The following is a 143,117-nucleotide window of genomic DNA, read 5'->3' as shown; positions in this document are numbered from 1 at the left end:
AATAGGTGCGAACTGGTAGAATCCCACCCCTGGTTATAAATATATCTAGGTTTATGTTTAAAACGTTAAACGTTCCTTTTCATGCCCAATGATTCCCCCATGAACCAGGGCAACCAGGAAACAACAGAAATGCTGCAGGTTCTAGAGATCAGATTGTTCATAGGAATTTCTATACTGGACTGTGGCCCCGATACTAATTGAAATGGTTCATCTAGATACCACTTTTAGTACTGCTAAGGTAAGTAACCGGTAATCCTTTAGGTATTATTAACTGACAATACTGGCAAAGGGAAAGGATGCTGGGACTTGTACTTTGGCAACATTAGAAGACTACAGTATCTCCATTCTTACACTACTGTCAATAATCTGTCAATAATTACCTACTAAGATACTGATTATGCAAAATAACTTGCATTGGAACCTATCCGTGTCTACTTAAAGATCACCTACAGATCAAACTCTTTAACTCTGCCTCTCTGAAGTCAATACAGAATTGCTCTTCAGTCTTGAGGAATAGCAAACGGGTTAGGAAAGACACAAGTGGCCAACACATTAACCTTATTTCTGGAGAGAACACCAAAGAGAAAAGATGATTTTCATTTGCCTGAGTTCCAAACTTCCTTCCAGGCTGTTATAAGGACTATTCTATTTTTGGTGCAGTGCAGAGGTGGTATTCAGCAGGTTCTGACCAGTTCTGGAGAATTGGTAGCGGAAATTTTGAGTAGTTTGGAGAATTGGCAAATACCACCTCTGACTGGCCCCACCCCCTTCTATTCTCTGCCTCCTGAGTCCCAACTGATCGGCTGGGCCTTCTTTTGTTGCCCTGCACAGGAGAACAGAGTTGGAAAGCAGGTTAGGAATGGGGATTTTACAGTATCCTTCCCCTGCCACACCCGCCAAGTTACGCCATGACCACAGAACCGGTAGTAAAAAATTTTGAATCCCACCACTGGTGCAATGATCTCTTTTTAACAGTCTGATCACTGGTTAAATATTCTTACAGTCAAATTACAGAATATACAGGATTATGTTCACAAATTCCTAGAATGCCTCTTAAACAGACACTTGTGGCTAATAAAACTTTTATCAAATTAGGTAGAAAAGTAAATGCTACCATGGTTAGTTATCCCATATTTTTTTCAACCATCTGATCAGGTTTCTGGTTCATCATAAACATTTAATTCTATGACCAGGTGCCTATGACATGGACCAAACAACAGAATGAGAATCCTATGACCTCACAGCAACTGTTAACCACAGTTTAATTATGGTCAAAAGAGTATCATCCTGAATCTGTTTCATTGTGAATTTTGTCTTGGTTTGAGCACAGTGTTTGTCTTAATTTTGAAACAGGAATAGATGATGTATAATATAAAATAGGCAGGGCCACCATGACTTAGTTTTTATTGTTTTTAAGGAGCATCTTCTCTGGCTTATCAATACACAGCTCAGGAGCCAAAGATAACTTGGAAAGAAATCATAAATATATTAATAACTAGTATTTTCAAAAGAACCTTTAAATTACAGTATGGAATGTGTGGAGTAGCATTTTAATCTGTTTTGTTAGTATTGTTGGATTGTATATATTACTTCATTTTTTTCTAATTAGAATTTATTTTAATCTACATTTTTATATGCAATTTCTCCTAATACATGAAGCTTTCTGTGTTACGTTTCTACATTTGCACCAATCAATGAGAAATGATAACTATTTATATGATTTATATTCACTACGGTTTATCTGCCCCACAGATGAATCGATTTTTCCCATTTTGATCCATGGCAGGTTTTCTTCACATTCCAAAGCACAGTAGTTCATTGCAATGCCAGCATCCATATGGCTACCTAATGATTTTTATTCTATTTGAATCTATTTATTTATTCTATTTGAATTGCTAATAGTATCATCATAGATTGCAAGTAAGCTCCTCTATTTGTTCCCTTCTGATTTGAGGACAAGTATCCCACCTCAAATCTGAGAAAAATAAACATACTGTAAGCAAATATGAGTAAAACTTCTTCCTCGTTCTCTTCGGCCTCTCAAAAGTTTTTTTTCAGTAGCTCTTCATGGTTTACTGTGATTTGTTGACAAAGCATAATTGATTAGGTTCTCACAGGCTAAACACATTATTTATACATCATGTATGACCTACTGTATTGTGTCTGTCAGCCAGAGTGCTTTGTATTGCTGAGATCCCCAGTATTGTGCAATTAGGCATGTTCACTAGATATCTAGCAGTTTTCCCATTTGCTTGTTATTTTTTAATTTTGCCATTTGTTATTCAATAATACTGAAAAACGCAACATCGCCAGTGGTGGGTGTCAACATTTTTTACTACCAGTTCTGTGGGCGTAATTTGGTGGGTGTGGCATGGCAGGGGAAAGTTACTGCAAAATCCCATTCCCTCCCCACTCCACTACCCTGCTTTCCAGCTCTGTTCTCCTGTGCAGGGCAACAAAAGAAGACCCAGCCGATCAGCTGGGACTTGGGAGGCAGAGAATAGATGGGGGTGGGGCCAGTCAGAGGCGGCATTTGCCGGTTCTCTGAACTACTCAAAATTTCTGCGACTGGTTCTTCAGAACTGGTCAGAACCTGTTGAATACCACCTCTGGATTGAATATATGATCACTGAAAGGGAAATGAAATAATAGATGAAAAGGATGAAAATCTTATTTTCATCTATGACCAGTTGATACATTTCGAATATACATAATTTAGAGACCAAATTAAACCACCAATTAGTTATACAGTAGATGGGTCCCTTCGTTTAGTCATCCAACCAGAAAAAATAGAACTGGTACCAATCAAATATACCTGCCTTCTGGAATAGAATTGACTTCTTAACATGGAGGGAATCTGAAGGACTGTGAACAGACCATCTTCTAATGACTGTGTCACATATTTTTGAACAAGCCCAAAAGAAGCAAGAGGCAGGATTTCAGAGAAGCAAAATACTTTTGAGTATATTTGACCGTTTTTGTTTGTTTATTTATTTTCCCTCCTTTCTAGTAGCTCTTGTGTTTTGCCTCTGTGGAAATCAGAGACAAATTATCCATGAAGCATCCAAGCAACCTCCAATACTAACATCAAATATGTATTCCTCATAGCACACACAGCATCTTAGATCTCTGTTTAACTGGTCGTAACTCTTAATTCTCTCTCCCACATTTGCCCCTGGTACAACTAAAAGGTGAACCTCTCTTGTAGCTCTCTCTAGAAGGCTAAGAAGGAGGCACAGGAGAAACTGTCAAGGCAAGGAGAAACTAGAAAATAATCTGCCCCTGCCTATTATTAGGAATCTCCACTGGATTATTTATTTGTTGGTTTGTTTGTCAAACTTGTACAAAATAACAAGTATAAGTATGAATATAAACAAGAACAAAGGGAGTAAATACAGATAAATGGGGACAGTAAGACAGGAACGGTAGGCACGCTGCTGTGTTTATGCACGCCCCCTTAAAGGACCTCTTAAGAATGGGGTGAGGTCCACGGTAGACAGTTTGAGGTGGAAGCTGTGAGGGGTTGAGGCTGTAACAATGGAGTCTGATAGGGCGTTCCAGATGTTGTCCACTCTGTTGCTGAAGTCGTCTTTTCTGCAATCGAGTTTGGAGCGGTTTACCTTGAGTTTGTATCAGTATTAATTACGACAATTAATCTTCCATGTAAATGAAGTATTCAAGTTATTATTAGTTGTATACCTAAATTGATGTGTTCTTTGTCTCATAAATTCTTATTAAGGTGAAAATGTCATAATTCCCAATTCACTCTTTGCTAGTCATGTGTCCTATTTAATTCCCAAGTAACATGGATTTATTATCAAATACTGCAGCTACAGATGTCAAAATGGTACCGCCTGATAGAAACTGGGCTGGTACCACATTCTATCCCACTTGGATTTAAAAGGATTCTTTTAATATAAAAACCACATAAAGAATGAAAGCTGGTGCCGGCTTCTAGCATAGTATTTCTCAAATTTAGCAACTTTAAGATATGTGGACTTCAACTCCCAGAATTACTGACCAAGCAACCTATGTGCACCACAAATCTCAGAAACTTTGTCCACTCCTGGATGAAACTCCTTGAAAAGTAACTTTTCTATATAAATGCCTTCCTGGCAGAGGTGGGATTCAGCAGGTTCTGACCAGTTCTGTAGAACCGGTGGCGGAAATTTTGAGTAGTTTGGAGAGGGCCAGTCAGAGGTGGTATTTGCTGGTTCTCCAAACTACTCAAAAATTCCGCTCCCTGTTCTCCAGAACTGGGCAGAACCTGCTGAATACCACCTCTGAATATTGCCCTGAGTATCTTTATTTCTAAGAATGCTTTTTTTGGCTCCTTATAATATTTAGCATTTGAAACTAAAAATGTCAGCTTGCCTTACCTCTCAAACCCATTGGAAAACGCTTTTTTGTGATTTCTTCTCAAGGAGTAGCTGTAAGAGGTCAAGTGTAGGTCATCCTTACCTTCTCCTTGACCTGGAGAGGGTTGCTAAGCAGCCATTTCCTTCATTGGCTCCTAATTTGGCCATGCTTGCTGGTTTTGGAAAAAGCACAGTGGAGTTCAATCTGTCATGCTGCTCCGGAAGCCAGTCATCAGTTTTCTAATAAATGTTGTGTTGTTTTGGATCTGTATTTTTTCAAGGAAACATGTTTACCATGATAGTCACTTTTCCCAAGTGAACCTACCACAAAGAAATATTCCAGATGATGGCTATTGCCACTAGCCCCAAATTATTGGGAATCCCAGAGACCGAGGATGCTGCTTTCAATTGTACTTTTACCGCAGAATACTTAGCTAATGGTTCCCCTCGCACATACATGCTAGTCATTTCTGACTCTAGGAGGTGGTGCTCATCTCCATTACAAAGCCGAAGAGCCAGCGCTGCCTGAAGACATCTCCGTGGTCATGTGGCTGGCATGACAAAACACCAAAGGCACGTGGAATGCTGTTACCTTCCCACCAAAGTGGTTCCTATTTTTCTACTTGTATTTTTACATGCTTTTGAACTGCTAGGTTGGCAGAAGCTGGGACAAGTAACGGGAGCTCACTCCATTATGCGGTGCTAGGGATTTGAACCGCCAACCTTTCTGATTGACAAGCTCAGTGTCTTAGCCACTGAACCACCGCGTCCCCTTATCTAGATTTCTTTTTTTACAAAAAGCATCTCTAAGTCCTCACTTTTATGAGCTTCTAATAAAGGTAGTCCTCAACTTATGACAATTGAGCCCCAAATTGTTGCTGCTAAGTGAGACAGCAGTTAATTTTGCCCGATTTTACCATCTTTCTTGCCACTGTTGTTAAATGAATCACTGCAGATATTAAGTTAGTAACAAGGCTGTTACTGGCTTTCCCGTTGACCTTGCTTGTCAAAAGATCACAAAAGGTGGTCACATGACCCTTGGACACTGCAACCTTTGCAAACAGGAACCAATTGGCCAGCATCCACAGTTTGATCACACAATTATGGGGATGCTGCAATGGTCATGAGTCATTCTTTCAGACATAACCAGATGTAGTATTCAGCAGGTTCTGACCAGTTCTGGATAACCGGTAGCGGAAATTTTGAGTAGTTCGGAGAACCGGCAAATACCACCTCTGGTTGGCCCTGCCCCCATCTATTCTCTGCCTCCCAAGTTCCAGCTGATCGGCTGGGTCTTCTTTTGTTGCCCTGCATAGGAGAACGAAGCTGGAAAGCAGATTAGTGGGGTGGGGAGGGAATGGGGATTTTGCAGTAACGTTCCCCCAGGAGTGGGGAGGGAATGGAGATTTTACAGTATCCTTCCCGTCACGCTCACCAAGCCAAACCATACCCACCAAGCCATGCCCAGAGAACTGATAGTAAAAATTTTTGAATCCCACCACTCGACATAACTGAATAGTCACTAAGTGAACTGTTGTAAGTTGAGGACCTGCTGAATTTTGGCCCTGGAGGGGGGCTGCTTGCCTTTCTTAATGGTCTGATTGTGTTGCCTATACTTCTTTCTCTTCTTTAGAATTTTTGTTGAATGATCACTCTAAGGTCCGAGTGTCAAACTCAATCGCATCACGTAACGTGTTGTGGCATATAGCAATGTTTTTTGCCTTTGTGGAGCTGCCGTGGATGTGGCTTGTGCATGACGCATCCAGCCCGTGGGCCGCCAGTTCGACACCCCTGTTCTAAGGGGTCACTGGTTTATTCTGTGGTGGCTCAATTGATGACTGCATAAGCATTGCCCCCTATAATTCACAAAGAATTATACAAATTTGCATGAAATTTGCACATAGTATTTTATATACGTATATGTCTTACATGCATGCATAATGTAATTTTCATATTGGAAATACCATGCCAGTGTGATTTGTTCACCTACTCCATTTATTGTCCTGCTCTCGTTGAGGGGCAATTTGAGGTCTCTGCTTTTGCTTCTTGCAGTTCTTTTTAAAACAATCCCAAGCTGGTCCGCCCTTCTGATAAACGACATTATTTTTTTCAAGATAAGACACATGTCTACATGCAGGTTTGTCTCCTGCATGAGGTTTTGGTTGGAGTGCTCTGAATTTCTACCAGCTCTTCTCATCTCTGCCCAGTGCTAGGAACAAGGGCTTGGTATATTATGAGGAGGCATAGCACAGAGTATCCAGGCACGTGCTAGAAGTCAGTAACAGTGCATACAACATTTGTAAAGAAATTTATTTCATAGTAGAGAATGCACATCAGTTTTCTTCTATGCTTCTTCTAGTTGTTGATTTTAAAGTCTCTGCTTGTGTTTTTACAAGCATGGCTGTTTTGTCTGACAAAGCTATTTCAAGAAACGCAAAGGCTGTCTTCATTTTCGGCTTCTTCCAATACCCAACAATGAGATATATAAAAGGACTGATAGAACTGCTGAAAGACTCCAATAGCGTGTGAAGGCTAGTCAGAATATATCCATCAATGCTGTTGACCCAGTACATCAAGATCGTAGCTAAGTTAAATGGTACATTCAACATCAGAAAGAGAAGAACCATGGCTACAACGGTGACATCTAGTCTTAGTGGAGGAGCTTCCTCTTGTCTCATATGAATTCTAATCCATATGCCTAAAGAAAAAAATATCGCACTTGGAATAAAAATTAATTGAGTGATGATTAGTGCTATGGTTGAAGTTGTACAGCTCTCAATGTCCTTGGTGTTTACTTCCATCATTGGAGAGCAAAAATAGTGGATCACAATTGATAACAGAGCAGTGAACCCCCACAAAGAAAAGGACACAATGGCTGAGAAATTCACAGGCCGAAACTGTCTATACCAAACAGGGAAAAAGTGAATGCACCATCGCTCAGCAGCAATAGCTGTAAAGATATAAAGGCCAACTTCATGACTGCTTAAATGCAAAACATGCAATACCCGGTGAGACATTAAACTGAAGGTCTGTGGTTTAAAAAACATAACATACTCAGCAATGATGCTGAAGTTTATAACGTTATTAGCAACTCCCACACACACAAAATATAGGTTTAATTTAATCTTGAGCCTGCAGCAGAGGAGCCATAAAATAACTGAATTTCCTATGAATCCCAAAATGCAGATCGGAAGAGAAATGATTAGTACTTTTTCTTCTACATTGTATTCCTTGGTGCGAAAGCGGGAAAACGAAGAACTTTCCTCTGCCTCCATGTTGCTAATAAAATGTTGCATTTTTTTTTTCAGCCTGTCAAATCAAACACAATTATTAAGATAAGTAGGAAACTTTGAACAAAACCACCTGTAAGATAAAAATGCTTTGACTGGGAAGAACCAACCTAGACTATCTGCTTAATACCAAGTTAGTCCTTTGAGAAGACAGGGATGGTTGGATGCCTTATGTGCTTTACCATTTACTTCCATTCCAAGGCACAAATATTCCACATACCATGATACTCCTCAGGAGAATCCCTAAATATTGACCTCTACATTTTGTAATAACTTGAGTTAATTCTGACTTCACTTCAGTTTTCAGCAAAAGAAAGACAGGTTAGATTATCAGCCCTGGTTGTAAGATTAATATGCCACGTGCTAACAGCGTAATTTCAGCCAGCGTGGCACACTTAGTCAATGTAGCATAGATGCCTTCAAAGCCCAATTTTACTCCCAAGTTTGTCCAAAGTAGAAACTATCTTGCAGATCAGTATGATGTTACCTATATCCCACTAATGAAATGCTGTATCCTGATATAGTACACACACAGAATATGACCTTAACTGACTATATTTTTAAAGACAGTATTGAGAGATAATTGTACTGTCTCATAAGTTGCACAGGTAATTCTCAGTTAAACAATGGTAATGTGGACTGGCATTGCCAGCACTAAGTGACACACGTCTAAAGCACAACAACACATGCTCATTCGACTTAAGTGTCAGCAATTCCAGCCATCTCAGTTGGCATCATTAAGTAAAGACTTTGTGACTGCGACTTCCAATCTCTTGTTGGCTTCCCAGTTGACTTTGCTTGTGGGAAGCCAGCTGGGAAGATTGCAAATAGCTATCACATATCTGTGGGATGCTGTGATGGCCAGAATTCTGAGAACGTCATAACTATCGTTCGTTCAGTAATTTTGAATGCTTACTTGAACAAGTGATCGTTAAACAAGGACCATCTGTGGGGTCCTTGCTGCTCTCTGAGCTTGGTTGTTTTCTTGCCAACATTGTTAGGAATGTAAGTCACCTAACAGCTATTTGGGTTGAAAATATATAAACCAGGGTAAACATTTTAAAACTGTATCTTTAAGAAAATGCAAAACTGTAGTTGGGTGTGGTTTCTCAAAGGCCATAAGATGGAGCCAGAAACCTGGGTTGTTTTGGTCTTAGTCTCAGAAGAGAGTTGTGTCTCAGTAAGTCTCTGTTTTCCTTCTGTTGGAGAGTTTTGCCGTTTTTCCTAATTGACTGATATTCCTGGATTTGGTGTAAGTCTGTTACTGAACTGTTTTTGACACTGGGCTTTGTTATTGGATTATCCCTGGATTGAAAACTGACTGATCTTACCTGTGAATGACTTTGGACTGCTTATTTTGAACTTTGCTTAAACCTTTCTGGAAGTAAAAACCTACATTTACTGTACAGTGTATCTGTGTGCTGTGTGTGTATTATTCAAGCACTTCTTTCAAATACGTCTCCCAGTATGCACTCATTCTCCTAACGGGGAATTACCTCAACAAACATGGCACAGACGATGCTACCCAGTTTGGTAATAAAACATCTGCAAGAAAACAACCAAGCTCAGAGAGCACCAAGGACCCCTCATTTCAACCCTGATCTACAAATATTCTCTTCCAAATGTGTTTTCATCACATTATTTTTGAAGTCAACTCTGCGATCAATGGTATGGGAAAAGAAATGCCTCTTTTCCTTTGCTTTATTTTGGACGATGGGCAAGAAGTCTAATGTACAATGGACAGGTCTCATTTCACCAAATTCCAAATTATTGCCTGGGGATTGCAGCCTGGTTCATAATAAACTCTCTTCTAACTAAGGATGCATTATCTTAATTTTCAACGCACTTGGGCAGGAAGAGCAAACGCATATTGTTAAATGGCATTTAATTAGTTACAAGCGGCTCTCTGCCAGTTTCTGTGATTGCCAGCCAAGGAAAAGAGAGAGTTAAGTATCTTTATATAAAAATTAAAAGCACTTTTTCTGCCTCCTAAAACTTGCTTCCAAGAATGGATAAGCAATACATTTACTATATTATGTAACTATATTACAGCCGATATACCATCAATTACTTCTGGATAAAAAAAAATGTTTTAAGTGTTAATTGTATCAATAGGTAAGAACATTTCCCAGAATTAAAGTGGTAGATTAAGTAACAATTGGAGAAGTAGATTGACTTATAAGACTGGCGGAGTATCGGATGAAAGGTAGCAAGGGGAAATAGGATTGATCACAATTTATAGGTCACAGATGAATGGGTTGGAGATAGGAAGGCTTGAAATTAGAGGGTGGCATGCTTTCTTCCACTGAGTTGGCAAGCATGAGGGACATCATCCTGTTGCCATTATGAATGGCACTTGACTGATCTTCAAACACCACTATTTTCCAAAGCCATAAGAAACCGGCCAAACCTCTGGTTCAAATCATCTGTTGTTTTCTCATTTGAACATCAATCTCAGTTAACACTTAAAAGAGAAAGTTGTGGCTAATCCATAGTGCTTGGGTCTAAACCTTTGACACGGTGATTACACCTCTTTCCAGAACAGTGCCATTAAAGTCCCTGGGCTTTATTTTTGTTTTCTGTAACTCAGGTGTAATATACTCATTTTTGGTACCTCAATGAAGAATCTATCCACTTACTGGATGTTCTCAGGAGATACAAATCATATACCACAGTGTATTTTTAGCCAATTCCTATAAACATCTTAATCAGGCACTTAATGATGTGGGAAGAAATGGTTTTTAAAAGATTAACATAAGTATCTGTTAAACAAACGAATCAATACTAACACCAGATTCCAGTTCTCCTTTTAGTCTTCATTGATCAAACTTCTGTTTCTCACATTACTGTAATATAATTCTGCCAAGATAGAGCTAGCCCCACAATTATGATGTGTTCCTTGCATAACAAATAGAATGCTAGAATCTCGTGACCTCAGAGCAGTTGTTCATAGCATGGTAAGATTCACAATAGAATCACTTGAGACCTATTTTAATCTAGCTTTAGTTTCAGAGTCTTGTAGATGAATTGTTGTGGAGAAAAGAGAGGAAATATATGTCCTTTTACAAAAGTCTTTAGAATACATTTTGATTTTATCAACTGAAATATCTTTAGGTCAGCCTGATCAGAATAGCGGTCAAAGACAAAACTTCCATTTTTGGCTGTGTTCTAGAGAATGACACAAAGCACTAATTCTTGTTTGGTTGTTTACAAATAAAACAGTGAACATATCCACTTTCCTCCTGAATATATCCAGCACACTTTCTTCCTATTTCCCCCATAACAACAACCCTGGAGTGGGTTGAACAGAGAGAGTGACTGGCCGAAGGACACCCAGCTAACTTTCATGGCCAAGGCAGGATTGGAATTAATGGTCTTCCACTTTCTAGCCTGTTGCCTTAATCACTAGACCAAATTGGGTCTTTCTTCTATAAGAACTTTACCTTGTTTCGGAGGGTGCTATTTTCTCCCACAGCTTTTAAGTATCAAATCAAATTCTCTATTATGGTTGATGACCAGAGCTTTAAATATTTGCAGATTTGCAGAGATTTGCAACACTTTGCATTCTATATACAGTAGATGTAAACTCTATTTTTCTTTTCCTTTCTTATTTTTTGTATTTCTATGCCATGAGTTCTGGAAGTGGTGAACTCTCTAAGTGACTAGCAATCAAACGCGCACACACACACACACATTTCTATCATCTATCTATCAATCATCTATCTATCTATCTATCTATCTATCTATCTATCTATCTATCTATCTATCATCTATCATCTATCTATCTATCTTGCTAGCCACTTAGAGAGTTAACTATTAACTCAACCACACTGTAAAGGACACAGGAAAACATATAAAGTCATGTTTTTGTTGATGCATCCCAACATTTCATACCATGCCTTCCTCATGGGCTAGATGGAAAAAACCAAGTCTTAATTGGTTACTTGAAATTCAGGAGGTGAAGATAGATCAGATCTCTATCAAAAGAGTCCCAGAGCATAGGGATAGCTGACTATCCAGGTATCAGTCATGGCTGATCATCTTAGCATCTTTCTTGTTGGTAAGAATGATGACATTTCAAATTGACAACTATGATTGCAGTTAAAATAATAATAGCCTTATTATTCCCAACATTTTCCCCCTCAGATTACAGAGCAGAATACAAATTCTCTGCCTCTACTTTAATAGCCATCTCAAACTGAATTCAAAACCAAAAAGCTAAGGTCTCTTCTGTCCCAGTATACTTCCTGGACAATTGAAATTACAACCATAGTTCTTATTTGCCCCTTATCCGGTTGAAAAGCATTGATGGCTGGAGAGAGATTGGCAGACGCTGGGTAAGAATCAAGCAGAGAATTATAGTCTAGAGCAGAGGGGTGAAAATCACGTGACATATCGGGACATTTTTCCCCTTCGCTAAACTGGGCATTGGCGTGGCCAGCATGTGATGCAGCCGGCCCATGAGCCATGAGTTTGATAGCCCTGGTCTAGAGCAGAGTTCCCCAACATTTCTGGTTTGTGAACCATCAGGGGTGTATGTGTGATAGCAATAGCACTTACACTTATATACTACTTCACAGTGCTTTTACAGCCCTCTCTATAAGCAGTTTACAGAGTCAGCATATTGCCTCCAACAATCTGGGTCCTCATTTTATGCACCTTGGAAGGATGGAAGGATGAGCCTGCTGAGATTCGAACTGCCAAATTCCAGGCAGCTGGCAGGCAGCAGTAGCAGCCTGCAGTACTGCATTCTAACCACTGCGCCACCATGGCATGTGATGGCTCTGTGTGAGCAGTGGGCAAAAGCACATGTGTGCATGCAACCTCATTTCCGCAAATGGGGGAGATACACACCCCTGCTAGTGTAAAGGGAGCATACGCAAATGCTCACCCGCTACTTTCACATGTGGGAATGCCTGCCACTCACTCGCCTGCCACTTCCATGGCCTGGTTGCTAATTTCTCAAGACCTGATAAAGGGCCATGGCCTGGGGCTTGGGGATCCCTGGTCTAGAGTCCTTGCACGGACACTAAAGGGTGAAGGCCAACTCTACCTTGAATGCCATTGAACCTTATTTAGTCTTACCCAGATGTAAACAATCAGTTGGAGGAGATTCCCACATAAAGGCCTAAGTAATAAGTCAGCTAATTAAATTCTTCATGCACAGACCTGGGTGTTTGCATCTGACATTGATAGTTGTAATGGTATAATGTGTATATCCTTAAAGATGAGGTAAAAAGATGCTGCATAGGAAATGATCCAACAAGAGAGGGTGAGTTCTCAATGGCTTAATGCTCAGAGGAAGAAGCAGGAAAGACCCTCCCTAGTTGATCAGGTGGTTAAAAGCGGCGGGGATAATTTTGTACCTGGCAAGATTCTGCTAATATAAAATTATGTTTACAATAAAAGCAGATTTAGCAGATCTAATCATTTCCTGTCTTTTTTGCTTGGGAAGGGGGACAATAGCTCAATTTACAACATTTTAGAATCAAAAATTTAGGTCATGTACCGTGTTTCTCATATAATAAGGCCGGGTCTTTTTTTTTTTTTTTTTGAGCCCCGAAAAAATGGCTAGGCCGTCTTTTCGGGGGTGACTTAATCCCCCCCCCCTTGCATCTTCGGGCAGGCGGGCGGCGACGGCTTGGATGTTGACCTCGGTGTTGGTGGGGCACTTTGTATCAGGGTCAACGCAGGCAGCACCATATCCGGGTGTGCAACAAAAGTACTTCCTAACAGCAAGCCCCCCCCACCATTCCCCCCCATTTCGCATGTTTTAATATAGGCCTTAATTTGGGGGGAGGGGCTTAATTTCATTTCATGCCTATAAAATATGCTGGGACTTCCTATTGGGGGAGGCCGTATTGTTGGAGAAACAGGGTATTACATAGAAAGGAGATTCTACGGCAGCGGCCCCCAAACATTTTGGGCAGCAGGGACTGGTTCCATGGAGAAGGATTTTTCTGCAGACCAGAAGGGTCATGGTTTTGCATGCTGCCTGCATACCACAGATGGGGCTTCACTTGTTTGCATGGCCCAGTTGCCAGCATGCCACAGACCTGTGCTGTCCATGGACCGGGAGTTGGGGACCCCTGTTCTATGGGATCACTTTGACAAACCTCTATTTAGTTTATAACAATCCTGTATAAAGATCATTGTTTTATTTTTTTAAAACTTCAGTTTCCCTAATCCATGCACAGCTGTACCATAATTTCCCCCCACTATTCATTCTAACATTTAATTGAGCCTTAAATGTTATCTAAGATAACTGCAGGTCCATCCATCTAAGGTAAAATGCAAGGGTTTTTGATGAGGTGGTCGCCGTGTTGTGAAATTGTCTAAGGAATTGTGTATTCATAAGACATAATCCAGTACAGTAGTATACAGAATTTACTCTTGAGGAGCAATAACTTTTTATCAGATTGTGTATTAATTAATACTTTATTAATAGTGTAATAGGCAGAACAAAGTATTTAAGAGTGTTTCAGATTCAAGTGTGCTTTAGTGTACTCAATAAATAATTCTTAACTGAATTAATGAAGAAATTAAAGTTATCGAATAAGGATTCTGTTCTATTCTGCCCTGTCCTATCGAATCTTATTCCCTGGCATTACCATGCACAGCAGCATTCTTAGTGTTTCTGTGTTTTCGGAAAGACCCAATAGAGGTAGCATCTTTTATGTATTCTCTTTGTCATTCTTTTTCTTGTACTATAAATATAGAAAACACAGGTCTATTTGTATAACTATTTCCTATTCATAGGAGAAATTAATTCAGCTACAAAGGCCACACATGACGAAATGGTTCAGGTACATAGTGCTGGTTTTATTTTTAGTAAAACAATATGAATAGTCCATTTTGTAGGGTTTGTACATATGTAGTTTTCATTTTTCTGTGATCATACTTTTTGATCTTGCTTTTTGTAGGCTTTTGCCCCCTGGCAGAGTGGCCCTTACAAATATAAAATCTTAAAGTCCCATTTTTTTTAAAACATGAGTTTGATTCCCCTAAAGCCCTTAGGTAGTAAGATAAGTTAGAAGTAGTAACTGATAAATATATCTGTAACAGGCATTTTTAGTGAAAGAAAAGGTTTCATCAGATCTATGTCTTTATATTTTTTTCATTTTTAATGCCCAAATTCTTTTGTGACCAGCTGTAACTAACTGGTGTCTAGATTGTCTGTGCTTTCTTTTTCGTTCAAAGCTCTCTCAAGCAACTTATGCATTGGTTCTGCGGCCTCCTGTCTTTGCCAATTTCCAACAAAGAAATAGACCAAAGGGCTGACACTACTTTTGATAGCGTCAAACAGCAGAGACAGTTGAAATAAAGTTGGGTTACGAAGTGCCTTAACCCACTTGCTTATAAAATAACGAGTATGAAATGTAAAAATACAAACAAGAGAAAGGATAACCATGATAATGAGGGTGATATCAAGTCTTGATTTGGTCCTTTGCTTTGGTCTTTTCCGCATTCTGATAAAAAGGGACAAAGCAGAGAAGGACATGATGGGGAACAAAAACATAAGCTGAACAATAGATTCAAACATTGATGCACTGTGACAGAAAGAATTGCTTTCAGAGTGGGATGAAAGCAATTTTGGGTAGCAGGAAACATATAATGTCAGGGCCACTAGAGAAGACCAGAACCATATTATGCAGCATATATTCAATGTGAATTCCTTTGGACGGTGCTGTTGATAGTAGAGAGGGAAAGAGACCATGAAATACCTTTCAAAGCATGTAACTGTTAATAAAAAAATGCTGGCATTGCTTGACAATGAATAAATATTCTCCATTGCCCGTGAAAAATAATAACTGACATAAAGTGATGTCAGAAATACACTAAACACTATAAGGAAGTAAGCAGCCACAATAAAATCGGCTATTATCAAATTGAGAATATAAACTACGAATGTTGTCTTCTTCACCTTGGTGCAGAGCAGCCAAAAGACAGTTGCGTTCCCAATCAATCCCCAGAAACAGATTGGAATGGATAAGGCTGCCACTATTTCCGTGGAAAGCCCTTTGTTCCTTATCTGTAGCCAATTATTTAGCTCTGTGTCATTTGTTTTCATTGTAATAGCGTGAGAAGATAAGGTAATTGCTTCCGTCATCTTGCCATGGTCATTGTTCAATAATTCTTCTCAATCTGTCAAAATTAAACACAATTCTCATTAATAAGCCTCTTACATATTTTACAGAAGTAAGAAACACTCAAAAGTATTTCTTGTCTGGCAATAATACTAGTATTATCATTGTGTTTCTTTCACATAGATTTATTGCAAGACAAGAAATGCTAACTGGAATGTATGCTGACATAAAGTCTGTTTTCTGGGAGTCAGAATATATGTTTATATTGATATTTTAATAGGTCCTAGGGTGTTATTCTGTATTCTAGAAATGTCCTTTGGCTTTTCCATTGTAACACCGTTAATAGCACAATGCTTTCACTGGAAATGCTACACTGGTGTTGTCCTTTGTCACACCTATTTGCCAAAAACCTACTCCCAACAATGTGCAGAATGCTACAAACATACATTTTTGTGCATTTGGTCACCAGCCCATTCTGAACAGATTTAGTGATAACTGGATCTATATGGTCCATTTTCCATCTAATAATTTCTCCTTAAAGACAGGAGAACATCTTTAAAGTATTGCCTCAATACTTAAAGTATTGCTTATTTCTGTTATTCCCAACTAACATTTCAAGATGTGAGACGCAATTAATATTTGGTTAAAGGGAACTTTGCACAAAAGTGCAAAGCCCTTTGGGACACCACATTATCCAGGGCAAATATTTATGTGGAAAAACCAGCGGTACTCAGGAAACAAACATCTATATGAGAATGTTTACATTTAGGCACAGCAACCCCTACTCAAAAAAAAAAAAAAAAAAAAAAGAGCCAGAATTCGATAGGACCTTGCAATACATCTTGTTTTAAGCTGGAAGGAATTGCAAGGCCCTGTTGGGAACAAAGATCCAAGTCAGGGAAGAAGAAACAGTGGCCTCCAGATTCAAACTATGAAGCCAGAAAAAGGCAGAATTATTCTGGAAATTTCCCTGGCGCAAGAGTTTCTGAAGGAGAGACTATTCTAGAGGGAATGTACTGAGGGAACGTACTTCCTTTGCCATCTCTTCTGTAAAGTTACCCGTCTTGTTTCTGTGCCTAGGAGATTCCCAACTTCCAGCACTGCAAACCAGAGTTGCTTTTGGAAAGATGTCAGAAGGCACAGGACGTATATGCATTAGTTATAGTTACTGATTTGGTGTTCTCAGGAGAAAAATAAAACATTAAAAAATAAAATAACACATTACTGCAACATGCTCTACATGAGGCGACCCTTGAAGAGTATATTCAGAAGCTACAGCTGTAAAGAATGCAGTGGCATAGACAATTCTGGAGGTCGTTAAAGTGGTACGTGTAACATCCACTATTATGTGGAGCTGCATTGGTTGCCGGTTTACTTCCAGGTCCAATTCAAGGTGTTGATTATCATCAGTGGTGGGATTCAAATTCTTTTACTACTGGTTTGGTGGGCGTGGCTTGGTGGGCGTGGCGTGACTTGGTGGGCATGGCAGGAGAAGGATACTGCAAAATCTCCATTCCCACCCCACTCCTGGGGGAAGGTTACTGCAAAATCCCAATCCCTCCACACCCCACTAACCTGCTTTCCAGCTCCGTTCTCCTGTGTAGTGCAACAAAAGAAGACCCAGCCAATGAGAGGCAGAGAATAGTTGGGGGTGGGGCCAGTCAGAGGTGATAGTTGCTAGTTCTCCGAACTACTCAAAATTTCGGAAATTTTATGTCAATGTAAATTGCCTAGGGCAGTGGTCCTCCACCTTTCCAGCAACACAGACTGGTAGTGACTGGGAGGTGGAGGGGAAAGGATGGTTTTGTATGCTCAACCTATTCCCATGCATGCACATATGAAGTGTTACATGCTCGCCTGCTGCTTGCAGGAACCAGTTCCCAATGGGTTCTACATACCGGTACCGGTGTGCAGCAAGGGGTTGGGTACCTCTGGCCTAGACTCACTTTGGTTAGGTGAGGTGGCATAAAAATTCAATAAATAAATAAATAAATGAAATATTTATTTCTCCAGAAGGATGAACTCGGCAACTTCATGAATTCTCTCCTTTAAAAAAAAAAAAAAATTCTTTTCAACTTTGTTTCTACCTTGCTTATTTTCTTCCCAGAAGCTTGATAAGACCTCACAAGATCTGCGCAGCTTTGGTGAAATGTTCCAGCGCAGCCAAGGAATATGAGAACCTTATGACCTCACAGTGGTTCCTACTTCCACTGTGATGACATTTTCAAAGTTACCACTAATCTATTGACTGGGGGCTTGGAGGTCAATACATTTCAGTGGTTGGCAGATGAGCTGGGCCTAAAAGGCAAGGTTTTAACTTTCTGAGCAGGTTTTTTTTTTTTTTTACATTATTCCATTAATTTGTGGATTATTATTATTTTTTTACTGAAGATGAGGGTGCAAAATAGAAGTGTCTCAATATAATGTCTCAGTATTTTTGTGTGTTGCTCTGACTGATTATAGACCACAATAATCCTAAAGTTGAACTTTGTCCTGGTTTCAGAAATTGTTCAGAAATTAATAGTAAGATGGGATAGGAATTCATTGCTGCGACTTTCTTGTCTGATTCTATATAGTCCCCTTATTTTAGTCTAAAATATGTACATTAATATCATACCTTTCCTCCTGGAGTTCAAGCTTTAGATCAGGGGTGGGCAACTATGGCCTTTTTATGGCCTGTGAACTTCAACTCCCAGAATTCCTGAGCCAGCCATGTTGTCCACAGATCATAAAGGGTTTATAGTTGCCCACCTCTGCTCTAAATTGCCCTCCAATTAATCTCCAAAACAACATTGTAGGGTAAATTGGCTGAAAGATACCAGGTGAAAGATACCAAACTCACTAGTGAGTTTTCATGATAGGGTGGACTTGAACTAAATCTCTCCAATCCTAGTCCATTTTGTGGTCCAGCTTCAGGAACTAGGATGAATGCCAGAGCGCTTGACACAATGTTCTTGCAAGTGTGCTGAATCCAGCTGCATGCCAAACTTTGAAGATCCTGGATCAAGCACACACTGGCTTAGTTGGTTTTCTTTATTCCCTTTCTGATTTTATCCTATCACGAAGACTGCAAGTAATTCAATGATCCTTGAGTAATTCTACAAAAAGAAGGCAATAAATTATCCAGAACAGGGGTCTCCAACCTTGGCAACTTTAAGACTTGTGGACTTCAACTCCCAGAATTCCTCAGCCAGCTTTGGCTGAGGAATTCTGGGAGTTGAAGTCCACAAGTCTTAAAGTTGCTGTCATGCCCCTGTTGGAATCTGATTCTGAGGGGGAGGTCGAGCAACTGACAGGGAGTGGGAGTATGGCTCTGATGGCTGTGGAAGAAACTGGGAATGGCACAGTCCGGCTGGGCATTCAGAGGAAGACCCAGGACCACCCCCTCTTCATCCTAGAGCATGCAGGGAGGAAAGGAGAAGGGAGCAACGTGAGTTACATGGGTTACGGGGGAGAAAAAGGCCCTGATTTCCTTCATTAGCTGCAGCTGAGAAAACAGGATTTTAAAAGGGCATTTGCGCACAGCACCTTGCTGGAAGCAATGCATCAATTATCTTGGTTTGTCAAGTCTTATCTGGGTTCCAGCGTCCTCCCAACTGTGTGTGTTTCATTATCTTTTGGAAGTCTGCAATTCCTTATCCTGCCCTGTCTCGTTAATTGCTGCAGAGTGGTTTGTGTTGGATTTTATTTATAATTTATATATACTTTGGGTTTGGGCTGAATTTCTTCCTTTTAAAAACTGTTCTTGGGAGAGTTTTTTTTTTCTCCAGCCGATGATAACTGGACATTGGGGGCCAAGTTGGAGGAAGAGAAGAGAAGAGAAGAGAAGAGAAGAGAAGAGAAGAGAAGAGAAGAGAAGAGAAGAGAAGAGAAGAGAAGAGAATTCTTTATAGGCCAAGTATGGTTGGACACACAAGGAATTTGTCTTGGTGCAAATGCTCACAGTATACATAAAAGAAAAGATACATTTGTCAAGAATCATAAGGTACAACACTTAATGATAGTCATAGAGTACAATAAGCAATCAAATCCTACTAGGAAACAGTCAATATAAATCATAAGGATACAAGCGACAAAGTTACAGTCACACAGTCACAAGTGGGAGGGGATGGGTGATAAGGAGTGATGAGAAGATTAACAGTAATAGTAGTGCACACTTTGTAAATAGTTGAACAGTGTTGAGGGAATTATTTGTTTAGCAGAGTGATAGCTTTTGGAGAAAAACTGTTCTGGTGTCTAGTTGTTCTGGTGTGCAGTGCTCTATAGCGTTGTTTTGAGGAAAGTAGTTGAAATACCGTGTTTCTCACATAATAAGACCGGGCCTTTTTTTTTTTTTTGACCCTGAAAAACGGCTAGGACGTCTTTTCGGGGGTGACTTAATTCTCCCCCCTTGCATCCTCGGGTGGGTGGGCGGGCAGCGACAGCTTGGATATTCGGGAGACCTTCGGGTTCGGGCCACCGTTGCTGCCCCTTCTCCCTTGCTGCCGCGGCGTTTGGCGCAGCCACGTGCGGCCAGTCAGGGCTCCTCCCTGCAACCGGAGCCCTGAGGAGACACTTGGCTTCAGGTGCTCCCGTCTTCCCTTTGCTTTCGAAGGTAAAGCGAATTATTTTACAAAGCCTCCCCTGCCCGAGAGGGCAGCCCAACCCCACGTGGGGAGGCTAATCTCCCGGGGCCTCTTCCGTTCCTCCCGACCTCCTACGCTGCGCGCCTCTGGCGCACCGGTCCTTCAGCCCAGCGAGCTCTTCCACCTCAAAGAAAGGCCAGGCGGGCGGCTGCGGGCAGCAGCAGCGGGTCTGAGCCGCTCGCAGTGGAAACAGCCACCACCCATAGCCCGACGCGGGAGAACGAGCGAGGTTAGCGCCCGCCAGCCCGGGCGAGATTTGGGAACGAGGGGCAGGAGGAGGCACGCACATACCCGCGGCTCACTTTCCCAGCTTTGCCCAGCCCTTACGGCTCTGGCGGCGCCTCCCGCCGGACCCTCCGCTCATCCTGCCAGGGCCGCGCCCGATATGAAGTGCCCCAGCAACGCAGGCAGCACCATATCCGGGCATGCAACAAAAGTACTTACTAACGGCAAGCCCCCGCTCCCCCAATTTCGCATGTTTAATATGGGGCTTAATTTGGGGGAGGGGCTTAATTTGATTTTATGCCAATAAAACATGGTGGGGCTTCCTATTGGTGGAGGCCGTATTGTTGGAGAAACACGGTAGTTTATGTCTGGGATGTGAGGGGTCTGTAAATATTTTTACAGCCCTCTTTTTAACTCGTGAAGTATACAGGTATTAAAGGAACTTTACCTACTTTTGTGACTTTGTTGCTTTTGTGCCACACCTCGGGTCATCACAGTTGCCAAGGTTGGAGATCCCTGATCCAGAGGATACTTACAGGGGTGGGATTCTACCATTTCGCACCTATTCTCTAGAACTGGTTGTTAACATTCTAAGCAGTTTAGAGAACCGGTTGTTAGAAGAAATGACTGGCCTAATCCTGTAAGGAAGGCAGGACGGAAACATTCTGGTGTTGCTTATAGAAACTGCCTCTCCATTAACCCTTATTACATTCTTGGCAGGACTAGACTTCCTGTCTCAGGAACCTCTCTGGAGGTTTTTTTTCCCTCCTTTGCTGGTACTTTGCTTGTGTGGAGTGACCATTCAAAGTTACAGTGGCACTGAAAAAAGTGACTTATGACCATTTTTCACACTTACGACTGTTGCAGCATCCCCACAGTCATGAGAGGCCAGGCGAGTAGATGCGTGCCTTGATGTGAGTGATATCGAGTTGGCCACACCCAGCCAATAACATGACCACCAAGCCATGTCCACCCAGTCACAAGATCACCAAGCCACGCCCACCACCTAAGCCACGCCCACATAACTGGTTGTTAAAAAATTTGAATCCCACCCCTGGATACTTACCTCTGTTTTTCAGTTCCTGTTTCATGAATATTGACTTGAGATTAGCTCTAAGAAGCTTTACATTCCATTTATAAGCAATTCTCGACTTACAACACTTTTATTTAGTGACAATTCAAAGTTACAACATCACTGAAAAAGGTGACTTATGATGATGACCATTTTTCACACTTATGACCACGTGGCCAAAATTTGCTGCTTGGCAACGGGTTTCATATTTATGACAGTTGCCATGTCCCCAGATCATGTGAACAACTTTTGTGACGGTCTGACAAGCAAAGTCGATGGGGAAGCCAGAATCTCACTTAACAACCGGGTTATTAACGACTGCAGCAATTCACTTAACAACTGTGGCAAGAAAAGCCGTAAAATGGGACAAAACTCACTTAACAGATGTCTCGCTTAGCAACATAAAATTTGGGCTCAATTATGGTCGTAGGTGGAGGACCGTCTATCTGTAATCGTAAAAAGGCTTGACCCACATAGTGGGAGACCCAAAAGAGAAAAGGACTTGGTAAATATGGAAAAAAACAAAAATACAATAGGTAGGGTAGGAAACTTTATCCTGTATCTACAGTATAGGAAACCAGGGCCAAAGCCAGAATGCTACATTCCAGGAGGGGCTTAATTGACAATAGATTGGCAGATGAAAAAAAGGCCAACAACAGACAGGCAGATAGACTAGCTTTTTCATTCCTAGTCTCTTATGGACAATTTGAGATTCCATTTTAGAATAGAATAACAGAGTTGGAACGGCCCTTGGTGGTCTTCTATCTAGTCCAACCCCCTGCCTGGGCAGGAAACCCTACACCACTTCAGACAAATGGTTGTCCAACATCTTTTTTAAAATTTCCAGAGTTGGAGCATTCACAACTTCTGGAGGCAAGTTGTTCCACTGATTAATTGTTCTAACTGTCAGGAAGTTTCGCCTTAGCTCTAAGTTGCTTCTCTCCTTGATTAGTTTCCACCCATTGCTTCTTGTCCTGCTTTGGAGAATAGCTTGACACCATCTTCTTTGTGGCATCTCCTGAGATATTGGAACACTGCTATCATGTCACCTCTAGTCCTTCTTTTCATTAAACTAGACATACCCAGTTCCTGCAACTGTTCTTCATATGTTTTATCCTCCAGTCCCCATATCATCTTTGTTGCTCTTCTCTGCACTCTTTCTAGAGCATCAACATCTCTTTTACATCGTAGCGACCAAAACAATGCAGTATTCCAAGTGTGGCCTTATTATAAAGTGGTATTAACACTTCAAGTGATATTGATTCTATCCCTCTGTTTATGCAGCCTAGAACTTAATGCTAGTTGCTATAGTGTATGTGTGTGTGTACACACACACACACACACACACACACACAAGAAATACCTAACTTGACAATGTATAGTTTATAAGCTGCTCATTTTTACCACTCGAAAAATACACTGTTCTTTTCTGTAGCAAGAAGGTGCTTACAGTATTCCCAAGAAATCCACTGGATCTGAAAGAACTAAATCTGGGCAAGTTACTCCTAATCTGCCAGGTGTAAAGAATCAGGACCACACATTAAATTCCGGCTAAGTTGATTTGCTGCTCATGCCTATACACAAGATTTTATTTATTTATTTATTTGATTTGTCAATCGCTTACAAGATAACAGGTATAAGTATAAACATAGTTATGAATACATGAAATGGATACATAAAAAGTAAAAGAAAAATAGGATTCTGGTCAAATAATGGTCAGCACTAAATTGGCACTAGATCAGAATTAACAGAATTTGGGGGTGGGCGGGCTGGATTTGGATCCCTGTTGAAAAGTAACGACTCCAGGCTAATTCCTCTCTTGACTCTAATTCCCAGGCTCTGCCTCTTCTTCTCTTTGAACAATGCTTAGAACAATCAGCCCTTCAAAGTAGACCAGTCAAGAAAGAGAGACCCAGAGATTCCAGGAATGCTATGCTGTGGGACATCTTAATTTTAAAAGACCATCCAAAACCTTCAATTCCCTTTTTTAAGGTCAATAAGGTCAAGATATGTTTTTTTAAAAATCTTTTTATCATGCTGTCTACATTCCTGGGGTTGAATCATTGTTTTACTAGTCTTACTCCTCTTTTCGATGTCATAGCTAAAGTCCTCTGTAAGCAGGGGTGTGTCAGGCTTTCGGTGAATTCTTCAGAGCCCGACACTTCGATGGTAGCAGTTTGGCATGCCACCGCCTCAATACTCACAAGCTGTCCCGATGCTCACATGTTGCTCCGAGGTGTTGCCACCGCTGCCCCAATGCTCGCAAGCTGCCCTGAGTCTGGCATGTCTGTTTCGGCTTCAAACGGGCGAAGAATGGCGATGCCATTTACAGCCCACGCTGCAGCTGCACAAAGCCGCTTGGATGGGAACTCAGCTGTTTGGCGGTCCTGGTTTGACAGCCATCAGCTGTTCCATGTAAAGAAGGCTGTAAAGATCGGAGTGATAGAAGAACAGGAGATAGAGTGGGGTTAGTATTACAGTGGGGTTAGCATGGTGTGGTCTGGGTGTTGGATGATGTAAATAGTGAGTTTGTTTAGGCATAAGTAGTTACGGGGTGGAGGCATGGATGGAGATGGGCAGATGTAGGTTAGAGGGGTGGGGTTATTAAACAGCTATATTAAGCGCTGAAAGGCAGTAGCTTTCAGTGCTAGCTTTGCTTGGAATTGTTCCAGTGTTGCCTTTGGTACTATTGTGAGAGAAACTGAAGAATTAAACCCTGTTTACAAACATTAAATGTGAGTACCGCGGTTGGTCAGTGTAACTTCTCAATTGCCCAGCAGGGCTGACAGGGTGTCAAACTCAAGGCCCACAGACCAGATCCGGCCTGCAGAGTGTTTAGATCTGGCCCGCAGGGCCACCCTGGAAACAGTGAAGGACCGGCCAGCAGTGCCTCTGCTAGTGAAAATGGAGCTCAGGAGGGCTGTGTGCGGCTCTCCTGAACTTCATTTTTGCTGGCAAAGGGTTGCAGGAGGCCGTTGCAGCCAAAAACGGAGCTTGGGAGCCTGTTTTGCTGGCAGAGTGCTCAGGCCAGCACATGAATGACATCAAGCTGGCCCACCTGGCCATGCCCACCCCGGTCCCCTGGAGGTCAAACACAACCCTGATGCAGCCCTCAATGAAATCAAGCTTGACACCCCTGCTCTATAGTATGGATTCAAAATCATGTTAAGTTGCTAAATCAAATCCAATTCAAATTAAAGAACGTATGCACGAATTGATACAAATCAGTCCAAATCTGTCACAGTCCAAATTGTCCACAATGTTGTAGATATGAATCAACTCTTGCCTCAGCCCACTTTAAGGAGGGTCATTGGTTGAAGTTTTTCTTGGTGATGTTTGGTGAGAGGAGAAATAAACCAGAGGAATCCAACAATTGCTTTCCTTAACATCTGCATTCAACTTGTAAAGACAGTTCCATTTGCTGGCCTCATTGCTGAGGCAGGATAGGGACAGGTCATCAAGGCAGCTCAAAGATCAGGATTTTTTTTTAATGCAGCCTTGAGCCCTAACTAATGTATCCAAAGGGCAATGTCTTGATTGCATATAATGGCTAAAGATTTGAGATATGTTGTTCGTAGAAGAGGGTAAGCAAGGCCTAGAAACTTGCAGGTCTATTAGAAGTAATGAGCAAAGCCAAACTTTATACAAGAAATGCACTCCATTTATTCTGGAACTCAAGGCAATAACCAGTTACAATGGCATACTTTTTGATAGCATCCCTTTGGTACAATCTTCTTGAATAAGCTCTTGCCTACTCTTGTGTTGTCCCATCATCCAACAGAGCTCTCTCAAGTAATGTTTCGAAAGAATTTCTACAATCAAGCTTTGTTTTTGAATAGCCAACAATCAGGTAGACATAGGGGTTCCCACTGCTGTCTATGGCATCAAGAAAATGAAGACTGAGAAAGAGAATTGGGATATGGATTTTTGGAACCCAACGGGCTATGATTTCAATAATCCTCACTGAAGCAGCAAAGAGAAGAAACAGAAGAACGGTGGCCACTATAGTGATGTCAAGTCTTCTCAGAGGAGCTTCCTGGGATGCAGGCAGCATCCTTGTGAAAATAAGATATGTAGAAAAGACCATGATTGGAAGAAAAATGAGGAGGTTGATTATCACTCTGGCCATTTTCGTAGGCTCACAATGCTGATTCGCTTCCTGGAGTGACGTATCAATCTCTAGATTGCAAGTATAATGTAATGTGATGGCTAGCAGGCCAGATAAGCCCCAAAAAATGACACTCACGATTTCTGAGAAATGCGCGGGCCGACGAAGTCGATACCAGGCTGGGAAAAAAATCATGACATACCTTTCCGCAGCAATAGCTGTTAGCACATAGGTCTTGGCATTGAACCCAAATGCATGTGCCAGATCCATTAAATGTAATGTATATAGACTGATAGGAACAGCTTTCAAAAAGAAAACAAAAACAATAACATAGTAGATGAGTACAACAAAATCAGCCAGTACCAAGTTTAGGAAATACACAGTAAAGTTAGTTTTCCTGACAGAGCAGCAGAGAAGGCAGAAGATAATTGCATTCCCAAATAATCCTAAAATGCAGATTGGGATGGAAACTATCGTAATTGATTTTTGCAAAGTGTATCCAGTTTCCAGTTCTGCCCCAGCATAGTTATGTTCTCCAATAGTATGAAAAGACAGAGAGTATGTTTCTGCCATCTTGCAGCTATCAGTTTGTGATCTGCCAAAATCAAACACAAAAAGTATTAGTAAGATGATAGGAAAACTTAAGTGAAATCAGCTTTTCAGATAGGAATGCTTGTTTGGTTGTACCCACAAGATTGGGTAGAAAAATCTAACTTGAGCATCATCTTCCTCTGGCTGAATGTTTTGTACTGGATCATACGTCAGGGATCTTCATTTAGAAGGCACACAGATGATGCTTACAAAAAGTGGTCTGAGCTTTACAATTTAGCAGTAAGATATACCATAGATCAGGGCTGTCAAACGCGCACCTCACGGGCCAGATGCATCACGTGCTGGCCATGCCCAGGCCCAGTTTAGCGAAGCGGGGAAAAGTCACAATACATCACATGACGCTGCCGTGACGACTCGAGTTTGACACCCCTGCTATAGATGACCCATGATTTTGCCAGGAAGTTGTCCCTGCAGTTTTCTTGGCAAGATTTCAGAAGTGATTTGTCCTTGGCTTCAGTGGTAGGATTCAAACATTTTTACTACCGGTTCTGTGGGCGTGGCTTGGTGGGTGTGGCATGGCTTGGTGGGCATGCAGGGGAAGGATACTGCAAAATCTCCATTCCCTCCCCGCTCCTGGGGGAAGGTTACTGCAAAATCCCCACTCCTTGCCCACCCCACTAACCTGCTTTCCAGCTCCGTTCTCCTGTGCAGGGCAACAAAAGAAGACCCAGCTGATCAGCTGGGACTCGGAAGGCAGAGAATAGATGGGGACGGGTCCAGTCAGAGGTGTCATTTGCCGGTTCTCCAAACTACTCAAAATTTCCACCACCGGTTCTCCAGAACCTGTCAGAACCTGCTGAATACCACCTCTGCTTGGCTTCCTCCGTGGGCTGAGAGGTGACTGGCACCCGATCATCCAACTTACTTTGTGCCTAAGGTGGGACTAGAACTCGTAGTCTTCTGATTTCCAGTCTGTCTCTTAAACACTACAACAAACTACTCCATTAAAATATATCAAACAAACAAACAAACAAACAAACAAAACCTATAAAAACACAGAGCACCACAGATTCAATGAAAAAGATTTTTGCATGACTAGGGAGGGAGAATAGAGTGGGAACTAGTCTGATGTCCCTTAGGACAGGGGTCCCCAACCACCGGTCCGCGGAAGATGTTGCCAAATCTGAAAAGCTACTAAAAAAAGTTCCCTATTGGAAGGACACCTCCTAAGGGCCTTAATGCCCAGGAAGCAGTGGTGGGATTCAAATTTTTTTTACTACCGGTTCTTTGGGCGTGGCTTGGTGGGCGTAGCAGGGAAAGGATACTGTAAAATCTCCAGTCAGAGGTGGCATTTGCCGGTTCTCCAAACTACTCAAAATTTCCACCACCGGTTCTCCAGAACCGGTCAGAACCTGCTGAATACACACCTCTGCCAGAAAGGCATTTATATAGAAAAGTTACTTTTCAAGGAGTTTCATCCAGGAGTGGACAAAGTTTCTGAGATTTGCGGCGCACATAGGTTGCTTGGTCAGTAATTCTGGGAGTTGAAGTCCACATATCTTAAAGTTGCTAAATTTGAGAAATACTATGCTAGAAGCCGGCACCAGCTTTCATTCTTTATGGGTTTTTTATATTAAAAGAATCCTTTTAAATTCAAGTGGGATAGAATGTGGTACCAGCCCAGTTTCTATCAGGCGGTACCATTTTGACATCTGTAGCTGCAGTATTTGATAATAAACTATAATCCATGTTACTTGGGAATTAAATAGGACACATGACTAGCAAAGAGTGAATTGGGAATTATGACATTTTCACCTTAATAAGAATTTATGAGACAAAGAACACATCAATTTAGGTATACAACTAATAATAACTTGAATACTTCATTTACATGGAAGATTAATTTCATTAATTGTCATACTTTACTTTACTTACATGGAAGATTAATTGTCATAATTAATACTGATACAAACTCAAGGTAAACCGCTCCAAACTCGACTGCAGAAAATACGACTTCAGCAACAGAGTGGACAACATCTGGAACGCCCTATCAGACTCCATTGTTACAGCCTCAACCCCTCACAGCTTCAACCTCAAACTGTCTACCGTGGACCTCACCCCATTCTTAAGAGGTCCTTTAAGGGGGCGTGCATAAACACAGCAGCGTGCCTACCGTTCCTGTCTTACTGTCCCCATTTATCTGTATTTACTCCCTTTGTTCTTGTTTATATTTATACTTATACTTGTTATTTTGTACAAGTTTGACAAACAAACCAACAAATAAATAATCCAGTGGAGATTCCTAATAATAGGCAGGGGCAGATTATTTTCTAGTTTCTCCTTGCCTTGACAGTTTCTCCTGTGCCTCCTTCTTAGCCTTCTAGAAAGAGCTACAAGAGAGGTTCACCTTTTAGTTGTACCAGGGGCAAATGTGGGAATTAAGAGTTACAACCAGTTAAACAGAGATCTAAGATGCTGTGTGTACTATGAGGAATACATATTTGATGTTAGTATTGGAGGTTGCTTGGATGCTTCATGGATAATTTGTCTCTGATTTCCACAGAGGCAAAACACAAGAGCTACTAGAAAGGAGGGAAAATAAATAAACAAACAAAAATGGTCAAATATACTCAAAAGTATTTTGCTTCTCTGAAATCCCGCCTCTTGCTTCTTTTGGGCTTGTTCAAAAATATGTGACACAGTCATTAGAAGATGGTCTGTTCACAGTCCTTCAGATTCCCTCCATGTTAAGAAGTCAATTCTATCCCAGAAGGCAGGTATATTTGATTGGTACCAGTTCTATTTTTTCTGGTTGGATGACTAAACGGAGGGACCCATCTACTGTATAACTAATTGGTGGTTTAATTTGGTCTCTAAATTATGTATATTCGAAATGTATCAACTGGTCATAGATGAAAATAAGATTTTCATCCTTTTCATCTATTATTTCGTTTCAGTGATCATATATTCAATCCAGAGGTGGTATTCAACAGGTTCTGACCAGTTCTGAAGAACCAGTCGCAGAAATTTTGAGTAGTTCAGAGAACCGGCAAATGCCGCCTCTGATTGGCCCCACCCCCATCTATTCTCTGCCTCCCGAGTCCCAGCTGATCGGCTGGGTCTTCTTTTGTTGCCCTGCACAGGAGAACGGAGCTGGAAAGCAGGGTAGTGGAGTGGGGAGGGAATGGGATTTTGCAGTAACCTTCCCGTGGAGTGAGGTGGGAATAGAGACTTTTACAGTATCTTTTCCCTGCCACGCCCACCAAGCCACGCCCACCAAACCATGCCACACCATGCCTACCAAGCCATGCCCACAGAACGAGTAGTAAAAAAGTTTTAATCCCACCACTAGCTGATAATGTCTTTAGACAGAAAGTTATTGTAATAAAACCATAGTGATGTGACCAATGATAATAGCAACAATATTATCACTTTGATAAGAATAGAAGCTAAGTAGAAAACTAAATACTACCGTTTTCTACACTCCAGTTCCCTTTCAGTCTTGTCTGATTATGCTTCTGCCTTCATATGAAGCTTTATTGCTTGCTGCAAAGGCATGGCCAACTGCAACATGATAATGGGTGTCCTATGTAATAAACAGAAGATGATATTTTCATGACCTCATAGAAACTGTTAGCTGCTGTGTTGCAAAGTTCACAGAGTCACTGCCCTTCATATCATTTGAGATCTAACTTCATGATTTTTTCCTGAAGTCTCACGTGATCAGTCTGATAGATGAACCATTCTTAGAATCAAAAAGATCATTTGTTTTTGTTTTTTTGTTGATAGTCCTCAAAACTCAGCCATGAGTTTCTGCTGGGATGGCTTGGATGGCATGAAAACAGGATTGTGAAATGGCAGTGATTCTGCTGCTTCCAGGTCGGAAGATTCTATAACAGGGGGCTCAAGGCCCAGGGGGTGCTGAGATCTGGCCTGTGGGGCTGCCCTGGAAAAAGTGACGAACGAGCCCACAGTGCCTCTGCCAGCAAAAATGAAGCTCGGGAGGGCTGCCCATGGCCCTCCTGAGCTCCCTTTTCACTGGCACAGGGTTCCAGGAGGCCCTCCCAGCCGAAAATGGAGCTCAGGAGACCGTTTTTGCTGGCATAGCGCTCAAGACACCACAGGTGCCCCCCGACACAAGTAATGCCCATCCTGGCCACATCCCCCCCACCCCCCCCTGAGGTCAAACACAACCCTGATGCGGTCCTCAATGAAATCAAGTTTGACACTCCTGTTCTATAACAGTCTATTCTCTTCGAATTCTTTACTTTAAATCGGTTGCTTCTATTATGAACTGGGATTTGATTTCATTGGTGGAAGTGAATAATGTGTGACTTAAGGTAGGAATAAATTAACCCTACAAACCCATAGATGGCCAATATGTCTATTCTGGATGGGGTCGTATTATGTACAGAGGATTATATTTACAGCTGAGAAATATCCAGAATCCAGCATTATTGCTGGATATCAGAAGGAAGTCATGGCTAGAAGTGTTACTCCATTAAATTTTAACCATCCCCACTTTGTAGAAGAATCTGATAAGATGCCTAGATGGGAGTGGTCCAAAATAATAAAAGTGGAAGTTTTGACTTTCTTATACCTTCCCCTTGCTGGCATGCCTACTTTCACCATCGTTTAAAATTCTCATTGCTTCATAACCCAGTAGCCTATTTTTTCTTCTTCTGTTCAGTCACGTCCAATTCTTGGAGATTGCCTGGATCAGTTCTTACAACTTTTTTGGCAAGTTTTTTTCTGAAGTGCTTGCAATTGCTCCCTTTCTAGGGCTGACAGAAAGTCACTGGCCCAAAGTCATTCAACTGGCTAAGGCAGGATTAGAATTCATTGTGTTCTGGTTTCTAAGTTGATGCCTTAGCCATTACATCAGCCTAATGGTTCTCAGCCTAATTTTATTTAATGAAGTATAAAGTATAATTTCAAGTTTATTATGGATTCAAATTCAGGCTACCCAAATGGTCTCACTTTAGATCATTAAGAGTTTGTCCTTTTCTCTGTCTTTGATAAAAATTATGCTGTTTAAATTGCTAAATCCATTTATGTTAACGTTAAGCAAAAAAAACCAACAGGCTGTTTGGGAGATGACCTTGAAGAAGGAATACAAGAACTGTTGAGGTCAATTTAGCCGGAGGAGGGATGAGGAGTGAGAAAAAAACCACAAGATAACTCTGCTTTGATTTTGTATGTATAAGAGGGAATAGAAGAAAACTCTAATAGGCTTTCAAGATTCAGTAATTGTAACTTATAGTAATAGTAGACCTTATACTGTCTGTTCCTTGACCTGCCCCACCTTGACGAAATCACATTTGATATAATATCATGTGTTTGATATCATCATGCTGTATGCAATGTCATTTGCACTCCTCCCCAGCTCATTCCTACTTCTAGAAATTCAAATAGCTAGCTCATGTGGTAGGTCATGTGCATGGAGAGCAGCAAAAATGGCCCCATGTAGGAATTATACCCCAAACATCAGGTCTGTCAAACTCACGTTGTCATGGTGGTGTCATGTGACGTATCAGGACTTTTTTTCCCCCTTCGCTATACTGGGCATGGGTGTGGCCAGCATGTGACACATCCGGCCCATAGGTCACAAGTTTGACAGCTCTACCAAACATGTTTAAATCATCAGCCACTAACCAAGTTGAATGACCCTACTAGTGATTCTAGCCGCACATATTCACATTAACTTACCTGTAATTGGGTGGGATGCTACTGGTTCTGCCCGGTTCTATAGAGCCAGTAGCTCTGAAGAGCAGCAGACATCGAACCAGTTCTGTGTTTGCTGCTGTTTGGCCCACCCACCTGCCCGGGCTCTTACCTGTCCTTTGTTTCCTGCTTTTTCAACCTCAGTACTTTGCGTGGCACAGCTGAGGTTGAAAAAGCAGGGGAAAAAGAGGCTTTTCAAATGCTGCACACCTGCGCGCGTTTTTCAGCTGTCCTGGCAGCACAGCCTAAGGTTGTTTTACACGCGCACGCAGCACCGAACCGGTAGTAACACCAGTTGAATCCCACCCCTGTGTGTGATCTCTGTAACCTGTGTTTTGGACCCATGCCACTCCTGGCTGGTTAAAGCCTCCAAGGAAGCGACATATGATTGAGTGCATGAAGGGACTAATACCTATTTTAGGGAATGGGTGAGTTTGTCAGGCTGGAAGGTGGTAGTGAAAAGCCCCCTTTTCTAACCAACTGTGTTGAATTACTTTTGTTTTTGACTCTTGATGGAGTAGCACCAGGGGTGGGATTCTACCAGTTCGCACCTATTCGCTAGAACCGGTTGTTAACATTCTAAGCAGTTCGGAGAACCTGTTGTTAGAAGAAATTACTGGTCTAATCCTGTAAGGAAGGCAGGACAGAAACATTCTGGTGTTGCTTACAGAAACTGCTTCTCCATTAACCCTTATTACATTCTTGGCAGGACTAGACTTCCTGTCTCAGGAACTTCTCTGGAGGTTTTTTTTTTCCTTCCTTTGCTGGTACTTTGCTTGTGTGGAGTGACCATTCAAGGTTACAATGGCACTGAAAAAAGTGACTTATGACCATTTTTCACACTTACGACTGTTGCAGCATTCCCACAGTCATGAGGGCCAGGGGAGGAGATGTGTGACTCGATGTGAGTGATATTGTGTTGGCCACGCCCAGTCAATAACATGACCACCAAGCCATGTCCACCCAGTTACATGACCACCAAGCCACACCCACCACCTAAGCCATGCCCACAGAACCGGTTGTTAAAAATTTGAATCCCACCCCTGAGTAGCACTTACCCAGGCAGAACTAATATACAGTTTGGGGATCTTCCTGGATTTGTAGCTCAAGAAGCAGTTGGTAGCTGGCAGCTCTGGCTAGGGACCTTTTGCACAGATACATGTTGTGCATCAATCACACTTATTTGTGGCCTGGGATGCCCTGCCTAGGATCACTCATGCCTTGCTCACTTTCAAGTGATGTTCTAATATCTTAAGGGGCTGCCACAAAGTACTTTTCAAAGTACCTGAAGGCAAGACAACACGCAATGGATGGAAACTAATCAAGGAGAAAACCAACGTAGAACTAAGGAGAAATTCCCTGACTGTTAGAACAAGTAATCACTTGAACAACCTGCTTCCAGAAGTTGTGGGTACTCCATCACTGGATGTTTTTAAGAAGAGATTGGACAACCATTTATCTGATATGGTATAGAGCAGGGGTGTCAAACTGGTGGTTCACAGGCTGGATGTGTCACATGCAGGCCATGCCCACCTCAGCTCCACGAATGGGGAAAATGTCACAAAACATCATGTGATGGCAATGAGACGCTGCGAGTTTGATACCCATGGTATAGAGTTTCCTGCTTGAGCAAGGGGTTGGACTAGAAGACCTCCAAGGTCTCTTCCAACTGTTATTCTGTTAAGCTGGCTTATTGCAATGTGTTCTGCGTGAGACTATCTTTGAAGACCTCCTGGAAATTACAGTTGGTCCAGAATATAGCATTTTGCGTGGTAATAGACATCCTTCAGTTTGCCAATAGTACACCATTGCTGTGTGAGCTGAATTGGCTGCCAGGTTATTCCTTGGATGGAATTCAAGATGCTAATTATCACCTTTAAAGCCGGGACATTTGAAGAACTTCCTCTCTTTGAGGGTATCTGCCCAGTGAAAACAATATGCAATGAATGTAGAATGTAGAATACTTTATTGGCCAAGTGTGATTGGACACACAAGGAATTTGTCTTGGTGTAAATACTCTTAGTATACATAAAGAAAAGATACATTCATTAAGAATCAAGAATCATAACGTACAACACTTAATGATAGTCATAGAGTACAATCAACAATCAAATCATACTAGGAAGCAGTCAATATAAATCGTAAGGATACAAGCAACAAAGTTACAGTCCTACAATCACAAGTGGGAGGGGATGGGTGATAAGGAGTGATGAAAAGATTAACAGTAATAGTACTGCACACTTTGTAAATAGTTGGACAGTGTTGAGGGAATTATTTGTTTAGCAGAGTGATGGCTTTCGGGGAAAAACTGTCCTTGTGTCTAGTTGTTCTGGTGTGCAGTGCTCTATAGCATTGTTTTGAGGGAAGGAGCTGAAACAGTTTATGTCCGGGATGTGAGGGGTCTGTAAATATTTTCACAGCCCTCTTTTTGACTCGTGCAGTATACAGGTCCTCGACTGAAGGCAGGTGAGTAGTAATTGTTTTTTCTGCAGTCCTAATTATCCTCTGAAGTCTGTGTCTGTCCTGTTGGGTTGCAGAACCAAACCAGAAGGAATAAAGAAACCATTAGAGAGCATTTCACCGAGGCGGCCGTCGTTGGCGCCATCGTGGTTGTAAGAAATATATGAGAAGAAAACGTCCATACATGTTGTTTATCCACACACACAAAAATTAAATTAAGCAACACCAAATTTATAATAATTCAAACACTAAAATAAAACACCAGGGAAGAAATAATCTCCAAGAAGAAGGTGCCTCCTGCCACCCATTGTGCAGCTAACAAAGTCTTACAGAGCTGAATAACAGAAACAAATTGTCTGTTGGACACTCACATCTCTTACTGTTTTGCCAAGTGCCAGGGCAGTGATCAAGCAATTTGAATCTTTTGGATTCAAAGACAATAAGCACGCCAGTAAATAAAGGGATTTGAAACTTTATTATTCGCTCAAGCAAACAGATTTAAAAGCGTAATGTAAAAAACATACATACAATGTACCATGATACCCAAATCTCTTACAAGCTGCCAGGAGCTCCTTAATAATAACAGCAGAGATACCCTAAGGGCAGTCAATTTCCACAGTACTCAGTGCTAGGATCTATGAAGATGCTCCCAACAAACAACAACCCCAACCTTTTAATCAAAATTTGGCACCATGACTTCATGGCTCTGCTGTGGTCAGGAGACTACAAAACCTGGCCTTGACTAGATGGCACATAACTTCAGGATGGAAATAGAAAGTCTGAGATTTTCACAATAACGGTTTGCAACTATATGAAAGTTTTCTCCCCCCTTTATTCAGGAAAGAAGAGTAAAAAAACAAACAGGTTGATCTCAGAATGAGCTCTAAACTTCTAAACTTTTCTTAATGTGAAGGAGAAATGTGTCACTAATCTCCTCGAAATAACAATGATCTTCCACACTGCTATTATGCTTTCTTCACCAGCAACAAAAATGATCAAAAACAGGAAAATCGAGGTAAACCAGCTAATAATCAAGATCAGCCCAGATTGACATCCCCATTATTTTCAGGAGATTATAAACAAAAGTAGAGCTGCAGCAGATATCTTGCTGTCCTTTCAGAGCTGTAGAAAAATGTCCTTTTCTTCTTCCCTGAATCAAATAATGCAGTTCTAGTTTCCTCTTCTACATCTGGCTGGATTTGTGGAAATGATATTTTTAAAATCCACAAGGAAGAAACTCAAGAAACAGTGCTGAGAAGCCAAATGCTGGAGGAAGAAGTGGTGGTGGCAAGGGCTGGAGAGTGACTAGTGGGAAAGGTGCTTCCTTTCAGATTATATGGACCTTGATGCTCTGATAGGATAATGCAGGATTAAAGAGGTATAGTGGCATGGCTGAACCCATAGGATGTAAAGGAGGCATTTTATTTTTCTGGAGTTCAGGTATAACGATCCAAAAAAAAGGTGCATAGTCAATGAAGAAAAGTTATACCTGTTTTGCAGGAAGCAATTAAATAGGAAGTCAAGATGAGCATTACATATATATCCCAGGATATTATATTTGAGTATGAGTCACATTGAGTGTGTATCACACCCATTCCATCTGTAATTATTCCCCACACATTTTAAATCCAATCCATTGTTCCCTAACTTTGTCCTCATCTTCTGCAGATGTGCCTAAGCACGTTCAGCTATTATTTTCTTCTTTCCTAGGAAATAAAATGTTGTCCTCTTAAGGAAATCAGCATCCACACATACCTCTAATGCCATTACTTTTAGCAATATTGGAAGTGAAGAGAGGGTTGTGTGGGTTTTTCGTTCTTCATAGCTAAAGTAAGAGACACTGGTTAAAGCTTATTGCTAACTGTTATTTTTCTGTTTCAGCATGTCAGCTCCATTTTCTTTGCAATAAAATGAAGAACGGGCACACATATAAAATAGTTCTACAAGAAACAAACAAGCCAAAACAAATGGCACAATGCAAAAGAAGTTTGCACATGGACACAATTAGCACGTTGGCCCATGCTTCATTGCATGTTGAAGAAAACTGGATATCTGAAGAGCCAAGAGACTTCTTAATTTGCCAAAAAATATATAATCAAGGTTATTGAGAAAGGCTCTATATATCAGCTGCAAACAATAATGTTGATTATCTAAAAAGCCAACCAAAGTAAAATTATATATCCATGTCAAGGTAAGAAAATGAAAAACAAAATCAGGCCTCAGGTACAGAGGTGGTGTGATTAGAGATATGGAAATCTGCCCTGGCAAATCATCATCCTGGAATGTGTTAGAGACTTCATAAGCAGCCTTTTGAATGAATCGATCAGTTTTCACCAAATGGATCTGTAGAAAGCTGCTTTTAGTGGGAATGAGTCACTGTTTCACTGCTTGCATGACCCAGGGATTCATCATTGCAGGATCTATAGATCACTACCTGCAAGGGTTCCTTGGAATGACACCTTTTCTGTCTTCCAACAAAAAAATAAACAAAAGGATTGAGGCTGCTGTTGATTACATTAAGCAAGGAAAAGCTACGAATGATGGTCTCATTTATGGGCAGTGTTGGCTGCATGTATTCTATCAGAGAAAGGATCTTGTGAGGCATAGCAAAGATAAGAAAGAGAATGACTGTGATAAGGATAGTGCGATAAAAGCGAGCTGGAGATTTTATCTTCGATATTTTGATAAACAGACTGAAGCTACAAAAGACCATAACTGGCAAAAATATCATGAGAACAGTGACAATGACTGCATTTTCAGGATAAATATCTCCCAAAGAGATGTATTTCTGCCAACATATATAGTCCATTCCCACCATGATACAGGAGAGGCCCCACAGGACAGTGCACAGTATGGTGGAAAGATGCTTTGGCCGTTTAAAACGATAGCAGAGAGGGAAAAAGGTCCCCACATACCTCTCCACACTAATTGCTGTCAATAGGAAAAAACTGGTATTGAATCCAAAAAAAGTCAAGATATCAAATGCTACATAGAAATGCACACCAAAAAAAGCATCTTCCCATACAATTAAACTGATAAAAAAGGTTATGTGACAGAAGAGGACACTGAAATCAGCAATGGCTAAATTCAGTACGTATACTGTGTATTTAGTGTTTTTGATTCTACAGCAGAGAAACCAGAAAACAGCTCCATTGCTGAAAAGTCCAAAAACAGAGAAAGGTAGAGTAATATATAACAATATTGTCAGAGCCTTCTCTTCTGGGAGTGAATCTTGGGTCTCATTTATCTTGGCTGCATGAGCAGTAGGCACAATCTCTGTGATCAAGGCATGTATGGAGTGGCCAGTATTCTTCTCTTCCCTGTAAAAATAGAAAGAACCCCATCATTATTAAGACTGTTGAACTTTGTATTGCAGGGGTGATAAACTCAAGACCTGCAGGACAGATCCGGCCCATGGAGTGCTTAGATCTGGTCTATGGGGTGCCCCTTGAAACAGGAAAGGACCGGCCCACGGTGCCTTGGCCAGAGAAAACGGAACCCGGGCGGGGAGTGCCTAGGCCACCACAAGTGCCCCAGACACAAGTGACATTGAGGTGACCATGCCCACCCTGGCCACATTCCCCCAAGGCCAAACATAACCCTGATGCGGCCCTCAATGAAACGGAGCTTGACCCCCCCCCCCCTGTGGTATTGCAATGAAAAGGATTCGGAAAGAGCCATCTAACAAGACAGATTTCTCTCTTTGATTCCCTACAACAGGGGTCCCCAACCACCGGTCCGTGGACCGTACCGATCCACGGAACAACTCCTACCGGTCCGCGGCTTGCAGGCGCCGCCATCTTTTTCATGAAAAAGTGCTTCCGGTGACCTTTTCCGGTAGAAAGCTCACCGGAAGCACGTTTTCATAAAAAAGATGGCGGCGCAGCGCTTCTGGTGAGCTTTTCTGGGTAGAAAGCCATTTCTACCCGGAAAAGCTCACCGGAAGCTCTGGCGCCACCATCTTTTTGATGAAACGTGCTTCCGTGAAGTCACGGAAGCACTTTTTCATCAAAAAGATGGCGGCGCCCAGCTGATGCCGGTACCGGGCCGCGGCGTCAAAAAGGTTGGGGATCACTGCCCTACAACATTCCTGTTAACACTTTATATGAGTAGATATCAGAGATGGTATTCAGCAGGTTCTGACCAGTTTTGGAGAACCGGTAGCGGAAATTTTGAGTAGTTCAGCAAATAAGACCTCTGACTGGCCCCATCCCGATCTATTCTCTGCCTCACGAGTCCCATCTGATCGGCTGGCTCTTCTTTTGTTGCCCTGCACAGGAGAACAGAGCTGGAAAGCAGGTTAGTGGGGTGAGGAGGGAATGGGATTTTGCAGTAACCTTCCCCTGCCACACCCACCAAGCCATGCCACGCCCACCAAGCCACGCTCACAGAAACAGTAGTAAAAAAAATTGGAATCCCACCCCTGGTAGATATAGTGAAATAGTTTCACACTTTAGCAAATAAATTGTTTGTGAAGTTTTTAGGCAAGCAGTCTTTTTTCCTTAGTATTTGCAGTGTGTCTACCTGCTCTACTCTATCTACCTGCTCTTTTCTTCTTTTTGCTTTCCAATTTTAACAAGTTCTGTGAAAGCTCTGCGGTAAGAAAACAAGATTTTTATCTCCACCAAACTGGCTCCTCTGTATGTGGATGCAGCTATTGCAGCTGGCAGCTGAATAAAGGGAAGGTCACTCTGACAAAACAAGCTACAGCACAATACTTTTGGCTCTTCTTGGCACCTAAATGTGTGTGTTTCTCTTTCCTCCCTATTCCCTTTTCCATTTTTTGTTCTTTCTTAAACTGTCCTTTGTTTTCTGAACAACTCTCATCTCAACAACTCTCTGTAGTACTAAATTCATTTTTTTTTCTGAAATACACATGGGACAGAAAAATTCCCATGCATTTTCTTCTCTGAGTTCTTGTTCTGTTTTACAGCTAATCTTTTAAGCAAGAAGAGAGTTTCAAACAATTATCATGAGCTGAGTGAGACGTTCTTAAACTGGTTACTTATGTTTGCAATACACAAATGCTTCAGCTTGCTCTAAGCTGGAATAAATAGACCAAGACCAGGAAGCAGATGGCCTTGGGTGTGCCACTCAAAAAAAAGAGTTCTTGGCAGAAAGGTAGCTGGTAACCTGGGACTTCCTGAACTCCCTGAAACAAAAATCCAGTAGCCCAGCTGGTTCAGAGGCACCCTAACACTGTTGAAGGTGAGTCTTCTCAGACATCTTTGCAGAATCTGCCTGGTCATGGAAGGCTAGTTCAGCCCAAGGCAAATCTAGTGTTGTTTGATGTTAAAACTAACCCTAACACAAATCCCACATCTGGTTGGATATTTCCAGTAGACACTATTCCTCCCCCCTAACTCAGTTGCGACAAGTAATATGGCTACTTAGTTATTAAGTAGTCAACAACATGATTGTATGTCCTGTTTTGGACTGTACCTCATATTTCTAGAAATCTGTAGTCTTCCAGATTTACTAGGTTTCAACTAAATGCCAAAAGAAGTCAACATGAAAGAATACCTTCCATTTAAATAATAATAATTGTGCTATTAATGTAAGTCTGAAAATGTTGTAGAAAGTTTCTCCTTCTCTAGAAATTGCCTATCCAGCCATTTGATACAAGTTTGACAAGGGCATTTCAGTCCACCTCTTTCTGAAATATTTGCCTGATCTTCAAGGCTCAGATAGCAATCCCATCTGTCATAAAAATTCATGTGGTCTACTGAAACGTACACTATATCTCCCAATAGGGAAGAACTTTAGATTTGATGGCAGGCATATGTGCCTTTGCTGTTTAGCCCAAAAAAGGAAAAAGTTTCTTTCGCTTCTAATTTTTTCAAAACCTTGCTGAGAAATATTTTAAAGATGAGAAACCAGTGACCCCAAAATGAAGGGCAATATTCAAAGATTCTGTAGGGATTCTGACAATCCCCATCTGGGAATCTCCTTATCACAGGAGACTAATCTCTAAATTTGGAGTGACACTGGGAATTTTAACAGAAGGAGTGAGAGCATTTGAGGAGGGGGAAAAATGAAAACCAAGAAAACATATTTAGGGAACATACTTAGTAGATGGAATAATAATGCCTACATCTGCAGTGAACATATTTCCTTATATTCCTAACACGTTTTTTTAATTTCTAAACTTATTGTGCAAAATCAATATCCATAATTCTAATGCAATTCTGTTGATAAATTAGAAAGGCTAATGTTGCATTGAGTTATATAGGCAGGGCAAATCCCCTTTATGTAAATGGTCATTATTTGATTACTTAACACTGAAATTCAGAGTCAGAGCATACCTAGAAGCTCTGAACAGGGCTGAGAAAGACCCTCACTAAATTTCTCAAGAACTGCTGCCAGAAACTTTGGAATATCAAAGGCATTGAAACCTCTCCTTGTTCCCTAAAGCATATCCTAGAGTCAACTCCAGTTTCTCCCCTGACTGTTTTTACCAGCTAGGTGGGGCAGGGCTCCAATGTTGGACTTGTGTGATTAGAATTGTGGCTAATTTCCAAAATAGATATAATGAGGAAAGGATAGGCATGTATGCAGACACATACTTGCAATTATTTCTACGAACTAACCTAAACTACTACTATGAACTAAAATTATGATTATATTGTAGAAAGTTAGCACCCACCCCTCTCCTAGAAGAATGAAATATTCTAGGAAGTATTAAAAAGGCAGAATAGTATATTTCCCTGGATGAGAAAAGGAGAAACATGTTTTTAAAGACAAAGCAGCTTCCTACAGCTCCCTGCCCGACCCCCACCCCACTTTCAGCTCCAGGGTGATGGGATAAAGATATGGGCCTCAGGACATGAGAGGATTATCCCTCTACCCATCTCACCACATGGCACCTGGGAAGATTGCATCACTCAGCAAAATTCAACCAAGCTTGGGACTCAAGCTGCAAAGTTACCCCTGCGTGGCCCCATGGGAGTCTGACAACCAATCAGGATACATTTCTTGCCACAGGAACAAGAAGCAAGTTCAAAGCCCACCAGAGATTCTAAATCTCTCTCCCTCTCTCATCCGTGTGCTGTTTTGCCTAGGATCTCAATGTGGTTTTGTCCACCATTAAAACCATCCTTCCGAGCACTCTCCATGTTTCCAGTGTGCTTCTTCCCACTTGGAACTGAACCCAGATGGACATTTCTCCCAACAATTGTTACAGTGTTTCTCATGGAAATAATTAATGCTTAATTCTACTATACAGTGGCCTTAATTAAACAAGCCACTAGATATCTATACAGATACATTTATAAATAGAGGGCTTTTTGAAACAGTTCTTAACTATCTTACTTGTTCCCTCTCTTTAATCATTGTTTTGGTATGCTAGCTCTTTATCTAGTGGTCTGATTTTGGCATTGGCTTTTAGGTAACAGAAGAGCAGGGAAAGAGGAAAAATAACTTTTTCCCAAGCTTCTTAGAATTCTAATATCTTGGTTCAAGCATTTTTCTTGCTGACTCCTGGTCTGGCCTTTCTAAATTACTTCCTGGTGAAAAGAATCACTGAACAAGGAACTGGTTGAAGGACTTGGTGGTTTCCGCTTCAAGTTTTTCCATTCAGCCTTGTGGCTCGTTGGAAGTCAGGGGACTAATCTGTCCCTTTCTCAGCCTCCACCGCACCTCACAAATAGCTGTGAGAATGAAATGTAGGAAGCCTCATGTAAGACAGCATTGATGCTCATAAAAAAAGGCAGGATATATGTGCAACAAATAACTAATATACTTATTTGGGATGTGAATGCATGCATATACAGATTTCTGAAATGCAGTTTAAGAAAAGTGAAAGAAATGAATGTTTAAAAAGGGGCTCATGCTATGAGTTCATACATTCACTGTATTTCTTAGACAATCCTGAAAAGGGAGGTAAAGTGTCCAGAGGACAAATGTGTATCTTGCATGAAGTGCAGCATCACTAGGCAAACACAGTTGCTGTTGCTATGTTAATGGGCATTTCTGGATTTCTCAAAAGATATAACTGAAAGTTGGAGGTGCTAGCATTCACTTTTTTACACTAAGGCACATTTCGTTTTTCAGCCATGATTTACTGAATAAGGCCAAATGGGCTGGGTTCAACATTATATATCATTAAACCATAAACAATTGTTAACAAAACAAACAGCTAGATTCACATTACAATACATTCTAATCCCAAATAAGCCATATTATAGCTTCACTCAATGTGTGAAATGAGCTGCTGGTTAAATCAGTTTTTCTGGGAGACTGATTAGTTTAGCCCGAAAATGAGCTGGAGACATTGTTCCTTTTTATTTTTTTCTTTTATTTCCCATTAAGGCTCATACTGATTTTAAAAAAAATGCAAATCCATGAAATAATTATTTTCCCAAAGGATATTCTCAGATGAATTAATTAGCTCCCTTATGTTCTAAGAAGAGAGAGAGAGAGAGAGAGAGAGAGAGGCTGATTTTCCTCTTTCCAAAAAAAGAAGAAAATATGAGGTAAGACATGCAAAATCCATGTAAAGACTGCTGTGTGCATTTGAATGATAGGGTGAAGTGAGAAAATGTTATTCACAGTGTGGGTACATAAATTATATACCAACAAGAATGTGAAAATCCTTAACTTATGAATAAAGAATAGCTGTGAACAAGGTGCTACAAAGAAATACTGTTCTATGGGCTATGATAAAACAAAAATCCAAAATCTATAGAAGCAATGCCTTTATGAAGCCAACCGAGGTGTTACAAAAAAATGTTTTTTTAGAGTTTTCAAAAATGTGTTTTTCAGTCAAGACAGTTAAAAGCAGGGAGAGAAAGAGTCAAAGAACAATTTTTTTCCTAATCATGGAGCCATGTCTACACCAATGCATGTTCTTTGTGGGGCAAGATACAAATTGGATCTTACCAGATACTGAATCTATTACAGAAGGGTCTTTCCTATACTATCCAGGTAGGAATAAACCAGTAATATTTTTAAGTCATCAGGTTTTGGAAATAAATAAATAAAGCTACCCCCAATACAGAGAGTTCTCAATCACATCTTGGAACCTTCAACCAATTTTAGATTTTTTCATATCCCCGAAGCAGCAGAACAATGTTGAACAAGACTGAACAATGAAACACAATGAAAAGCAATGGAGCTGAAATAATATATTTCTTATTTTGCACAATTGTCTCCCTCCTTTTATAACATGTTTTCAAGGACTCACATTATCTGATGGTGTGGCAATCTTTCTTGTCAGAAAAACTAATCTTTATCAGTCTAATGCATTATATTACAGATGTCTCAAATTCTGTACTTACTATTTTGTTAATGCACACACCAGTGTAAAAGATAAGAAAAAAAATCACAGGTAAACATCTGCAATAGCACAAATAAAACATGAAGATCGTGCAAGAATAGAAAAATGTGTAAGAAAGTGTAGTGCAAGAACAGACCAAAGAGAGCATTTTATGGCAGGCTATACTTTGGATCCTAAGTCACTTAATCATCAAATGAATATAATATACTGTATAATATATATTATAGTATATAATACTTACCCTTTATTATCGGGTGTAAAGTTCTGAAACATTCTTTTCCCAGACAGTCAAGTGATCTTACCAAATGGTGACAGCAGGAAAATAAAGTTTAGCTAGCAGCAGAATGAAGGCATTACCCACGCATCTTTATCTGCTCACAATTTGACAAATGGCCAGTGCTGGTCTTTATTTGTCAGTGATCAGCAGAGCCAGTTTGGCAATGAAGAAAACTCATGAACTCATATGGGAAGAGAAGGAAACAGAACTGTTTTTTCCCCCAAGCCAGGTCATATCTGACACTTGCTGGCACACCCAATGATAGGTTTTATGTGAAAACTCTGCAGGTTCCAGAAATATTATGCATGTATATTCCTTAAGTATTTTTTGCATTGAGAATAATGGGCTAACACAGGGAAAGGGCTAATAAGAGAAAGAATTGAAAACTAAACTTTGAATAAGATTCATAGGTCTGACTATTTTTCCACGTGATATACTATAGATAATCACTTGAAGGAGTAGAGTAGGGATAGGGATAGCATAGCATAGCATAGCATTGCATAGCATAGCATAGAATACAGAATAGAACACTTTATTGGCCAAGTATGATTGGACACACAAGGAATTTATTACTGGTGCATAAGCTCTCAGTGTACATACAAATGAAGTAGTATAATCATATGTAATTGCAGTTCTATATTAACATTCTCGAAATCCTGAGTTCTGATTGGTCCACACGGACCGCAATCTGATTGGCTAACTAAACTACTGTAATTGGTGCGCTGAGAACCTCCCGCGATTGGCCGAGCCGATCGCGGGAGATCAAAGCCCTGTCATTGCCACCGAGCCGGCCGGCTCTATAAGAAAAGCCGCGCGGCTGCAGGTCTTGTACGAAACTGTATACTTCAATAAAGAGCTGAAGTTCACTATGAGTCTTGCGTCTCGATGAACCTGATCTACCCGATCTAACACTGGCGACGAGGGTGGGATCGTGAGATGAGAGACCATCAGGCACGTGACAAATGGCGCGAAAGCGACCAGCAAGATGGCCAGCAGCACCCGCCACCTGCTCCCTTCAACCCGGCCACCGAGGACTGGGAATCCTACACTGACCTGTTCCAGATGTTCCTAGAATGCAGCAACCTTAAGGATGCCAGCGGGCAGAGAAAAGCAGAGCCGTATTCTTGACACACTGCGGGCCCGCAGTGTTCAAGATGGCCAAAGCATTAGCAAAGCCCGCCGACCTAAAGGAAATGGACTGGGCTGACCTCGAGCCCATCCTCTACGAAACCATTACGCCCCTGCCGTGCCTACCCTCATCCGAAGGCATGATTTCTACCGGCGAGACCAGCGCGAGGGCAAAGCCATCAGCGACTTTGTGGCCCAGCTGAGGGATCTCAGAGGCCTGTGCGGGTTTACCGACTTGGGCCGAAGCCTTACGCGACCGAGTCGTTCTCGGACTCAGAGACCCCGTGCTACAAAGCAGGCTAATGGCCAAGGCGACATCCCCTCGCCCGACACCCTCGCCGGCGCACTGCAGCCGAGGCCACTCGCAAATCGGCGGCCTGGATGAGGCAAGTGAGCGCAGCGGAGCGACCGGCGACCATCGAGGCGACCCCAGCACCGGCGAGGCCCGTGGAGACCAGCCACCGAGAAATGCCCACCCACCATGGCGATGTCGACTCCCGCTCCAACACCGACAACAAGGAGGAGGAGATCCACCGGCTCCAGGCAGAACGCGATCGGCGGGACCGGAGGGGCGTAAGTCGGGGTTCCATTGTGCCGGCTGCGGCGGATATCACCCCGCTCCCAATGCCGTTTTCTCGACGCCATCTGCCAGCATTGCGAGCGGGGCACATCGCCAAGGTATGCCGGAACAAGCGGAACTACAGCCCCCAGCGGCGAGGCAGCAGCCCCGATGACGAGGCGGCACCCCCAGGAACCGAAACCGCCAAGCCAAGAGCCGATGGAGCCAAGGCGGCCGGAACAGGCGACTCAGCGGCGCAGCGACGAGAGAAACCCACCAGATGGTCGTCATCGGCCATTCCTCAACCATCGACGCCCGGAAGGTACGCATGGAGGTAGGCATCGAAGACCAACCCTGCGAAATGGAGGTGGACTCCGGGTCCTACCTCTCCATGGTCTCCTGGGGCACAATCAAGCGCCTAGTGTCTACCATCCGCCGCCGTGAACTGGGCGACCAAATGCTGACCCTGAAGGACTACCAGGAAACCGCATCCCTGTAGTCGGCATTGGACATTTAAGATCACTTTCAAAGACCACACCAAGGTACTGCCACTCACGATCGTGACAAGCCTACTCGGACTGCAATGGTTTTCCCGCTGGGAATCAAAGTGACGGCGTCCACCACACCGGCGAGGCAGACTGGGAAGCGGCACTCGTGAGGGACTTCCAGGAGGTCTTCGACGACACCCTAGGCAAGTACCAAGGGGCCCCTATCTCTTTCAACCTTAACCCAAACGTTGCCCCAATCCACCTCAAACCGCGGCGAGTGCCATTTGCGCTCAAACCCAAAATCGATGAGCAGCTAGACAAGCTCATCGCACAAGGGATCATAGAGCCAATTGACCATGCCCGCTGGGAAACACCCATAGTCACCCCCATCAAACCGGATGGCTCCATAAGAATCTGCGGTGACTATAAGGCCACCCTCAACCATGCTCTGCAGCAAAGTGCCTACCCGTCCCAGTAGTACAGCACCTTCTGCACTCACTGTGGGAGGCCGGGTCTTCGCGAAGCTCAACCTGGCACAAGCCTACCAGCAACTGCCGGTCGATGCCAAAACAGCTGAGGCGCAAATGATTGTTACACACCGGGGGGCATTCGATGCAACCGACTCCAATTTGGAGTCAGCGTCGCACCAGGAGTCTTCCAAAGCCTCATGGAAAGACTTCTCCAGGGGATAAAAGGAGTGGTGCCCTATTTTGATGACGTGCTGGTGGCAGCCACCAACAAAAAGCAATTGGAAACCCGTTTAAGGGCAGTGCTGCAAAAGTTCAAAGACGCCGGCCTTCAAGTTAAAAAGGGAAATGCCAACTCTGCACCGAGAGGGTCGAATTCTTGGGGTATCTCCTAGACCGACACGGAATCCACCCACCGGAAAAAACTTAGAGCCATCAAGGAAGCTCCCACGCCAGCGAATAAGGCGAAGCTGCAGGCGTTTTGGGACTCATTAACTTTTACAATGTTTTCCTATCCCAAAAGGCGACCGCGGCGGAACCTTTGCATAGGCTGTTGGATAAAACAGCCACCTGGACTTGGGGGAGCGGGAGGAAAACGCATTCCAACAGACCAAAAACCTACTAACGTCAGACGCAGTCCTGATCCAGTATAGCGAGACCCTGCCGCTGGCGGTAACATGCGACGTGTCACGCTTTGGCATCGGGGCAGTCCTCAGCCACACGTTACCGGACGGGAAAGAGGCACCCATCACCTTCTTCTCAAGAACGCTGTCCAAGCCGGAGAGGAATTACAGCCAGCTGGACAAGGAAGCCCTCGCAATCATCTCTGGAGTGAAAAGGTTCCACGAGTATCTCTACGGTAGGACCTTTTCAATCATTACAGATCACAAACCCCTACTAGGGATACTGGCAGGGGACAAGGCCACCCCGAACATCCTATCACCCAGGATGACAAGGTGGTCCGAGTTCCTTGCCGCCTACAGCTACAAGCTGACACACCGGCCCAGCAAGGACATTTCGCACTCAGATGCACTAAGCCGATCCCCCCTACCAGACCTAGAAGACGACCCAGCACCCACAACAACAACCCTGCAAATAGAGACTCTACCCAGCCCACTCCTGACCGTGCCAGACATTGCCCGAGAGACTAATAAAGACAAACGGCTGGTGCGGGTCTTGAGCTGGGTAGAGGATGGCCGGAAAGCGACGGAAACGAACAATTCAAAGCCTTCAGAAATTGGCAAACCGAACTGTTCACACACAAGGGGTGCATACTCTGGGGAGACCGGGTGGTTATACCAGAAACTTTACAAAAAAGGGTACTAGCAATGCTGCACGAGGGGCACCCGGGCATCATTAAGATGAAAGCCCTGGCCAGGAGTTACGCTTGGTGGCCAGGGATGGACAAACAAATCGAGACGTGGGTAGCCGGGTGCAAAAGATGCCAGGAGACAAGGTCCAACCCCCCCGCCGCACCAGTCAGTCCTGGATTGGGAAACCCCCAGAGGCCCCTGGTCGCGAATCCATATAGACTTCGCCGGGCCCACCAAGGGACATACTTTTCTCATCACCGTGGATGCTTACTCCAACTGGCTGGAAGTAAGCACCATGAAAACAACAACAACGGAAGCCGTCATAAATAAACTGAATAAACTTTTCGCGACACACGGCTTACCAGATGTGCTAGTGTCGGACAATGGCCCGCAGTTTATGGCACTAGCATTTGAAAAATACCTGGCCGAACGGGGAATCAGGCACGCGTTAACTTCGCCAGCTCACCTGGTGGCAAACGGGCAGGCAGAGAGAATGGTTCAATACACAAAAAAAAACCATCCAAAAAATAGAAACCGGCGAAATACAGGAAAAAATAAACAAAATGCTATTCATACAGCACATTACACCCAGCACAACCACGAATAAAAGCCCAGCAGAGCTACTGATGGGCAGAAAATTAAGGTCCCCACTAGACCGACTGCTCCCCACATATAACCCAGAAAAAACCCCAGACTCATCCAGTAGACATCGAACATTTAACATCGGAGACACAGTCTACGCGAAAAACTTCATGGGAGACCCACTCTGGGTACTGGCACAAATAACCCAGATAACCGGCCTCCGATCTTACAGACTGCAAACCACCGACGGAAGGAGCTGGAAGCGGCACATCGACCAGCTACGGTCAAGACTAGCCGCTGACAGCCCGGATACCCCGCAAACAACTACTAAAGAAACCAGAGAGGGGAGGGAAACCATAACAACCAAGCAAGGGGATGAAAAAAGGCCTGAAACGCAGACAGAACACCCCCAAACACAAGCAGAACACCCCCCAAACAGAACAAGCCAACCCCAAACAATAAACCAACCATACTCACCGGTAGACCTCGAACCGTTGCAGACAGGGGCTTCACCTGGAACGAGCAGCCAAGCCTGTTCAACCAGCCCAGAAAGACCGGGCAGGAACAGCGAAGCCGACAACTCGACCGACCCGGGTAGACCGGGTGGGAGCTGCAGCAATAGGCCCGGCTCACCCTTCCAGGCGGTTCCATGGAAGAGGTTGAGAGCGACGAGGAGCCCGTCCGAACCGGTCAACGATCAAACACCTACTGAGCCGCACAAGTCAACTAGGCAGGTACGAAGCCCCGCCTACCTGCGCGACTACGTCACCACGCTCCGTCGGACGAAACCAAGAGGGGAGGGGTGTTCTATATTAACATTCTCAAAATCCTGAGTTCTGATTGGTCCACACGGACCGCAATCTGATTGGCTAACTAAACTACTGTGATTGGTGCGCTGAGAACCTCCCGCGATTGGCCGAGCCGATCGCGGGAGATTCAAAGTCCTGTCATTGGCCGCCGAGCCATAAGAAAAGCCGCGCGGCTCGCAGGTCTTGTACGAAACTGTATACTTCAATAAAGAGCTGAAGTTCACTATGAGTCTCGCGTCTCGGTGAACCCGATCTACCCGATCTAACAGCAGTGAGTCATAGAAAATAATAAAAATATCAAAACTATTGGAGAGCATTTCACATTGGCTGCCATCAGTGACGCCATCTTGAACTATATCTATTAATGGCCTCTTGAGCTTGCAAATTAATTCATTGCTACAGCATTTACAGAGGGTCAAACATGGTTATTCACAGGGAGGGGTCATAAAAAAACTCAAGGTGGCAATCTTAACTGTGTAATTAAAATTTGACATGCAATACATATAAAAAAAGAACAGCTGTAATTTTGCAGTTATGGCCACCATGTCAAAATTTTGACCAGCTCCACCGATGGATACTCTTGGGACCAGCTATTCTCTTCCATCTTCTGATCCATGGTAAAATGCACCTAAAATTGATCAAATTTTCTGAGTGAGAGTGGGACATAAGTCTATATCAGTCAGTGGAAGAATGGGGTCTTCTCCATTTTCCTTTTTCCATAGAGAAGATAAAATGGAGAAAAGTGAGACAAAGAATTCCTTATCAATTTCAATCATTTTTAGTGACCTTTTTTTGATCACTCTATCCTAGCTCATCTTCTTTTGTTCCCCTCTTTTAAAAAAAAATCTAGAGAAATGAACTTCTCAGGGCTATAGAAAGATAATTGTGCTTTGTATAATATTACAGGTTCAAAACTTCTGCACGTTCCTCCTTTATGAGGGAAATGAGTAGTTCTTACCTGTCATGGCCCAGGACTCATTTGAATCTGATTCTGATAAAGCTGCTCCAGCTGAACCAGTGGAATGTCAGCCTCAGAAGACACCAAGACAGGAATCACCTGAGGCTGATCAAATACAGGAACCATCAGAACAGCTGGAGAAGTCAGAAGATGGTGTACAGCAGGGGTGTCAAACTCATGTTGTCATGGCAGCATCATGTGACATATTGGGGCTTTTTTCCTCTTCGCTAAACTAGGCAGGGGCATGGCCAGCATGTGACACATCCAGCCCGTGGCCTGTGAGCTTGAAAGCCCTGGTGTACAGCCTTCAAGTCTTCAGGCTTGATGGATAGAACAGGAGAGTAGAGCAAAGGCACTTAATGTGGCACTTTGCCAAGCAAGGAACTGACTACCTTAACTGAAGTTAACTGGTTGCAGCATCATTTCAGAGGCATTCCCAGCCCATATTTCTCAGTTGGAAGCAACTGTCTGATTTCTTTTGTTTGGTGTATTGTTCCTGTATACTCTGTTTGTACAAGAAAACTTTACACTCTGACCTTTCAGCAGGTTGATCTATCTGGTTTGATTCTTTCAATTTTGGATTGTACTGTAATTACTCTTCTGCATCTTCCTGTGGAAAGAGAATACTTGGGCAAGCTTTGTCTGCAACGGATTCTGACTTGCGCCCTTTTGATTTTCTGTCATTTATCTCCTTAGCTTTGAGTAAATTGCTACCATCACCTGCCAAAAACTGTATGAAACCTGAAAGGTGACACACACCCTCACATTGCATCAACAGGGGTTTAGCAAAAGAATCAAGGAATCCTGCTTCTAAAGGATTTAGAAATAAATGGTTAAAATAAATGTACAGTATCCAGCTGCCAAGAAATTGCAACCTAATCTCCTTTCTACCTTTCAATCAATTTGTTTAATGAGGTTGTAAAATTTAGTGTTCTTGGTTGTAAGAGACTCAAGAGCCCTTGTCATCTTAGCAATTCTTCCTTGACAACTGAAACTAGTTTTTCTGTGTTGCAGCTCACCCACTGGAAACAGCTAAACCACTTTATTTACAAGATAATAGGTATAAGTATAAACATGAGTAAGAATACAGGAAATAGGCACGAATAAATGGGGACAATAGGCCAGGGACGGTAGGCACGATGGTACACGTATGTATGCCCCAATATTTCACTCCGACTATTTCACTTCCCAGGTTCATTAACACAGTGATCCCCAACCTTTTTTATGCCGCGGCCCGGTACCGGCATCAGCTGGGCGCCGCCATCTTTTTTTGATGAAAAAGTGCTTCCGGTGACTTCACGGAAGCACTTTTCATCAAAAGATGGTGCGCTCACGCTCGTGAGCTTTCCGGGTAGAAATGGCTTTCTGCAGAAAAGCTCACCGAGCCTACACGCCATCATTTTTTGATGAAAAGTGCTTCGGTGAGCTTTCTACCCGGAAAAGCTCACCGGAAGCACTTTTTCATCAAAAAAAGATGGCGGTGCCCAGCAACCAGCGGCCCGGTAGGACTTGTTCCATGGACCGGTACCGGTCCGTGGACCGGTGGTTGGGGACCCCTGCATTAACAGACAGATAGGATGGCTCTCCAGATCTTTTTAAGGCTTTCAACATTCATTGTTAATTATACTTTTTGTTGAAACCAACTGAGTTTTTCACAGGCTGTATTTGAGTGACGTTCTTGGAGTCTTCATGCTTTTAAACAGTTCCTATCATAGGCACCAGTGAACCCATGACTGAAGTATCCAAAACTACCTATTTTATGCAGAGGTTTAAAAAAAGCTTTTGAAGACTGCCAGAACATCGGCATAGAAATGTTTTACAAGTTGACATGATAATTGGAAAATTTACAGATCGTACCAAGCAGGGATGGGATTCAAATTTTTTAACAACCGGTTCTGTATGTGTGGCTAAGTTGGTGGGTGTGGCTTGGTGGTCCTGTTATTTGCTGGGCGTGGCCAACTCAATATCACTCACATTGAGGCATGCATCTCCTCGCCTGGCCTCTCATGACTGTGGGGATGCTGCAACAGCCGTAAGTGTGAAAAATGGTCATAAGTCACTTTTTTCAGTGCCATTATAACTTTAAATGGTCATTCCACACAAGCAAAGGACCAGCAAAGGAGGGGGGAAAAACTCCAGAGAAGTTCCAGAGACAGGAAGTCTAGTCCTGCCAAGAACGTAATAAGGGTTAACAGAGAGGCAGTTTCTGTAAGCAACACCAGAATGTTTCCTTCCTGCCTTCCTTACAGGATTAGGCCAGTAATTTCTTCTAACAACCAGTTCTCCAAACTGCTTAGAATGTTAACAACAGGTTCTTGCGAATAGGTGCGAATTGGTAGAATCCCACCCCTGTAAGGAAGGCAGGAAGGAAACATTCTGGTGTTGCTTACGGAAACTGCCTCTCCGTTAACCCTTATTACATGCTTGGCAGGACTAGACTTCCTGACTCTGGAATTTCTCTGGAGTTTTTTTCCCCTCTTTTGCTGGTACTTTTCTTGTGTGGAGTGACCATTCAAAGTTACAATGGCACTGAAAAAAGTGACTTATAATCGTTTTTCACACTTACGACTGTTGCAGCATCCCCACAGTCATGAGAGGCCAGCTGAGGAGATGCGTGCCTCGGTGTGAGTGATGTTGAGTTGGACACGCCCAGCCAGTCACATGACCACCAAACCATGCCCACCAACTAAGCCACGCCCACAGAACCAGTTGTTAAAAAATTTGAATCCCACCCCTGGTCATAGCTGGCTCTATAGGTAGTAAATGCAAATCCTAGGGGTTTATCTGAGCTCCCAGGTTTGGTTGAAATTTGGACTACTCTGAGATGATGGAATGAAGGAGCTTGTGGTCTGAAAGGGTTTGGGCAATTCCTATTGTGGCTTAATAGCTTTTGTGCTGTTTTGGATCTTGTGTGAGAGTATTTGCTTATGAATAGAGCCATCTAGATAGTTGGCTTCTTCTTTCAATAAACATGTTTTATTATTATTAACATGTTTCTCTATTTGTCCCTTTGAGGAAATATAATATTCTGCCTTTTTTTAATTATTTCCCAAAATATTTCATTCTTCTAGGAGGGGTGGTGGTGACTTCCCACAGTTTATTTTGGGAAGGTTGTGTTGATCAGCTATGTATACCTTTAATAAGTTGGGTGAGAAATACATTAAAGAGACAACTGTGTTGAATCAATAAACCTATACAATTCTTGTACTGTTATCATATTGCTTTCTATAATGGCCACATTCGCTGAGGATAACATCCCGAGAAGCAAGAAATAAATTCTGTATACTTTCCTGCTTACAACATATCCAGTTGTCAAGTTTTTTGTAATCTAAGTTCCCACTTTACATACGGTTAATAAATTCAGTGAGAATCTAGCTTTCTTGATTGCAAGCAGTTCCTATGGCTTGAGAACTAATGTATTTTTTGGAACATTCCTTTTTTCCCCAGGAGCAAATGGCAGACTAGAGTAACCATTCTGAAATGTGTGTTACAGGGCAGTTATTTTATTGTTGAGAAAATCATATGGGTATTTTCTGTTGACAAATTTCAATACGCAGCATAGAAAAATGCAGGTTGCCTAATTTATGTTTGTATAAACAATTAATTACAGGGCCATCACTAAAAGTCATTACAGGGCACCCAAATGATTCTAGGAAAAGAAATATTTTCTAGCCACTTGTCTGTAACCTTGACATCCTGTCACCCCCTCTACCCCCAGAAATGCTGATCCCATCAGCATCTTCATACATTTTTTAGAACTTCCAGGCATTTAGATCTACTATTTTATCTTTGCTCCATCTTCTTGGACGCCAATATTTTATAGGTATACATGTTTTCCATAATATTCAGACAAGAGGCAAAAAAAGGACACAGATGTGTATAAGTGTTGCTTGCCCGATTGTTTCCTACAAGGCAGGGGTCGCCAACCTTTTGGACCTCAGGGACCACCAAATTCATAATTTTAAATCCCGCAGACCAGAGACCCTGGGAAAATCCCCCAAAAAGTCTGCAGAAAAATTCCCCACCACGTTTTCCTACCGATCGATCATTCTTTATTTGGGTTTGCAGGATACCATCTCCAGCTCCGTTCTCGAGGCGGGGAGTGGGGGAGAGAAGACTTTTGGCTTCATGTAAAGAAAGCAGTAGAAGCAGCAGAAGCCTTTCTTTCTCTCTCCCAAACTTCACCAGAAACGAATCTTTGTGAGACTTGTCACACCAATGCAGCCTCTTGGAGCAAGATGCCTTGCAGGGTCCAAAAGACTCATTTCTGGCAGTGTTTGGGGGAGAAAAAGAAAGACTTTTGCTGCTTTCCTTGCATGCAGCCAAAAGCAGAAGAAGAAAGAACCAGGTCAGGCTAGACGTGTGGGGCAAGTTCCTCTCCTCCGCCCTTTCCCGCCCTCCCCTCACTACCCTGTGTTGTTCACAATGCAAGTGATACAAACCTTGTGTTCCTGTGGGTCATGTGGGTTGGCACAGCCTTGTGTTCCTGTGCAGCCTGGATTAATTGCTTTGGGGGTGACATTTCTCTGCGGACCACCAACATTTTCTCACAGACCACCAGTGGTCCCCGGCCCACTGGTTGGCGACCACTGCTATAAGGCACAGAATGCTGTTGAGAAAATGTAATTAACAAGAAACAACGCCATCATAGCACACTAGCCTAAAACAAAGAAATGTACTGGCAAGAATCCAAAGATGAGAAAAGCCAAAAAAAACATACTTCTTAAGTATACTACAATTGAACACATTGTGAGGATTTTTATATAAACTATATGCCTTTTGTTTATATACTTCAAAGGCCACAAAGAAGCAAATCACATTGCAGCTTAGCATGTTATGCAAACAAATAATAGATTTATACATCCCAAGTGTTATGCAAAGGATACTAAACAACTGTGTCCTATTCAATATGTAATGCCTAGCTTCAATGTAGGAAAAGCCACTAAATTAATAAGTCCTGTAAGATAATACAATATCCATTTGTGATCATATGGACAAGAGTCACCTGAGGAAGTGATTGGTTGGACCTCTTCACACCACATAATTATTATTTGTTAAATTTACTAGCTGCCTATCTCCCTATGGGGCTACAAATACATATACAGCTAACTCAAATACATGACAGTCACTAACTTGGATGTGTTACTTTGTAAAGGATAGTTCAAACAAATAATAATTTTGAAGCATCTAGTTGGGGGCAATATTCCTTCAAATACCAATTACAGGAGGAAATTGTTTTTGCACCTCCCTCTGGGACATTCCAGAGGCATCTGACCAGCAATCCTAAGAAACAAAATACTGGTCTAAAGTGGGGCTATCAATAATCCAGCAGCACTCCTAATTTCAAGGTACGTTCAATCTGCACCATCCTTTAAATTATTCAACAGAAGTGAGATGTGCCTTCAGTAAAGGACACAGCTCTCTGGAGCAATGGCTTCCCCATAGAGCTGAATCTCTCTTTAAGTCTGCGGCTTGCTTCTTCATGCACCTTTTGTGCAAACCAGCATCTGCATTTCCTTCATCGAATGAGGAGAGCACATCTTTCTCCTTACGTCCTGGCCACTTTTCACAGAGGCATGATTGAGAACATTTTAGCAAACTGCATCACTCTTTGGTTTGGTGGCAGCAGTGCCTCAGATAGAAAGTCCATTCAGAGAGTTGTAAGGACAGCCGAGAAGATTATACTGTAGGAAGCTTGCTTCCTGGTATTCAGGATACTGCTTATAAGTGTTACGTGCTTAGAGCTCAAAGCATTGTTAGAGACCCCACACACCCACTTCATGGTCTGTTTCTGTTGCTCCCCTCTGGGAGGAGGTTTCAAAGTATCTATAGTATCTATAGCAGTATCTATAGCAGGACTACTAGATTCTGTAATAGCTTTGTTCCCCTTGTCATCTATCTGGTAAACTCGCAAGATTTGCTTTTCTCACCATGTATATGTATACATCCAAACTTGACTGTGTTGTTTCTGTGTGTCATATATGTGGGTATATGCAGTGGTGGGATTCAAAGATTTTTACTACTGGCTTGGTGACATTTCTTGGTGGTTGTGACGGGAAGGATACTGTAAAATCTCCATTCCCACCCCACTCCTGGGGGAAGGTTACTACAAAATTCCCATTCCCTTCCCACCCCACTAACCTGCTTTCCAGCTCCATTCTCCTGTGCAGGGCAACAAAAGAAGACCCAGCCGATCAGCTGGGACTTGGGAGGCAGAGAATAGATGTGGGCAGATCCAGTCAGAGGTCGTATTTGCCAAATTACTCAAAGTTTCCACTACCGCTTCTCCAGAACTAGTCAGAACCTGCTGAATACCACCTCTGGGTATATGCATATTTATTATTTATTTGTCATGTTTATATAGTGTATTTTGGAGGTGGTGACCCTTTAAGCACTTATGCAATGAAATTTCATTTTAATTTATGCCAATTGGTGTACATTTAAAGAGGCAACAAAGTTATTCTAAGTAAGTTCTAGGTCTAAATCTTTCTCATTCCCCCTTGTCAAGAGGCAGTCGTCTCACAGGCACTGTTGGAAGAAAAATCCATCTGGTTCAGTTCCAAGCTGGGAAAAAGACACTGGAAACATGGAGGCTGATAGGAAAGATGGTTTATTGATGAAGCAGAACCACATGTAATTCTGGGCAGCTGACAAAATGGAGTTGAGAGTGGGTTTTTCTTAAATACCTTTGTTGGGTGTTGTATTTGAGCTTCCTGTTCCTGTGCAAGAATATGTATTCTATTGACTGAAGGAGTTATAGATGAATAGGTGGCAATATAAATTAATTAATTAAATAAATATAGAGGTCATAGCTGGCTCTATAGGCAAAAGAGGAAATGCAAATGCTAATTTTTTCAACCTTTTGTTTGTTGCTTATCTGAATTTGAACTGCTCTGGGGGGGGGGTGTCATGCAATGAGGGGGCTTGGGCTCTGAAAGGGTTATTAGCCAATTCCTATTGTGGCTAATGACTTTCATCCTGGGTCAGATCTTGGGTGAGGCGGCTGTTTCTAATCCTATCACTCTGCCTTTATTAGCTATCAAACTTTGCTGCAAGCAGCTTTGAAATATCCTGTCTTGGATGGATTCTTTTTCCTGCAGTATTTGCCTTGCTTATGAATAGAGCCATCTAGATAGTTCTTTCAATAAGCTCTTTATCTCTTTAAGTGCTGACATCTGCTGTGGGCTATTAAGAAAAAGTGGGGGCCACTTCCTGTCTCTAAAAATACGCTTCTCCTCTTCTCATTAGGGAAATATAATATTCTGCCTTTTTAATATTTCCCAAAATATTTCATTCTTCCAGGAGGAGGGGGGGGGCTTCCCACAGCACCAGCGAACCCTTCCCAGCTGAGGCAACCGGGGTGATTTTTTCCTTCTAACCCAGACTAGTAGTGATAATACTACCTAGTTTGGGTAACAGAACGTGTGCAAGAAAACCTCCAAACTCGGAGGCCACCAAGGAGCCTTCATTTCAACCCTGAGCTAATAATATCTCCTTTATTGGGACCCTCCTTATGTATACATAAGAAAAATATTCGAGGATTAGGCGCGCCAACCTGGCGAGGGAGCCCGAGGGCCCCATTCAAGAAGAGCGAGAAAGCGCCCCTCCCCTAATTGCGCCACCTGCCTCCCGCCCCCCCACCCTCGCTTCCGTCACCCTCGCGCCTCGCCTCACATGAGCATCAGCACGTGACAGGCTCCGGGTCTGTCAGGTGACCGGCATTGGGAGGGGGGAGGGAGTCACATGACTCTTCCGCCAGTGCGCTCTCTCTCTCTCTCTCGCTTTCTGCTCGCTCATGTTAGGCGAGTAACCTTCACGGAGCTTTTCCCTCGGCCTGCCATGGGACGCGTCTTCGCCTTCGCCGCAGCGTGCGGGGCAGCTGCGCTCCGGCTCCGCTGGCTGCCTGCCTTCTTCTTGCTTCTCCTCCCATGCTGGAAGGGAGATCTCTCCACCGCCGTAGCGGCCCAGGACGCCTTCAGTTACCAGGATCTATGCCAGTAAGCGCCCAGCCCTCCCGGAACTCCGGCTCTTTGCGTGGGACAGCTGCAGCTCCGCGGGACCCTCGGTGGGAAGGGACGGTTTGCGAAGGAATTTGTCTCCGGGGTTGTGGCTGGCTCCTCTAATCTTTTTCTCTTGGGCAGGCAGTGTGGACGTGTTGAACCTTAAATACGCATTTGCATGAGTGCTTTTGCAGTTTACATTGCCAAGTGCCTCTTTTACGCTTCCTCTGATTTACCCCAGGGTTAAATTAAGAGGAACTATGATTGAAAAAGCGACCTTTTACAGTTACCAAACATAGTTGGCGTTTCAAATAACCAGCATCGTCGCCTTGTTCAACCACTTGCTTTCCCGAAAAGCTTGCTGCATGTCATTTGCTATGCAGTAATGGAGGCAGAAATTTTCCTGACCTTCATTGATGGGTAACAGCTGCTGTCATTTGTTTAAATTGTGCCTTCTCCTAAACTTTTCCCGCACAAAATTCCTGAGCATTCCATGTTTGTGTGTAGTATTTCTCTTATTAAACGCTATTGCAGAATGCTATTAATTTCTTTGTGCAGGTTTCCTTTGTAAGTGTACTGATAAACAGTACCTACTAAATGTTTCGTGACTTAAGAGAGCAGGGTTGTTAAACAGTCTTTAAATATAGGGGTGGTTGTTGAACCTAAAAAGCAAGAAAAATCAGTTCCTTTCCCAAGTTAGGCAAAAGAAGAGAGATTGGGGTGAAAGAAAGTACCTTTTGCATAAGAGAATAAAATGAACTGGCTCTGAAAACTTTCTGCTCTGACTTCTTTGCTGATGAATGCCCCCCCAATTCAGTGTGGTTGGTTGAGTTTATGCAATATTGGTTGGCTTAACCCAAGGGTCTTCAAACTTGGCAAGTTTAAGACTTGTGGACTTCAACTCCCAGAATTCCTGAGTTAACATGACTGGAGGAGGAATTCTGGGAGTTGAAGTCCACAAGTCTTAAAGCTGTCAAGTTTGAAGACCCCTGGTTAACCAATTTAATACATGGGTCAGCTGGGTTTTTACAACTTACTAAATAAACCATGTGATAACCATTAAAAAATCACATAATTCAGCATGTTATGTGAACCACGCATATATGTAAGCTGAGGACCATTATCTGTTATAAGCAACAGTTCTTCAGAGTGATAGGGTTAGGGAAATTTTTCTCAACTTCTTCTGATGATGCTAAGAATCTTTTACATGCACTCTCCTATCGAGCCACAATCTTTTTCTGGAAGGCATAATTCCAGACTCTGGTTAGTTTAGGATATGGCTAGGTTACATTCTGTATACCAGTACATTCAGCAAAAACATAACCTTAGTATTTGTTTGTCACCTCTGTCTGCTGTTTTGGTGTGCTATATAAGCTTGAAGAATAAGTAATATTAAATCTCTACTTCCTCAGTAGCATACTCTAAGGCAGAACCAAAGAAATTATATCCATTTTATAGAAGAACATTGGAAATGTATGTTGTGCTTGCTTGCTTTCATATATAAGCAAGTGTAAATGAAGCGCTTAATTTATCATTGTTAAAAACTTATAAAGACTACACCACGAGTAAATGCATCCTGGACTTTTGGTTTTCTTCATTTTCACTTTCTCTGAATGCAGCATTTAATTGTGAATTATTTCTCCCTTCAGAGCAATATTTAAGGACCAACAGCAGCAGACAAATTGTTTTTTCATAAGTGATATAAGACTTTGTATGATTCCTTTCATGACTAAAATGAAATATATATTTAAACTTTTGATAAAAATATTTGGGATTTCTCTATAACAAGTTCATGTAAGCCATCTGGACTCTTCAAATGACACTTTGGAGAACCTAACTGTTGTCTTTCCAGTGAAGGTATTTCAGCTAATCGGTTATGAGCATTAGAAACTAATTAGTTCATAACTCATTAGCTCATTGTTTTATTTATTTTATTACTTCTTTTCAATTGGTTCTGAATAGCATATAATCTAAGAAGAATTAAAAATAGGAAACATCCAAGCCAAGTCTCTTTAACCATAGTCTGTCTACAATTATATTTATAATAAAGGTTACATTAATATAATGCAAATTAAGCTCGTGCAAAATGATATCCTGTTAGCTGTGTCTTATTTTGTCATGATTCATAACTCTGTTTCAGTGGGGGGGGAAAAGCCTAGTTTTGTTGGTTGGTTGTTTTTAGACATCAATGCTTATATTGCACAGAGCAATTGTCCAATGTCTTAATTTGTTCATAAAAACAGAAGCCTATTTTCTGACCTGCTCTTAAATTAGAATTTCCTGAAAAATGTTTGTCATTCTATTACTATTTGTAGCACAGTTACTAGTTTTTATTAATCAAGTTAAGATCTGAGCGGTGTAATCGCATAGTGGTGAAGATGCTCAACTCCCATTCAGAAGGTGGAGAGTTCAATCCGTTACAGCAGATGTTTCTCAGGATACAAAGAGAAAATGTCTACTGCAAACTCCATGTAGGTGTCAGGAAGGGCATCCAGTAAGTGAATGCTCAGCTGTGTTCAGTTGCCCCAACTTTATCCTGAATTAAGGAATTACAGAGCTGTAAAAAGAAAAATTAATGAACTACGTACCATAGAATTTTGTGGGATTTATATTCCAAGTCAATTATATGCAATTTTTTATAGAGATGGAAAGGGAAAACATCTTCAAGTTGAGTTCAAGTCTTAGTGAAGTCTTCATGGAAGTATCCATTACTTTTCTTGGTAGCACTACAGAGGTTGTTTTGCTTTTGCATTAAGAATGGGGGGAGTAAGAGCTTGATTAATCCTGCTTAGTATCATTCTGCTGTGAGTATCTCCACCAGCACAACAAGCCTTGTGGCGTCTGTGAGTGGCTGCAGCAGCAAGATGACCCTCACGGCATTCTGCCATGAGTGGCTCCACCGGCAGGATGAGGCTCATTGTGCCAGTGGAGCTGCTCACAGTAGAACACTGTGAGGCTCGTCTCACTGGTGCTGCCGCTTGTGCACATGATGGCACAACACACCATGCAGCATCTAGCCGCGAGTGGCTCCACTGCCATGAACGGTTCCACCAGCACGAGTCTCGCGGCATTGTGCCATGAGCGGCTTCACCGGTGAGACGAGCCTTGTGATGTGCGACGAGCAGATCCACCGGCAAGACGAGCCTCGTGGCATTGTGCTGCAAGCGGCTTCACGAGCAAGACCTGTCTTGTGACGTGCCACGAGTGGCTCCACTGGCAAGGCGAGCCTCACGGCATTCTGCCATGAGCAGCTCCCCCAGCACAGTGAGGTAAATGAGTGCAGGGCATGCTCCCCTGCCCTAGCTTGATTTTTCCATCTGCGTCTTACCCTACCTCATACAGCTAGATGTGGGCGGGGCTTAATTAGGGCTTATTTCTTTGGGGTAGGGCTTATATTAGGTGCAGGTGTGAAAATCTGTTTAGGAATTGTGATAGGTCATATTTTCGGGGAAACACTGTACATTGCAGACAATTTTTCTAGTGACATGCCAACTACAACATTTTGTTAAAATTCTCTTTCAGATTATAACATAGTGTACATTTTGGATTCAAATACACTGATTTGTAGGGTTTTAAAAATCAATATACAATTAAGATCAGATGCTTTTTCTTTTTGAATTGATGGGCAAACAGTTGGAAAAATGTCAGCAATCAAAGTAGTGTAGCAATTTGCATGCTGTTTTTAACACTGAGTTAATCAGTTGTTGTTGTTGTTGTTGTTTTTGAGAAGTCTCAGGCAGTATAATCTCTGCTGGGCCCTTTTGACCAGGGCTGCAATGTGAGCACCCCAGGTCAGGTCCTCTTTTATGGTAACACCCAGAAACTTAAAACTGGCCACTTGCTCCACTCAGTCTCCATTGATAAGCAAGGGCTGGATATCTGATCTGTTCCTTCTATAGTCCACTCCAGAGGGTTAATGTCATTGCCCAGAAGATCATTGGTTGCCCTCTCCCCTCTTTGGAAGAGCTTTATAGCTCCCGCTGCCTTAAGAAAGTTCAAAACATTCTCAAAGATCCATCTCATCCTGGGAACCCTTTTTTTGAACTATTACCATCTGGTGGACGGTACAGAATAATAAAAACAAGGACAAGTGGGCTGAAAAACAGCTTTTATCCCAACTCTATTGAATTCTACTCTATTGTGCAATATTAATGCAATATCAGGGGTTTTCAATTCAATGCATAGGATGTGAAGGATGCATGTTTGCGTTTATTTTCATAGTCATAATGTACACTGAAGATGCTATTTAATTTCATTGTACGAGTTGCAATGATAATAAAGTAAACTAAACTTACAGGCAAGCAGTATGAGATCAGAGATTAAAATTTACCCTTGGAAGATACAAGAATCACAGCAGCTTGGAAAGTGAGGCTTTATAGCCTGTAAAGCACTTTCAGTCATTGTAAAACATCTTGCCACTCCTAATTCCCCCCCCCCCCAGGTCATGTGATGGCGATCTGGGTGCTTGGCAACCTGTTCATGCTTAAGCCCAATTGCCAAACACTTCACTATTATTTGATCACCATTTGCAAACTTCTCTCCTGTCTTCCCAAGAAAGTCAGCCCAGCAAAGGAGTTCCCATTCCCTCCCTGCGCTTTGTTCCTGCAGCCTGACAAAAGTCAATGAGGAAGCTGGCATGTAAAATTGAAAGCTGCTATCAGCTACCAAAGGATTTCCCCTCCTTTCAATGCCTGGGAAATACATGGAATATGTGGAAAGAGCGGGAAAATCCTTTGGTAGATGTTGGCAGCTTTCAATTTTCATGCCAGCCTCTCCATTGACTTTGGCTGCAGAAACAAAGCGCAGGGAGGGAATGGGAACCTCCTTTGCTGGGCTGAAGAAATAATGCATGGATTGCAAAGATCTGAGTTTCAGTTTCTCCAGCCCAGCAAAGGAGGTTCCCTTTCATGCGTGGAGGGGAGGGGAATTCCTTGGGTCGGGCTGGGCCAACAATATGATTCTGAAGATCCAAGCTCCATTCCTGCACCTTACTGCACATCCTCTCTTCTGCCCAGAGAGGATAGCTACCTGCCCTCCTTTGGCAGGCAGTTCTTTTATTCCATCTACAGTACTTAAGGACCACAAATGGAAGAGCTGAGATTACAATCGTTAAGCAAAGCGGTCATGTAGGCATTTCATTTAACAACTGCTTCACTCAACAACCAAGATTCTAGTCCCAATCTTGGTCATAAGTTAGCTACCTGTAAAAAAGCCCCATTTGTCTGATCAAGTCCTTAATTTTTATGGATAGGTTAATCTTGTCATGCTATAAAAGTAGAACAACTGTGTTAAAGGATAATCTCAGTGAAGACAGAAAGACCGGATTTTGTGATATTAAACAATTATTTCTGCCTGCCTTTGTGTATTTTAAGACATCCTAGTTGACTGACAGTCACATGATTGGGTAAAGCTCAGAAAAAGCTTTATATACAGTATAATACACAGCAGTTAGCTCCAATGTTTGAATCACTTTTTGTGGTTGTGATTCATCTAGTTAGCTGTCTAGGCCTATAGCTGAATTATTTATAGAATAATTATAATAATTATAATAATAATATTTCCTTATTATGGAAAGTTCATGCCTAACCACAATAGTTAAAATAATATTGGAGAAATGTATTTTGAGAAGAATATAGACATTTCAAAAATGTATGCTGTGAAAAAACTTTTTTGAAAACACGTGCTTAATTGTATTATTTAATTAGCATTTTAAAATAAAGGCATGTTATAGTTTCAGTTCTTAATGATTAAAACTAGATTTGTTGACACCTTTTTTTTCATTTCACTACCGTCTGATACTTCTATATATAATTTAGGAGTCAGACATAATTGTAACAGGTTAGTAATGAAAATTTTTAAAAATATAAAAACTAGTGAAAAGTTTATTCAAGTAATCATAGACAAATGTGTTGAAAATGAAACTTGTGTTTTATGATCTTTGCATGTTTAATATCTAGTATCTTCACATGGTGCTTTTTCCCCCTCTAAAATGCTAAGCTAGGATGTTCAACTTTTAGGTTTGTGGGATTTATTTGGCTTTTTCATTAGAATTACTAATATTCATTTTGCTCTGAAAAGTAAACAGATAATTAAAGAAAAAGACCACATGACCAGTGCTAAAATTAGTTTTCACTGATGCTTTCATGCAAATAATTTGCTTCTATTTTTTCCTTGAGTTTGGTAGCTGTTTCTATGAAGGAAATAAGGGGATAGCTCTTTCTTTGTCAAGCATTTGGAACATAAAAATCTTTGTTGATTAACTAGAAATTAGGTGAAGATTTAGATCTTATTTCCTGATCCTACCTTTGGTGTAGATGGAAAATGATGTGTTGCAATGGCATGGTTTGTACCCAGGGCTGAATCAAAATGCACTTTTATAGCTGTATAGCTTTCTTGCTATATGTGAACTCAGTTATTCTAGTTTAATAAGCCATTATTAAACAATCAATCAATGCATGGTGTGAATTCAGCCATGTGAAATCACTTTACTATGTTCCTCTGCTTTAAATTCCAATTTTCTCTGATTTGCACTGCATAATTAAGATGCTTTTTTTCAGTAATAGATAACTAATCAATGAGAAGTGAAAATGAATTATTATCTTTGTTTTGTTGGCTCAAAACTTGAAATGTGTGTTTTTAAAAAAACACTTTTACCAAGTTATATTTCCTTGTAGTAAGTCTTTAATTCTAGGAATGCCCTTGATGGCGTTCTCAGTTCTTTAATATTGTTTATATTTTAACACTTTGCAGAACTAAAAAGTTTTATTTACTATTTTGGCAATTTATACACTTTTAAATATTTGATTATCTAGTTCAAATACTATAACTTCTTCCGATTCTATCACTCACAGTTTGGAAGAATTAACTGTGATTCCTAAGTCACTAACTTTTTTTTAAAGACGCTGAAGATATTCCACTATTTATGCAAATTCAAGAATCTTAAATGTTTTCTGGTAAAACAGTAGAAAATTGCTGTCAACTCTATTAAATTTGTTTTGTATGACTATAAAATCAAAATAAAATATTTTGCTTTGTATATATGACACCTCAGAATGTTTAAGCTTCAAGATGTCAAGTGCGATGGCTTTGGAGGAGTTAGCTTCATAAGATAATTTTCCAGACTCCTCTTTTTTGTTTTTATCATTAGGATTATTATGAATAATAAAATTATATTATTTCATTGATACTTTTAAATGTACATATACTTTATGTTAATTAGAACATTAACAGAATTAATACATAAGCATGGTATTAATAATGAGCAGGTCAGTGTGGATGAAAAAAATGGATGGATGAAAATATATTTGAGCACAGTAGTTCAGGTTAAAGCAGTTATTTGTGGAGTTTGTTAAAACATAGCAATGATACTTTCCCTTCTTTTTTTCAGTTATACATGGGAAGCTGTGGATCCTGATAAAGTGCATTATAAAATAAATCTCTGTGGTGGTGCAGGAGATTGTGGGGGATCCAGTGCCATTTGTGCCCATGATCTTAAAAAAAATTTATCTTTCTCAATAGGTAAGTCTAAAGGCTTTTCTGCTCCCTGGATTAAAAATGCCAAATGCCATCTGTTCAGCTTCTGTTCTTTTTTTAAATGCTTATGTGACCACTTCATTCAGCTACCACAATTCTAGCACTCCCATTTGCGGTTGTTAAGTTGAGAGAGAGAGAGAGAGAGAGAGAGAGAGAGAGAGAGAGAGAGAGAGATCACAAGCACACTTAATAATAAACTAATTGCCTTGAAGTTTTTTCATTGACTCTTGCTAACTTTCCCTTTGTACAAGGAAACAAGATGTTCCTGTAGTCATTACACATTATAACTTTTCATCCATAGCTTGTATGTTCCCTTTTATAATCCTTTTACTTTCTCTCTCATTGTTTCACTTCTCCCATATCCAATCTTGCCCAAGTTTGACTCTTGATATTGCCAAATAATGGCCTTTTTCACATTCAGAACTGTTCTAGTTTTATTTTTTTAGCTTTTCTTAGTATTATATGTCTCCAGATTTGCATTTATTCTTTTGTCATATGAACATATGAATAGACTTGTGCTTAATCCTTGTGTTCCAAACACAACTTTTTCAATCCAAATACCTGTCACCATTTTTTTCACTGTGTCTCTCATCCATTCATTTTTTATGAACCCTGAACTCTCTTGTCTCTCACCCATTCACGTCACCTAATGGAATATTTTTTCCCCAGGAATCTAATATATTTAGAATTTGCATAATCTTTCCCAGAACTCATATGTGGTCCTTCCCTTCTCATTCCCCTGCAGATATTGATACATTCAATTAAATTCACAAAATCAAATCTTTTCATTTAAACCTATTACATCATTTTCCTTTCTCTTAGTTTATGGACATACAATAATTATTTTCTTTTATTTCATTTATGGATTCATGGTCTTTGCCACCGACTCCCCTTATATTTCAATTTTCTTTTTTGTGTGCCATGATCATCCCCTTATGAGACCATAAATAATTGATATGTGCAGCCTATCATGACTTAGGTAAATTGAGATTTTCAAATAATATTTTTTAACAAGTTAGGGTAAGTATAACCTGTGTAGCCTGTCTTAATAGTACTTGTGCCATACATAGAATTCTCTCTTAATGATAAGAACAACACTGGTTTGGCCCATATATCATAAGTAGAATCAAAACCCGATTTTTACCCTAAGCTCTTGTGCTTTGTTATGTGAAAGTTATGATTTATAGTTTAGAACATACCTTGCAAGCTACCACCATATATGGCTTTTACCCCATCAACTTGGAAGTATGTGGAGTGTACTGACAGATGATTAAAATGCAACCTGAGTTATCTTAGTAGGCTCTACTTCTCCGTGACTCCAGGAGAAGTCCACAAATGTAGTCATAGCAAATGTATCTAGAGGTTAAGAAAAGGTGTAATAGATTTCAAAGGTCAATTTCTGTGTTTGCCAGGAAGAAACAATTTCTTTACAGTATATTTAATTGGACTCAAACAGGAGCAGGCAGGATATGTAAATAGTCTGTCCAAGGCTTTGTATGATTCTGCTGTGGTCTTGATCACTTGTTCTGTTAGAGAACCTTATCTGAATTAGCAAGATTTTCTGCTAATATCTCAATCCCCATGATCTGGTTAAAGGGATTTGGGTAAGTTATTTTCCTTTCCTCCTCAGAATCATTAGGAGAAAGTGATATAGTATGACCTAGACCGCTTAACAGTTTAATAACATTGCAGCCCTGGTCAAAAGGGCCCAGCAGAGATTATACTACCTGAGGCTTCTCAGAAAACAACTGAAGGAGAAACTGCTGGTGACCTTCTACTGCTGCACCATAGAGAGTATTTTAACATACTGCACCTCTGTATGGTTTGCCAATTGCACAGTGGCAGATAGGAAAGCACTCCAGAGGGTTAATGTCATTGCCCAGAAGATCATTGGTTGCCCTCTCCTCTCTTTGGAAGAGCTTTATAGCTCCCGCTGCCTTAAGAAAGTTCAAAACATTCTCAAAGATCCATCTCATCCTGGGATCCCTTTTTTTGAACTATTACCATCTGGCAGACGGTACAGAATAATAAAAACAAGGACAAATAGGCTGAAAAACAGCTTCTATCCCAGGGCAGTAGCTCTTTTCAATTCTGCTGTATAGTGCAGTGTTGGTGTGGTGTCGGGGGTTTCCGGTTCATTGTGTGAAGGGTGAAGGATGTGTGTTTGTGTTTATTTTTATGGTCATGGTCATGATGTGCACTGAAGATGGTGTTTGATTTCGTTGTACGAGGTGCAATGACAATAAAGTAAACTAAAATAAATAAATAAATCCTAATTGCCACCATAATCTCATTAAATGGATTTCTGCCATCCATTTTTGAAAATGATTATGTTGGTGCCAAGTAAAGACATTTTTTTTTATTTTTTTGTGCTCCTGAATTAGTGTTGATTCCTGGTAACTGCCTGGATTAATCCATGTTGTTTCCTTGGTAAGGTTTTTTAAAAGGTGATTTGCCATTGCCTCCTTTTGAACACTGAGAGAGAGTGACTGATAGCAGTAGTATACATAGCCCAGTGATGGCAAACCTTTTTGTTGTGGTGTGCCGAAAGCGCCCACACGCACATGTTGGCACCCACAATGCAATGCGCCCTGCTCCTCTGTGCATGCGTGTGCAAAACCCCCCTGCTGCCCCCTTACCTGCACTGTGCATGCGCGTGCCTCCCAGCTGATTTTCGGCCCGTTTGAGGCCTTTTTCGGCCTCCCAGAGGCTTGAGGGAAGCTTCTGCAACCTCGGGAGGCTGAAAAATGGGCCTTCCGGAAATACCAGAAGTACCCGTTTTCAGCCTCTGGAGGGCCTCTGGAACCTGGGGGAGGCCTTTTTCACCCTCCTGGTGGCTCAAGGGAAGCCCCTCCAGCCTTTGGAGGCCGAAAAACAGGCCTGTTTCATTACTTCCTGAAGTGCCAAAAAGGGCCCTTTTTTTGGCCTCAAAGACTACAGGTTCTAGCTTGTGTCTTAACCATCACAGCACATTGGATCACTAATTATGAATAAGAAATAACTAAAAAACCTAGCTTTGCGTGAAAGAAAGCCAGCAGAAGGAATGCTCTATAATAAAATTCTGTATAAATACTTGAACGAGAGACATAAACTCTAAAATTTTTCTTTAATTCAGTCAAGTAAAAGTATAACAGGTGACACTGCATCTGAATCCCATAGGATTTATTTTTTTTTGGTTGAGTTGGATAACATTCTGCAAAGAGCTTCGAATTTGAAGCTGAATCTCTGTAGGAATAACTAGCACATTTTCTGATTTAGATTACGGAGTATAATCTTAGTTCCTGCATGAGATATTCCAGGATGAGCCTACTAAATGTATCAATAGTTCAACAATATATCAACTGAATTGGATTTTTAAGAAGAAGCTGGGTAGAGCTGTCCAGCTTGATACTTTTGGTCTTCATGGAATGTTATTTTACCTGTGATAGTCTGAACCTTTCCCTATATTGCTATAATGAAATAGTGTATTAAGATGTGCCAAACTAGTTAAAGACAGATCTGACCTAGCTGCCCACATGTTTCTATTCCTCATTACATAATTGCCATTCTGTATGGGAGTATCTGTCTTACTTGTTTATCAAATGGGAGTGTACCATTATATTGTCTCTTGTGCTTTTTTCTTAATTGCTGTAACTTCTCTTACGAACATACGTTAAGCTTTACAAAAGAAAAAAAAGTTAACATTCCCCTTATTTGAAGCTTCAACTTTGCTAATTTTACAGATTCTAAAATAAAACTCAACAGAATTTTCAGCAACCCAAAGTGAAAAGACTCTGGCTTCTTAATATTTTCCTTCTTAAACTTAAATCAAATATTCATGAACTCAACAAGGTTTCCTGATTAACAGATAATTAAATTATTTAAGTTAATTAAATGGGATATCACTTTGTATGAAAATGTCCTGGCCTATGAGGTGCAGTTTTGCTAATATTTAAAATATGCATATTGAAATGTCATTTTTATAATGAATTTATTTCCCTTAGATTAATACCATACCTAGACCATATAATTTTTCTCTTAAGTGTCCTGTCAGATCTGATAAGAGGGATATGCTCTGGATCCCATATTTTGGAGAGCGCTATCTTATGGGACCCCAAAATCCTACCTTTTTTGTTGTCTTCTGGAGTACCATGCCACCTGAAATTAGGTTGACCCCGAACTGTGTTGGCTTTTCAGAAAACAGTTAAAACCTAGCTATTTACCAGCATGAGACTGGGAATTTAGCTGCGCCTAGGTAGGCTGGTTGCTGGTTTCCTTGGTTGCTGCAACACATGGTTCGTTCTTGTCTTTAGTTTTTATTTTACTAGTGATACATTTTTAGATTTTCTTGTCAGCCCAAAGTCATGTTTTTGAGGTGGGCAGCTGGTCCCCAAAGTTTTCAGTATCTTTATCTGCGTTCTGGGAGTGTCAGACAAGCTGTGCTATAGCTGCTGAATGGTGGCTGCATTGAAGCTGTTGTATTTATAACGTGAAGGAAAAAAACCTGAAAACCTGGGTCCATACCATCATCACCACTGCGAGCTCATCTTTCAAGGTGACTTGCAATCTGAATTAAAGTTTGGTTGGGCTCCATCCATGATCATGGCCTAAATTTGGATGCCTTTACTGACATTTGCAACACCACGTTTTACAATGTTTTTGTTGAAAACCATGCTGTTTTTCTGGTTTTCAGAAAAAAACGTGCCTGTAGTGAACCATTGGTTTGCTTAATGACTGCCATATTCACTTAACGACTCCAAAAAAACAACAACCTTATCTTGCAATCATCACAATGTAGGACCTTAATCAGCAGCCTCCATTATGATTGCACATTGAGGGCTATCTGTAGTGATAGGTTTTTTTCCATCTGAAACTACAGTAGAAGTAGGAACCTTATAGAGACAACTTGTTGATAAGTATGTTTACTGCAAGGATGCAATTCTAGCAACTGCTAAATATAAAATGCCATCATATTTATAGCACAAACAATATAATGTTCTTGTGCCTCGTTTTCCCACCTGCACAGGTGCAGTTGTCTGGAGGTGTCATAATTTTGAACAGGACAAATATTGGCAGATGTCTTTTATTGTAATAAGACTACACTGGTCTAAAGCTATTTACTTGTAACTTTGTCAGAACATGACCTTAAACTAGCCCTCTCTATTTCCTTCTTTCTTCCATCCCTTATTTAAGGTGGGAAAAATAATGTTTCTCCTTTTCCTTTTCTTTGGATGTGCAACAATTGCTCTTCCACTATCCAGGGGAACTTTGACATAATTTCTATCCTTATCGAAACAGTAAAGACCTGAATTTCAGGTTTTCATGTTTTGCTTTTCACTGAGATAGTGACATATAGATTTAATTACTTAATTAAACACACATGCACTTAAGCTGCATTGAACTACAGATTGTCCTCCATTTATGAGCACAATGGGGCCCAGAATCTTGGTCATTGAACAAGACACCACGTGACATCTTTGCTCAATGATAGCAATCCTGGCTCTCCCAGCTTGGTTGTTAAGTGACTGCTACAGGTTGTTAAGCAGAGGGTCTGGACTTTCCATCACAGGGAAGGCATCTCCCTGACCACCTAGGGACAATGACCACAAAAACAATGGCAGTCAATAGCATCTTTGCCAGATTTGAGGTTTGTTCCTTCAGTGTGCTTTTCTCTGGGAAGGCTTAGAACATGGCATTGGCTAGCGTTTCCCTTCCCCTCTGAAAGGAAAAAGCTAGCAAAGGCCATCATTCTGAATCTTTTAGAATGGTGATATTTGGAGGGAGAAATGCTAGCATCCTTTGGGATAGTATATTAATGTATATAAATAGGTTTATGAGGAAATCTGACAAATGAGTTGGTAGGATGGGACTTAAAATTACAGTTCTTGAGTGCTTAGATGATTTTCCTAAACAGATTATGTTCCATCCATGACAATCTATCCCTAACTGTTTGATCTTCCAACAGTGCACCCTTCATAACTGAGTCCATTCATCTTGTTACTGGCTTTCTCCTCTTCTTTTTCCTTCTACCTTTCCCAGCATTAGAGCCTTTTCTAGAGAACTAAGTCTTCACATAATTAATATATCAAAAATAGGATAATTTGAGCCAGACCATTTATGCCTTGAGTGGATTGATTTGTTTAATGATACGTTTGTTTTGTTGGCTGCTTATGGTATTCACAAGAGGTTTTTTTACGAAACCAACGTTTGAAAGGATCTATCCAGCTTCTCTGCAATCTATTCCAAAGTACAGTTACTTCAATATTTGAGATGGCTAGTAATATCACGCTTCTTTATTTCTGAATTTGAAGAGGGAAAAATTGTAGGTGAATTTAACCTGAGGATAAACTCAATTGAAGCTCTGTCAACATGACTTAAAGTGGAACCGCGTAAGATTGTACTGTAGTTCTTTGAGGACCACTTTCTGGGCAAGTGTCCTTGGCCTGTGTTTATGTGTGTTTCAGATTTTTTTGGGACTGTGATAAAAAGCTGCAGGGTCACATTGTTTTGCCATCCTGCTTAGAACATATTTATATGTTATATATAATATAACATAATACAATAACATCTGTGTAAGGTTTTGGACCCTACAACATTTGTTTGATTGATGTCCCTTATACTGCTTCGTGGCAAATGTTGCACTTCTGCTACAATTTTACATCTTTTTTTTTTAATACCTACTTGAATTGACAGTATCAGTTGTGGTTTAATCGACCAACAAATGTAAAATTTATTAGGATATAAATAAATTATTAGGCCCATCAAGAGCTTGTTGATATAATGTATTTCTCCACTTCGATAACTGTTCACATACACTGGGCATATTTTTTGCCTAGATTTATTGTGCTTGGTATATGGTATTCATAAACTGTTTAGTTTTCCACAGATTTCTCTTCTATGCTTTGTTGGTGTGAGATTTTTGTGTGTTTTAATCTGTATCTCATATAATTGGAAATCACCTTTTGAGATTAATGTACAGTATATGCTCTTTTTGTTTTAGGGGAATCCTCACGGATAAGGAAGTCTGATTTACTCTTGGAATTCAACTCTACACAAATTTGTTCTAAGGGAAGTCACACATGGCAAAGTAACATCAATTTCTATTGTGGGAAGACTTTGGTTAGTATGTTACTGCTGACAATTTTATTTCTAAATAGGCAATAATTATTTTTAATTAGTAAGTATTGATAAGCTGTCCCAGTCCTGACAGAAGAATTACGTTTGTCCTAGAATGTATCTGTATGTTCCAGATGTACAGATTGCTTATCTGTTTCCCAATTGATCCTATTTTAAAAGGGTATTTAATTAATGTACCAACATGAAAGAAAAATATAAAATTGATCCGTTTACATAAAACTAGTGCTTCTTAAAAATTTATTTTAAAAAATCTGTCACTCAACTTATATGCTTGATATCAGGCAAAATAAGCATACTTTATTTTATGCATTTTATGTTATATCTGTATTTAAGCAAGTTTCTTTACCAGAATATCTTATAATCATTTATTTATTAAATTTGCATGCCACTTATCTGCCTCATAGAGGGATTCTGGGCAGTTTATAAAGCAGTACGGTGCTATTAAAGATAAAGATGTTTGCTCTTGGTGTTTAATTTTGTACTATCTAGGTTCTGAAATGTTAATTTTGTTTTATTTTCCCAGTTATTTTAATTTATGGATGAATTTCCACACCCTAGAGTTGATATATATCTGAGTAAAAAGTTAAGTTTACTTTATTGTCATTGGACCTTGTACAACGAAATTAAATACTATCTTCAGTGTATATTATGACTATGAAATAAACACAAACACACATCCTTCACATTCTATACATTGAATTGAAAACCCCTGATATTGCATTAATGTTGCACAATACAGTAGAATTCAATAGAGTTACTGCCTTGGGATAGAAGCTGTTTTTCAGTCTATTTGTCCTTGTTTTTATTATCTTGTACCATCCGCCAGATGGTAATAGTTCAAAAAAAGGGTTCCCAGGATGAGATGGATCTTTGAGAATGTTTTGAACTTTCTTAAGGCAGCAGGAGCTATAGAACTCTTCCAAAGAGGGGAGAGGAAAACCAGTGATCTTCTGGGCAATGACGTTAACTCTCTGGAGTGCTTTCCTATTTGCCACTGTGCAACTGGCAAACCGTACACAGATGCAGTAAGTTAAGATACTCTCTATGGTGCAGCGGTAGAAGGTCACCAGCAGGTTTTCATTCAGTTGTTGTTTTCTGAGAAGTCTCAGGTAGTATAATCTCTGCTGGGCCCTTTTGACCAGTGCTGCAATGTGGGCATTCCAACTCAGGTCCTCTTTTAGGGTAACACCCAGAAACTTAAAACTGGCCACTTGCTCCATTCGGTCTCCATTGATAAGCAAGAGCTGGATGTCTGATCTGTTCCTTCTATAGTCCACTATAAGCTCCTTGGTTTTATTGGTGTTGAGGATCAAGTTACTGTCGCCACACCACGAAAGCAACCAGTCCACCTCATCTCGGTAGGCAGACTCATTCCCCCGGAGACGAGTCCCACCACTGTTATATCATCTGCAAATTTAGTAATAGTATTACTAGCGTGAGTGGGAATGCAGTCATGCACCTAAAGAGTATAGAGTAAGAGACTCAGCACACAACCTGTGATGTACCAGTGTTTAGAATAAGGGCTGAAGAGGTATGATTATCTAATCTGACCCTCTGTGAGTGGTCAGACAAGAAATCCATAATCCAAAGGCAGATTGAATAAGAATGTCCAAGGTCCAGAAGTTTAGACACTAGTCTATGTGGAAGAATTGTGTTAAATGCAGAACTAAAATTTACAAAAAGCATCCTCACATAGCTCCCCTGCTGTTCTAGATGAGTGAGAGCAGTGTGAAGAGTGTTGGCTATAGTGTCCTTTGTAGATCTATTTCTTCTGTATGCAAACCAGAGGTGGTATTCAGCAGGTTCTGACCAGTTCTGGAGAATCAGTAGAAGAAATTTTGAGTAGTTCGGAGAACCGGCAAATACCACTCTGACTGGAGATTTTACGGTATCCTTCTCCTGCCACACCCACCAAGCCATGCCCACAGAACTGGTAGTAAAAAAATTTGAATCCCACCACTGATACAAACTGGTGTTTATCAAATGTATGCGGAAGACCAGAAATGATGTGCCAGCAGACCAATTTCTCAAAGTAATTCATGATGATTGGAGTGAGTGCCACTGGTCTGTAATCGTTGAGGTTATTGATAGGGAACTTCTTTGGCAGTGGAACAATGGTGGAAGCCTTCAAACAAGATGGAATAGTAGACTGGGATAAAGACCGATAAAAGATCCTGGTAAAGACTCCAGCCAACTGATCAGCACAGTCTTTAAGCACTTGGCCAGAGATACTGTCAGGACGGCAGCCTTTCTAGGGTCCACAGTCGTCAGACTGCTCCTCACCTCCTGTTCCTCCACAATGAGGTGGGGGCTACAATTGGCTGGTGGCTATATAAAAGTAGTTTCTTGCTTGGAAATGTAAACTGTACTAACTAGTAGAATTTATTTTAGATTTTATTATTATTATTATTTAGGTTTTCATTGTAATTAGAACTACAAATTGATCAGTATTATGCATCACTTTTTTCTTAATCAGGGTTCCCCAGAATTTGTGACTTCATTTGAGTGTACTCATTATTTTGAATGGAGAACATTCCATGCATGCAAAAAGAACTTATTTGCATCAGCGAAAGAGGTAACGCAAGTTATGTTTGTACATAAAATAAAAAATCATCACATGCATGTTGATTGAGAAGTTAGTCCATTAGATTCACTGGGTCTAATAGGTCAACTAAGCAATGCATCCTCAGTTTTTATTATTTTATCAATTCAGGGCTCCAAAAGTAATCATCTCATATTGTTTACAACAAGTGATGTTAAATGCCATTTATTGTTAGATTTCTGGTAACATCATGAAATTTTTTAAAACAGTAGTTAAATATTATCTGTTTTCGGTTTTTGGATCTAGCTATAAAGATGTAATATTCAACACTAGGCATTAAGTTTAAGGCCTCCCTTCTTATCTACACTTGGGATTAAGTAATTTGTGGTATCAGTTTGACTGAGGGGAAGCATTGGTTAGTTACTCTAGGCCCTGTTTTTCTTCTGAATATTAGCGTATGATTCAGTAAGGCTAAATTCAAGCAACTAAGTTAGTCTTAATTTTCATGAAATCCAAATTAAAACAAAAAAGAGGTTAAAATAATTTGTTATTTTTCTTCTAGTGCTGTTTATATTTCTATTGTTTGTTAAATATTCTGCAGTATGTGAAAGAAATTGATATTTTGTGTATTCTGAGAAATCATTTTTATATTTTGGATATATGGTTTTGTCTCAGTAGACCGTGTATTGAATTGTGTATATTTTTTCTTTCATACACTCATGTCCCCATTCTGTCCTTGCTGTTGCTTGCTTAGTCTCCTAGAACAGAGTTCTCCATAGTTTCTGTCTTTGTGGACCGATGGGGGGGGAGGAAAAGGGGATGGTTTTGCACGAGTGGTGGGCAAGCAGGCATGGTGGTGGACAAATAGGCACATACATGCAGCTCCATTTGTGCAAGTGGTGGACATATGTGCTGGCCGCTTGTGCAAATGGAGCACACACACTTGCCCACTGCTTGTGAAAGTGGGGATGCACATGCTCATCCCCTCCTGCCACTTCTGTGGCCTGGTTCCAACAGACTCAAGACACAGTAGTGGGCTGCAGCCTAGGTGTTGGGGACCCCTATCCTAGAAAACTGCTGGGCAAACAGGCAATCAATTACATGGCAGGAATAAAATAACAACAACCCAGATATGAATATAGCAGCTGATTTTTAACAATTGACCATGTATGTATCAATCAATAGTCACAAAAATTATGGATTCTGATGGCCCTTCCAGAATACTAGAGGTTTGATTAGACTGTTCTGTATACACTTTCTAAATACTCTGTTTTTGATTTGCTCAAGCTGTAAGTAATAAATAGTAGCTTTTTTTTTAGATTTAACTTTTTTTATTAGTTTATCGAAGTATAAAATACAAAGAAAAAAATAGTACAGTAGCTTTGAATGAGTGCACACTCTCATCAGTGCCACAAGATGGAAGCATAATATCTTTATTGGGTCTGCATGTTAAAAAATAGAACCAGGTTAAAATACTTCTGTTTGAAACATAGAATGACAGACAGAATGCCAGTAATGACTCTGTATTGTGTATGATCTTACTTGCAAGACACTTACGTTTTAAATTTCTAGGTACCTTGCTACATATTTGATGAAAACCTGAAGAAACGTGATTTAAATCCATTGATTAAGACTTCTGGTGGATACTTGATAGAAGACTCAGATGATGATTCACAATTATACATCAACATCTGTAGAAACATAGGTATGAAATCCAACTAAATAATTTTCTCTAATCTCCATAAGGCAACCCTAAAATTTTACCATATTTCCCATTTAGGATGAAAAAGACATAAATATTAGTGCTTTTATTTGAGCTATGTTGCCAGATTCCTGTGTGTTTCCCAGTTCTTCATTTCATTCAATACCACTATTTTATTCAACATTCAGATATTTATTTACCATTAATATTTGTGAGACTTTCCAATTTTTAAACATACGCCCTAAATTTCCTCTTGTACCTGTGGTTTTACAGAATCTGCTGATCAACTCTTCCATTTTTCTGACATTTTTCTCAATAACTTTTTGTCTAAATATTAGATAATGTTTATGCCAATTTATATTGAATATTTTGGTTATTATTGGTGCTACTTTGTTCCATTTTAGTTATCAATAATAGTGAGATCTTCCTTAAAACAATGTCTGAACTCAAGATTTTCTCAAACTGTTGTTTGTAGGGTTATGAGACTGTCTTATGGAAAACAGTTCTCAGGCAATAGTTTAAATATAATTTTGGGAGGAAAATCATAATTTCAATTATATAAAATATTTTAGAACATATATTAATTGGTATAAAGTTGGTTTATAGCTTCCTTTGAAAATGCCATTTCTATGACTGCAAGATATAACTTTGGTGCATGAAGTTATTCTTAAAGCTGGGAAAACCATTTTGAGGCACTAAAAGTGAGTGTATTCTTGCATAATACTTCATGCAAATAGCTTAATAAATATATTTGCCTTATTTCTGGAACTTCTGATCGAGGTACCTCTGTAAGACCGATATCTCTTCAGTCATATAAATTTCTAAAATGTTCTTGCCCGCTTTGCCATGTTAGTATCTATTGTATATAAAATAAAAGTTTGATTGCCATGATTCTGATTTATAACTTGGCTAAATAGCTTGTCCCTTCTGTTTTTTATTGTTTTGGATGATGTGGCTAAAGAGTGTATCTTTGATTTGATTTAAGCAGACTTTTGGAAACTTTAACTGAGGAACATACTTATACATCAGTAATACATAGATTGTTACTCATCATTGCTTTAACAGGAAGGTCATCAGGTGAAACTAGTAGTTGTCCAGAGGACAGTGCAGCTTGCTTGGTGAAGGATGGTCATGCATTTGATCTGGGCCATACTAAAGAATTACTAAAACAGCTTGATAAAGACAGGTATGACTGAAGTCTTCATGTGATCCTTGAAAGTCACCAGCATGTCAGTGCTGTTTATGGTGAACAAGGTTGGAAGAATGTAGCTATGAAGTTCAAATGTTAATGCAAAGTTTAATCCTTACCTGTTTCTGCTATTACTAGCAATTTGTGTTGAGAGTTGAATTACATGTCCTTTGTTTAATTTACAAGAGTTTTAAAATTAGCCTATTTTTGTATGTTTGTGGAGCACAAAAAATAACTTTTTATTAGAGAATGACCTAGAATCCCTAGAAAACCACTAACGTTTCTTATGTAGGTACTGTATTCCTAATATTGTTCTGTTCTTCCCACCACTATCCCTTTATTATTTACTTGTGCTAATGCAGCAAATTTCAGCGAATAATTTTTCTGAAGTGCCCAGCATCTCCCTGGAAGTATCTTACTTGCTACTTTATTTTTTGTGACTATATATTGCCTTGGAATGGGTTAAATGATTATGCAAGGGCACTGATAGAATTAGTGTAGCATTAACCTGGGAAAACAATATAAAATGATTTGAGTCATCTTTAAAGTAACAACAATTTGAAATTATTATGACACCATTGTTCTAGATTCTATTTGGTAATTGTTCACTCTCCCAGTTTGGTATCTTCCAGATAAGTTTGAATTCCAGTTCCTTATATTTCCTAGCCTTCTGGTTTGTTAACTGTTACACTTCAACTACACTTTGGAGGATTTTACATTGGGAACTTTACTTTGTGCGATAGGTATTTTTTCATGTTTATGTTTATTTTTTCAGGTTTCAGCTGAGATACAGCAGCAGTGTAAAAGAGAGACCAGACTTTTGTGGTAGCCATAACCCAGCAGTTACAATTACTTTTGTATGTCCAGAGGGAAGGCGAAGAGAGGTAATCAACAATTTCCTATGGTGGATGTTGAGCACTGTTACTTGACTAGGAAGACCAATGGGTCATAGCATTAACTCAAAATAAATGTATCAGCATATTTCAATTTTACAGGGCCAGGTCAAGATAACCTATTGCTTGAAAAGTAAATATTCTTTTTCATATCTATCCTCATTGCCCAATCATAGTTGAGTATGAAGGCTGTTAAAAATTATTTTTGAGGCAGAATATCCGACAAGACTTTCCCCTTCCTGACAATAAAAACACTATCATAATGAATTAAATTATGACAATTTCTGGGCATGCAAAATCACCTGACTCTTTCATTCAGGCATTAAGATATTTGTTGTAATTCCTAACTATCTAAACTGCAAACAATTTTTGACAGCCAGTGGTTGAGGATTTTATTGGACAAGGATATTTATAGGTTTAGGGAATTTTTATGGTATTCTTTAAAGTTGATAATTGATCGTTTGGATTTTTAAAATCCAAAAGCAGCTGTTTTTGAGCAAGAGTTGCACTTCATTTTTTTGTTTTGTTTTGTTTTCATTTATGTTCAGTTTCTAAAAACTGTTAGAGGCATGGTGGTAAAAGTCACAGGAGTGATAGGCTAAAATGTTTAGCCAGTTTTTCTATTTTGAGTGGATGGATGCTTTAGTTAAAAACAGAAAAAAGTATATAACTTTTACTTTAATCATTTATTTTAGGGTGATATTTGTTGGGTGGGAAAAACATTGCATTTTACTGCTGAAAATGAGGTTTTGCTAGTAGGTTTTGGTGGTATGGTCCTCCAAGTTGCTAGAAACAATAAAAACGGTTCATAAGAGGGCATATGCACAACATGAAACACACTGTCATCTTCCACTCTTGCCCTTCCCCTTCTCAATTTAGGCTATTGAAAACCCAAAATCTGAGAGCTAGAACTCCAAAGCAGTATATAGCAAGCAAGCAGCCATTTGAAACTAAACTACTGTATTTTATAATAAATAGTTCATATACTTTGTTCTGTTGGAAAATGTCAGAATCCAAATTTGATTTTGTATCAGAAAAATGCACCCAAGTCTTGCTTTAGCATACCTTTGCTTTCCCTACCAGCTAGCAGCTATTACTAAATATGCATGAAGGATTATTTGAAGTGGGGAACACAGGTAGGCTAGAATGGAGTGGAGGGAAAAAAAATGAAACCATACAGCTGTTCGTTTTACTTTATGATGCAAGAAAAGACCACTATTGTAGGATCCAGACACTGGAATGGCATTTCTGTGACTGAGTTTTGGTAAATGTTAAATAGCATGTTTTGGCAACATTTATGTAAGGTGGTATTAAAATGAGAGATTATGTTACTACTCCCTAATTTTGGATACTTGTATTGGACTTGTGAGCTTATGTTTGGGGGTAGATAAATCAAATGTTCTCTGATCTGACTAGTTATTTTTTAATATAGGATACAAATCCTACACTCACTGCTCAAAGCAATTGCCGCTATGAGATTGAATGGGTTACTGAGTCTGCTTGCCCTAGGGACTACCTGGAGAGTCTTAATTGTACTCTGAGCAGTGAACAGCATGGTATTTATGTGGATCTGACACCTCTTACACAATCCCCAGGTAACTATCCTATTTCCCTTAGAGTGTGTACCCACATGATATTTTATACAAGTAAAACCAGCAGCTACAGCAAAAAAAAGACAAATTTCAAATTCTGGTATAGTTGTATGGTACAAAATGTTACATAAGCAGTGTTTTGGTCTTGAAAATGAACTAAATGGATAGATATATAAATGAAGTCACCATAGATAGGATTGTACTATTTTGAAGATTATCTGTTTTGAATGTATTTTTATGCATGGGAACAGTTAACTTGCTTTTTGCCAAAAATACAATATTTATGAGCCATGATGGCGCAGTGGTTAGAGTGCAGTATACTGCAGGCTACTTCTGCTGCCTGCCGGCTGCCTGCAATTTGGCAGTTCAAATCTCACTAGGCTTAAGGTTGACTCAGCTTTCCATCCTTCTGAGGTGGATAAAATGAGGACCCAAATTGTTGGGGGCAATATGCTGACTCTAAACTGTTTAGAGAGGGCTGTAAAGCACTGTAAAACGGTATATTAGTCTTATTGCTATTGCTATTTATTAATGTATTAAAATGAAAGCAACAAGTAAATCAACAGATTGAAATTATAGAACTTGCTAATTAATCAAGTCATTACAATAAGTGCTCTAAAATCTAATGAGCTAGCAGTTTAGAAATCAAAGTAATGAACAGATCTGATCAAACACAGTGGAAGTAGCATTATATATCCCCTGCTCTTGCAATCTCAAAAATATGGTTTCCTTTTTGGTTGTTACTAAAACAAAAAAAATTGCAGAATGAAAACAAAACAAAAACATTATAAAGAGAAAAAATTAGTGACACTGTTTACAGACATTTTTACTGATTTATCAGCTTTATACATGCATGGGATTTCATAATGATAGGTGCAGTATGAATTTAATTTAATCCCTCCAGAACTGGGGTATGGATAAAACATTAGAAAATTTGTTAGAAGACTCTTGTTTTGAATCTGATGATGACATGGAGAAAATTATAAATATCTAAAGTGTAGTTTTCATGAAATCAAAATTTGTCTTGCAAAATCCTACACCTGAATCATTGGGTAAGTTTAGAAAATGTCTAAGAAGAGCATCACTTGTGCCACACAGGCAGGTTATAACAATGCTATACAGTGATCATATAAGTATTTTGGTGTCATAATTTGTATGATCATTTGAGTATTTCAAATGTGGATTTCAATCATATTTTCTTTAGGTGATGTGTCACCATATCTTGCAAAAGATAAAGAGTATAACTATTATCTGAATGTATGTGGGAAAGTAGCTGGTGGTTTTTGTATGGATAAGGATGTGTCTTCATGTCAAGTTAAATCTGAAAAAAGTCAGCAGAAAGTGGCAGGAAGATTTACCAATCAAACTCTCAGGTTAGTAATAGTCCAGAAACGTAAATATGTTTCTTTTGGAAACAAAATCTGTGATATTGCCCTAAAATCTTTTGTTTGCTCTTAGAGAAAAATAATTTTGATTTATGAAAGAATCATATAAAACTCTGTACGAGTAGTCCTCAGGTTATTACTACTTATTCAGCTATTGTACAAAGTTTTGATGGCACTTTGATGCTTACAACTGGTTCTTGAAATTCTGACTGTTGCAGCATCCAATAAAATGAATTAAGTAGAATCGTATTGTTTTTTTGTTTTTTTAATCAGGTATGCTGATGGAGACCTTATTCTGACGTATCCAGGAGGAGATAGTTGTAGCTCAGGTTTTCAGAGAATGACAGTCATAGATTTTGAATGCAATCAAACTGCAGGTAATATACCAGTCTGCTTGTCAATGGATTAATTTGAGTAGTATTGTTCTGTTGGAGAAACTGCTGATACTTTTTTTAAAAGTTATATAGAAAAATGTTATATAGAAAACTAGATATTTCATTTCATTACTACCCATGTCATTCAAAGAGAGACTGTTCAATAAAATAAGTTGTGGCTTATTTGGTAAATGAATGCGCTAAACGAATTATAGGTAAGTAGTATGTGAACTCTAATATTAATTGCAGTATTAAAGCCTTTTTATTTCAACATGTGATGGATTGGCTCATGCCAATTCTGTTATGGAAATGGATGCCCAGTTAAATTATATTTGACTACAAGTTTTTATTAATTTTTTTAGTTTCTTTTGAATTATTTGGGGTGGCGAGACTCTATTATTCTTATGTTTGATTATATGTCAAGCCTAAATGTGAATATTTAATGGACAGTCAGTACTTTAATTTGGTATCTTTTTATATGTTTCCTGTTATATGTTAACACTTTTTAATCTGAATGTTTCCTGTGTTTTTGTGAATTTATTAAAGATAATAATGGCAAAGGACACCCAGAATTTAATGGTGAAACAGACTGCTCATATTTTTTCACCTGGCAAACCAAATATGCTTGTGTTGGAGAAGAAGAAGGTTTGCCTTGCATGGTTTCAGATAAGAAGAAAAAGTATGACTTGACACGACTGATTCGTCATTCTGGTATGAAACTTTAAAAAATCTATTGTCTGCTTAATTGTTTTTAAAAGTTCTAGTTGATATATAACTGGTTATCTGAAATGTTTTCCTAAACATAACATATTGTTGCCAAATATACCAGGTAAATAGTAGAATATTGATGATTTTCCAAGGTAAAAAGATTTATGTTTGGGTACATTAGAAGAAAAGCTATTTGTTTTACTTTTTAACATAATGCACATTACTCAATGAACTTGGTGAGTTTTTGTGGTTGTAGAGGTGCAGTGCAAGAGGCCATACTGCCAACACGTAACATGTAACTGTGGTGTATGGTACTAGCTTAACATTTTAAGAAAAACGTAAGGCGTATTCAGTCCAGCCCTCTGTGTCAGAAGTTGACCAGTCAGATCCACTGGACATGAGGCATTTATCCTCTTCCTTTGTTCCAGGGCATGCTGCCTTGGAAATTTATGTAATCCTGCAGACCACAAGTACTGGGCTTGATTTTTGTGTTAAGCCTCCAAACACTGCAGATTAGGAGAGTTCTCAATTTGACCTCCTGTAGGAAGATATCCCTTTATGATATGCGGTATAGTTCTCATTAAATTGTTGTATGGTTTTATATTATACACCAAATGATACTTTTGTGATGGCTTTTAAAGAGTCCGTAGGTGCTAAGTGTTAATTAGCTACAGGCTCTGCTTTATCATTAGTATTTTGACCTGACCATATGTGTACATCTCTCTTTTGCATTCCTTTTTTGAACCTTGTTCTTTAGTTGTTGTTTTTTTAAAAAGTCCTACAATAACTGAACTTTACTGTCATTTTGGGTAAGGAATTCAGTGTGGGATGTTAGATAATGTGGCATTAGAAAGCAAGCAGGTAGTGTATAGAGCTATGGTAGAAACTAGGAAAGAAAAGTATGGAGAGTTACCATGAGTTATGTTATTGTAAATTAGATATACTGTATTTTTTAATCTCTTTTTATTTCTTTGTTTTACAATTACTTACTCCCTTTCCGCAATGTTTATAACTGCTTACCCGAAAGTGAAATAACATGATGGATATGCAGCATCTAAATATTTTAATCTAAAATATGTCATCCTAATTCTAGAATCAGAGGAGAATTGGGAAGCTGTAGATATCAACCCGGTAGAAGCAAGAAAGAAACGTTTCTTTATAAATGTCTGTCACAAGGTACTCCAGAAAGGAGAAGCCACATACTGTGCCAAAGATGCATCAGTTTGCTCTGTTGGTGAGTAGAGGTCTCCATACAGCCTCTCTCTTAATAAAAGCTAAGTTGCTTTTCTTTTCATAGAACAACAGTAATAATTTATTTTAAGTCTACAGGTCAAAGTATCTGCTTTAGAATTTGCACTCCCACTTCCTCTGTTTTGTATGCTTCTTTCATTTTTCATTCCTCAAATTTTAAGATGGTATCTGCATTAAAATTACAACATACCTCACACTTAGGAAATTCTTGCTTAACATTCTAGAAGGTTTAATAAATCTTTATGTTCTAATACTGATTATAAAAATGGTAGCTATCCATATCCTAAGAGTTGACAAAATAGAGAAAAGTTAGCAATATAGGTCTGTGAAAGAGAACTGTAAGATATCTGTCTTGCTATACTTTATATATAAATTTCACTGAAGAACTTTTGTAGGAGGCTATGCCATAAATCTTAATAATTATTATCTTCCCTCTTTGTTGTTTTTTTGATGACTTGTATTTTCAACTTATTTTACATTATTTCTATGCTGTCCAATCACATAACTCTGGAAAGCATATAATTACATAAATGAAACCATCAAATACATAATTGCAATAGAATAAAATAAATAAACCAAGTAAGAGTAGTACTTACGAAGTATTTAGTCCAAAAACCAGGCAGAAATAATAATTTTAATTTATTTAATTTATTCTCTTAATTTCAATAGAAAGGAGTAATTCATAGAGAGTAGCTGTTCCCTAGGATTGGGGCAGCAACAGAAGAGGAAGCATATTTCCTGGTTGAGTTTTATGTTGTATGTCAGATGCAAGCTAAAAATCTTGGTATTTTTAGTTATGATTTAGCTTTTGATTTACATGGGTGTATGCACCTTTTAATGCCCTTGGTCCTTTGGTGAATCCATAGCATAAATAGAACAATCTTTGGTGGTTTATTATAACAGAATTTTAAAACAATTCTTGAATCCCTTCACTTTCAAGATAAAATAATCTTTTCCATCTGACACCTATATTGAAGATTTTATTTTGTATACAACCCTGCAGTTAACTTGTATTAAGTATGAGAGTGAAGGCCTTTTCTGTGGAAGCAAGGATTCATAGTTTTCATATTGCATTGCTTTTTAGATAAAAACAATAATACAAGGAATCTTGGGACTTTCATGTCTCCTCCCAAAAAGATTGGAGAAAATATTGAGCTTCACTATTCAGGTGGAGACGAATGTGCACCCAATAAAAAAACTGAAACAAATATAATCCTTATATGTAAACCAGGTGAGTGATGTGATTTCACCATAAACCTTAAATATATGACCTTTATAGAGAATAGTAAAATTTTGAATGCAATGGCAGTGAGATCTTAAAGTCTGCCAGATCATATTTTTATTCTTTCACTTTGATCATTAATAATTAAACAATTCTCAAGCTACTTTTGCAGCCTTAGAGTACCTTCTTTTATATTTGCATGTGCAAGAAAATTTGCTATTATCTTGAAAAGGCTTATTTGTTTCAAATGGAAGTGGTATGGTAGTTCCTAGTGTGGTTGAGGACCTCAAAATGTGAACTGATCTATTGGTTATTTTTAATTTTACTTTATACAATTACTAATATGTTATTATTGCTAAACAGATTGCTATGTGGTGAGATTGTTTTGCAAATAACTTGGTCCTAACTCATTGGATTAAGGTTTCATAGGCAATAACCAGTGCTTAAGAATTAAATCTGACAATGATTGAAAACCTGTGTTGATAGCTTGATTGATTATATCACAACCCAATCAGTTTGATTGATGCAGCTGATTTGATATAAAATTATGCAAAAAGCAATCCTTTGAATCATTCCAGTTGTATTTTCTATCAAAATACACTGTAGTAATTTTTTTTTACAAGCTTTGACTTTTGAGTCTTTAATGCATCTCTACAAAGTATTTTAAAATTATTTTTGTGTACAGAATAGTGAGGATTCATTATTACAGCTTTCAGGTCTACCACTACAAAGCTTGGACATAGCATATACAGTGGTGCTTAAAAGTGAAAGCTTTTGAATCTTCAGCATTTCTGTATAAATATGAACTAAAACATGATCTGTTTTCCACACAAGTACTAAAACTAGGTAGAAAACACAAATAAATATCTCAAAAAAATTATACTTGTTCATATATTTATTGAGGAAAATGATCCAAAACTACATATGTGGAAAAGAGGTCAAAAGTGAGTTTATGCCAAATGTTTTGATTTGAGCCATTTTGAACTAAAACCACTCTGGCTTGAGTGTAAAACAGCTGTTTTGGCAATGGAACAATTATTTTTAGTTATTCCAGAAGTTATCTGAGCTCAGAATATACCTAAGATGTTTGAAATAGCCAATTTTCTGCTTGAGAATGGTTACAATAAAAAAGATTGCATGCTTCTAATCCATAAATCTGAGTTTTACAGCTGAAAGAAAATCAGACAGGAAAGAATGTGGCATTTGTCACTCTTTATATTTTATTGGTGATGGAAAATACTCTCTGATTGAAGAAATATAAATTGATTAAATAACTGATCATATATCTGATCAGATAATCTGGGAAGTTCTGTTACTATGTTCTTGAAGATGAGTGACTATTCAGATCAGTATTTTTCTGTTGATAGGTGACCTGGAAAGTGCTCCTGTTTTGATTAATTATGGATACGATGGATGCTTATTTGAGTTTGAATGGCATACTGCTGTTGCCTGTGTCCTGTCTAAAACAAAAGGAGACCACTGCAAAGTTTCAAATCTTCAAGCTGGTATGTAGCTAAAAAGAATCTTTGATGGGAAAATTCAGATTTCCTGTTTGCATTAACATTTTGGGTCAGCTAGCAACACTGTTTTTATCTTCATTCCAAGATTAAGTATAGGATTATACATACTTAGAAATGATTATTACATATCTTCCCTCTTACAATGATTGTCTTATGCACATTCACAACTTTTTATTAAAGAAGACTTTTTAAAATTTCTACAGGAGTTTCCTTTGACTTATCACCACTGATGAATGAATCTTTCTCAATAACCACAAATGATTATACCTTTTACATTAGTATTTGTGGCTCTTTGTCAAATAAGTATTGTGGATCAGAGTCTGCAGTTTGTCAAGTAAAGAAAACGTAAGTGTTATGTGTATGTCTCCTGAATCTCCATTTTATGGAACACTTGATGGCTCTTACATACTTTTTGTCCTTACTGTAAATTAGGAAATTATCCAGGGCAGGGCTCAAAGAATGAAATAAACCAAAAGTTGTGAAGAGGGCTGTTGCTTTACCTGCTCTGTGTTTATTGTGCCCTATAAAACCGGTGCCCTATATCTAGACTTGGCTTTCACAACTCAAATGAATTCAGTCTTTTCATCAGGTGAAGTGATGTTCCCTTTTTCCTCAACCCTAAGGCCAAATTAGGGAAAATTTAACCCAGGATTACTGACGACGTGCAAATAAAAGTATGTTGTATCTTCAAAATGAGTTGGTTGCTTTAGCTGAGTGATTATGAGGTGATGAAAAAGATTAATTACATTTTAGAATATTATTTTGTGTTTCATTGGGTTATTTACATGACATTAAGGTTTTGGTTTATATTTCTGTCATCTATGTTTTATTCATATATTTACCGAATGGAGTATGACAACAATAATAATACTGAATGAATGCTTCCTCTAAAACCGATTTGGAATCAAAAAAGTTCTAGGACACCTCTTCCAATCCCAATCCCAAGGAGCTGTTCCATTACATGAATTGCCCAATGAATTGCCCAATGGCATGAACTCCTGATTAAATCTTGACCTGAGATCCTAATTTTATTGGATGGCAATAAATATGTACTAGGATGTGATCTTAGCAATTTGCCTTCTAAATAAAATATGGATTATTGTTGATTGTGATTGGAAAACATGATCCAAACATGAGTGTGTCTTGGACAAACCACAATAGAGAAAGTTGATTCATAAGATTGAACTTATCAGTCAAGAAACATATATGTGACAGTTACATATGCTTTTGTAATGCAGCTTAATTTTGGGGAATGTGACATTATCCTGGAACATTTAAAGCAAACTTACATGCAATTGCATTATTGTATAATTTTAGTGGCCAGGGTTCTTGGAATCTTGGGAAGCCCAGTTCTCAACTGTCCTATTATAATGGAATTATTCAGCTAAACTATCAGAATGGCACACCCTACAACAATGAGCAGCATACAACACGGTCTACCCATATAACATTCCTGTGTGATCGTAATGCAAACAAGAGTGTACTAGAGTATCAGGTAGGAACTGAACAAGAACAATTTCCTTTAATTCTGTTATTGCACTGCATCTTTAAGTCAGCTTTTGACAAAATGGGTAATTAACTCACCAGACTTACTTTTTGAGTGGTATAGAGGGGGAATTCTAATTCATATAAGCCTTATATGCCTTGAAGATCTATCTTTATAGATTGCCTAGAAAGCATCAAGAAATCGTATTTGATGTTAATTTTAGAAATTTTCATATAATTCTTACCCTTTGGAATGAAGTACACACAAACATTTCCGCTTTAAAGTAGCTTGCTCAGGGTCCCCTTGCTAACCCATTCATAAAATCGACATCTACAGTTACATATTGCCAATTTACCAGGATGCTATTTACCAACCTCTGTAACCACTCCTGATATAGGACATTTCATCCTATCCCAACTTATCTTTTTTTTCTTTATCTGGACAAGTTATATTTCTAGGCAAAGTACTTTTACATTTAAAAAATATATTCAGTGAAGCCTATATGGCTTATTGGAGGCTGTGAGAATCTTTTAGAAGATACTGTTGGAATCTGGCACTTTACCATGCATCATGAAAGTTTTGTTTTTTAACTTTACAGTTAGAAAAGTTCAATAGAATTTTTAACTTTAACTTTTTAAACGTTAATAGTTTCAGCTATCTGAAAGGAGAAGCTTAGTGGGCATTTAAAGAAGATGCCTTCATTGTTGTCCTGGGCACTGCATTGAGGAATCTGTAGTTAAGCACATACATATTGAAAGTTTTGTTTGGGGTCTGCTGCTTCTATTTGCAAGTATAAATATAAATTTCTCTGAACATTCTGGTGGAAAAGCCTGAATCTATAAAGACAAAATCTGTGCCTGTAAGCTTTAACTTCTCATTTTGAAATGTCAAAATATTGAGGTGTTCTATTTCCAGTCTTGATTTTTTGCTTTCTGTATTTTTGATCATGATAACTTAGGAGGAAGACAATTTCACATACAACTTCAAATTGTATACTCAGTATGCTTGTCCAGAAATACCCACAGAATGTGTTGTAACAGATCCTCAAACCCTGAAGCAATATGATCTGTCAAGGTAAACAAGAAAACAACAATTCTAAACATGTGGAAGAATTCTCAGCTAGCAGTTTTTCCAAGCCCCAAAACAACGTTATATTTTAATCTTAACGCTACCTTGAATTAATCAGCAGTGCTGTCATTATGCTTAACTATCAGAGAATCAGTTTGTTGTGAAAAAAATAGCTTATTACCTTACAACTCCTAAAGGCTGTCAAGTTTTAATTGTTCATCAATATTGCTACTGTTTCCGATGTGGATAAGTTGTATTAAATCTTATTTTCTCAGTAGTGTGTTTTAAATCAACAATGTATTTTTAATGTATTTCTATGCTTATCTCAGTAGGGAAATATATGAATACAATTACTTCTGTCTTATTTCTGAATACATTTTTGCCAACTGTAATCTTTGTTTTTTATTTTAAAAAACTGATTTAAAGGCTTAATAATGTTTGGTCTATTTTTAGTTTATCATTATTTGGCAATGTAAAAGAAAATTGGTTTGCAATGGACAACTCTGGAGAGAATGTTCACAAAAAATACTACATAAATGTCTGCCGACCTTTGAACCCTATCCCAGGATGTGACAGAAGAGCATCCATCTGTGAAATGACATTCAAAAGGGGCGAGAGTGTAAGTATGTCCATTCTGTAGAGAGACAAAATCAATACGAACTTTGGAATTCTCCTTTTCTTTATATTCTTGGGTAGTTATACAATATATGCATAAGACCTGGAGAATTTTTATAATCTTTACAGAAAAATGTGTGCATTTCTTATTGTATTCTTTGAAATATATTTTCTTATTATAAATGCCTTTGCTTTAAAAAGATTTCATTCCTCTCATTTCAGGCTGGTTCTTCTAAAATTTCCAATAGTAACCTTGGAATTGCCCGGCAAAGTCCCATTTTTGAAGGACCGGGTAGAATCCTTCTAAATTACACTGGTGGCTCTCTATGCATAAGGCCAGATGATGACAAGTCGGAACCTTTCTCAAGCCTCATCCATCTTATTTGTGCCAGGGGCCTTCTTGTAAGTTTCTGATGATTTGGTTATTTATTTATTTATTAAAATTGTAATGCTGCTTATCTTCTCTATAAGAAGACTCTCGAATGGCTGGCATTATTCTTACACTGTAGCTTCATAGTGTTATGGAATTTGACTGCCACTATATAAGAGTAGAAATTATAGATTTCTCCTTATAGATGAATTCTTTGATTCCTTTTGTCATATTTTATGTATTTATTAATTTTAAAAATTTATACAGCCATCCATCTCACAAAAACAAGTGACTCTGGGTAGCATACAATATATCTAAATAATTGTAAACACAAACACCATCTATTGTTATTAAAAGCATTAAAAACAAAAAGCCCAGCTAAAAAAACTGGGTGAAGGGGTGTCAATAATAATGGAGCCATCTTACTAGTTTGCCAGTTCTCTGGGACTTTGAGACCTGGTGCCAACCTAACTTCTGGAAGGATATTCCACAGTGCGGATGCCACAACCTAGAACGCCTGCCACCTAGCTAAGTGATGGAGGCCGGCCCTCCAAGCTAAATGATGGAGCCCACAGCATGCCTTTTCTACTAAATCTGAAAGATGTAATCAGGGAGAGATAGTCCTGAAATGACCCAATCCCATGCCATGTAAGGATTTAAAGGTCAAAACCAACAGCTTGAATTGGACCTGGGAAAAACTGGCAACCAATGAAGCTCATGGAGCAGATGTGTAGCAGGTGTTCTATGAGGAATATATGTCTGTGCTGCTGCATTTTGCACTAGGTGAAGTTTCCAGATACTCTTCAGGGACAGCCTTGTTGAGGTAATTCCCCGTTAGGAGAATGAGCGCATACAGGGAGATGTATTTGAGAGTAGTGTTTGAATAATACACACACAGCACACAGATACACTGTACAGTAAATGTAGGGTTTTACTTTCAATAAAGGTTTAAGCAAAGTTCAAAACAAGCAGTCACAGGTTAAATCAGTCAGTTTTCAGTCCAGGGATAATCCAATAACAAAGTCCAGTGTCAAAAACAGTTCAGTATCAGACTTACATCAAATCCATGAATAACAGTCAATTAGGAAAAATGGAGTAACGGCAATATTCTTCAACAGAAGGAAACGGAGACTGAGACTCTCTTCTGAGACTAAGACTAAGACTAAACAACTCAGATTTCTGGCTCCATCTTATGGCCGTTTGAGTAATCACACCCAATTACAATTTTTTGCATTCTTAAAGATACAGTATTAAAATGTTTATCCTGGTTTATATATTGTCAACCCAAATAGCTGTTAGGTGACTTACATTCCCAACAAGCCTGAAGTAGAGCACATTACAATAGTCCAACAGGGAGGTGACTAGGGATGAGGGAGTGTGAATAGAACCCCTTGATCTAGGAATGAGCGCAACTGATGCACAATACAATGTTGTGTAAAGGCCCTTCTAGCCACAACTGCCATCTGCTTGTTGGTAAGAGTTGTGAGTACAGGAGGATCCCCAGATTGCACATATGGTCTACTTCAGGCAGTATAATTCCATTGATCAGCAAAGAAGGCATAGTGGTGAAATGTACGTGGCTTTATACTTCTTCAGGTAAAAGTGGAATGAGTAATCTTTATATCATAATACTCCAACATATGCTTTGAAACCTTTGTGATTCATTTCATCTTCATCCAACTGAAGTATCATTCAAGAGTGGAAATAAAGCACAACCAAAAAAAAGCCCTAAAATTTTCAGAAATATAAAGAATTGGAACACTTTCAAAGCACCTTAACAAGGACCACATATATGTAGTTATTATAGTATGCTAAATAATTCCCAATGTTGAGAAATCAGAAGAGAGGGAAATAGGATAGAGTAGGGGTGTCAAACTTGTAGCCTGCAGCCCGGATCTATCATGCGCTGGCCACGCCTATCCCCATTTTAGCAAAGGGGGAAATTGCAATACGTCATGTGATGATAGCATGTTGGCGCAAGTTTGACACCCCAGTTAATTAACCAGGCCGAATTTAGTTTTTTTATTACAGATTATATTATTAAAAGTGATATAACTGGAGAATAAACTATTCTAGGTTTTTTTATTCCTAAATAGAAGTGATAATGGTTGAACAAATTCTGTGTTTTAGAGCAGGGATCCCCAACCTTTTCGACGCCGCCGGCGGTTCCGGCGTCAGCTGGGCGCCAGCGACCGGTTCCGGCGTCAGCTGGCGCCGCCATCTTTTGACGAAAAATCACTTCCGGTGGCGTCACGGAAGTGATTTTCGTCAAATAGCGCCAGCGCTTCTGGTGAGCTTTTGGGTAGAAATGGCTTTCTACCGGAAAAGCTCACCAACGCTGGCGCCGCCATCTTTGACGAAAAATTGCTTTTTTACCAAAAAGATGGCGGCGCCAGCAACCAGCGACCCGGTAAGGCTTGTTCCGGCCCGGTACGGTCCGTGGACCGGCGGTTGGGGACCCCTGTTTTAGAGCACACAGTTGAGTATATTCCACTTAGTCTATCACCATGGTATTTTTCTAGTTGCCTAGGTACTAACCAAGTCCAGTTCTGCTTAGTTTTTTAGTATTGCCCGGTATCAGCGTTCCAATGAAACTGGGTGTCAGATTGGAACAATGACCCATTTCAGATTCACTTATCCCTCTTCCAGAGCAGTTTCAAAATTGACTTGTTGCCCTTCCAAAGTTTTGTTCCAAAATTGGCAAAAAAAGTGTGTTCCTTTCAATGTATTCCTTATCTTAATTTTTGGACCTGTTATATTTCCAGAATAGCAGCCCGAGATTTGTAGAGATGAAAGACTGTGTTGCAACTTTTCTGTGGGAAACTGAAGCTGCCTGTCCAGTCACCAGTATACAAGGCGAGTCTCAGGTAAGAGAACAGGCTTATAATTGCATGCTATGTGTAAAGATGGGTTAGAAGGATCCATATATATTAAATGTGAATCCTCATAATCCATCTTTTGCTTGTTGATCTGAAATTCAGTCTAAGAAAGCTTGCATGTATGCTATGGGTGAAATCTTGTTTCAGCTGCCTTTTTTTTCTCCTCTGCAAAGACTAATTCTAGTTTTACATTTTTACCCAGGAACTCATTATTAATTTTCATTATGTAGAAAGGCTTCTGGGAGATGACTAAGATAGTAGAGGCAAGCTCTTGAAGCAAGCAAACTTACAAAGAGCTCTAAATAGTATACTGATGTTAGAATTCACTTTTATTCAACTTTTTATCATATCTTTTTTGTTGAATCAAATTTTCCTAGATCATTCTCTTAAAAATTTTATTGGGACAAACTTTAAAGTCTGTTTTTTTAAAAAAAAACTTCCAAGGAAGATGTGAGACACAAATGGCATAGCGCTTAAACCTTGTATGTGATTTGGTACAAACACTGCTGTAGATAGAGGGCACTTTTGTAAATATTACTAACCTTACTTCACTTGATATCCTTTCAACAAGATAACAAGATATTTCAACAAGATATTCAACAAGATAAATATCCTGAATATAAATAACTTTGAACTTACCTCTAGATAATCATAACCATATGATAGATATTACTTCCTTGACTCTTTATTTCTAAGGCTGCAAATGTTTTAAGTTTAGGAATTGTGTCTTTTCCTGCAGAGCTGCTCTGTAAAAGACCCAAACACTGGATTTCTATATAACCTGGAACCATTAGCTTTGGAAAAAGCATACATTGTCGAAGGAATTAAAAAGAGCTACATGGTAATAATTTTAGTTTCTTAGTTCTTACAGTTTTTCTGAAATGAGTTAATAAATTGGTGTACTTTCTTGAGGGAACTATAGAAAGCACTCAATACCATATCTTGTGTTTTGTAAAAAGAATTCCTGATAATAAGATGTTAATAACAAAATTTATCATTGGTGGGGATGGAAAGGGAGGACTCAAAATGGAAAAGAGAAACAGGATTTGTAGAAGGAATATCTGAGACTATGTGATTAAATGAAAACTGAAGATAGCGGATGATGTATTAAAGGAAAATTAAATGTAAAAAGATTCAATATGTATAAATGTATATAAGAAATATATATATTATAAGATGTAAGACAAAACGATATATCAAATATGATTTCACCATGTTCAATGTTTTTAAATAATGTATTTAATAAAATTTGAAAAAAACACCAATGTTAATAAACAGCAAATAAATATACTGTGAACTACGCATTGCGAAAAGCTCTAGCCCAAGGACTGAACAAATTATCTATATGCAGGATTTAGTAGTTAAATGTAAAAGACAGGTCATTTAAATCTTGTAAAGCTGCTATGAAACAGAACAGAAAATACTGAGTTATGAGTTAGATGACTTATATGGGCTAGTTCAGGGCTGTGAAACTCCCAGCCTGCAGGCCGGATGCGTCAACGCACTGCCCACGCCCAGTTTAGCGAAGGGGAAAAAAGTCCTGATACATCATGTGACGCCACTGCGATGATGTGAGTTTGACATCCCTGGGCTAGTTAGATGGGTAAAAGGCAACTTACAGAGCTGTTACTGTGGAATTAGAATTTTTCATATCAAACTCAAAGCTTACATTTATATTCTGTATCACTTTGACTGAGCTAAAAATCTTGTAAAGATAACACGAATAAAAGAGGAGGATGCAATTACCAAGTGTGGTCTTGATAATCATGTCCATCAAATAGTAGAAAATTAACATACATTGATTGTGTTCAATCTTTTAGGTAAGTATCTGTAGACCAGCCAAGGAATGTGGGCCTATTCATGGTACTGAAATTGATGATTCAATTGGTGGATGTGAAACGGAAGACCTGCAAAATATTCGCTTGGTGAAACTGAACAAAACTCTTCAGTTGTCTACAGAAGGGTATCTTTCACTTACTTATACAGGTAAAATGAGAGTGGCTTTCTTTGTAAACGTTTGCTTTTTGATTTAGTCACTACATGTTTTCACAAGATAATATTTAGTCATTATGCAGTGCCCATCAGGCTTTCTTCTGCAATCTGTGGTTCCTAGAGCTCATACCTAGAGAAACACCTATTATTCTTAATTCAAAGGAATAGAACAGAACAGAACAGAACAGAATAGAATAGAATTCTTTATTGGCCAAGTGTGATTGGACACACAAGGAAGTTGTCTTGGTGCAAATACTCTCAATGTACATAAAAGAAAATTCGTCAAGAGTCATAAGGTACAACACTTAATAATAATCATAGGGTACAATAAGCAATCAAGTCATACTAGGAACAAGTCAATATAAATCATAAGGATACAAGTGACAAAGATACAGTCATACAGTCACAAGTGGGAGGGGATGGTTGACAAGGTGTGATGAGAAGATTAATAGTAATAGTAGTGCAGACTTTGTAAATAGTTGGACAGTGTTGAGGAAATTATTTGTTTAGCAGAGTGATGGCATTTGGGGAAAAAACTCCTTGGGTTCTAGTTGTTCTGGTGTGCAGTGCTCTATAGCATTGTTTTGAGAGTAGGAGTTGAAACAGTTTATGTCCAATGCACAGTGTACAGCTTGTTGGCTATTGGCTTAAAAATTGTATATGTTTGCCCACCTTCTGAATCCATAGACATAAAAGTTTAATTCTTCCCCACATTCCTGTAAAAAAAAGAGAGTTTGGAGCTTAAAAATCTGGAGATGTGGAATTCAAGATATATAAGAAAGCCCATAAGTAAGAGAGATTGTAGGAAATGTCCTTTGCTTACAGTGTATAATTTATCTCCATGATACTTCAATATTTGCTCTTTCTTTAACCTATACTAGTAAATGTATCCTGACTCAGTCATGGAAACACATTTTATTTTTTCAAAGTACAAGCTGAACCTGGGTGAAAGTCTTTCCCTTGATGTCCCTGCAAACCATTTCCTTTCATTTAACTGTATTGTTCTTGTGGGGTTTTTTGCTCTTGTTACTGTCTGATGTTTCAGTGTGTGCAGAATTAAAGGAACAACATACACAGCAGTCCTTGTTCAGCAGTCACTTGTTCAGTGACTGAAGTTATGATAGTGCTGAACAACGAGATTTATGGCTAACTCTTGGATTTGTGGCTGTTGTAGTGTTCTCAAGGTCATGTGATAGCAAGGTGAATGTTTGGCAACTGGCTCACAATTGCAACCTTGCAATGTCCCTCACATGATTGCTGCCTTTGCTGTTTTTATTACTGTTTTCTGACAAGCAAAACCAATAGGGAAGTCAGCGGGAGGTTGCAAATGACAATCATGTGATGTTATGCCTAAGTGGGATTTGTCTAACAACAGCAACTCAGACTTAGCAATGGAATTCCCAGCTCCAAGTGTCAGGTTCTGATGTATCATGAGGGGAAAAAAACCCAAAAGCACAGTACTGAATTGTAAAAAATTTTCTCCCTCACAAACACCGACACAAACTGACATCCATCAACTGGAAATTCAAAGTCAGGATTAACCATCCAGTTACTGTCCCACTGTTTTAAACTGTTCCCTAGCCCCGCCCAGCCACCCATATGTGTGCCCCACCCTCCATTCTTCCTTAAGCAGAGTCATTAGACATTAAGCAGGGAGGCCAGCAGAGTTCCATCACCAGCCACACTCAGTGCGCATGTGTGAAAGCATCTGCTTTTGTTTGAACCCTGTTGCTACCCAATAGCTGTTTGGTGTTGATGTCAGCAGCGGTAACGGGTCTGGTGTGGGCTCGGCGGTCTGGTGAGTTTAGCGTCACGGTGGCCGTGTCATTCTCAGGTCCCCACGTAAAAGGCAATCCCGGCTTCTCTGTTCCCTGACAAAATGGCAGCTCCGGGCTGCCAGGCACACCAGGGCTGACACCAGGTACTGTAGTTTATACCACTACCTGAACAGAATTGGAGAATATTTTGTCTTGACGTTTTATTTTCATTCTTCAGGGCCTAATGACAGTTTCATCATCACTTTTACTTGTAATCGGTCCTATCCTGGAGAACTCAAATTTGTACATGAAGAAATGAATTCTGCAAAAAATATTCATAATACTTACTTTAACTTCTACACAGCGTTAGCCTGCCCACCTGTTCCAGTTGATTGCCAAGTCACTGGTAAGTAAACTAGAAAAGGTGAATTTTCCATGTCATACGTTCAAATAGTAAGTAGTGGAATTTCAGAGTTATGGGTATCTGCTTTGTTATATTCTAGAATCTAAAGATCTTTCAAGTGGAATCTGGTTTAAAAGATGTAGACTTTAAGAAATTCTGAGCTCACATGTGACTTCATTATCCTTCCACAGAAGGCATGAACTGTTTTAAAACATATTAGTAGTATAATCTTTGATTTTTGAGGTGCTAGTCATTTTGTTCTTCTATTTAGAAATTATTTTTTATTATACTACAAATCTTCTTTTTTGCCTAAGGTACTGTAATGGTTTTTCTTGTAAATTATGTTTTAAAAAAGAAGAAACATCTAAGTAGTTTTTGACTTAATACTGCAAAGATATTTTAGGTGAAAATTTAAAATGCTCGGTCTCTTTAAAAAATATTTTTTTAAACGTGGAAGGTCCAGAATTTATATTTATACACACACACACACACATACAGAGAGAGAGAGAGAGAGAGAGAGAGAGAGAGAGAGAGAGAGTAGTACCTACATACATACATTTTTTGATTATTTCTCGAGATGTTCTTAAATATTTAAAATAAATATACTAGGAAGTTATGTATAGTGAAGCAGCCAACATTTATTTGTAGAATCTTCTGGTTACACAATGCATATTTTGTTTTAATATTATTTTATTACTTTGCTCTTCAAATGTCAGGCTTGGATGACTAACCTTTTAGAAATTGGGGGTCTGACTTGGATAAGGAGGATTTGATTTAATCAAGCATTTCCAGTTCCTGCTTGTGTTTTCAGATTCTGATGGCAATGAATATGATCTGAGTGACTTGAGCAGAGATCGTGAACCCTGGATTGCCCTGGATACGACAACAGATGCCAAAAAAAGAACTTTCTATCTCAATGTTTGCAGGCCACTTCCCTATATACCTGGATGTCCAGGTAAGTATTGTAGGTTAACTGATGATGTAGGTTTGAGCTTAGAATTCAAATGAGCAGACATAATTGAACAGATTACAGTGATAAGGTTCAGGCAATAGATTGAATCAGGAATCTGTATTCTGTTACTCATGAGCTGCAAGCTTCCCCCCAGTTGTAATTTTGTTACACTTTATTGAATTGATTGATTAATTATGTACAATCTAGTCACTGTCGATTCCTACGATACATAGATACATTTTCTCCATGATGATCTGTCCGTAACGTGGTCTTTCATGTCTTCCGATGGTGCACTCATCATTATTTTAACTGAATCTATTCACCGTGCTGCTGGTCGTTCTCTTTTTTTCTTCTTTTTCATCTTTCCCAAGCATTGTGGTGACTTCATTTGCCGATCATATTAATCAAAGCTAAACAAACAGTTAGGCACCTCTCTTGTGTAAACCTGGCAATAGTTTGTTTCAGAATCTTCAAATGATTTAAAGCAGTGGTAGTCAACCTGGTCCCTACCGCCCACTAGTGGGCGTTCCAGCTTTCATGGTGGGCAGTAGGGGTTTTGTCCCCTACTTTATAAATCACCATTACTGTGGAACTGGTGGGCGGTTAGAAAAAACTTTACTACTAAGAGAGATACAAAAGTGGGCGGTAGGTATAAAAAGGTTGACTACTCCTGATTCAAAGAACCGATTGAACTGTTTCTAAAAGCTTTTTAAGTTGGCTTTTATTCTTCTATCTTTGTCAGATTGAATTGTAATGTTAGAATGTATGTTATAATAGGGGAGAATAGCAATTATCAGTTTGATGCTTGGGTAATGTAAAGATAGAAATAATAGTTTTAAACCAATTTTATTTTATTTTGTACGGAAAGCCAACTGTAAAAATAAGGGAAGTAAAGAAAAACCCTTGTGTATCAACAAAGTCATATTGAGTATATTTAATTAGTACATCTTCAGTCCAGATATGATTAACTTAAAAAAAAGGAGAAAAGAATGTTAAATTACCTCTGAGCCCGTCTTAAAAAGAATTAATGCAACCCTTTTTGGAAAACATAAACTTCTATTTTGAAATGTGTCTTTTGGCTGCAGCTGGCATAATAGGAGCTTGTGTGAAATATGCTGATAAAAGCCAGAATCTTGGTGTCATTCAAATAAGTCCTCAGGCTGCCACCGATGGATCCCTTAGTATTGTGTATTTAAGTGGAGACAAATGCAAAGATAAACAACAGTACTCAACACGGATAATTTTCCAGTGTGATCAAGCTATGGTAAGTTCATGTGTAGCAGGGTTTTTTTTCAAACTTGGCAACTTTAAGGTGTGTGGAATCCCAGAATTCCATAGCCAACCTACTGAGTTGAAGTCATACATCTTACTTACTTACTTACAGATTAAGAGTAGGAAGGGACCTTGTAGATCATCTAGTCCAACCCCCTGCCCAAGCAGGAGATCCTACACCATTTCTGACAGATGGCAGTCCAGTCTCTTCTTGAAAGCTTCCAGTGATGAAGCTTCCGAAGACAACTTCTGTTCCATGGGTTGATTGCTCTGTCAGAAAATTTCTCCTTATTTCCAAGTTGAATCTCTCCTTGTTCAGTTTCCATCCATTATTCCTTGTCTGGCCTTCAGGTGCTTTGGAAAATAGCTTGATCCCTTCTTCTCTGTGGCAGCCCCTCAAATATTGGAAGACTGCTATCATGTCTTCCCTGGTCCTTTTCTTCACTAGACCAGCCATGCCCAGTTCCTGCAACTGTTCATCGTATGTTTTAGTCTCCAGTCCCCTAATCATCTTGATTGCTCTTCTCTGCACTCTTTCTAGAGTTTCAACATCATTTTTACAGTGTGGTGACCAAAACTGAATGCAGTACTTTAGCTGTGGTCTTACTAAGGGTTTATAGAGTGGTATTAGTACCTCCCTTGATCTTGATTGTATTCCTCTGTTAATGCAACCTCAGATTGCATTGGCTTTTTTGGCTCCTGCTGCACACTGTTGAGTCATATTTAATTGGCTGTCCACTAAGTCTCCAAGATACCTCTCACAGTTACCAGGTTTGAAAAATACTGCGTACTGTATATGCAAAGTCTAGTATTTCAATATCTAGATGCTATAACATGACTGCTTTTTGAAACCTTGCAGGCTGGAATTATATCTGTCATTCATATCTTTTCCGACTTGTCTGTATTGTTGCAGCATTCTTTAATGTGTCATGAAACTTAGGAATTCTGTTCCTTTAAAAATATAGGTGCATTTTTCCAAGACTTTTCATTTTTTCTAACCTCAAAGGCTTTGGTTGGACGAAACTTGGGTGTACAGCTACACATTATCCCTTCCCTGGATGGCTCCTTGGGATACTGTCCAGGCTCCCTTAGAGCAGTCTTTAACACCCTTCCCTCACCCTCTTCTGAAGAGAATCAGGGACTCCAAAAGTAATAATATATTGTACCTGTGTCATATGATTGTAGTTGATTTGCGTGGAATAGCTTCACAAACTTTCTTCTGCTTCTAAAGGTGTACAATATATCCTATCACTGTTGCTAAAATAGATTACTAAATTTAAAGTAAAATAAAATAAAAGACTCTGTCTTTCTCATTATTTAAAAATGACTGTTTCATATTGAGCAGCATATATTGCTCAGTTCGAACATTCGTTTCCATTTTTCCACTTCAGAGAAAGCCTCGGGAGATGTGGCAATACAGGTTTTATTTATTTAGGCTTAAAAGGCTTTAAGTTAAGTTTGATGCACAGTTCAGAGTCTTAGCCTTCCTCCCTCCCTCCCTCCCTCCCTCCCTCATACTGTAAGTGAGTAAGATGTGCAGTCTCCAAATTTGATAGATAAATACACTCGGCCACTTCTCTAAAGAAGTCAGTGTATGATGAGAACAAAGGCTGCTTCCATAGGTTACAAATATAGCCAGTATATGATGAAATGTCTGCAACTTGAGAATCATGTCATCTTCCCCCACAATCGTTACTGTGATTCTGCTGCAAAGGTATTTAAAATGAGGATACAGATAAATACGTTGTCCCACAATATCAATCATGTCTGTTGTGTACCAATATTGATTAGTTGGGTTGTGGAATGATAGGTCAGAAATAAAATTCTCAGGTTCCCAGGTTTTGGGGTTTTTTGACAAATGAAATTTGAATGGAATAATTGCCTGTGAATCCAGAGAATGGTGATTCAGTAGCATGTAAGGGAATCAGAAGTTCATTCATTCATGCATGAAACCTGTCAAACTTTTCATCTTTATATTTAGGGATCACCAGTGTTTCAATATGAAAAGGACTGTGAGTTTGTGTTTCTCTGGAGAACTCTAGCAGCTTGCCCTGTGCACAGAGCAGAAGGTAAAAGAGTTTTGTTCTTCAACCTATATATTTAAAACTCATGAATCAGTTTATATTTAATATGTAAGAAGAAAGACTAGTATTATCTTGAACTTAAATACCCTGTAAGTTCTTTTTTAATTTGGGTACATGGCAGAATTCTTAACTTTCAACTATTTCATATAGGGAACAATATGATTATGCATATACATCCCACATCAAAAATTATTAGCAAGTTACAGCTGCTGATATTAACTATTTTTTAATTTAATGTACCAAATAAAAAATTGTTATTGACCTAATTCTACCTTTTACTTTTTGGAATTGGAGCCTTCAGTATTTGTTATAGGCCAGTAGATGGGTTTTGGCCCAGAAGAGATGGCCTCACTTTTTGTATCTGGGTGTGATGCATGTAATATGTTCAGAAAACAAGTGATGCAGGTGTTCCTGGAGCAGAAGTATTGTGTAACTAAACAATTGTCTGTACTGCTAGAGATGTAACATTTTCATATTTTTAGTTATATAAAATATATAGGAAAAAGGGAGGATTTGTGAAGAAAAATGAAATACATAAAATATTTAATATTTGATTCTCTTTAGAAGTGTGGAGCCATTTGTAACATCTTATATATTCTTTAGTTTGCTTTTTAGCGATATGCTTTGGCCATATAGTTTTCAAAGTGAGAAGATGATGAAAAAAACAAGAGTAGTCATTAAGGAAAGGTAATGGAAAGGAAGTTGATGGTGCACATGCATGCAAATGTGAAGTGGAGAAAGTGGGGCATGATGCACCAGCCATGCACCACTTGCCCCATAAGGCCTTCCTGTTCAATGTTTTGGTGGTCAAAACCTGGAACAATCAAGCTGTTCCAAATTTAATTCAGACAACTTACATCATACCTAGAATGGTTCAGCTATATAGGAGTAGCAATTAAATCTATCTCTCTGAGTGATTTACAATAGTCAGCATATTGCCCCCAAGAATCTACATCCTCATTCTACCAATCTTGGAAGAATGGAGGGCTGAGTCAACCTTAAGCTCATCAGGATTGAACTCCAGACTGTGGGCAGAGGCAGCCTGCAATACTGCATTCAAACCACTGTACCACCAGAGTTCCATATTTCTTGACACAGAACAGATTTTGCTTTTGATACTTGCATTGGATAATCTATTACTGTGAAAGTAGTTTTAATTATAGTCAATTTGCTTTACAAAAATTTGTACACTGGATTTTCTGTTTAAAGGAACTTTCTGAAAGAAAGTGATTGCCTTAAATAAATAACTATGTCTTTCTACAGCATTAGATCATAATTTTTCCCTTGTGGTTTTGGTTTTTTTTTTAAGGTGAGAACTGTCAAGTGAAAGATCCAAGATATAGTTATATATATAACTTGTCACCACTTCGTGGGAATGATATTAAAGTCAGCACCGAAGAATATGACTACTACTTTAGAATTTGTGATAAATTAACAACAGGGCTTTGCAAACAACCTAGCAACAGTGAAGATGTTGTGTCATCGTGTCAAATTAAAAAACAAGAGCCACATGCTAAAATAATAGCAGGTAAGGTCATTCTCAGATTGTTGCCTTGATTTGTTATCCAAGCAAATGTCTTCATGGAACTTTTCTTGAATCCCCACATTTGATATTACTCTAGCTAACTTGAGATTGATTTGTAGTGGCTGCATAGTTCTGCTTCCACAGCCAGCAGTCCTCTGGATATGCTAATAACTCCATGTGATTATAATAGGCCAACTAAGATGAAACACTTTGCTGCTGATTGTTAATGTCCTTTTCCCCCCCTACCTTCACAGAATTTTAAATTCATCTGAAAGCACTGTGTGATTCTTAATTTCTGTGCATTTTTATAAATATGCAAATCTATATATACAGTATATAAATGCATATACTTGTCAGTTTATGTATCTTAGGTATATGCTTTTATCTTTACCTCTTAAGTGATTTCTGTCCTCTTTTTATGTGATAAAGTAAAGGTAATTAGAGCACAGGCAGGATGCCTGGACACTCTCCAGCAGAACAGGCAATGGGATTCCATCCACATTGTAAACCCCCCCCAAAAAAAAAAATCATTCAGATATGGATAGCTATAGAAGTGGAATAAACAAAACTCTCTCCATATGGTTGCCCCCTTGTTGTGGAGATGCGGCTTGTGTGTTCTGTTAAGGTTGAGAGCTATGCTGGAAGTAAACTACCAAAAAGTATACCAGAAGGATCAGCCAAGCCAGACAAGTCTCAACGGAAGAGCCAGACTAAGAGTTTCCACAAATGAATGTAGTTTGTGAATCCCAAAAGCTACAGTGATAATGGCCAGTTGTTATGAATTGTGGGAGTTGTGGTCCAAAGCAAAGACTGTGTGCCTCCAGATTACAGAGTAGTGGCGAACTGATAGAGGGGACTTTTGGAAAAGAAGAAAGACAAAGGCCCTAGAGAACTCCTTATGTTTATGTATTGTCTATGTCTGTAATGAACATATATGTTTTTGGCTTATCTTGGACAAATGATATGCAGGAATTAGTTTGTGTGATTGCTTAACTTAATGTAAAGACTAGCATTGGAAGTTTTGGTAGGGTAAAGTATTCTGGTGATTAAAACTGGATTGTTAAAACTTCCATTCCCTTCTCCCAGAAACATATCTATGTTAGTTTTTTGATACAAGTCTAAGAATCTTCTTCCAGCTAAGGATAGCTCATTCTCTCCACACACATATGCTTAGAAACTTTAAATTTTCAATAAGTTTCTCTTAATATTTTGTTATATATATTTTTGTAACTAGGTTTGCAGACTGAAAGACTGACATATGAAAATGGATTACTTAAGATAAACTACACTGGTGGGGAGATATGTCACAAGGTGTATAACAGATCAACAGCCATCTTTTTCTACTGTGATCCTAATCCTAATTTGCAGGTAAGGAGAGTTGGGTTTTTAGTTTGTTCCAAAATAATTAAATGTGGCTTGGCAGTTGTCTAACTTGGAAAGAGAAAGAAGCTCTGTATAGATCAACTATTCAAAAATTAAATGCAGTGAGAGATTAGAGTTGCATAATCCCTATGGCTGCTTGTTAGATAACATGTTTATTAAGGACAAAGATATAAACTGAGTCCCCAAATGCAAATGAAGTTGCTAATGATCAAGGGCAATCCCTTTTTTTATTTTTTTGCATTGTATCAGAAGGGCAAAATAATAAATATATGTAGTTTAATTTAATTTTAATTAAGTTTAAAGAAAATCATATGGAGCTTTTGTCCAGGCCTAACCCTAACCCTATCCATTGCTTTGTCCTGTGCAGTGCTTGTCTTAAAGAATTACCCTGCTTGAAGAACATAAAATATATATGTTCTTGCCATGTGACTCTCATTTCTTTTTCATTAATTTTGTGCTGCAGTGGCTGTCACTTATTTATATATGTTCCAATTCTTTTATTGAAGAAGCCTAATAAATGGCATGGAAATTTTAAAAAAATGATGAAATTGCAATAGCTTAAAGCAGCCACCTCCAACCTACAGCCCTCAAGCCACATATGGCCCTGAACAGCTAGCAATGCAGCCCCACAAGATCATAAACTTTTAACCTGATGTGTGTTGATATATATTAACTATATATTTATACGTAACCCAATTTAATTCATCTTCACTCAATACCACCCAGGCAAGTTGAAACCTTAGACACCACTGGTTTAAAGGAAGAGGCTCTGTCAAAGGATTGGTTCATTTGATTATAGATTGCTAAGATGTTTTCAGTGGGAAGAGTCCAACCCATGATTCTGGCTTTGCTTCCTTTCTTCCACCCCAATGAATTTCAGTCTTGGAATTAGTCTCTTGTGCAAAAGAGTTTGAGGATGCATTTCCAAATGTCCATCCATGATTTAATATTTTTAGATCTGGTGCTGATGTGGTCTAGATCTGGAACTTGCAACAGGGTGTTTTTTTAATCTATTTCCATAGCCAGTATTTCTGAAGGAAACTGAGGATTGCACCTATATGTTTGAATGGCACACTCCTTTTGCCTGCCCACCTGCCAAATCTGTTGAATGCTCCTATAAGTAAGTTGTCTTTCCCCATGGTATATTTAGGATTTTCTGTTCCATCAATCTATTGCTTAATCCATACCAGGTATAAGATTTGCTGTGACATTCTTCTGAAGTTTTCCTCATCTGTAACTGTAGCCTTATTTGTACATGAGCAGCATTTCAATGCTGTCGAGGTAAAATTGTGTGGTTGAATTTAAAGAAAAGAGGAATTAATTAAAGTAGTAATATTGAAAAATAGAGACAAATGCTAGTGTACGTTTAAGTATTTTCTTGCAATATTTTGATATGCCTGTCAGGGTTGTAGGTTAAGATTAATATTATAAAATTTCCCAATGTTCCTCTGCAGGCAGCTATGCCTGCCAAGAAACTGGGGACAATACTTGGGCTTGGGATCACAGTCTATTTTAGCCCTAGTAGCTCCAGTGTGCAGTTTGGATGATGGAGAACATTGGATGTCAGCAGTTCATTAGAATTGCTTTATGTGATTAGAGAGGAATTCAAAAGAATTGTGCATACACTCAAAATTTATGTAAATACAATTGTTTTGAATATTTGACTTGGATTTTTGTAATAGAAGTTGTCTACATCTTGAATATATTTACTCTGTTCATTTATCATTAAATGTTTTTTTCCTTGTTTTGTAGAGATAGCTCTGGCAATTCCTATGATCTCTCTCCTCTGATCCAACAAAAGAAAAACTGGGAGGCTATTTCAAAGATTAGCTCTTCACAGAAATACTATATCAATGTTTGTAGATCATTGGTACCTCATCTGGGAGCTGGTAAGAATTGGGGGAAGGGTATGCTATTTACTCAGAAGTTTTACAGGTGGTTTTGGGGAAAAAATTTGAATGTGCCACCAGATTCTGAACAAAATAGTTCAGTTTCTTTGTGGTGAGTGATTTTGCTCAAGTTAAATCTAGCCTTTTATGCCTGATTTGCCATATATCTGTTGGTAAATAGGAAATATTCCCATCTGTGTAAATGAGTAAAATTTCATTATCAGTTATACAAATCTGGACAATGAAACAATGGGCAGCAGATTGTAAGAGCTTGGTGCCACGCTATTGGGTCAAGCTAGGGCTTATTGGGTCAGCGACAGCTGGGATTGGAATGGGATGGCTGCAGCTTTCTGGGAAGGCTACAGCTTTGTGCCAGGTTGCTGGGGCAGCTGATGCTCCCAGAGCTGTGACACCCCAAGAAGCCCCTGAGTCGAGTGGCTCTGGGGCTCTTCGCCGCACCACAAGGCAGAGTGCAGGGAAGCCAGAAGGGCAAAAATGGGAGAAAGGGGGATAGTTGAAGGGGAGACATTCCTTTACCTTGGAAAAATTCAGGCTTAGGACTGGGAGAGACCAAGCCTAGAATGGCTTGGATATGGTAGGTCCTAGGCTAAGAGCGCTGATATTTGATTAAAACGAATTCGATTTTGGGGAATCCCCCCGGCCGGCGGCGGTGGGGGGCTCGGCGGCCCCATTTGAGGACCGTGATGTCAATGGAGGGGTGGAAGGGCGTAGCAGGATTGTTGTTGCTATTTGATGTAGTCATGTGACATTGCATTTTATGACTGCACCACTTAGTGATCTAAATTCTGGTCCAAATTACTGGTGTAACTCGAGGATTACCTGTATGCTGAGTCTTTATTAAGGGAAGTTGGAACGGAAAAAGAACATGGTTTTAAAATTGGACAAAGAAACATCACTAGCTTGCACTATGCTGATGACATTACCCTGATAAATGAAAATGCAAAGGATTTGTAAGGTCTAGTAATAAACGTTAAAAAGCAAAGAGAAAAAAGTGATCAAATTAAACATAAAGATAGAACAATAAATGCTAACAGGTAGAATGACCAGCTTTAAAATTAGCAATAAAGATACTGATAGCTTCTGCCTTTTAGGTTCAGCCATCAACAGTAAAGGAACAAGCAGTCAAGAAATACATCACAGACTAGCATTTGGCATAGTAGCCATGAAGATTCTGGAAAAGACCTTCCTTTGTTTAAATTTATTGGCCACTCGACTGCTTACCATTCAGGTGTGATGTGTCAGATCAGAATTGTGCAAGCCAGGGAGATAGACAGCTGGGTGGGTGGGGAATGTTGCAGTGGCCCTGCAGTTGGTTGTAAGGGCAAATGACCACCAGGACGCTGCAATGGAACCAGGTAGTAAGTAGATTTTGAAGGGTTCTCCGTGACTACAAACAGTTGCTGAGCAATGATTTCATCTATATTACATCTTATCTATAATAAGGACTGTCTCATCTTGAAGTAAGCTTTATTTTTTGCCAGATCCAGAAAATGTTTTTTTTTTTAATGCTATTTCTTTAATGTACTCTTTCTGTGTGTATATATATCCATACTAAAAAAAAAATATTTTTGTTTTTTTACTGGGCTTTTTGTTCGTTTGTTTCCATATTTAGATTTTTGTCCCCCAGATGCAGCAGCCTGCCTAATGGATGGTTCTAAGTATATAAGCTTAGGTGAAGTGGCTGAGGGGCTGAGATGGGAAAATGGTATTTTTGTTCTTAAATATATAAATGGCGAGAAGTGTGAAGACCATATACGGAACAAATCTGCAGTCATCCATTTCAAATGTGATGAAAAGAAAGATGTAAGTATGTTTCATTTGTTCAGGGCTTAATGAAAACACTTCATAGGCTCCTATGAAAATAATGGTCATATAATTAGGATCCTAATTCTTATTTGGATCTCATTTTCATAAATTTGCTTCTACATGGAATAAAATTCATCTTTTCATTTCTTAGGAGGAAGCAGTCAGTTATTTAGCTATAGCTATTTGGGTATGATAGCAAGATAGCAGATAACCAGTATTGACTGTAGGAAAAAAAAATCAAATTAAAGTTTTCTGCTTCATAAAACTCTTATAAGTAATGATAAGCAAACTGGTATCTTCCAGAAATTTAGACCAGTGCTTCCAAAATTCCTGACCATTGGTTATACTGATGGAATAATGTTTCAAAGTGTGTGGAGATCATCTCCATACTTATTTAAAATGTAAATTCATTAGCATCCAGTTAATCAATACTAGTCACATTTTTTATGTGACCACTGAAAAAAGATGAACTGATCCCAGCTTGCCATGTTTTCATTATTTTTCTAAGTAGAAAAGTTGTTTTTTGAATATTGAGAAAACCATTGTGTATCAGCTTTGCATGTACTCATATTTTCCTTTTTTTTATCTGCCAGAATTCCAATCCAGAATTGGTAACAGCCCATATGGATTGTGAATATAATTTTATGTGGTATACAGCTGCTGCATGTCCTCTGAAAAGCAATATGCACAATAATTGCACTGTGTCTAACCCTCGTACAGGTAATATTTTTCTCTAAATGTGGGTTGACTAAATGTAACAAGTAAGTAGAAAAGAGGACTAGAGTTGATATCTAATATCATGGAAATGTCTCAGGGTATGGAACAAGCAATTCATGCTAGAAAATCCTCAGTGTTTTTTCAAATGTTAACTGAACTGAAGCAGTTTGCCCTGAAGGAATGGGCCATAATTCCCATATAGTAACACAAAATCCTGATGGCTAAATACCAAAAGTGTTTGGTTGTAGTTGTTGCAGCCAAAGAGAGAACAACTAGTTACTGAATCTAACAAAGCGATTTGTTTATTCTTTGGCATATTGCATGTTGGTTGCATTAATAAATTTGGGAGAAGTTCATTGTGGCCCATAGAAAGCTCTGACAACCTTCATTGACAAAGATAGACAAAAAGTTAAGAAATCCAAAAGGAAGCAAGTGCTTTTTCATAGAACTAGACTCGGTTACCTTCCCATCTAGAAAAATTAGGCTTTTTTTATCCTTTAATTCTGTTAGCATAATCTTCATAGTCCTCATTTTTACCAGCAAGGAAGTTGCCCTTTGGCCTCCATGCCTATGTACTTTCTCTTCGTATTTGGTAAATGCTGCTTTCCTTTCCCTATATATTTTGCTGTGTAGTTTTTAGTTGAGAATATTTAGAACTATTGTTTGACTGATTTATGACAACAATACACATATTAATCAATATTCTCTTTTAATGAAGTGGATTACTGCCGTCATTATTTTTATATATTAAAACCTTTTCCTTTTAACTTGATTGAGAGGAATGTTCCTCATAAATAAGAATTCCTTTTATGGTAATGGTACTCATTTTTTTCTTCAAGTAATGAACTGATTACAGTTGTGCAAAATCTTCAGATGTGTGCTTTATAAATTAAAGTGCTTCCTTGAAGCTACTTGCACTGCATTACAGCTATTGCTGTCTGAGAGCCAAGCAAAGGGATTGGAGTTGCAGCAATTACACATTTAAATGTTGATTGATATCTCTCTCTTTCTTACTTTTTTTAAAAAAACCTTGGAAATATTTGCTATTGTATCAGATTGCAGGAAAATATGTACACCATAATAATTTCAAAGGAAGCTTGCATAGAAGAAATGTGATGGCCCGGAGTGTAACACAAACGTAACAAAATCCAAAACGTAAATAAATGTCCTTTAATGCCTCCAACTTGGCCCCACTGTTCAATAATTCTCAGTTGGAGATAAAACATATTCAAAAATAGTCTTCAAAAGAAAGCAATACAGTCCGAACTTAATGAGCAGACAGAGGTGAAATAAAAAACTAAAACAAACTACAATGAATGAATTTCCACAACGGTCCGGGATAAGTAATTACCAACTTCAAGGAGATAACAAGGCACAGTCTGTTGGAAGGACGCCAGCCCAAAATAACGTACACTTTGCTTCTGGCAACGCTGTGTTTTAACCATCTCTTTTATATACTATTCTCCCCAGCTGCAACCAATGAGGGGGATCATGGCCGCTTCCTCTCTCGTAAGCCAAGTTGTTGCCTTCTCCATTCCTCCCTGCGTGTCCTAGGATGAAGAGGGGATGGGCCTGGTTCTTCCTCTGACTGCCCAGCTGGCCTCTGCCCCTCCTGAGCCTTCTCCACAACCTCCAGAGCCACATCTCCACTCCCTGTTGGCTGTTCCTCCTCTCCCTCAGAGTCTGACTCTAACAATGGCATGACAAGAAAAGAGCAATACAGTCATTCACAATTGCAGCATTTGCAGCATCCTGTGGCTATGTGCTCACCATTTGTAATTTTCCCACAAAGCAGAGAGAATGGGGAAGCTGGCAGGAGGTTGCAAGTCACTATACCAAGTTGTTCCCACTCTTGCCCTTTTTTCCAACACCTGCCAACTTAATACCCCATAGTGCTTGCTTATACTCCTTCGTACCCATCCATGATGCCCACCTAATCTGCATACGTATCACCTGCCCCATCATAGCTCTTGACTTGCTTGCCTTGTTTCCTGCCTCTTTCCACTGATCCTTGTTTAACCACAGGAGTGGGGACTTCTGGGATTGCTGTCATCAAGTGATGAAGTCATGTGACGTCATGCTTTAAAACTGGATTGCTTTGTGATGGAAATTTCAGTCCTGTCATCATGACCTCTTATATCTGTATTCTGTACCATATTATTCTCTACCATATTATACTGGTACAGAATAAAAGCCATACCACTATTATATGAAATTTGTATCTATTGTTTGACCACAGTATCAAGGAAGGCTTTGGGTCTCATTCTATGGACCTTATGCTTATTCTGAGATGAAAGCCATCACACCATATGCACTTACATTTATAGTTCATGTTAAAATTCTGTGGGTATTTATTTATATACCACCTTTATTATTTTTATAAATAATAGGTCAAAAGTCCTGAATGAATGACTTTAATACTGGTTTTGAATTTTTGATGTCCTTCTACTGGAGTCAGCTTATTCAGCATCTTGATTGTTTTAATAAAAAAGTATTTTCCATAGTAACATTCTGTTTTTTCCCCTTTTCTGTTTTCTTTCAGGTCATCTCTTTGACCTTAACCCTTTAAAGAGACAGGCTGGCTACACTCTCTTTGATTTTGTGAACCAGAGAATGCTCCAGTTGAGTGTGTGTGATGAACCTAAAACTTCATGTGGTGGAGATACTGGTAAGTTTTGACTTGAGATGCTGATATTAAAACCAGCTTCATGGGATAGAAAGAGATTGTTGTGATACTTTTTTCCCCTTAAACCTATGTTACCATCGATATGTGATGTAACAGTAGTACATTTCAATAAAAATGTAGGACTGTATCTGGATAACGATGCGTGCTCTTCTCCTGAGGTAAGTTTTTGCTTCCTTCCCAGTATATCCAGTTTATCAGGCATTCATACAATCTGTACAGCTAGATCTCGAATAGTGCATTAATGAATCCCACAAAATGGTCACATTATTTGAATTCACACTATTCAAAGAGATTTTTCTATGGGAAATAGGGTAATTGGTTTCAGCTCAATGGAAATAGGCAATTTTAAAATTTAATGTAATGTGTATATATTTTCTTCAAACCAAACCTTCCTTTTCTCCATTTTGCACAAAAGACAATTAGCTTCTAAAACCCCAATTGTGGCTGTGCATTCACTAGCCTCAACTGCATATATGCAGCCTTGCATTAATTGAATTCTGACTTACATTAAATGAGACCTGGTATCAGTTTATAAATTAACGCTAAATCAAATTTTGCACTATTCAAACTTGCACTAATTGTGAGCTACCTGTAACTTAAAGATTATTGGATCATATGTACGCTATATTTTACAAGCATGCACTATTATGCCATACTTAAACAGCCACTCACTATATTGTTTACAGTATGAGATACAAGACTGGTGGAGGAAAAAGGTGCATGTTCACTGCATATCATGTTGTAGAGTGGATCTGGTGAAGACACTATCCCATCTATCTGATGTTAAGTAACCTACATAGCCTCCTGCTGGGCATTATAAGCCTTAATTGCCCACTTTATATTGAAGAAATAAGTATGAAAGAACAGAACAGTATTAGGATTATGCAATGAACCATTAAGCAACTTGATCCCAGTGCTGGAGAATAGATAAATAGTATTTTTTAACCAAAATCATAAAAGCATATCTTTTTCTTGATGTATTAATAAAGTAGCATTTTCCCAACTAATCGTGTTGAACTTAATATTTCTTTTGTTTAAAAAAAAAGGAAAAAGAAAAAAACCTCACTAGCATTGCTCTATTAATTCTCTTAATAGGAGTTTGCATCACAGGTAGCCATCAGCCATCAATTAATGCTGGACAACTAAACAAAGCATTAACCTATGAAGATGGGGTTTTGAAACTTGTCTACAAAGATGGCGAGTCCTGTCCTGCTGATCCGGCTCTGAAGTACATGAGCTATTTCACCTTTGTGTGCAGGTTGGATGCTGGGCCTGGCAGTCAGCCAGTTCTCATTTCATTTGATGAGAAAACATGCACTTATTTTTTCTCTTGGCATACTGTTTTAGCCTGTGAAGAAGAAAGAGTGGTAAGCAAATTGACTGTTTTATCAACTTAATTTTATCTAAAATGACCTGGTGGTGTTTAAGATTTTTAAAAAGTTTAAATCCTCTAGTTTTGGGGGAGAAAGTTGCAACATAATAGACAATACAGATTTATTACACTCATTTGTGCTGTTTTGCAGGGCAGTTATTGAAGTATAATAAGCTGTTCTTATTAAGCATAATAGAGGCAATATAGTGTTTATTAATTAAGATCACTTGAAATTTCTGTCAAAAGGCATTCAACTCTAGTACAATGCAGACGTAATACAACTAATGATTAACAACTGAAGCAAGCCATTGTGATTTTGAAAGACAGTTAAATTTCATCTTAGCCAGAGTAATTGGAGGAGGAGGAGATAGAACAAATTCATTTACGAGGCTGAAGAAGAAAGCACAGAACCTCAGAACTAAGTCTCTGAATAGCACCATGTCTGCATTTAGTGTCTCTGCTGTAATTAGTATGCGCAGAACATTCCAGGCATAAAACTGCTGGTTTGGTGTATTCCATGTCCAAACCAAATACTCACATATGGGTATTGTTTGGTTCCACAGTTGGGCTATTTATTCTGGGCAGATGGGAAGTTTAAAAAAAAAAATCAAGGACAGTGATGGCTGAAGAGAGGAAGGAAAGGTGTTGGGAAGAATGGGGAGTCTAGAGATATGAGATATGCTGGGATATAAGCAACAGATTGAAGGGAGAGGGAGGAAGGAGATGAAGGGCAGGTGAGCTGATTTTATATGCCATGTTGGAACCTAAATGGCTGAAATAAGGGAATGGGAGGAAACAAGGAAAATAGCCATGGTAATGCCATGGTTGCCCAGTGGTTAGAATGCAGCATTTCAGGCTAACTCTGCCCACAGCCAGGAATTGAATCCCGACTGGCTCAAGGTTGACTCAGCCTTGTGTCCTTCTAAGATTGGTAAAGTGAGGTCCCAAATTGTTGGGGGCAATATGTTAGCATTGTAAACTGCTCAAAGAGTGCTATAAAGCATGATGCAGTGGCATATAAGTCTAAGTGTTATTGCTATGCCATGCTGAAAGCTGCTGAAATTAAGTTGTGACATACATCCATTTTTCTCTTATTCACTCAATGCAGATTCATCTATAAACATTAACAGTCAAAACATTCTGGATTTCTTTCTCTCTTTTAATAATTTCATTAAAAGTTTGTAAAAAGATAAAAGCTAATACAATAATAAAAGAAAAAAAATCAAGGGGAAATCTAAAAGTGTAAGAAATTTAAGAAGGTTTAAGAAATGCAAAGAAATGATTTCTAATTTTCTTAGCAGTTACATTTACAAGTTGGCTCTCTATTGTTTTGTGCCGATATTTCCATATTTGGTTAGGCGACATCTGTGCTGGAAAGGAGCAGGGTTTGCTATCTGTTTATATATAGTAGCCTGCCTGTCAGTATTGGTGATATTTTCTCCTTTATAGTTCCTTGATAATAGCAGTAATAAAACAAGACAACTCTTTCTTTTTTTAAAAAAATTCTACTGTAATAACCCCCTCCCCCAATTTTTATAAATGAAATGTTTATGTCCTTTTTTCTAATATGTTATGTATTGCACAGCTCGTAATGGTTATCTATTACACAGCTCATAATGGTTGTTTCTACTAATATGTGAATCTTTTCTCTCCCACCCACAGGTAGACTGTTCAGTTACCAATGGCAGCAGAGTGATTGACCTTTCCCCTTTAATCCATTGGACAAGTGCTTATGAGATATTTGATGACTTTACTGATCAGAATCCAGATTTCTACATAAATATTTGCCAACCATTAAATTCTATCAAGGATGTCAGTTGTCCACCTGGAGTAGCTGTCTGCATGATTCCGCTTAGTGGCTCTCCTGTAGTAAGTAATATCAGCATGTATCAAATTGTCTTCTTTTTCACAACAGGATATTAGAATGAATACTTAATATACCATACCTAATAAGCTGGTTTAGTAGAGTAATGTGTTATTTAAGAGCCCAATTCTTTGGTGACTTCACATTCTTCAAACAATTATTTGGAAAAGCAATTTCAGCATTTGACATAGTATAAAATATTGAAAAGAGGACAGAAAAATGTTATTTGTTCCACTGCTAAAAAATCATGCCCCAAATTTCAGGAAACATTTCAATTGTTTTCAAAGGGTTTTTGAATTTTGAGCAACATGTGTTCACATATCATGGCAAATCTTTTTAAAAATTGAGAAGATCTGCAACCTTGGGGCAACCTAAAAGTTATGCTTATTCATTAAAGTAGTCCAACTTTTTTCAGTCTTCTATACAAATAGGAAGAAATATTTTGACTGCTTTAGGCAGCTGACTTCTTTAAAACTAATACGATTTTGAAAGCAGAACAACTCAAACCACTACTTTGAGAGTACTTAAAATATAGTTGATTCTTGGGACATTTTGTGCTAAATGTATAGCAATTTCAAATAGTGGATTATATTGATCTTGCCTACGTTTTTAGCAGTACTAGTGTAAAGAGTACATCAGAACCAAATGTAATTGAAATCATATCTCTCATCATATCAGAAATACATTCACCATAAAAATGGATGGATTCCTTCTAACTCATTCCTTCATTCTGTCCCTCACTGTAACACATGTTGTTAAAACTTGTATATAGATTTCCCAGTTGATGCTGAAGCTTCACTTACATTTTGTGGTCAATCATAGTTGTATTATATTTAATTAGGATATTGGTCGAATCACAGCACCTCCTCATCTCAACAGTGCAACAAATGAAGTTAATATTGCCTTCAACAGTACTACTCCTTGTCCGGAAGATAAAAATTTCAACTATTCTTCCCTTATTGTATTTCACTGCAACAGAGGAACAAATCCGGTAATCATAATTTTATTTTGCTCATTGACAAAAACTTAGAAGTATTTACAAATTAAGAAAAGGTTGAAAAAAAAATCGCTTCCAGGCATAGGGCACAACCAAACAGCTGGCTCAACCATGTCCAGTTTGTGAATTGGCAGAAAACATGAGACAAAAGAGCTATGCTCTGTTTGCATAGCCAATTCCTACTCTGCTTTACTAATAAGATGGGTGAATGATGCTGTCTGCTGCCAGGAAAGTTAATGTGCAATAATTGGTGGGTTTTCTAGTGGCAGAGAAGACATTCTTCAATTGCTTTCCTGGTGGAGTGAGATTGGAACCCTACAAAATGGAGAGTTTTGGCAGATGATTGGGTTTTTTTAAACTGATCTGTGGAGTAATTGGGGTTTTTTTGGGTGGGGTGGGGGGGCTTTCTTGTCCTGCTTTACCAGGAAGCCCATAACTTTCTTGTGCATCACCTATGTCCCAGATCCATGGTATAGGTTAGGCACATAGATAAGGGAGGGTTAAGATGGGTACAGATAGAAGGGAGAGTCTCTCTTGCTTCATTGGAAGCCTCTATTAAATCAACAAATCACTTGTATCTACTTGGAGAGGTTAGTATATATCCTTCCCTCTCAAATTCCCCCATGCTACAAGAAGACTCTGAGAAGAACCATTACCCACCCATAGCTGACCACACCAGACAAAACCAAACAAATCCCGTCCTTCCTGCATCATTATCTACCACCAAAGGACTCAGATCAAATGGATGTCATAGCTTGTGTTGGGAGAAGATTGAAAACACTATTTCCACATTGGATCGAAACATTTCAAAGTTGGTTGACCTCATCTTTGATTTGGAGATGCATTATGCTGATATGTCCTTGTAGAATGTTTAGCGAGGCATGACATTAGAGGGATACTAAATGTGCTAACAGATATGCAAGGTTCCTTAACAACAAATTAAATAATTTTACCCATCACAAAAGTTCAACTTTCTGATTAGTAAAATAGATATTTTGCCAATAGAGTCTATGGTGATGAGGGGGGAAATGTATTTAATTTTTGCTTTTGTCAGTTATCAAGCACATTTATTCCATTTTTTAACTAAATAAAGAGAAGTGGAGAAGAATGAATTTTGAAGGCTCAAAGGGAATATTCTAGTTGTGTACATAACCTGATATCAAACCCTTCTCTGGTACAGGCAGATTAATTTTTAAAATTGTTTTAGATTTGTATATAAGCATGTGATCTGAAGTTCTCTCCAGAAAGTCAGCATGAAGCAACAGAAGTTGGGACATGATCTTATTCTTTTGTTGTTGTAGAAATTTTTGAAGCTTGATTATTTCCATTGCCATCAACCTCAGTCACAGCAAGCAAAACCAAAATAATATAAATAAAAGCAGATGGGTTTATTTAACTTCAGTGTGTGTTTTATTTTCAGTCATTTAGCTTGCTTATTGAGACATCTGATTCTCAAGCTTAACCATTTTATTCCCGCATTTGTTGTGTTGGTAACAGGGGAAGCCCAGAATGATAGAAAAGTCCGGCTGTGAATATATATTTGAATGGAGCACTCCAGTGGTATGCCCTGATGAAGAGAATGTTTTGGGCTGCTCTGTCATGGATGAACAGTTACACTATGCTTTCAACCTGTCAAGCCTTGCAGGAAAGCCCTATACGGTAATCACTTATAAGCATTGCTGTGGTAGCAAGGGGAGCCGTTGATACTGTTCTGACATGAAAAAAGGTGGAATTAGTTTGTTGCAGAGCCACATATCAGAGCTTAGTGTTATGCTTTTAGCACCATCCTAAATCACATATTCTGGGATAAAGTAAGAGGGGAATCAGGTTGCAGCACAGTGGCAAATTTTATGTATATCATATTGTCAATGAAAATGTCTCTCAAGGGAACTGAGCTGCATTTCTCATATTTTCTCTCCCAAACATGAGCAGTTGAGAGTAGTAGTTAAGGTGTTGGGAATGGAATCCAACAGCATCCTGGAGTTCATTTTGGGTTAGTCATTATTGTTCAGGTCAAAATATGTCAAGAAACCCTGTGGACACAAATTTGAGTTTCTGTAGGAAAATCAGATGTACATATTATAATAAAATATGCTCATCATACAAAGGTTTGTTTTTCTGTAAGACATGGACCTAAAAATCATGCAAATGTAGATGCATTGATCATCAGTAGATGAATAAATGGCATTCCTAGAACTATTTCCTCCTATGAGTGTGAGATGAAATTCTGGTAACAACTCTTGGAAATTTTATGAGCATCATATTCACTGGAGTATTTTGGAAACCGAGCAAAGCACCCATCTGAACCTGCTGTTGAAAGTGAACTTTCTCTCTGGAAGATTCATTGGGAGACCCTTCACAAGTTGGCATGGCCATATTGAGCCTTTAAACATATTTAGCATTTTCTCTGATTCCATTTGCAGTTCTTTAATGGTATAGTTTTGGCTGTCGAAACAGGTTCCTTCTGGGCGTAGGAGCTACCATCTTGGGGTATGTTCAGAAGCAGCAGATATACCTCAAGGAAAATGCAAAGACGCTGCAGTTTGTCTTATCTCTGGCAACAATGCCATCTCATTTGGCAACAAAAAAGAAATAAAATTGGACTACAGACATCAAGATGAAGCTGTTTTCTTGCAGTATAAGGGTGGTGATAAATGTCCTCCAGGTACGAGATTTGCAAGGAATTTACTTTGAAAATTGCACCGTTGCTTGCTTAGTATCTTAATTCATCAGCTTTTAAGTTCAAGATAAACTAACCATATTTCCTTAACTTATTTATAATAAGAACAATCCCATTGAGAATTTAAGGAAGGTAACATTTAAGGTTACTCGGGCTGAATTCACCCATAGAATTTTCACTGAGTGATTTTGAGATTGAACTTTGTCCAGTGATCATACATATTAACTTATATACCATTCTGGACTGTCTAATTATAAGAGGTGAAAAGGAGGAATTGATGGATAATACACGGTGTCTTCATGCATATATAAATGCATGCCTCTTGAACTTTCGGCATATATAAATGCATGCCCCTTGAACTTTATTGTAAGATGATAAGTTTTTGGGCTTGCATCTTGTTCCTCTTTATATGATGTTGTTTTGAAAGGAGAGCTGGCAGGCAGAAGCATTCCAGGTGAAAGTGGCCGAGAGTGTTGATCTTTGAGCCCATCTCAATTTGTTCTAAAATAAACTTTATATAGAAAAATGATGGCTGCTAACAGCGGTTACATAAATTGTTATTTGGAACTTGGCCCTTCTTAATTCTGGGTGTCACTGACAACCGACTTCTGTGCTATGTTTTTGGTTAAGAAATATTTATATTTTACTCTTTATATTTCATAGGTATTGCCCATTAAACATTTTATTGTCTTTTTTTTCCCTCCCAGTGACTGAAAAGGGTGAGCTTTGTGTCTTCCCTTTCCAGTATAATGGTAAAAATTATGACAGGTGCACAGCAGAGGGGCGAGAGCATCCATGGTGTGCCACAACTGATAACTTAGGGAGAGATCAAAAATGGGGATTCTGTGTAAATGGTAAGTAAGAAGATCAAACTCTGTTACACAGGATGAAGCATTAAGATGCACAGCTGTACTCTATAGTGATGGAATATCTGGTGGCTTGAGATGAAACAACAGCTGATAAAAAGAAAATCCAGTCAGGATACAGGTTGTTCTTGAGCTCAAAATCTATGTTGCTAAACGAGACAGTTATTGAGTGAGTTCTCCCTTCCCATTTTATGACCTTTCTTACCACGATTGTTAAGTGAATCACTGCAGTTGTTAAATTGGTAACACAAATTGGTAAAGTTAATCTGACTTCCCCATCGGCTTTGTCAAAAGGTTGCAAAAAGGGGTCACACGATTCCAGGATACTGCCACCGTCATAAATATGAGCCGGTTGCCAAGTGTCCAAATTTTGATGTGACTGAATTCCAGGTATACTTGAATATTCAAGTATATATATATATTCCAAATATTCAGATTGAATAAGACTCAGCTTATTTTAAATAGATTTTAAAATGAAAATTTTGTAGGAAATACGCTTTGCTTTCTGAAACCTCCCCAAATGTACTATGTCTCTTTTGATATTGTAATGTACTGTATGACCTTATTCCTTTGAATTGGAGTATAATAATTCCAGCTCTGATCACTAATTCAGATAGCTGATATGCCTAGACTTACACAATTTTGCCCAAATATAACACTACTGAACCATTGTACCCAGCCTGAACCATAAAATTTATTTATTGTTAATAACTTTCCTACATAATTTAATCCATGGATTTGCAGTCTGCTTATAAGCTTTTGTTTATATCTTGCAGAAGCTGGGCAGCGTGAATCTACTATTATTTTTAAGTGTGATGAAAATGCTAATAACGGAAGTCCTCAGCTGTTGAGTGAGGTCCTTGGCTGCTCTGTCACATTTGAATGGAGGACACAGCTTCTATGTCCTCCAAGGAAAATGGAATGCAAGTTTATTCAGAAGCACAAAACTTACGATTTGAGAATACTTTCCTCCCTCACAGGCTCATGGGTCTTCGCAGACAAGGGCAGCTCGTGAGTGTGCTTTGGAACTCAACTTACCAGTTTGTTATTCATTGCTAATATAGCTAATCATTTTTCCAAGTGTGTCTCTTGCAATTCAGGCAAGGTTGCCTGAATTTCAGGAAAGTGACTAAGGGTAGGCAGTGCTTAAATCAAGTTTTGTAGTCCCGTTTTTTCAGTCAAGGGACTGATTGAAGGAAAATGTACAACAAAGGGAATTGAGGGGTGCCTACTAAGTAAAAAGGGGTACCTCTTTACTAGAAATATTTGTTCTGCTGAATAATCTAGAATCATTGGAATACTGTGTTTAGATTGACTATCACTTATGAAATTGCCAGAGGGTAAAAAATTCTAAAAAGACCTTTGAAGATTATAGAAGAACTTTTGGAAAATTCTTTCAGTCAAATGACCTTACGTAAATTGGTTGTCATAGATAGACAACGTTCCATTTTATGGTCTTGGAAATTAAAGAAATGTAAGGTGTTCCTTATTGAGGTCCTATATCCGTGATGGCAAACCTATGGCATGCGTGCCAGAAGTGGCACGCAGAGCCATCTCTGTGGGCTCACGAGCTGTCACCCCAGCTCAGTTCCACTGCGCATGCCTGTGCACCTCCCACCAGCCAGCTGATTTTCGGGTATCTGCTGCGCAGGCATGGGGGGTGCAGGGTGCAGGTGGGAGATGCGTGCGCATGTGCAGGGGGGCAGGGGCATGGGGGTCCAGTGTGCATGCACAGGAGCAGGGGGAGTGCGGGGGGGTCCCGCATGCATGCACAGAGGGGCAGAGGGAGTGTGTGGGGTCATGCATGCATTATGGGTGCAGGCACGCATGCGCACTCATGCGCATGCATGTGCACACTTTCGGGACGCGATGACAAAAAGGTTAGCCATCACTGTCCTATATTGATTGTGTTTAAAACAACTTTGAGTGAAAAGTAGAGTATTAATGCTTTAAATAATTATTAAACTGAGAGAGGAGGTCTGCTGAAATGACTTCTTTTCCTTCTTGGATTTAGTTACTACATGAACCTTTGCCAGAGAGTCCATGAAGGACCCTCGGGCTGTCCTGACAGGGCAAGTGTTTGCCGACGAAATCAGAATGGTGCTGTCCAAGTTCTGGGATTAGTTCATACACAAACACTTAATGTTGCAGGTATGTCTTTTTGGTGTCCTCTGCTACTTTATGCAGGGGAAAGTGAAAATAACCTTAATTTGTTAACATATTTATTTATTATTACCCTTGCACCATTTTGTACTCCTATGCAAACAAATCCAGGTGGTATACAGTAAAATCATGATAAAATGTTTAAGTTGGTCATACATTATTAAAAAAAAATTCTTAAGACATAAGTAAAAGCAGAATTGTTAGCTTTGCAAAGTATCCCAATGTTCATTTGCTAGGAGCCACATGTTCAATAAAAAAAGATAAAGGTTGTTAGTGCCATCCAGGATGCCAGAATGAAGGAGCTGAGTACACATTTTAGGACAGACTGTTTTCACCAAACCACAGAGAAAATCTGTTCTCTAGCCTGTGTCCCTATCCTTTGCAGGGAAAGGAACTTAAGCAGATAGTCTGTAGATGTTTGTAGATGATGTGTGTGTAAAGGGGTCCCTAATAGAATAGAATAGAATTCTTCATTGGCCAAGTGTGATTGGACACCCAAGGAATTTGTCTTAGTGCGTATGCTTTCAGTGTACATAAAAGAAAAGATACATTCATGACCTGATCACAACTTAAATAGTTTTATGGTGATACCTTGCACTTAAAATGGGGCTTGGAAGCCTATTGGTGGCAGTTGCAAGCTACAGTGGGTTCCACTCTGAGTTATCCTTAGTTTTAGTTTTGTTTTCTAATTTAATTAAGGTTACATGAGCTCATTTGCATATGGATGCATGAAAACACACTAATGCTATTACCTATTATCCATTACATTCATGTAATTTCTCTTAAATAAAGTGATCGTCTAGAAAGAGTCTGTGGATGTGGAAATAGAAAGAAACGTCTTGGTGCTCAGTGCTTATGTGGGTTAGCTATTCTTTATAAAATTCAAACAGTTGTTGGGACAAAATATTTTAAATTTTGCAAAATGTATTTATATCCATCTATGAAATCATAATATGGATATATGTTAAATATATCCATATGTCCCAAATATGCCATTATTATATATTAGCATTTGAAGATATTACCAATCATTTTTGATGGAGGAAATATTATTAATGCCAAGTCATAAAGAAATAATTAAGTTAATTGAAAAGAATTTTAATTAAAATTAATTAAAATAGCACCTACTTAAATTCATTTGGGGAGCTTCACAGTATTGCTTTAGATTCAGAATCTCATTTTGCTTTTAATAAAACCTGGGGCTTTATTTCAGGTGATAAAGTTCTTGTCAGCTACTCCAATGGTCATGAATGTCCACAGAGGAACAAAAAGGCAACAACCGTCATAGAGTTAAAATGTGGAAAAACTGTTGGGTTGCCAAGATTCAACAGGTAGGGAGGTGCATGGATGATTTGTTTTTTATGGCATAACAAAGGCCACCTCAGCTTTTATCAAGATATATATTATGCACATAGTATCATTTAGGCTTTAGGGAAGCTTTCTTTGATCTAGTGCAGGTCTGTCAAACTCCTGGCCTACGGGCCAGATGCATCATGCGCTGGCCACGTCCACGCCCAGTTTAGCGAAGGGAAAAAGTCCTGATACATCACATGACGCCACCATGGCAACGTGAATTTGACACCTCTGATCTAGTGTGTTCTGTATATTTCAGTAAGTCCTAATCGACCATAATATGGCCATACAAATGAAGTCAATAAAATGAATGAATGTTGAGAAAGACCAATATGTGGTGTAGAAGAGTGACCTACACTAATTACCAAATTAAACAGTAGAAATAAAATAATTTTTATGCTAACTATACCAACAAAAATAGAATCTTATGTTTCAGTCTAGTTTTGGTTCTAATTCTTCCATTTTTTAGAGCATGAATCTCTATCTGCTGAAAGCCAGTTGCACACCTTGAGCTAATTGATGTAACATATGTACATGTGCACAAACACAGATACACATCCTCCTTATACAATAATATACCGGTAATGGTGTATTTTTACACGCTAAACCATTCTGCTCAGATAGTTGAGGCAGTGTGGAAGGAATAAGAGAGAAGGGTTTTTTCCCTTTTTCTTGACAGCATGCCTATTTTAAGGTCAAATTCTCTAAAGGTTTTACATTGGATTACTAAATAGCCATCTGTTCTAAATGAGTGATTTATAAACCATTGCCTCTTATGGCTACAGAGAATTTTGAAGTAATTCTTTAAAACTGAAACTCTTTACGTAATTGCATTCTGATTTACACAGCAGAAAAGGGGTATTTTTTTTGTTTAAACTTTATTGAATAAATACAATTGGCTAGGTTCACAAAGAACATTAAATTATGAACTAGAATTACCATAATGGATCTCAGAATAATGTGTGCTTGGCTTAAGTTCAGTGAAATGTGTAAATCCAACCATCAGATCCACACAATAGTAAAGATAAATAGCAAGTGTCATTTTTCTACCTCTTAGTCTTTATTATGCCATTTCTGCCTCTATTATTAAGTGTTAATTTCCCAAATGCTTCCTCTTAGGATTGATGAAGAAAATTGTGCCTATTATATCACCTGGGAAACTCGGGCAGCTTGTGCTGTGAAACCTCAAGAAGTAAAGATAGAGAATGGCACAGTTATAAATCCAGAGACAGGAAAGAATTTCAGTTTGGGTAACATTTATTACAAGTAAGTTAATTTTTTAAATACTTATAAGAGACGAGACGACTCTGCTTTTTTAGTTGCCAATTGGTTTAGTGAAAAACTGGTAGGTGAACTGAACTGAGCAAAATGTCTACCTGCCACTTCTAGAAATGTGAAGTTTCGGGTCACAACCATCAGTCTGGATTTTTTTTTTTAAAAAAAAACAATGCAATAACTTTTAAATCTGGGTGGATGTGCTGACAACTTTATAAGAAGGGTCATTTAATAACTCAAGTTTGGTATATGGTTTATGGTTAATACATTTCTTAAGAAGTTAACTAATTTTGCACATGTATGGGTTATTTATGTAAGCTAAATAGATATGATTCTAATGTTACATAGTTAGGTATGTGTGCATATTGAAAAATAAACTCCATTTTCTCGCAGAGACAGATTCATCTTAATCTGTTGGATTTATTTTTTTTAAAAAAAGATTCTCTTGGTACAACATAAATCTGTAGAATAGTAGGTAAATCCATAGAACAGAAGTAAATTCTGCTCCAGCAGGCATAATAGCAAATTTGTGTATATGTGGAAGATTGGTGCAAGAGATATGGTGTAGATTTTTCAATCTTTAGGAAAGTACTTACTGTAGATATATTATAAAGCTATGATAAATATATAATTTAAAATTTACCCCTATCATTTAAATGAACTCACTTTCATTAAAAGTAAAAACTAGTTCTAGAATGAAGGTCATTTGGACAAATTTTCTCCAACCCAACCGTGTATTCTTGTGCATTATAAATAATCGTGAAGATGGGTACAGGTAGTCCTTGACATACGACCACAATTGAGCCCAAAATTTCCATTGCTATACAAGACAGTTGTTAAGTGAGTTTTGCCCCATTTTACAAGCTTCCTTGCCACAGTTGTTAAATGAACCACTGAAATTGTTAAGCTAATGCCGTTGTTAGGTTAATCTGCCTTCCCCATTGATTTTGCTCATCAGAAGGTGATCATGTGACCCCAGGGATGCTGCAATTATCATAAATATAAGAGTTGCCAAGCATCCAAATTTTGATAACGTGACCTTGGGGGTGTTGCAATGATTGTAAAGTGTGAAAAGCCATCATAAGTCATTTTTTTTCAATGCCATTGTAACTTTGAGCAGTCACTAAACAAATGATTTTAAGTTGAAGGCTACCAATATAGCATTCAGATAAAACGAAAATTGAGGAATTGTAGATTGCTTGGAAAATGGGTGAGGACAGTCCCTTGCTAGATGGAACTAAACTTGAAATTTTAGGTGAATTAAAATAGGTTCCTTTGAATAAAGAATAGTAGTAATTAGCTAGGTGAAAAGAGGTGCTTCCAAAGTTGTTTGTCTTAGCTCTGGTTATTTCTATATCATTACCCTGTATATGTGTGTGCATTATGTGTTTTAATTTTATTTTATTTTTGTTTCAGATTATACAATGCATCAGGAGATTTCAGAACAAATGGTGACAGATACATTTATGAGATTCAGCTTTCTTCTATCACTGATTCAAAGAATTCACAGTGCATGGGAGCTAACATCTGTCAAGTTAAAACGTCAGATACACGTACTCGTAGAGTTGGATCATCAAAAAATGCTCACTATTATATTCAAGGTAAGTAGTGACTTGCTAGTGATGAGGACAGCCTGAGTTATGTACAAAATAGAAACCCAAACTAAACAAATTGCATTAAAAGTTCAGCGTTCACTAAAAATAAAACCTAGAATGTTTTGCTTATTCCTAATTTCTTCTAAATCTTCTGTTGAAATCCAGAGTGATTCCAAAGTGATTTTATTGAGCAAGTAGGGCAATTTTGCTATGTTGTGTCTCTTCATCACTATTACCTCCCATCCCCATGTCTGCTGAGACCCCAGAATGTAACCATGTCCCATTATCAGGTATCTCACCTGCGTACTCATCCTCAATCTTCCCAGTATATATATATTTTTAATTAAAGTTTTATTTGGGTTTTCACACACACACAAAACATAATACAAGTAAAACATCTTTTTTGAAAATAGCATGGTCCCGGGTTACACTTCTTTATACAGACACAAACTCAGTTTCATGCTCATTTTTGTGTTCTATTCCATATCTTATTACTATTTTGCATTTTCTATATAGTTTTTCCCCTCTTTTAATTTTCTCAATTTTATTTTGATTATCTCATCTCAATTCAAATCATTATATTTATACTTTTGTCTGTCCTGTTTCAATTTCATATTATCTTTTCTCATTAAACAACTTTTCTCCTGTAGTTACTAACTGGAGTATGACACCTTTATATCTTTTAATTTTATCCATTCAACTCTATTTAAACTTCAATATATACCTTAAAGTTGTAACATTCAATATAATACATAATACATAACTTCCAATTGAATCCTGCTTGGTACATTCTTATAATACACGCTATATTCTTAAAAAAAGGATTATAAATATATGTAATTAAAACCCTCATTCCATTCCAATTCAGTTCTATCATTAATATTCATTAAAGTCTTAACATCTTTAACATTTCTTTTCAATTAAATATACTTCCTTGAAGACATGTATAATCTCCATAATTAATTTTCCCTTATTTCTCTTCACATATGTTTTATAAATCATTAAATATTCATTTTATTACATTTATTTATTGACAAACATTCCACGAAATTAAAATAACTATTTTATCAAACATTTTAATCATACATTGTTTCATATTTTCTACAATTATTTCTATTTCTAATATAACAATACTATCTTATGTACCTTTGCAGAATCCCTTTTTCAATTAGATTTTCACCCATTATCTCTAAATAGGCCCTGTTTCTCTGTATTTTGTTTCTGTCCTTTATAACTTCTTCTCTTTCTTCCCTCTCTTCTTCTCCCTCCCCTTTTTACCCCCTTGTCTCTCTACTTCTAATTCTCTCTTCTGCATTTCCCTCTTCTATTGCTTTCTGATTTTATACTTATTTTTCAATCTATTCTTTTTTTGGGTTGTTTTTCCTAGTCTTAAACTTTCCATTCTCTTTCCCCCCTTTCCTTCCCCCCACTCACCTAAGATTACTTGTTCATTAAAGATGGCTTCTTCTTTGTCCCAATCTTCTTGTTCTGAAGGCGTTTCTTGTTGTTTCTCATAGTTCCAAATCTCCATTTCTAAGAACTGAAATACGAAGCCAGAAAAACCTCTCCCTTCTTGTGCATCTTCTTTGTACTTTTTAAGTTCCATTTTCAGTTCTTCTAAGAGTGGAGCCATTTTAAACACTTTTAAACAACCACCCAATTGATTTTAGTCATTCAAATGCCCTAACCAAGAATCCAGAGATCACCAAGTAATCCAAATACTCTTGAGTTATTTCTTCTTATTTCTTTTTTCACTTTCTCTTCCTGGGGTTTTACTATTTTGTTGCCATGTTTCAGTTAAAATGTATCTTTTAGAAGTCTTGTTGAGCTTTTATTGTGAGTTCTTTTTAATTCCAGGCAGTCTCCTCCCTTCCAGATCTTGCCCTTTTATTCTTTTTCTCTCCTTTCCTGTTTTCAAAAGCTTTTAAGTATCCAGAAATCTTTATTACCCCTTTGACTTTTTATTTTCAGCATTAAATGCCTTTTAATATCAAAGTGGATTTTTTTCCAATTTCTTGCTTAAGTCTCTTAGCTGTCAGTATAGGAAAAGGAAAAAAAACCCAAATCCTTTCCCTTTTCTCTGTCCTTTGCTGCTTAAAGATCTTCTTTGGGAACAGTATTATTTTTTTATAGTTTAAATTCCAGGGTACTTATTTGTTGCTTTTGCTGTTTGACCCAGTCAACCAAAACTTTCTCTTCTTATCTTCCTCCTGCACATTCTTTTCCGGTCGAGTTCTTCTTTGTGGTGGCCATTTCTGACCACTGCTACAACTGCCTTCGGGAAAGGGAGTAATGGCCAGCTGAGGAAGAGAGATGCGGCTCTCCTCAACCCTGCAGGCAGTCTACCCCTTTTTCACCACCTCTACGGGGTGGCTTAGCCCTGAAACCAGCCGGCTCGGGGCGCTCCAGCGGCGAGCACAGATTGAAACCGCGCAGAGTTGCGGTTTCGGTCTGTCGCTGAAGAAGCTCAAACCGGAAGTCCCAATCTTCCCAGTATATTTCGAACTACATCCAAACACAATCCAAGGCAGGTGCTTCAATTTTTTTAGGACAGGCCTGTCAATATGGCCTGCACAGGCCATGCCTACTCCAGCTCCACAAAGGCAAAAACCATCGCGATACGTCACGATAAGGGCCGCGATGTGAGCGGGTTTGACACCCGTGCTTGAGGCTTTCTTAAAAAGCCCAGTGTCTGGGTTCCGATCAATGCCCTAATACCAGTTTTTATGGTTCCCCTAAAGTCTGATTTTGGGAGTTTTTTTTTTTTCCTATTCTCATCTTCCCCTCCCAACAATTCTTGAAGGAAATAATCACATTTCATACCATTTAATTGAAGAAAGAACTACTCGGCAGTAGCTGTTTTGTGGCTAGAATTATTTGGGCTTAAATCTACCCAATAATTTTTGTGTGATGGGACAGCCATATGAATTTGATAAAAGATATATAAATAAAGCATTTTGCACATCCCCACCATCTACTTATTTATTATAATTATACTGATGCCTCAGTATCAGTGTATGTTCTTTTTTTATTCTCTCTCCCTATTGATTTTCACCTTTTTAGTTTTCATTCCTGTGAGTAGAACTGAATAATGCTATTCATAGCCTGTCAGTCATTCCCAACTCTGAAGGATATTAATTTATCCTCTTGTCCCTCCAGATGATAGCATATGCCCTTTCTTGGCTGTTTAGGCAGATTGAGAGGCATTGAGAATTTGTGAAAAGTTCTATTTTTTTGAACATGGGGATTCTTTGATTCTGACTCAGTCATCTAGGTCACGTTTGTCTCAAAGGTGCTTTTTCAAGAGGCACTGGGACTTTCTGGTTTTTCTTTGAAGACATTTCACTTCTCATCCAAGAAGTTTCTTCAGCTCTGAAAGTCCAATCGCCTCTTGAAAAAGAGCACCTTTGGGACTTTGATTCTGACCTTTTCCTATCCCAGGGAGTGAAGATAAAGTGGCTCCTTATTTCTGCTTCTCCCTATGTATATATGTTTTGGCTCCCCTCCCCCCCTCTATATATATAGAGAGGGGGGAAGGGAGCCTAAACATATGGGGAGGGTTACATTTCCCCCTTGGTGCTCCTCTATCATCCCTTTATTGCCTTTCCAAGTTAAAGAACAACTGAAAAGGCGATACTCAATTACAGAAGAGCAGGGTGAAGGGTAAGTTGTTGTATATACAGTATATTTTTTTTCACTGAAACTTCTCTTGCTTTCTGAGAAGAGAATAGTTGAAAAAAAATGATTTTTTACATATATAGATCTCATTTTTTTTTGTTTTCCTAAACTGGGTAGCCGGAGAGCAAATGTGGGAATACAAAAAAAGATCAATCTTTGTGTACTCACCCCTTTTCCTTCCAGTCATTACACAAATGGAAACTTAATGTGTAAATTTGCCAGCTCACCTCCATGAGAGGAAAGAAGGAAACTAAAGCAAGAACATCATTTACTAAGCGAGAATGTAGCAACTTTTCTGTATAAATAAGAACAAGTAGTTCTTAGCAACTGCTAAGTGACCATTCAGTTAGGGTGGTGCTGAAAAAAGTAACTTTAGGACCAATGCCTATATTTACAACCTTCACGGTGTCCCTCAGTTATGTGGTTACCTTTACAGTTAGTATGCCTTGTTCTGTGCTTGAACTTTCTCCCCTCCTGCTTACAGAGCAGGGAACCTGGAGAAGAAGGGAGTAAGGCACACATGAGGAATGTACATAGAAAGAAATACAAGGGAGAAGTTGTCGAAAAATAATAGGCACAGGAGAGATTGACCACATAAATTGATTGGGTTTCTCCCCTCCCCCCAACCCAGTTGCTTGTTTAAGCAATTTCTGCTCTGTGGGGGGGTGTGTGCTTTTTTTTTAAATAGGCAATTGCTCCTGTGCTTGGCTCCATTTTTTACATCCTCTTCCCTCTTTGGCAGAGAGAGATAGGAAATGAAGGATTTACAAGAGAATAAGTAGGTACAAAAGGGGAAGTAGACCAGCTATTGTATCTTGTGGATACCTGCAAGAGTGAAAGTACATTTCTTCCCTATCACCTTAACAGCCCAAGAAACTGGAGGTGTCCACAAAATGTCCAACAGTTGATTGTGAATTTTTTATTTATTTTTTTCTTTGCAGATGATGTTTTGGAACTTGTGTTCTTCTCTGACTCCACATGTGGCAGAGATTCCAAAAAATCAGTTTCCTCAACTGTTGTCTTCCACTGTGATAAAGATGCTGAAGAAGGCATCCCAAAATTTCTTCATGAATCAACGGACTGCCAGTACTTATTCACCTGGTACACCTCGGCGGTTTGCCAGTTGGTGTAAGTAAATTTCATGAGAATAATTCTTGTTAATTCTTACTTCCATGTTTGTTTTTCTCTTTTTTAATTGTAAGCTACCCAAATTCTAGAGTCTGGCAGTCTCTAAAATTGAGTAAATAAATCACAAAAGTTCTATATAGTGCATACTGTCTCAACTGGAGCTAAACCTGGACATTTCTTTCTTTCTCTCAAATTATATGTGTGTGTTCACAGTTTTAGTTTTAATGGTTTTAAAGTGCAAAAAAGTACAAAAGTATTAGTGGGATCTGACCAGAACATCAATCATCTTTATTAGATTAAATTTGTCAGATGTTTACTTCAAGCTACAGCTTCTTCTGGATAAATTTAGTCTAGATCAGAGATTATATTCAGCTATAAATCTATTGAGAGAAATGAAAACAGATTGAATCTCCTTCCCCAAACTGCAGTATTGCCTGAATTGAATTTCAGTTTTTTTCATTCTCCTCAGTCCATTGCTGAATTCAGCAATTCTATTTTTTGTTACTAAATCTGAAGGATTGGTATCATGGATGTTGCCTTTTCTAGATGTTTGACCCAAATGTGACCATCATGAAGAATAAAGTGAAATATAACATACCTAACTTGAATTCAAATAGTAGTCATTCAACAGTTATATATATGACAATAACTTTAGCACCCTTTTGGACTTGAAGAATTGAATAGATAACTAAAAACCAGTGCTGGGAAATTATTCTTGTTTGGTTGGAAGTCTGCTTTTGCACAGCAGATGATACCTTTTGAATTCAAATTCACATTTCTTTATTCATTTGCAGAAGCTCTGAAACAACAAATGATGGAAAGTATGTGGAAGATTTTCCTAAAGGCCTTTCAGGAAGAAGCCAAGCAGTTGGAGCACTATTGAGTTTGCTCCTTGTGATTCTCACAGCATGTCTTGTGATCCTGTTACTTTACAAAAAAGAAAGAAGGTAGGACAAAAGAGAATGCTCAGATTTTTGCTTTTGCAATAACTCTTCAATAGAACATTTTGGAAAAATTTTAAAACCAGAAAGCTTCGGGTATCATTGAAAACAACATGTCCAACACCCATAAAACTGCTAGAACTGTTTCTCCACTAAACATATTACTATTCTTATAGGATAGTAGCAATAGGAATATTTAGACTTATATACCGCTTCACAGTTCTTTACAGCCCTCTCTAAGCAGTTTACAGAGTCAGCATATTGCCTCCAACAAACTGGGTCCTCATTTTACCAACCTCGGAAGGATGGAAGGCTGAGTCAACCTTGAACCAGTGAGATTCAAACTGCTGAACTGCTGGCAATATAACTACCGTTCCACCACGGCTCTAGAAGTAGCACACAACAAATAGTACTGGCCAATTTTTTGATATCAGACCACGCCTCGTTTTTTAAAATCAAGCACAAATGTTTTTGAAAGAGCTAATATCTACACGCATCTTTAGAAATTGCTATTGATGTCAAAACTTTGCTACTAGTAGCATCTCATTCCCACTTTTGTCATCCACTGTAACCACTACCTCCTGCCTCTAGCCCCAGGGTCACCAACCTTTTAGACCTCAGGGACCACCAAACTCATAATTTTAAATCCCACGGACCAGAGACCCTGGGATAATCCCCAAAAAAGTCTGCAGGAAAATTCCCCACCCCATTTTCCTACCGATCAATCTTTATTTGGGATTGCAAGATTGTGAGACTTGTCACGCCGGCGCAATGTCTTGGAACAGGATGCCTTGCAGGGTCCCAAAGACTCATTTCTGGTGGACTTTGGGAGAGAGAAAGAAAGACTGCTTTGCTGCTTTCCTTGCGTGCAGCCAGAAGCATAAGAAGAAAGAAACGGAAAGAAGCAGCCCGGTGGCCAGGTGAAGCACGTGGGGTGAGTGGGGCCCCCTCCACCCTTTCCCTCCTCCCCTCACTACATCATGTTGTTCACAATGCAAGCGACGCAAGCCTTGTGTTCTTGCGGGCCATGTGGGCGGCACAGCCTTGTGTTCCCACGCAGCCTGGATTAATTGCTTTGGGGGGAGGCTTTGGGGGTGACATTTCTCTGTGGACCACCAGTGGTCCCCGGCCCACTGGTTGCCGACTACTGCTGTAGCCTACCATCAGGGTCCTCTTCAAAGTCTACAGAGCTGTTCCTTGACATGTGGGCTTTCTTTCTTTGTTCAACCATGGTATCTCCCTTTCTCCCTTTCATTTGCAACTTGATAATGGCTTGTTTTATTGAGAAGACACCCAAACTTACAGATACAAAGTATAACGTGTGTAACATTAATTTTTCTTTCGTAGAGAATCTATGAAGCAGAAGATAATCAACTGCTGTCGGAGATCATCAAATGTTTCTTATAAATATTCTAAGGTATTTTATTATATAAGTGCATCAAATATTCTCCTTATAATTCTGTATGTGCAGAGCTATATCTTGTAAAAATCAGTGCTACTTAATTATAAGTAAGCATGAAATATAAATAACTGGATGAATTTTACAAACTAAACAAATCTGCCATACATTCACTAAGCATTATTTATTGATAGCTTTCAGTTGAGATTTTTGCCTATTGTTTAGTATTTGGAAGAAATGTATATACATATTTCCATTCCTCCAGACTTGGGGGAAAATATTGAAAGCATGGCTGTGTGTCATTTCAAAGGAATAAAGGCCAAATGGAAAATTAGCCAGAGTTTTGCAAGAAAAGGGGTAGAGGTTACAGTGTATTCCTCTAGATCACATTGTGGAACTGATGGCCCTTAGGGCATTTCTGAACTATAAATATAAGCCATCCTATCAGTTTCCATGCCATGTTCTTAGAATATACACTTAGCAAGTGGAGGCGATACCTTTCTCATCCTGTCTGTAGAAAACAACCCTTTTGTGTAGGAACAAGGTTGCTTGTATTTAATCAAATAATGTGGTACATAAAAGTTTGGGTATTCTTTTGAATTGTCAATATTTTTGCATAAATTTGATGTAAAACATGATCTGTTTTCCATACAAGTCCTAAAACCAGATAAAGAAAATCCAATTAATTAAATAAACCAAAAATATATTTGTTTATTTATTAAAAGAAATGATTCAAAGCTATTTTGGCAAAAATATGTGAACCTTCGCTTTCAATAACTGGTATACTTTCCTTGGGTAGCAATAAGTGCAACTAAACATTTTTTTGATAACTGTTGATCAGTCCTGCATATCAGCTTGGAGGAATTTTAGTCCATTCCTCCGTACAGAATAGCCTCAACTCAGAGATGTTGGGGGTTTCTTCACATGAATTGCTCTCTCAGGTTCTTCCATAACATTTCCATTAGATTAAGGATTAGATTAGACTTTGACTTGGCCATTTCAATACATTAGCTTTCTTTTGATTTAATCATTCTTTGGTTTTATGACTTGTGTGTTTTGAGCTGTTGTCATGCTGCATTACCCACTTTCTCTTAAATTTCAATTCCAAGACACACATCCTGACATTTTCCTCTAGAATTGGCCATACAGTAATTCAGAGTTCATAGTTCCATCAATAATGGCAAGCCATCCTAGTCAAAAGGCAGCAAATCAGGCCCAAATCATGATATTGCCATGATTCCACCACCGTGTTTCACAGATGAGACAAGGTTCTTGTGCTGGAATGCAGTGTTTGCCTTTCACCAACAGAATTTTTTTCATTCAAGGCAAAAAAAAAAACCTGTTTTGGTCTCATCCATTCACAGAACATTCTTCCGATAACTTTCTGTCATATTCAGGTCTTCTGCAAACTGTAGATGGGCAGCAATATTCTTTTTGGAGAATAGTGACTTTCTTCTTGCAATTCTGCCATGCATACCATTATTCTTCATTGTTCTCTTGATAATGGTTTCATGAATGCTGCAATTTATCAATGCAAAAGAGTTTCTGAAACATTACCCTGAGCGTTTCTAGTGTATTATACACCTTGCTCTTAGTGAGACCTTAGTGGATCAAACACTAGGTATACATTAAACATTAAGTATAGGGTTGAGTTGCCTCCATTTGTACACAATCTGTCTTACCGGATACTGTCCAAACCCTTTGAAAATAGCCTTGTAACCTCTTCTAGTCTGTTGAGAATCAGCTGTTTTCAGAGGAATTCAAAGACTTCCTTTGTTCCAGCTATGACATATTTCCATGTACCTGTGTTGTAAAGATTAGACTTTGATAGTGGATACCCAGAATTCTGTTCTTTAAGGAAGGACTTCCCATCTGATTATGATCACTCTAATTTCCCTCCAAGTGAACTTATATTCCTAGAGCTTCACATAATTTTGCCACACAGAAATATATAGTTTTGGATAATTTTCCTCAATAAATACATGAACCAGTATAATAAAACTCATTTGTTTAATTAAGCTTTATTTATCTAGTTTCAGGATGTGTGAAGAATACATCATGTTTTAGATCATATTTTTGCAAAAATATTGAACATTCAAAGGGCTTCACAGATTTTTGAGTACCACTAAAATGATCCATAAAGCACTGTATTCTTTGCTCAATGATCCGTTTTCCCATTGTTTGTTCCTGATTCCCTCTCGTAAAATATGTATGAACCTGCAAAATATTTATTTTGCTGAATATAGTTCTCCAAAATCAGATGTAGCTTGCTTTTCAGTAAACTAAATTATCATATTTTTAATACCATTCACTACTTGTGTATCCTTGGACTTGACAGATAAATACTGAAGAAGTAAATGAGAATGAAACAGAATGGCTCATGGAAGAAGTAGCCACGCCAAATCATCAGTTCAGGAAACGAAACACACATAAATGGCCACGTAGCACGAAGGGCAGTCATGTCAGATACCCTCATGTCCCTTCCAGTGGATGACATGGACAGTGAGGATGAAGTATTGACAATACCAGAGGTGAAGATTCATTCAGCAAGAGATGTTGATTCAAGAGGCTTGAGCAGCACTAGAAGGCCATTTCAAAACAAAGGTCATAAGCCTTCAAGCGGTGGAAAAACTCCTCTGCCTAACGGAAGGAAGTATAGCAAAACCAGCCCCACTTTTGGTCAAGAAGAAATGCAGAACTCCATGAACATTGCATCATACCGTGATGATAGCGACGAGGACTTGTTGAACATTTAACCTGCAATTGTGCCTAATTAAAATTCCATATGTGTATATGTATATTAAATACATTAAGGTGGGACAGCAAAACACTTCCAACCAAAAACGAAAACTTGAGTTGCTGATGCCTTTAGCAAGAGATTGTTTCAAGGGAAGGGTCGGTCCTAGTTGTTTGCAATGATTGGTGACGGCTGGGTTTCTAGCATTCAGTGAATGAAATAAAGATAATTCTCCTTGGGTAGAACACTCATATATTCCTTGGGAAGGTTTTAGAAACTGTATCATATTTTACAATGATGGGCTCAAATCTAAATGAAGTCCTTTCCGCTTCATTGTGAGACTTGATTTTAACACTCTTTATATTTATTGCTCTCACTACTCAGGTTCACTGAAAAAAAAAGATAGGCAATTTGTTCTTCCTGCAGGCAGGGTATTTTCTTCTGTAGATTCACCCATCTCATTAGGTTGGGTTTCTTTGGTGTACATCATGGAGCTGGTCTGTATCTTGAATATGCCTGTATATTTGATTTCTGTAATCTTATTCAATTAAAATAATTCATTTTGATTTGAAAAATGTTTTAGCTGGAAGGTATAAATCCTATAGCTTTAGCCTTGAGCAGTGGCTGTCCTTTGCATGTTAGGTCTGTTTTTTGGTACCAGTCATATAATGTCGTTCATCAGTGTTTACAAGACTGTTGGTACAGCAACCCAGTGCTATCCTTCAACATTAGCTGGGCAAAAAAATAACGAGTATGCCTTTCCCAAAGACCCTTTCAGGTTACCTACTAATGCTTGTAGCTTTTTCTCTCGAACTGTTGTTGTGATGAAAAAACACATGTACCCTTTTTTCCGAATGCTGTCTCCCATCAGAAGCTTAAACAATTTTTTTATCCTCGGGAAATTGCCAACTAATTCCAGGTCAAACTAGAGTATCAGCTGTATTGCCCTACAAATTTTTATGGCTGCTTTAAAGCCACAGACTTGCAGAACAGGGGCACACTAAGGTTTTGGTACTAGATGCATTTCTTTTGAAGAGTAAAACTCTTTGGATGTTGTCACCAAACTCCTTGATCATTGTTACAAGCTTCAACAATTAACCTTAAGGGAAAGCTGGAACAAGTTCTTCTTGCAGTATTTAGCATCTTAGTGCTTTTTAAGAGGCTCATGGGCAACATGTGAGTTTCTAAGAACTGTGTACCAGTATTTAGGCTGGCCAGAGGCTCTTCCTTCATTCCTCCTTTCTGTCTTGTCCTGTTCGCGTTGGAGTACTTAAGGTTGGCTTCCACTTGGTACCTGGATTTGATGTAACAAAAGTGTTTAAAGAATTTCAATAAATAAAAATTAAATTATGTTTCTGTAGGAATCTGTGTAGTACTTTTTTTTTTCATGCCTTCGCATGTCTATTATATTGTGTTTTCAAAGAAGCAAGGGCCAAACCTTTACAAAGTCCTTAATGCAGAATGCAAATAACTAACAAAATAGTGATGAACCGTTATGATGTTAAAATGGCTGAAAGAGGAATGGTATGAAAAGGTTCATTTCAAATATTGATATGGCAGATTTGTTGGGGGGTGGTCAGCATAAAATTTTAGTAAGTAAATAAGATGCTGACTTCTCAAGTTACATGAAGGGCACTAAGGGAGATCCTAGAAAATTGTTTTGCAAAGGCAGAACTACAATTATAAGGGGTTGCTGAAACTAGTACAGAATTGGAAACTTGCAGTCCTGCATACTGTTGTGCAATACTCAGTATACCTTTACATTTAAAACTGTAGTTGCCTTTAAATGTAAGTATTGTTTAGAGTTACCATTGGTCTAACACAGGGATGGGTTGTAAAAACAGTATGCTTACAGCATGCATTGCAGTAAGCTTTTTTTCCTTTGAGTGCAGGCTTGAGTAGGTAGAAGCCTCAAGAAAAACAAGTCCCCATTTTAATCTGTATTGTACTTATTTTTTTCTAGAGTATGTTATAGTTTCACCACATTATCTTAGGTTTACTCATCCTAACTGGGTTTGTGCAACCTACAAAATTATAAACTTAATCACACAAGCTTGGTTTGCCCAAAGCACTGAACTACAGATTGACCAATTGGACCACGCAGTACTAGATATTGAATTCCAGAAATTTCTTTGGGAGGGCATACAGGTAGTCCTTGACTTACAACAGTTCATTTAGTGACCGAAGTTACAATGACACTGAAAAGGTCACAGTTATGACCTTTGCAGCATCCCCATGGTCACAAAATCAAAATCTGGGTGCTTGGCAACTGGTTCATATTTATGACGGTTGCTATGTCCCAAGATCATGTGATCACCTTTGTGACCTTCTGACAAAGTCAATGTGGAAACCAAGTTCACTTAACAAATGGGTTACCAACTTATCAACTGCAGTGATTCACTTAACAACTGGCAAGGTCGTAAAATGGGGCAAAACTTAACAAATGTCTCACTTAAAAGAAATTTTGGGCTCTGTTGTGGTCATAAGTTGAGGTCTATCTGTATATCTTTTTCTTGGGCTATTCTGTAGTCATGGAGAGAGGAAAATCAGCTGCTTTTAAGGAATTGCAATGGATGTTATACTCATTTGTTTCCCTTCATTTCCAAGCCTTTTTGAAGTGAATCTACAACTTTTCTAACCAACCTCACAAAACAACATGTTGGGTGAATTCAACCACAGTCTATATACAAAAGTAGGATTTAATGACTGCAACACATGTCTATGCTCAGTCATACTGTCAAGACTGCTGACTTCGAACCACAATAATTCACACTAAGGTACCAGGTTAATCCTTTAAAAAAAAAAATCAGGTAATTTCATTAATAGATTGTAGAGTAGATTCAATGACCCAATTAGGATTCTATCATAGTATGAATCTTGCAGCACCTTAAAGACTAACATTATTAAATATTATATGCATTTTCATGGATCATAGTCCTCTTCATCAGCTACATATGCAGCATGTTTCTGTGGTAGGATTGTCAATCTTCATATATTTCCTTTTGAATGCCGTGCATGTCATGCATTTGTATTTTCAATTACTGCTTCCTTATTTGCAGTTATTTTCTTACCATTTCATGATGAAATCCCCTTTATAGCACTGTTAGAAAGTCTTGCCGAAAACCTGGATTCTGGCCTGGGATATGATAGAGATAATGATAACACTAAATGTATCTTTGTACTCAATGATGTAGAATGCTTGCTTGTCTGAAGTGGTGATTACAGTACATAAGTGCTGACCCTTGCTTGGAAAAATAGTTGCAACAATAGACAAATAGAGAACAATAGATCTCAGTGAGGGAGGTGGAATTTCTAATGGCCTTCTGAGAACAGTAAGAAGAGGTCCATAGGGGCAAATCTGCTGGGAGCTGAGCAATAGTCAGCTCACCCAATATGAGTTTCTCCTACCCCCCACCTCGCAATCGCCATATGATCTCAAGTGAAACAACAAGTTGCAAATGGAAAACATAATATAAGCAATTCTCCCAGCCAAAGAAAACCTAAAACAGCCAGCATTGGCTCTCTAGTTTCTCCAACACTTACAAAATTAGGAGAGTATACAATCTTTCTTAAACCTGTGAGTACATTTCTAAACTGTAAAAGAGGTGCTTGAAAAACCAAGCAGCTCTGTAGCAGACGTCTGTAGGTTATATACAACAGAGATTGTTCTTGTCCTGTCCCAGTGTCCTCCTTGCAAAAATAATTTGATAATCATGGTTTAATTTTTAACCACAGCACTCTGGCAATATACCTTCCACTTCTCATTTCTCCTTAGCAGATGAAGAGGAAAAACAAGCCCCTTGCTCTTTTTTAAAGAGTGGAGGTCCCACTCACTGCTTTAAGCCAAGTTTATTGTAACTGCACAGAGGGAAAATACATTGATCTGCAAGGGAGGAGAAGCAACTTACAGGGCTTGGTCAGATAATAGCAACAGCACTCTTCCCTTGGCACCCAGAGTCCTCTTTGTCTTATCATAGCAGACAAAACTTTATTTTTTTTTAAAAAAAAGAGTTCTCACAGCTCTTACTCCCCTTCTGCTTTATCAAGCCGTATAACCTGTTGCTATAATTGTGCTTCTTTGCATCAGGCCAGTTCTTTTTAGCAAGCTGAAGCCATTTTTACTAGGCCAAGCCACCTCTTCAATCAGCTTTTCTCCTTCAGAGGAAGCCTGAGAAATGTGAGCTTGCAGTATCTCAGTTCTAATGCATCGGCAGAGATGGGCAATGCCTTATGCCTGACCTCTTCTTGGTGTTGGAAACAGGTGAAAGCTCAGAGAAGGAGCCATAATCGAGAAATTAGGGAACCATATCAGGCAGAGAGCTTGTATATTTTTCTTTGTCCTTTTGAGCAAAATATTTGGGGGTGGGGTTCTGAAGTGTTTTGGGGGGAGTGGGGGGTGGGGTGGGGTGGAGTCTCTTTTTTTAAAAAAAGAACTTTAAAAGTCGATTATAAGCTTACGCTATTTGTTTTAAGTCTCTTTCTCTAATCTATGTCAGCATTTTTTGGCAATCATGATAAAGGAGAGTCTCACCTTTGGGCCTATGTTGTGTAATGCGTATTTCCACACTGGTTGTCTACATATAAAGTATCTTGCACAGTGTTTGTGTAGGGATTTCATTGCAAATGAAAAGATTTCCTGTATTAGAAAGCCTTCTTCATTATTTCTGATATACTGACCCTGGCTCAGAAAATTGTCACAACAATACTCAGAGAAGAATAGTTCTCAGTGATGGAGGCAAAGTCTCTACTAGCCTCCTGAGGACAGTAAAAGAAGTCTATAGGGCCAAATCTGCTGGGAGCTGCTGAGTAGTGTTTAGCTTATGCAATGGGAGCTTTATTTATTTATTTTGATTTGATTTGATTTGTCAATTGCTTACAAGATAATAGGTATAAGTATAAACATAGTTATGAATACATGGATACATATAAGAAAAATAAAAGAAAAAATCGGACAGGGACGTGCCGTTGGTGCGCTTATGCACGTCTCCTACAGACCTCTTAGGAGAGAGGTGAGGTCAATAGTAGATAGTCTAAGGTTAAAGTTTTTGGGGTTTGGGGAAGAAACCACAGAGTCAGGTAAAGTATTCCAGACATTGACCACTCTGTTGCTGAAGTCGTATTTCCTGCAATCAAGTTTGGTGTGGTTTACCTTGAGTTTGTATCTACTGTGTGCTCTTGTATTGTTATGGTTGAAGCTGAAGTATTCATTGACAGGTAGGACATTGCAATGTATGATTTTATATACTATACTTAGATTGAACCGAAGGCAGTGTAGTTCTAGATTTTCTAGGTCTAGAATTTCAAGCTTCTTCCTCTCTCTTACCTCTTGCAGTCCCCATCTAATCTCAAATAAAACAACAACAGCAATTGCAAAACATAACACAAGTAGTTCTCCCAGCCAAAGAAAACCTAGAATAGTCAGCATCGGCTCTCTAGTTTCCCTATCACTTAAGAAATTAGGAGAGCACATAATCTATCCTAAATTAGTAAATAAATTTCCACTTAAAAAGTGGGGCCTGAAAAAGCAGGTAGCCTGGTCCTATAGTAGGTAAGTGTCAATTTTCAACAGGGATTATCTTTGGGGCCTATGAGATACATATTTCCCCATTTCTTTTCCCCTTTCCTTTGCAAAAACTCTTGAAAGAATTCTCATATGAAAACCCTTCTTGATTATTCCCAAAGTGTTCACACAATGACTGACCTTGTGGATGCTTCATCACTGGAGGTTTTTTAAGAAGAGACTGGACAGACACTTGCCTGAAATGGTATAGGATCTCCGGCTTGATCAGGGGGCTGGATTAGAAGACCTCCAAGGTTGCTTCCAACTATTCTAATTCTGATATTTGATTTAATGCGGAAAGTAGAAACAGGAGGCTGTCCTCAACTAGAAAGTGGCAGGTCAGTGTTATTACTACATTGGAGACTTCTGAGATTGCCAGGCCATAAAATAAAAGATTTGCTACTGTAGAACATCCTGGTACCCATATTTATGAGGTAACTTTGTTGTCACTGTGGTTATACAGTAGTGAATTCCTACATGTGTTTAGATCACTAAGATCCCATATAATTGTTACATTCTATTGGTCAATTATGAGTTATATCATCATAAGGATGGTTGGGTGATGCTATAAATTATTAGTATGGAGGATTTTTTTCTGCACTAATTCCTTACATAATTTTGTGGGAGATCTGGATGATGTCAATGTCCACATATAACCTTCTCATATCTTATTGTTGTTGCTTCCATCTTTTTTATTTTTATTGATGAAAAAATGGGAAAAATTGAAGAAAGATTAGAGGCAGTAACATTAAGAAGGTCATACATTCACCCAAATGTAAAATTAGCAAATAATGTATAGCTTTGAATATTTGGAAGCAATAGGCTTCCTGTATTGGAAACAGAACTAATAGATAGCTCTCAGAAATGTAGACTGCAAGGTATTTAGATTACTATCTAAAATTGTGGGTATAGCTAGATGGCAAAAGGAACAATGATAAATGAAAGACAACATTGATTGCTTGTGAATCTGATGGCTATATGAGCCAATCTGCTATTTACTGGTCTTCATTATGTTGTACCACATTGCATTTTTAGTAGTTATCTGTTTTAAAACACAGTTTTTAGAATAGAAGGTACTTGCAATGGTGTCAAAGGCGTTTAATGAATTTCTGTGGTAATAATCCAACTAAATATTCCATGCAAAATAACTTGACCTCTTTTCCAACAGATTGTCCAGTTTTGTTGACCAACAGAATACAGTGGCCAAAGTGCATTTAC

At 38.9% G+C, this 143,117-nt stretch overlaps 4 protein-coding genes across 4 annotated transcripts; 1 reads left to right on the top strand and 3 right to left on the bottom strand.

Annotated features, from left to right (window-relative positions):
• Positions 1 to 14,804: 14,804 nt before the first annotated feature.
• LOC113417086 (mas-related G protein-coupled receptor member X1-like) lies at positions 14,805 to 15,758 on the bottom strand. The gene is made up of 2 exons (XM_087942399.1): positions 15,373 to 15,758; positions 14,805 to 15,117 (listed from the first exon to the last, which is right to left on the bottom strand). The coding sequence occupies exons 1-2, from the start codon at positions 15,756 to 15,758 to the stop codon at positions 14,805 to 14,807; spliced, it is 699 nt and encodes a 232-aa protein (XP_087798525.1).
• Positions 15,759 to 25,408: 9,650 nt separating this feature from the next.
• Positions 25,409 to 26,338, bottom strand: LOC113417085 (mas-related G protein-coupled receptor member H-like). The gene has a single exon (XM_026675298.2). The coding sequence runs from the start codon at positions 26,336 to 26,338 to the stop codon at positions 25,409 to 25,411; it is 930 nt and encodes a 309-aa protein (XP_026531083.1).
• A 10,325-nt stretch (positions 26,339 to 36,663) lies between these two features.
• On the bottom strand, positions 36,664 to 39,948 carry LOC113417032 (proto-oncogene Mas-like). Its single transcript, XM_087971917.1, has 2 exons — positions 39,944 to 39,948; positions 36,664 to 37,821 (listed from the first exon to the last, which is right to left on the bottom strand). The coding sequence occupies exons 1-2, from the start codon at positions 39,946 to 39,948 to the stop codon at positions 36,861 to 36,863; spliced, it is 966 nt and encodes a 321-aa protein (XP_087828043.1). The 3' UTR covers positions 36,664 to 36,860.
• An 18,136-nt stretch (positions 39,949 to 58,084) lies between these two features.
• Positions 58,085 to 136,434, top strand: IGF2R (insulin like growth factor 2 receptor). Its single transcript, XM_026675248.2, is given in 49 exon segments — positions 58,085 to 58,356; positions 65,747 to 65,877; positions 72,872 to 72,990; positions 75,485 to 75,583; positions 77,123 to 77,255; positions 78,318 to 78,438; positions 79,217 to 79,325; positions 80,767 to 80,929; positions 82,131 to 82,299; positions 82,585 to 82,688; positions 83,232 to 83,396; positions 84,487 to 84,627; positions 85,729 to 85,875; positions 87,234 to 87,371; positions 87,590 to 87,731; positions 88,704 to 88,881; positions 89,831 to 89,946; positions 90,394 to 90,559; positions 90,778 to 90,957; positions 93,691 to 93,792; positions 94,544 to 94,645; positions 95,625 to 95,790; positions 97,792 to 97,959; positions 98,768 to 98,911; positions 99,994 to 100,172; positions 102,162 to 102,249; positions 103,574 to 103,792; positions 105,024 to 105,157; positions 106,195 to 106,292; positions 106,925 to 107,061; positions 108,695 to 108,885; positions 109,482 to 109,608; positions 112,148 to 112,273; positions 113,387 to 113,658; positions 115,326 to 115,532; positions 116,369 to 116,518; positions 118,022 to 118,183; positions 118,982 to 119,189; positions 119,912 to 120,058; positions 120,847 to 121,081; positions 122,085 to 122,221; positions 123,447 to 123,564; positions 124,706 to 124,852; positions 126,278 to 126,462; positions 131,076 to 131,262; positions 132,057 to 132,209; positions 133,551 to 133,620; positions 135,941 to 136,012; positions 136,014 to 136,434. Coding segments are annotated over 49 exon segments (7,551 nt in total). The 5' UTR covers positions 58,085 to 58,102; the 3' UTR covers positions 136,359 to 136,434.
• The last annotated feature ends 6,683 nt before the right edge of the window (positions 136,435 to 143,117 follow it).

Source organism: Notechis scutatus, chromosome 1, assembly GCF_049901735.1.
Source record: "Notechis scutatus isolate UNSWTSFEM ecotype Mainland chromosome 1, rNotScu1.2, whole genome shotgun sequence".
Lineage (NCBI taxonomy): Eukaryota > Metazoa > Chordata > Lepidosauria > Squamata > Elapidae > Notechis > Notechis scutatus.
Note: the sequence above shows the minus strand (reverse complement) of the source record. Positions and strands in the feature narration are given on the sequence as shown.

Excerpts from the sequence above, each read along its gene's own strand:
- LOC113417086 (XM_087942399.1), bottom strand. The coding sequence starts at position 15,758 with ATGACGGAAGCAATTACCTTATCTTCTCACGCTATTACAATGAAAACA. Across the intron at positions 15,118-15,372 it reads ACAGTTACATGCTTTGAAAG|AATGCGGAAAAGACCAAAGC; the intron begins GTATTTCATGGT and ends CCTTTTTATCAG.
- LOC113417085 (XM_026675298.2), bottom strand. The coding sequence starts at position 26,338 with ATGGCAGAAACATACTCTCTGTCTTTTCATACTATTGGAGAACATAAC.